Source organism: Vitis riparia, chromosome 4, assembly GCF_004353265.1.
Source record: "Vitis riparia cultivar Riparia Gloire de Montpellier isolate 1030 chromosome 4, EGFV_Vit.rip_1.0, whole genome shotgun sequence".
NCBI lineage: Eukaryota > Viridiplantae > Streptophyta > Magnoliopsida > Vitales > Vitaceae > Vitis > Vitis riparia.
In genome coordinates this window covers 3,752,061-3,873,861 of record NC_048434.1, presented here as the reverse complement: position 1 = coordinate 3,873,861, position 121,801 = coordinate 3,752,061, and the positions used below count along the sequence as shown (strand labels likewise).

Genomic DNA, 121,801 nt, shown 5'->3' with positions numbered 1-121,801 from the left:
ACCAGAAAGTAAATGATGCATGAAAACTAAACAATATCACATAAATGATCAAATACATCAATCTACATAATTCAAAACATAGCTGATCATCTCACAAATTCTCAAGTCGTCATGCAAAATCATCATTAGTATCATGTCATAACAAAAGAAAAATTAGAAAGTAATTCGTACCTTAATCAATGTTGGAAAAACTTCTCCAAGTACAAGTTTATCAAAGAGTAAAAATGAAACTCATGTTTTTGAAAGAGGGAAAATGAAATTTATTTAGAGAGAAAATTGAATAAATATATGCCTATATTTTAGTATTTAAATAATCAACAATTATAAAGTTTGTGTTATCTAATTGGATAAGATTAGAACTTAAGTTAAAGACTACCTTCTAAAATGAGAAACCATCCAAAAACTTTTAATTTTATGATTTTTAAGATATTATTTTCAAATTTAAAATTAGAAAGATGTGTGCTCAAATGCATTCGTTACATTTATATTTGTATGATTTTTCAAAAAAATTAATAACTTAATTACATGAATTTGGAATTAATTAATTTCACCATTTACTCAAGTTAATAAAAAGTTAGTCCTTTATTTTTTTTTTTTAATTTTTATTTATTGTGAATGGTTTTATTAGAAAACATTTTGAATTTATAGTCCACTATACCACAATCTTTCTCTAGTAGAATCAATTGAGTCTATAAATCCCATTAAAGCAAATATAATTATTTATATCCGTGAAATCACCTTATTTTGTAGAAATTATATAATCCTAATTTTATAATTTGTAGATATTATAGTAAGTTAAACAAAATCAATGACAATATAAAATTAATTATCTTGCACTAATTGAAAAAGAATTTAAACTAATTTTAAAGTACTTAATAAGAACAATTTAATTAAAAATAAATTTTAATTTAGAACTAATTAAGATAAATGGTAGATTTATTCACACTAAGCTATGTTTGGTTGATGGGATGAGATAGGATAGGATATGTATATCCTAATTTGTGAAATGAATAAAAAATAATATGAAATATATATTTTATTTTTCAATGTTTAAAGTAATTCATTTATGTTTAACAATATTTATGATTAAAATATTTAAATTTCAAAAATATTTTTTTATATTATGTTATTTAATATATAAAAATAATTTATATATCATATATTAATATTATTTTGTAAATATTTTTTTTTAGTTTTTCTTTTTTACTCATAAATTTAATTTAAAATAAAAAATTTAATTTTGTAAAATAAGTATATTAAAAAATAAAAATTTAATAAAAATAAATATTTGATACATGGAAGATATATATCCCATATCCTATCATGATATTAACATATCAGGTATAAAAAAATGAAGATTGATAATATATCCCATCACTTATCTTATATTTGGTTGAATATAGGATATGATAAGTGATGAGTTGACTTATCACTTATTATTATAAATTTTCAGATGTTTCTATTTCCGGACAACAACTATGTCAAGGCATATAAACGAACCTATAAAGAATCGTTAGATGAAAATTTATTCAACAACATCATATAAATTATCAAATACATCGATATACAAAATTCAAAACATAGCTGATCATCTCACAAATTCTTCAAGTCATCATGCAAAATCATCATCCATATCATGTCATAACAAAAGAAAAATTAGAAAGTAATTCATACCTTAATTAATGTTGGAAAAGCTTCTCCAAGTACAAGTTTCTCATAGAGGAAAAATGAAACTCATGTTTCTCAAAGAGGAAAAATGAAATTTATGTAGAGAGAAAATGGAATAAATATATGTCTATATTTAATATTTTAGTATTTAAATAATCCACAATTAGAAAGTTTGAGTTATCTAATCGGATAAGATTAGAACTTAACTAAAAGACTACCTTCTAAAATGAGAAACCATCCAAAAACTTTTATTTTTATGATTTTTAAGATATTATTTTCAAAGTTAAAATTAGAAAGATGTGTGCTCAAATGTGTTTGTTACATTTATATTTGTATGATTTTTTACATGAATTTGGAATTAATTAATTTCACGATTTACTCAAGTTAATAAAAAGTTAGTCCCTACTATTTTTTTCTTTTAATTTTTTTAATTTTTATTTATTGTGAATGGTTTTATTATAAAAACATTTTGAATTTATAGTCCACTATACCACAATCTTTCTCTAGTAGAATCAATTGAGTCTATAAATCCCATTAAAGCAAATATAATTATTTATATCCGTGAAAATCACCTTATTTTGTAGAAATTATATAATCCTAATTTTATAATTTGTAGATATTATAGTAAGTTAAACAAAATCAATGACAATATAAAATTAATTATCTTGCACTAATTGAAAAAGAATTTAAAGTAATCTTAAAGTACTTAATAAGAACAATTTAATTAAAAATAAATTTTAATTTAGAACTAATTAAGATAAATGGTAGATTTATTTACACTAAGCTATGTTTGGTTGATGGGATGTGATATGATAGGATATGTGTATCCTAATTTTTGAAATGAATAATATATATATATATATATATATATATATATATATATATATATATATATATATATATATATATATATATATATATATTTCAATGTTTAAAGTAATTCATTTATGTTTAACAATATTTATGATTAAAATATTTAAATTTTAAAATATTTTTTAATATTTTGTTATTTAATATATAAAAATAATTTATATATCATATATTAATATTATTTTATAAATATTTTTTTTTAGTTTTTCTTTTTTACTCATAAATTTAATTTAAAATAAAAAAATTTATTTTGTAAGATAAGTATATTAAAAATAAAAAATTGATAAAAATAAATAAATATTTAATACATGAAAGATATATATCCCATATCTTATCATGATATTAACATATCCCATGTGAAAGAGATAAAAAAAGGAAGATAAATAATATATCCCATCACTTATCTTATATTTGGTTGAATATAGGATATGATAAGTGATGAGTTGACTTATCACTTATTATTATAAATTTTCAGATGTTTCTATTTCCGACAACTATGTCAAGACATATAAATGAACCTACAAAGAATTGTTAGATGAAAATTTATTTAACAATCAAAAAGTAAACGACTATCAAACAACATCATCTAAATGATCAAATACAACAATCTACAAAATTCACAAATTCTTCAAGTCATCGTGCAGAATCATCATCGATATCATGTCATAACAAAAGAAAAATTAGAAAGTAATTCATACCTTAATTAATGTTGGAAAAGCTTCTCTTGACTGATCTGTTTCTTCTCGTAAGTCATGACTGATATTGAGGTGGTCTTTTTCCCCCTTGCAGAGAATCCCCATATGGTGGAGATGGTATTATTGGGAAAATCCAATAGCCTGGACTTTGTATGGGCTCCTGACGTCCCAATATGGAGACATGAAAAACCAAGTAAAGCTCTCAGATGGGGTGCGGTTGGTGTCAATAAAACAGTTACTTGAGGACGAGTTTGGTTACAAACATGATTTCTTGGAGAAAGCTGGTTTGGTGGTGGTTTGTTTTTGCATAGTCTTTGCAGTCACTTTTGCTTTTGCAATCAAATCCTTCAACTTCCAAAGGAGATAAAGAGGAGGATTATAATAGAAAATGTAATAAATGTGATTCATCTACACTCTTAATATTCGTTTATATGGAAATCAAATCCATTTTCTGCAAATTCATATAGCCATATATATAATATCACATTTATATTAAGACTAAGAAATTAAAATTAGCAACAGAGATGGAAACAGGATGAAAAAGTATCATGAGAAGAGAAAATTTCAATTATATTGCATCAAATGAATGTATGCGTACAAAGTATAGTCATGGTACAAGGATTAACAGTGGACGTAATTTTTTACAAGCAAAAATCAGAAAATATAGATTACAAATTTACAATTTGGAGCCAGAAGGCTTACAAAACAAGTCTAGGAACTACCCTGCTGAATTGGTCGTGATGAAGAAAAGGAAGCAAGGAATGAGGAGGGTGGGGATGCCACTCCATAGGCTCATGTGCTTGTGTTGCTATATTTGCTAGGTGGTCAGCCGGCCTGTTTGCTTCCCTGAATTCATGGCGAGCAGTAACTTCTTGGAAGCCTTGCAGAAGTTCACGGATATGAGTCATAAGGGACTTATCTTCTTCCCCTGTGGCTTCCCGCTTCCCGCTTAACATCTCTATTGTAATCTTAGAGTCGCCTTCAATCAAAATCCGCTCCACATTCAACTTCAAAGCCAACCTGAGCCCACCTTCAAGTGCCCCAATCTCGGCCATCAATGAGTTGCTTGTGTCCAATGGTGTGGCAAAAGCAGCGATGAAGGAGCCTTGTGCGTCTCTTAGTAAGCCTCCACCTCCCGCTCTCCCTGTCCTCCCTTTGAATGAGCCGTCAAAGTTCAACTTCACCCACCCAGCATCCGGACGATGCCATGAAAAATACCGAAGGGGTCGAAGCCCATGTTCTCTTCTAGGAGCCAAGTTGTGACTTCCATAGGTTTGCTTGTTTCTCCGACGTGGATGTGGGCAATATTCTCTCTTGTGGCCAATTCTTCCACAGTGGAAGCACAACCCCGGAATCTCGTAGCGGAAACTCTGCCAGAATCCTCCCTCTCCATCATCCACATGCACTCCCGTCACCAGTGGTTCGTTGACGTCAACCTCAATGCAGACTCGGGCTTCATCACTACTAGAAGTGTCAATAGCTATTGGCTGGCCGGCTGAAGAAGCCATCATGGACAAAACCTCATTGGTCCAGTAGCAACGATCAAGATCCGGAAGTTTCATCCACATTTGAGTATACGACATACTCTTGGAGTCTAATTCTAATCCTGGACACCATCTTCTCACCGCAAGACACAGTCCTTCCGCAAACACAGTTCCTTGGGACCAAACCTTTATGAAATCGCTTTTCAAAGGGAATGAAAATAAATAAAATTCATCCCCTAAGCATTTTACGATCACGCTATCATCTAACTCCCATTTGTCGATCATATCGTGTATACTTAGAACGCTTTTCTTTCCAAACAATTTACCCAACAAACTTCTCTTCTTCCACCCAAATTCTTGCAACTCATGTTCAACTGGACGAAAGTACTCGGCAGGTTGAGAGTAGATAACAGTCCATGGGGAGATCAACACAAGAGGTAATGCTGCCATCTGTAAAGAGAATTCAAATATCCTATCAGGGCAACAATTTTTAGATGTTTCTATTTCTAGACAACTACTATGTCAAGGCATATAAATGAACCCATAAAGAATCGTTGGATGAAAATTTATTTAACAACCAGAAAGTAAATGATGCATGAAAACGAAACAACATTGCATAAATGATCAAATACATCAATATACATAATTCAAAACATAGCTGATCATCTCACAAATTCTTCAAGTCGTCATGCAAAATCATCATCAACATCATGTTATAACAAAATAAAAATTAGAAAGTAATTCATACCTTAATCAATGTTGGAAAAGCTTCTCCAAGTACAAGTTTCTCGTAGAGGAAAAATGAAACTCATGTTTCTCAATAAAGAGAAAATGGAATAAATATATGTCTATATTTTAGTATTTAAATAATCCACAATTATAAAGTTTGAGTTATCTACTTGGATACGATTAGAACTTAACTAAAAGACCACCTTCTAAAATAAGAAACCATCCAAAACCTTCTATTTTTATAACCTTTAAGATATTATTTTCAAATTTAAAATTAAAAGGATGTGTGCTCAAATGCGTTCTTTACATTTATATTTGTATGACTTTCATAAAAATTAATAACTTAATTACATGAATTTGGAATTAATTAATTTCACGATTTACTCAAGTTAATAAAAAGTTAGTCCTTACTATTCTTTTTCTTTTTTTAACTTTTATTTATTGTGAATGGTTTTATTATAAAAACATTTTGAATTTATAGTCCACTATACTACAATTTTTCTCTAGTCGAATCAATTGAGTCTATAAATCTCATTCAAGCAAATATAATTATTTATATCCGTGAAAATCACCTTATTTTGTAGAAATTATATAATCCTAATTTTATAATTTGTAGATATTATAGTAAGTTAAACAAAATCAATGACAATATAAAATTAATTATCTTGCATTAATTGAGAAAGAATTTAAACTAATTTTAAGGTACTTAATAAGAACAATTTAACTAAAAATAAATTTTAATTTAGAACTAATTTAGATAAATGGTAAATTTATTCACACCAAGCTATGTTTGGTTGAATGGATGTGATATGATAGGATATGTGTATCCTAATTTTTGAAATGAATAAAAAATAATATGAAATATATATATATATATTTCAATGTTTAAAGTAATTCATTTATGTTTAACAATATTTATAATTAAAATATTTAAATTTTAAAATATTTTTTTATATTATGTTATTTAATATATATAAATAATATATATATATATATATATATATATATATATATATAATTCTTTTGTAAAATAAGTATATTAAAAAATAAAAAATTGATAAAAATAAATAAATATTTAATAGATGGAAGATATATATCCCATATTTTATCATGATATTAACATATCCCATATGAAAGAGATAAAAGAAAGAAGATAAATAATATATCTCATCATTTATCTTATCTTATATTTGGTTGAATATAGGATATGATAAGTGATGAGTTGACTTATCACTTATTATTATAAATTTTCAGATGTTTCTATTTCCGGACAACAATTATGTCAAGGCATATAAATGAACCTATAAAGAATCGTTAGATGAAAATTTATTCAACAACCAAAAAGTAAACATGCATGACAATCAAACAACATCATATAAATGATCAAATACATCAATCTACAAAATTCAAAACATAATTGATCATCTCACAAAATTTTCAAGTCATCATGCAAAATCATCATCTATATCATGTCATAACAAAAGAAAAATTAGAAAGTAATTCATACCTTAATTAATGTTGGAAAAGCTTCTCCAAATACAAGTTTCTCAGAGAGGAAAAATGAAACTCATATTTCTCAAAGAGAAAAAATGAAATTTATGTAGAGAGAAAATGGAATAAATATATGTCTATATTTAATATTTTTGTATTTAAATAATCCACAATTATAAAGTTTGAGTTATCTAATTGGATAAGATTAGAACTTAACTAAAAGACTACCTTCTAAAATGAGAAACCATCCAAAAACTTTTATTTTTATGATTTTTAAGATATTATTTTCAAATTTAAAATTAGAAAGATGTGTGCTCAAATGTGTTCGTTACATTTGTATTTGCATGATTTTTCAAAAAAATTAATAACTTAATTACATGAATTTGGAATTAATTAATTTCACGATTTACTCAAGTTAATAAAAAGTTAGTCCTTACTATTTTATTTTTCTTTTTCTTTTTTAATTTTTATTTATTGTGAATGATTTTATTATAAAACATTTTGAATTTATAGTCCAATATACCACAATCTTTCTCTAGTAGAATCAATTGAGTCTATAAATCCAATTAAAGCAATTATTACTTATATCCGTGAAAATCGCCTTATTTTGTAGAAATTATATAATCCTAATTTTATAATTTGTAGATATTATAGTAAGTTAAACAAAATCAATGACAATATAAAATTAATTATCTTGCACTAATTGAAAAAGAATTTAAACTAATTATAAAGTACTTAATAAGAACAATTTAATTAAAAATAAATTTTAATTTAGAACTAATTTAGATAAATGGTAGATTTATTCACACTAAGCTATGTTTGGTTGACGGGATGAGATAGGATATGATATGTATATCCTAATTTGTGAAATGAATAAAAAATAATATGAAATATATATATTTTATTTTTCAATGTTTAAAGTAATTCATGTATGTTTAACAATATTTATGATTAAAATATTTAAATTTTAAAAAATATTTTTTTATATTATGTTATTTAATATATAAAAATAATTTATATATCATATATTAATATTATTTGTAATTTTTTTTTTTAGTTTTTCTTTTTTACTCATAAATTTAATTTAAAATAAAAAATTTAATTTCGTAAAATGAGTATATTAAAAAATAAAAATTTAATAAAAAATAAATATTTGATACATGGAAGATATATATCTCATATCTTATCATGATATTAACATATCAGGTATAAAAAAAGGAAGATAGATAATATATCCCATCACTTATCTTATCTTATATTTGGTTGAATATAGGATATGGTAAGTGATAAGTTGACTTATTACTTATTATTATAAATTTTCAGATGTTTCTATTTCCGGATAACAACTATGTCAAGGCATATAAATGAACCTATAAAGAATCGTTAGATGAAAATTTATTCAACAACCAAAAAGTAAACGATGCATGACTATCAAACAACATCATATAAATGATCAAATACATCAATATACAAAATTCAAAACATCGCTGATCATCTCACAAATTCTTCAAGTCATCATGCAAAATCATCATCCATATCATGTCATAACAAAAGAAAAATTAGAAAGTAATTCATACCTTAATTAATGTTGGAAAAGCTTCTCCAAGTACAAGTCTCTCGTAGAGGAAAAATGAAACTCATGTTTCTCAAAGAGGAAAAATGAAATTTATGTAGAGAGAAAATGAAATAAATATATGTCTATATTTAATATTTTAGTATTTAAATAATCCACAATTAGAAAGTTTGAGTTATCTAATTGGATAAGACTAGAACTTAACTAAAAGACTACCTTCTAAAATGAGAAACCATCCAAAAACTTCTATTTTTATAATTTTTAAGATATTATTTTCAAATTTAAAATTAGAAAGATGTGCTCAAATGCGTTCATTTCATTTATATTTGTATGATTTTCATAAAAATTAATAATATAATTACATGAATTTGGAATTAATTAATTTCATGATTGACTCAATTTAATAAAAAGTTAGTCCTTCCTATTCTTTTTTATTTTTTATTTTTTATTTATTGTGAATGGTTTTATTATTAAAACATTTTGAATTTATAGTCCACTATACCACAATCTTTCTCTAGTAGAATCAATTGAGTCTATAAATCTCATTAAAGCAAATATAATTATTTATTTCCGTGAAAATCACCTTATTTTGTAGAAATTATATAATCCTAATTTTATAATTTCTAGATATTATAGTAAGTTAAACAAAATCAATGAAAATATAAAATTAATTATCTTGCACTAATTGAAAAAGAATTTAAACTAATTTTAAAGTACTTAATAAGAACAATTTAATTAAAAATAAATTTTAATTTAGAACTAATTAAGATAAATGGTAGATTTATTCACACTAAGCTATGTTTGGTTGACGGGATGAGATAGGATAGGATATGTATATCCTAATTTGTGAAATGAATAAAAAATAATATGAAATAAATATTTTATTTTTCAATGTTTAAAGTAATTCATTTATGTTTAACAATATTTATGATTAAAATATTTAAATTTCAAAAATATTTTTTATATTATGTTATTTAATTTATAAAAATAATTTATACATCATATATTAATATTATTTTGTAAATATTGTTTTTTAGTTTTTCTTTTTTACTCATAAATTTAATTTAAAATAAAAAAAATTAATTTTGTAAAATGAGTATATTAAAAAAATAAAAATTTGATAAAAAATAAATATTTGATACATGGAAGATATATATCCCATATCTTATCATGATATTAACATATTCGGTATAAAAAAAGGAAGATAGATAATATATTTGACTACTTATATTATATTTGGTTGAATATAGGATATGATAAGTGATGGCACTTATCTTATCTTATATTTGGTTGAATATAAGATAAGATAACTGATGAGTTGACTTATCACTTATTATTTTTGAACAATAATATAGGATATGAACAATAAAATAAGATAGTTGTATTAAGAGTTTAAAACCCTTAATGCCTCTCTTTTATTTATTTTGAAAAATATTATATTTTATCTCTCTTTGTTTTTAGAATCTTAAAGTTTATTTCATTAAATGTAATTTGTTTTTCAATGGTCCAAATAAACTACTTTAAAAGAGAATTTTATAATTTGAATGTGTTGTTTTTCAACTGTAAAAGAAAATTCTAGATTTTTGATGTGTTGTTATACATAGGGAAGTGGTCATTGCCAATGTTCCCAATTCTTTGACATTAGAAAGTTCGGTTTTTGGTTAAAGGGGTTAAAATAACCCCGTGTTTACAAGAAGAACCCACTCTTTAAAAGGTAGAAAAAATGATCCTATTGAGACAAAAATACTTTTCACTTTTCCCTTTAAGACAATTTTCTCTTTCCCTCTATTTTATTTTTTTATTCAATCATTTGGTTACTCTTGCAAGCAATACTAAAACATAACAATTTTTCATGCATTAGATTTATTATTTACCATCATTTGACCTTGCCATATGAATAAAACTTTTCTAACTTTTTTTTAACTAACTTTTCACATTTTCATTTTTTCATAGTGACAGTGCAATCTCTGTTTTTTTTCTTACAATGGTGAAGTAAGTTTTTAATTTTCAAGAAACAAAACGAAATAAAATGATGATATAAAAAGGAAATTGTTGGTTGTTTATATTTTTGACATCTTTTCATAACCAAGAATAAATAATAGATGAAACAATGGTGAGAACTCAAGCTTTTTCTTTGTAGAAAAACAAAGATAAAAAAATAAAATAGAGGGAAAGGAGAAGTTGTCTTGAAAAAAAAAAAAAAACTATTTTTGTCTCAATTGAGTTATTTTTTCTGCCTTTAAAGGATGAGTTATCCGTGCAAATGTGAGAGTTATTTTAATCCCTTTAATCAAATAACCCTAGAAAGTTTATTTCAGTTACTATTAACCTAAAAGTGTTATATAATAAATCTTCTGTTTGATATAAAAATTTATTATATTTATTCATAGATAAATTATATTTGTTTTAACATAAATAAATTTTTTTTTTTTATTTTTAAAAAATAAACAGGATAAAATGGATGGGTACGAGAAATTGATTTCCTTTTTCCAACAAAAATAAGCATATATTTAAACAATTGAGATATTTCACGGGCATCTCAAACCCATTCCATCCTAAATATGAAATTTTTTAAACCACAAATTTAAGAATTTGTCATATTTTTAAGAAAAAGATACCTAATATCCTTTATAAATTTTTACGTTTCCCACTCAACGATAATACTAGTCATTTATTTTATTTTATTTTAAAAGAAAAAATAAAATAAGAAAAAAAAAACTCTAATAAATTGAAGGAATTGTAACAAGTTTATGAAAAACCGAATCTGGATTAGGAGACGAGGTTACCTATTGGAATATAGGTATATAATATCACATTTATATTAAGACTAAGAAATTAAAATCAGAAACAGGGATGGAAACAGGATAAAAATGTATCATGAGAAGAGAAAATTTCAATTATATTGCATCAAATGAATGTATGCGTACAAAGTATAGTCATGGTACAAGGATTAACAGTGGATGTAATTTTTTACAAGCAAAAATCACAAAATATAGATTACAAATTCACAATTTGGAGCCAGAAGGCTTACAAAACAAGTCTAGGAACTACCCTGCTGAATTGGTCGTGATGAAGAAAAGGAAGCAAGGAATGAGGAGGGTGGGGGTGCCACTCCATAGGCTCATGTGCTTGTGTTGCTATATTTGCTAGGTGGTCAGCCGGCCTGTTTGCTTCTCTGAATTCATGGCGAGCAGTAACTTCTTGGAAGCCTTGCAGAAGTTCACGGATATGAGTCATAAGGGACTTCTCTTCTTCCCCTGTGGCTTCCCGCTTCCCGTTTAACATCTCTATTGTAATCTTAGAGTCGCCTTCAATCAAAATCCGCTCCACATTCAACTTCAAAGCCAACCTGAGCCCACCTTCAAGTGCCCCAATCTCGGCCATCAATGAGTTGCTTGTGTCCAATGGTGTGGCAAAAGCAGCGATGAAGGAGCCTTGTGCGTCTCTTAGTAAGCCTCCACCTCCCGCTCTCCCTGTCCTCCCTTTGAATGAGCCGTCAAAGTTCAACTTCACCCACCCAGCATCCGGACGATGCCATGAAAAATACCGAAGGGGTCGAAGCCCATGTTCTCTTCTAGGAGCCAAGTTGTGACTTCCATAGGTTTGCTTGTTTCTCCGACGTGGATGTGGGCAATATTCTCTCTTGTGGCCAATTCTTCCACAGTGGAAGCACAACCCCGGAATCTCGTAGCGGAAACTCTGCCAGAATCCTCCCTCTCCATCATCCACATGCACTCCCGTCACCAGTGGTTCGTTGACGTCAACCTCAATGCAGACTCGGGCTTCATCACTACTAGAAGTATCAATAGCTATTGGCTGGCCGGCTGAAGAAGCCATCATGGACAAAACCTCATTGGTCCAGTAGCAACGATCAAGATCCGGAAGTTTCATCCACATTTGAGTATACGACATACTCTTGGAGTCTAATTCTAATCCTGGACACCATCTTCTCACCGCAAGACACAGTCCTTCCGCAAACACAGTTCCGTGGGACCAAACCTTTATGAAATCGCTTTCCAAAGGGAATGAAAATAAATAAAATTCATCCCCTAAGAATTTTACGATCACACTATTATCTAAGTCCCATTTGTCGATCATATCGTGTATACTTAGAACGCTTTTCTTTCCAAACAATTTACCCAACAAGCTTCTCTCCTTCCACCCAAACTCTTGCAACTCATGTTCAACTGGACGAAAGTACTCGGCAGGTTGAGAGTAGAAAGCAGTCCACGGGGAGATCAACACAAGAGGTAATGCTGCCATCTGTAAAGAGAATTCAAATATCCTATCAGGGCAACAATTTTCAGATGTTTCTATTTCCAGACAACTTAACTATGTCAAGGCATATAAATGACCCATAAAGAATCATTGGATGAAAATTTATTCAACAACCAGAAAATAAACGATGTATGAAAACGAAACAACATCGCATAAATAGTCAAATGCATCAATCTACATAATTCAAAACATAGCTGATCATCTCACAAATTCTTCAAGTCATCATGCAAAATCATCATCAACATCATGTTATAACAAAAGAAAAATTAGAAAGTAATTCATACCTTAATCAATGTTGGAAAAGCTTCTCCAAGTACAAGTTTCTCAGAGAGTAAAAATGAAACTCATGTTTTTGAAAGAGGGAAAATGAAATTTATTTAGAGAGAAAATTGAATAAATATATGCCTATATTTTAGTATTTAAATAATCAACAATTAGAAAGTTTGAGTTATCTACTTGGATAAGATTAGAACTTAACTAAAAGACTACCTTCTAAAACGTGACACCTTCCAAAAACTTCTATTTTTTTAACTTTTAAGATATTATTTTCAAATTTAAAATTAGAAAGATGTGTGCTCAAATGCGTTCATTTCATTTATATTTGTATGATTTTCATAAAAATTAATAATATAATTACATGAATTTGGAATTAATTAATTTCACGATTTACTCAAGTTAATAAAAAGTTAGTCCTTCTATTTTTTTTTTTTAATTTTTATTTATTGTGAATGATTTTATTATAAAAAAATTTTGAATTTATAGTTCACTATACCACAATCTTTCTCTAGTCGAATCAATTGAGTCTATAAATCTCATTAAAGCAAATATAATTATTTATATCCGTGAAAATCACCTTATTTTGTAGAAATTATATAATCCTAATTTTATAATTTCTAGATATTATAGTAAGTTAAACAAAATCAATGACAATATAAAATTAATTATCTTGCACTAATTGAAAAAGAATTTAAACTAATTTTAAAGTACTTAATAAGAACAATTTAATGAAAAATAAATTTTAATTTAGAACTAATTTAGATAAATGGTAGGTTCATTCACACTAAGCTATATTTGGTTGACGGAATGAAATAGGATAGGATATGTATATCTTAATTTGTGAAATGAATAAAAAATAATATGAATATATATATTATTTTTCAATATTTAAATTAATTCATTTATGTTTAACAATATTTATGATTAAAATATTTAAATTTCAAAAATATATTTTTTTATATTATGGTATTTAATATATAAAATAATTTTTATATATCATATATTAATATTATTTTATAATTTTTTTTAGTTTTTCTTTTTTACTCATAAATTTAATTTAGAATAAAAAAAAATTTTTATTTTGTAAAATGAGTATATTAAAAAATAAAAATAAGATAAAAAATAAATATTTGATACATGGAAGATATTTATCCCATATCTTATCATGATATTAACATATCACGTGAAAAGTATAAAAAAAAGGAAGACAAATAATATATCTCACCACTTATTTTATTTTATATTTGATTGAATACAGGATATGATAAGTGATGATACTTATCTTATCTTATATTTGGTTGAATATAGGATATGATAAGTTGACTTATCACTTATTATTTTTGAATAATATAGGATATGAACAATAAAATAAAATAATTGTATTAAGAGTTTTTAAGCTAAAACCCTCTTTACCTCTTCTTTATTTATTTTGAAAAATATTATATTTTATCTCTCTTTGTTTTTAGAATCTTAAAGTTTATTCCATTTTTTAAAATCTTAAAGTTTATTCCATAAAACGTAAATTGTTTTTCAATGGTCTAAATAACCACTTTAAAAGAGAATTTTATCATTTGAATGTGTTGTTTTTCAACTGGAAAAGAAAATTCTAGATTTTTGATGTGTTGTTATATAGGAAAAGAGATGTTTCACCCTCTATGGATATTTACTTTTATTTATACAATCTTTTTATTTTTTCTAATAATAAGTTTGATTGAAGTTGAAGATTAAGCATGTATGTTTTTTGGAATGAAGCAACGAGTTTTTGCACAACGGATGAAGAATTCATTCGCGATTATTTGTGGGATTGAAGAGCTCTTGCCCGATTATTTGCGGGAGACGGTATAATCAAATAACTTAATAAAACCTTTTTTTTTATATAGAATATTTTTAAAAGTAATTAAAAATATAAAGAATATTTTATAGATCTATATGATTATAAATGAACAGCAAAGAATAACCAGTTGACAAATATTTAAAATTTGAAAAATTCCTAATAATATTTTCTGTTGCACTTTTTAAAAAAAATATATATTTACGTTCACTAAAACTCTTTTTACATCAATTTTTTTAAAATAAAAATATTTTTATTAAAATCCCCAAATTACCCTTTTCCTTTCTCCTTTTTTTTCCCTCATTTTTTTTTTTCCAAATTTTCTGAAACCAAACAATAGCCTAAGTGCCTAACTGATTTTTTTTTTTCTTGATAATGTTTATGATAAAAGTGCTATTAGAAAAATAATCTTTTTCTAGAGGTGTATTTTCGATCTGAAGATCAAAGACAAATAGGTCTTGGCCAAGGATAAAGATTTTGCATTAAGTTAAATATTTGTACAGGATGGGAAACCACAAAACCTCAGACTTCTTGTCTGAGACTGAGCCCCTGCTATTTTATATTATATTTCCATATTCCGGATACATGGTGGTGCTTCTCAATTCTCAGGTCGGATTCTTAAAGAAGGGATGGTTCAGTGCTTGTCGGGCTGTAAGCCGCTGCGCTGGATCAAACTTCAATAAACCATAAAGCAAGTCAGTAAGAGATGATCTTGAGCTCCCCACATGCTGTAATACCATATCCTGCATTTACCAGACATACAGTTTACTAAAAAATGTACCAGAAAAGTGGAACTTCAGGTTTATTGAAATCAAAGGCAGAAGGAGAAAATGGTGGAACCTTCAGACGGTCAAGCTTCTTTACTGCTCTGATACTTTCCCTAGAAACTGCTCCTTCAGGCCAATTCAACCGTGATCCTCCCCTGAAATACTTTTCAACACTTCGGCTGCAAATATACAGATATAAAATTGCATTAAAGGGTGATATCGAAACATCATTCATGAATTTTAGATGCATACAAAAATAGAGGGAGGGACAGCAATGATCAAGTGCTAGAATGGCCTTTTAGAATTAGCAATGTTCAACAACTTTTATATATGTACCATCTTTTCCAACAGATGAAACCGTTTCCTTACCATAATCTTCACAAAGAAAACTTACCTTGCCCTCCGAATCATATGCTCTGGCAGAGGTCCCAACACCCTCTCCATCATGGCCAAATGCTCCAAGTTCTCATGTGTCTGAAATAATGCTTCACCCTGTCAAAATTATACACAGTTTAGGAGTTCTGATCACAATGGTCCATATCACAACATGGCTTAATACATCAGAATAAGTGGGGACTGACCACACAAAGTTCCACTAGTATGCAACCAACACTCCATAAATCACATGGATAACTCCATCCCAAACCTGCAATAAATGCATTTATAATGTGGATGAGAAAAAAGGAAATCACTAAAAACCGGGGCACTGATAAGCCACACAGGATTTAAAATGTGCTTCAACACGCAAAATTCTGACAAGTCTTGTATTGTCAATAAGCTGATCACTAGAATAATATCTCAAAATGAACAGGGACACAAACAAAGTTTTCTTTCCAGAAGAAGAAGAAAAGAACAACTAGAACCACTCTAGCAACGAACTGATCCAAAAGTTCTGCCGACAAAAAGCAAATTGCACTATTGTACTAATTATTTTAACTGTATTATTTAATAGTTTTGTTCATTATTGTAAGTCTGTATTATCTAATAATTCTGTTCATTATGGTAAGTAGTAAAACCAATAGATTCAACATATTGCAATGCAGCCAAAGTAATGTGTGTGGTTGAAACAAAAACAGATTTATCTCTAATCGAGAGGAATCGTGGGATGTTTGGTCCTACGAATAATGTTAATGTGGTGCTGTTCTTATTAACCATTTTTGGGAAATGTGAGTCTCTGTTTATAGAGCCTGCAATGCATTCTTTTCTATTTTATTCTCTTTTAAATCTATTTCCAAGCACCAATTTGGAATACTGTTATCAACCACCAGAATTTGTGTGGTTGAAACGAGGACATAATACACAAACGGAAATAACATAAGCAACATATCTGTATTTTGCCAACACGATAACTAGTTACCTAGAATAACCTCGGGTGCTCGGTAATGCCTTGTGGAAACAATGGAGCTATGGTTCTGATTATCATATGCAGTACTACCAAAATCAATCAGCTTAATTGCACTCGACTTTGGCAAGCACCTGAAGTGAGTTTCATCGGAAGAAAACCTCTGTACCATTCCAAGCATTTATTTAAATATTATAAATGCATCTATACCCAAATCCAAAATGGAATGATTTCCCAATTGTAAAAGGCCAAATACCTTGGAGCTAGGAAGCTTTATACACTCAGATGATACAAGAAGTATATTTTCTGGCTTCAGGTCAGTATGGATTAAGCATAAATCATGCACATCTGTTGGATATTGTAAAGCAAGGAAAATCATGTTAAAACAAAAAAGGGACACAAACATAATACAGAGGTACAGTCCTGGACAAACAAAACAGGCCCAAAAAACAGATCTGGGTAATTGGTTAGGTTAGAAAATAAAATACAGAATGAGAGATAAAGCAAGGGCCAAGGACAATGCACACACATGCTACAGATTCCAAAAGCTGACGTCCAAATTCCCGAACAAGATCCACAGGAAATGGGCAGTATTTATTTCTCTTTAGAAAATCAAATAAACTTGGTCCAAGCTTCTCAAACACCTGGTAACACCATTAAAGTGCATTCAAAGGAAGATTTCAATGTTAAGTTTCCAGTCTTACGAATGAAGTCCACAGGGAGAAATTAATTCAAACTATCACAGCAAATTTTAGCAACTCTATTTATTTAGAAGGTACATATGAAAAAATCCACTATATTAAATACCATCCAACTCAATGATGGTGAAGAACAAAATGGCCAAGTGCAATCAACAAGGAGATAGAAATGAGAGTTAACAAATATTTCAAAAAACAAGTAAGCCACATATTGAATTAGACCCATCTGGATGTTAACTGATCCCCAATCACATCTTTTGGGAAATATGAGGACCTTTTAAGAGGTAAATAACATTCTCAAGATAGAACGCAAACTATACAAGAGGACAAGTAACATAATTTTCTTAACACAAGCAACAAAATCAACAGAGAGAAACAGGACAAATTTCATTGGAGTACTCACTATGCATATGTGATTCCGGTAATCAAACCAGTGCTGAATCTGCACACAGCTGTAGAAAGGAAGAAAATTCATAAACATTAGAGCAGGGCATAAAACCAACTACCGTCAACCTTCCATTCAGCAGAAAATCTAGTGGATATGTACCGCAATCTGCATTTATCATTCTTAACAAGTTGTTGAAGCACACCAATTTCAACCATTGCTGCATCACGGTACTTGCTTATGCTTCGAACTACCTTGATTGCAACATATTCCCGTGTATCACGATCCCAACATTCCAAAACCCGGCCAAAAGTGCCTACAGTACTAGCAATTTGCTGAGATCATAGAAGCAGAATCACAAAAATATAAGATCTTGCAGACAGCAGAGCACTTGACAGCTAACCTTCACCCATCTTGCTGAGTATTTTATCTGCATAACAGAATATTAAAAGGAAGCACAATTGTTAGAATTTGGAAGGAAAAAACAAATAAATTGCCTAAAATATGAAAGCATGAGGTGGGTTGTATCATTAGCACTTTAGCATAAGACTTAAAACATAAGTTTACCCGCTTTTGATTTCCAAAATTCAAAGTGCTCAATGATGACACTTTCAGCCAGTTTGGATTAGAAATTTACATCTATTCCTCCAATAATTCAAAAAAAGAATTAAAACCAACAAAAATGAGTATAAAACAACCCAAAAAAAGGTTATTTGAGGCCGCATTGGTGTTTAGCTTCCCATATATCAAAATCTAGCATTCTAATTATCTATGAAAACCAAACAATGTTTCTTTAAAAATAGGCTGTTTTAAGGAAACTTGACACCATGTTTGGTTTCAATAAAGTATTGGACAAATGAATAAAAAGAAGTTGTTAAGGAAAATATTTTATCAAGAAAAATAAATGAAATGAGTTAAAAAAGGCATATACAAATAATTTATTTAACTTTAAATCTATTTTTTATTTTCCCTTTTCCATTTCTTCTATTTTCTTTTCTTTGCGTTTTCCCACAAATTTTCCAACCACCAAACATATGGTAAAGCCGTTATTTTTTGGGCTGAAAGAAAATTGTGCCTACTTCAAAAGTTGAAAGTGGAAACCCACCCGAAAGAATTAGCTTTCAAACATGTTTTTTGGTTAGAAAATATTTTCCAGAAACTGGTTCTCATATCGCAGCCAAACAGTCCGAAACCACCACTTCTTTTGAAATAAATCCCAATTCATAACAGGACATCTACATGAACATAAATACAAAAAATCATTGAGAATCTGGAAGAATTGAGGAGAAACTCTTACATCTTGGAGTAAGATTTTCACCAAGACCGAAGACGTAATGGCCTTCACGATCGTCATCCCTCCTCGGCGGCGATTGGCGTCTCAAGCTTTCATGATTCACCGCGGTGGGCAGCCGATCAGCCTACAAACATTCACCGAACCATCCCACGCATGTCAGAATAATCAAATCCAGAAACCCTAGCTGTTTCTCTCACCAAATTTCAACCTCTGAGACCCCTAACCCTAACCCTAGGTTGATCCAAAAGAATGAACCTCTCGTTGCTGAGATGGAGCCACATCCCAGGCGAGACGAGGTCGTTTCCTGCTTCTCTCCTTCTCCACCACTGATCCCAATCCCATGCTCACCATTAAGGCTACCGACTCTATTCCCGTCTCTCCGTCTGCATAAAAAATTTATGCAATAATCTAAGTGACTAGGGTTTGATTTATAGCAAAGAGGAAGTACTATTGCCAGAGGTGTTTTTTGCTGCTTCCACGCTTTTCACGCGCGGCTGTCCGTTAATGGGCTTGCATGTGAAGTTGTAGAACAGTAGACTGCCGAGCAAGATGGGCTGGGCCATGGACACCTTTATGGGCCATGAAATTATTCATTTGTCTGCTATGGGCTTCAGGTTTGGGCTTAGCCCGTTTAATTTGGCTAGCTTCATGTTAATATCATAATATGCACTTTTGAAGACAGATTTATGGATGAATATGTTTAAAAAGTATTTCCAAATAGATTTATAAGCACATAACCTTGGGCCGGGCCAAAATTCCGGATTGGACTGGGTTTTGAGCCATGGACACCCAATTGGAATCAAAGTAATAATGATAATTTAATAGCATATTTGCTTATATATTTATATTCCTTTTTTATAATTAGAGATATTTCTATTAAAGAATAAGACAATCATCTTATTTAGAAAAACGATTTCCACTTATTAAAAATTGTAAACTTAGAGTTCGTTTAATAATAATTTTAGAGAGTGTTTTTAATTTAAAAAATATTATATATTTGATAAAATTTAAAAAATTAGATAATGAGAAATCATATTTTAAAAATATAATTTTTCATAAATTCTAAAGCCCCGTTTTCAATACATTAGAAACGCATCTTCGAAACGCGAACATAAGATAATATTTTTGGCCATGGAGGAGATTTTGGCTCCAAACAACTCTCCTTGCCGATGACAACACTGTGAGCTAACGATGAGACCACGAAAAACCGTGGTCCCGACAGCCAACAGTTTTTCTTTGCGATGGAATCCACGGTTAATCCAGTATTCCACTTCAAAAAGCGTGCTAACCACGCGACCGCCACGAGCCACCCGCCCACCACTATAAAAGCCAACAGGGAAGGAGTGTAGACTGTGGCCAACGAGATTTAAAATGCAGAGCCTACAGGAGAAGGCCTCGGAGTGGAGCGGAGTCTCCCAAAACGACGCCTTTGAAATCGACAACACCAATCTCTTTCAGAAATTGGGCCTTCAGACCTTCATCAACCTCTCCACCAATTTCTACACCAGGTTCTTTACCAACAATTACACAATTTTTTGTTTTTAAAATTGTTTTAATTTGAGGTCTATTTGATTGATGGGAGGAAGTCGGAAAATGGGGGAAAATTTTTTGAGTTGTATTATTTTGGTCATTTTGTTTAAGGAAATGTTTCTTATTTTTCATTTTTATTTTTTAAGTTTTTGTTTTAATTTAAGGTCTGTTTGGTTGCTGAGAAAATGTGTAAAAAAAGGAGGAAGTCTTTTGAGTCTTATGATTTATGTTGTTTTGGTTCATGGATGTTGGAGGAGGCTGATCAGATATTTTTGGTTGGTAGGTTCGAGGTAATGAAAAGAAAAATGTAAATTTTCTAGTTCTTAGTTTTTATTTTATTCTTGAATGATTCTCCGGAAAACTGAGATAGACGAAGAGAAGGGAAATTTTGTTTTAACGTTTTTTGGATTTTCAAGGGAATAGTTTATGGTTTCGATTTTAATTTTATCAAGTGTTTTGAAGTTGATTTTAATTTGTTCTCTGTTTGATTAATGAGAAAACTGAGCAAAACAAGCAGCTTGGCGTTAGTCTGGTTGGAGTTTTGTATGGATGCTAAGAAAATGCAGGAAAAAAAAATAATAATAGAAATTGAGATTTTGGATCATAGATTTTGCATTAGTTGGGATCCTCGAAAATTAAATGCCAAACTTCACTAAGCTCAATACAATCCGTTTGGTTTCTTTACAGAAATCTGGCAATAAAATTTTAGTTTTGAATCCTATTTTTTTTAATTATGAGAAGAACCTGTGAGCATAGGACGATCATTTGCCTCAAAAAGAAATAGCTTTACTTTGTATTTTATCTTGATCTAAGTCTGTTTGGTGAGTGAATGAAGAAAAAACTAAGCAATTCATAATTCCCTCTTCTATCTTCTTTTCCTTAATTTTCTCAGCAATCAAATGGGACATTTTTTTAATTTAATTTTCTTAGGTAGTTCTATTCAATTTACGTGCTAGTTTGAGCTAATATAAGATTCCATATGATTATTTTGATATGGAAATTAGGGTTTATGACGATGAAGAGGAATGGTTTCGTTTGATTTTTGCTAATTCTAAGAAAGAAGAAGCAATTCAGAATCAATATGAATTCTTTGTACAGCGAATGGGAGGGCCCCCTTTATATTCCCAAAGGAAAGGTAAGGAGCAATTTATTTATTTATTTATGAAAATGCTATTCTTCACATCAAATTCTTTTGACTCTAGATTGTGACTGGGATCATCACAAATCAGAAAAATTAGGGTTTGTACAACACAAACACCCGGTGCCTCCATCTTTCACTGTATCATATATTAATCATGTTAGTACCCAAAAAATTGTTTCCATGAAAGTTTTAATATCAGTAAGAAATCAGAACACAAAGACATGCATATACATACCCACACATAAATATCATCAGAGAGAGCTTGGAGAAAAAGATGTGGAAAAGAAAAAGAATTACGTAACAGCCAAAGCCTCACAAATAGACATCCTTCTGTCCCTCAAAACAAGCTCAATATGTTAGCAATATAACACAAGGTAGGCAATAATCAGTTCACATGTTTTCATGATGTTCCTTAAACCAAGTTTTCAAATCTTGTCATACTTGTAATCAGATGTAGCTTCATAAAATGTCACTCTCATATCCATAGAACTGATACATATCCTTATTCTCCTTCATCACATCTTAAGTTTATGGAATTTGAGTTGATATGTTCACCTCTTCCATGAAATATGTGTTCTTAGCGAATATGATTTCCTAAACTGTTCTCATTCTTATTTCACCCTCTCAAGCCCCTGTTACAACCAGAACGTAAACACTAGAGACAAAGCTCTCTCATCACAACTTTGTCATTTGCATTTCTTATAGAAAGTAAGTGATATCGGTGTCCTAGATTCTATCAGGCTGAAGGTCACCACTTTCTTGAACTGCTTATGGAGCTGATTTTGAACATGTGCTTTCACACAATTCTTGTTTTTAAAGGTTAAGATCAAATATATTAACAGTGCACAAAAGCATACACGATGTATGCAAAGGTATCAAAATGCCAAAACAAGGCGAGATGGTACACAAAAAGCAACAACCATGCCTTAATTAGAATGTAGCCACTCCACAAAGTATCATGGTGAAGCAGCTATTACCTATATACACTTCGACCCACTCCAAAAAATTACATGAAGGGCTATTTAATTGCTTGTTCTACTTTTTCAAGGTTTTCAAAAGCACTCCTACTTCTCTTCCTCCAAATAGTCTAGAATAAGTAGTATAAATGAGCAACTTTCCAAACCTTTTCATTTCCACACAGAATTTAACTTGAAATTCAGCTTCCATGCTATGTTTTCATTCATAAAACCGCTACATTTCATATAATAGTACGAATAAATAGGTCTCCTAGATTCTCTTGCCAGGTGACTGCTGTGGAGAGGAATGTTAACTGAGTAACTTTTGTCCTCGGAAGATTATTTTGCATTCTTGTGGATTTTTGTAATAGAATACCAGTCATGGTATGAGGTGGTCCACAATGCAAATTACCTATGTTAACAAATGTTCTCAACTGTTTGAGCAATGTCCTGTTTGTTTCTTAACATGATATTTTCTACAATAATAAAGTTTTGTATACCCATGTGCTATTATGACACAAAAAACAGGACATCGCCCAAATAGTCAAGAACATTTGTTAACATAGGTAATTGTGTCATAATAGCACATGGGTATACAAAACTTTATTATTGTAGAAAATATCATGCTAAGAAACAAACACACAATGTCAAATAATTCTTGGTCATACTAATGGTTACTGCCACAAATAAGCAGTAATGTTGAAATTGGCAGCAATGTAGTGGTAGTGATTCATTAATGGATACAACTTGTGGTTCTTTATCACACCTTAATTTGTTTGGCCTACTTACCTTGTGGGTTCTGATCTCACCTCTGGTATTCTATTTAGCTTCCAAATGAAGGCTTTGCAATAGATTGAACAATTTGGACTGTCAAAACCGTTTGATTTTGAGTTTTCTGTAAACTGAGGGAGAAGATACCTAACATTTTGGATCAAGTGAATTAAACTTGTGATATGGCTTCTCTGGAAGCATTTTTTATCTGCCAACTTTTATTTATTCTACAATAGGAACGTGCAAAAAGTATATATGGAAAAATACACAACGAGAGAGAGGAGCAGTTTGCAAACTCTTTTGCAAGTCTAAACCCTAGTAAATTCTGAACCATGACATGATGCAAAATTACTGCTCATTGTGTGCATTCCAGTTAGAGAGTTCCTAAGGTGCCCTTTAGTTCGGTCGTTACCTGCTTTAGTTCAGTCCTCTAGCCATGAGAAACTGAAGTTCTTACTGATTAGAAGTAAGAGAATGTTTAGCTCCACCATCATCTTTCTGGTTGTGCTTGGAATGCCAGAATAAGAAATAGAAATGGGAAATCCATTCCATTTCCCATTCATTACTACATCTGGATTACAAATTAGAAATAGGAATAGGAACAACAATTCTTTCTCATGGAAAACAAACCCACTCTTGTGAGGATTTTGATTTCTCTCCTGCACATGGTATTGTGATTCACACTCATTTCCATTCTCATACCTACATGCCAAACACTCTCACAGCTTATGCTTTTTCCTCCTTCCTCCTGCTAATTACTGTGATTTAAGGATATAGATTCACCTATCAAGGTTATCTTTCAAATAGTATTAATAAGAAACAAAAATCTAGCAGCTTTGGTTCTTAACGTTAATGCCATCTGCAATTCTTTAGCTTCACAAATAATTAAATGGTATGTCAAATGAGATCCTTAAAATTATTTTCTGCAGGCCATCCAGCGCTGATTGGACGTCATCGGCCATTCCCCGTCACCCACCAAGCTGCGGAGAGGTGGTTGCATCACATGCAACAAGCACTGGATGGTGTCACAGAAATTGATGCAGATTCAAAAACCAAAATGATGAATTTTTTCAGGTAAATTAAACTCCCCCCTAATTAGCCTCTCATTGGTCGCTTTCTCAATTGATACCTAAACAGCATCTTTCATTCCAAAATTAGAACACATTGCATATCTGGTTTTGTTTTTCAGGCACACTGCTTTCTTCCTTGTGGCTGGAGATGAGTTGAAGAATCGTAACCAAGGAGTTCCCTGTAAGCATGGAGCCAGCAAACCAGCTGCAGTATGACATAATTTCTTGCTTCCATTTTCAGAAGAACACATTTAAGATTTTACCATTTAAAAACTGCTTTGATCTTATTATTATAAATGTGAAAAAGGGATAAAATTTTCACAGCCTTCATATCAAGAAAAATCTTGAAAAGTGAATGTTTACATCCATATCCAGATTGATTCACAATATCTAATTATAGGTCTGGGTTCTTGAGATTATTGAACATTTGCTTTTATCTTATTGCATTTTGGGAGCTTGCCTGTATCTGCCTTTCTGTGATTTGGGAAAGGGATAAATGTGAGCTACTCTTCTAGGATGTCTAAGATACAGCTGCATGGAATTATGGCAAACTTGTTTTTCCTTTTTCCCAACGAAATTTTACACTATTTTATGGATTAAGAGTGTGTTTGAAAATGATTTTGAAAGTGTTTTTAATATTTCTAATATTTAAAAAATAAATATTTTCAAGAGTTAGAAAGACTAGAAATATTATCAAACACACTATAAGAGTGCATTTGACAGTAATTCTGAGAAGTGTTTTTACTTTTTCTAATATGTTAAAAAAACTAAAAATACTTTTTTTAATCACTGTCAAATGCACTTTTATACTCAAATTGAAATTATTTTTGAAATTTAGTTCCTAAATGGGAATGTTTTTAAAAAATAGTTTTCGAGAACTCAAAACAAAAAAAAATATTTTTTTGAGCTTATTCTTCTTAAAAGAACTACACATTTACATATCTAAATTTGTTCTAAAAAAACCTTGCTTTTAAAATAAATTCTCAAAAATTTATTTTTTTGTACTTTTAGAAAATTATTTTAAAAGCAGTTTCTAAATTAAATTACATCGTTAATTTGAAGAAATGAAAACTTCTCCAAAGAATACTTTCCAAAAATTGAAAAATTTGATCAATGAAGGAATGATACCATTAGGCAAACTTAGATTAAAATAATTGGTTGAACCTCATGAAACTATTTTTGATATCTTTACTTTTACACAACAAATCTAACTTTGATTAACTTTAATGTGTAGATTATATAGAGATTATCAACATGTCCACACACACAAGCGCAACAAAAAGAATGGGATAATTTGATCAAAATGAAGATCCATGAAAAAGATGGAGAAAATTTAATCAAAATTGAAATAAAAGTTTGGTGTGGGGCCCATAGGTGTAGTCCTGCTCTGGAAATATATCATCAAAATATTTGACTAGTAATGGAAAAGTGTGGGCTTTCTTGGAATCTGATGGACTTCATTTTAATAAAGATAAAATTATTTAAAGAAAAAGGAAAATAAAAAAACCAACCTCGATTTGGTTTGTGTAATCATTTTTAATATTGGGATTAGAATTTATTTATATGTTTTTTAATTTGAATCTAATTTAGGTTGGGTTGGAAAAAAAATTTGAACAATTATAATTTATAATATTCTATATAATAAAATATATATTATTTATTCTTCCTTTTAAGGAAAAGAGGTTTCTATATTTTTTACAAATATATATAAATTTATTTTTATTTATTTTGATATTATCTTAAAATTATCTCATTTATTATTTAAATTTTGATATAAATATATAAAAAAATGTAAAAATTATTATAGGTGAGGTTTAAATCATATAATCTAATTAACCCGAGTTCCATCCGAATTTAAAAAATTAAGATTAAGTAATAAATGTAGAATTTGGATTGAGTTTCTTGGGTTACCCGGAATTGAGTTGGTCTTAGCTATCAATTGATCGGTCCAACCAAGTTTTAGTACTAATTTGTGAGTATGTATACTTAAATTCCTTTTGATTATAAAAAGTAAGCATTATATCAATCTAAAAAAAAAAAAAAAATGATAAAAGCGAATATTGGCAGGTCTGTCAACATTCTCATCACCTTGAAGAATAAGGGGTAAAGCCATAGGTAAATTGAGAACAGTCCCAACTCCCAAGTTGGTTTACTACTCTCATGATGGAGCCATTTGAATCTCTAATACCCTCGATCCAAACCCATATTAAGGTTATGTTTGGTTTCGAAAAATATTAAGAAAAAAAAAATACTAAGAAAAATAATTTTTTCATATTTGATTGTCATATAAAAAATAATAAAGAAAATAACATATAAGTAAGATTAATTAAAATTTTATATATTTTTAAATTATTTAATCTTTATATTGAAAAGTGAAAATAAGTAAAATGAGTTTGAATTAACATATAAAAATAATTTATTGATTTTAAATTTATTATTATTTTCTCTTGTTTTTTCTTTCCTTTTTATTTTTTTTCTCTCACATTTTTTCTTATATTTTTCACAACCAAAAACATAACCTAAAAACCCAGACAAATCCTGCAAGATTCCTTGTGCTTTCATCATTGTGCTTTCCACATATAGAAAAAGGATAACTTATTTGTGGCCCAAAGGGAAAAGATAAAAAAAAAAAGCCCCAAATTTAGGGGGGAAAAAAGGTGGGGGACATCCAAGCTTTTCCTCTTGGTCTTGTTCTGGTGCCTCCTATTCTATTAACAACTAGGCTTAAAAAGAAGAAGAAAAGAAAAGAAAAAAAGGGACTTAGCTCAAAGGTAGGCAATAGAGTATGAAGGAGTAGAAGGATTTCATAGCAGTATAGTAAAGAAAACAGATATACCATTATGTATCAACATCGATCCATAAGGTCATTATCTTGCAAAATCTTGGATGGAACAGCGAAGCGTGCGGAGAAGGACCTGAACCTGTTTTCAGGATCCGTCCACCCTGGGCCTTGATCGAAATTCTGCGAGTAGGAGTCCATGTCATAAGACGCCAGACGCGATGGAGGGGTAGAATTATGGAAAATTTTCTTGTTTTCTTGCTTTATTTTTCTCCAAAGTAGTCTCCACTTCGACCCCGAATTGCAGTCGCCCAATCGGACGCTTTTGCCGCGAGAATTCGACCAGAGCTTGATCCCCATTTCCAGCAAATGTAAGCATGGCCAGACTTCTGCCCTTCAATTCGAGGCTGTCTCTCCACGAGGTTCGTCTACATATAATAATTGTCTAAGTCCTCGACTTGGCTCTTCTCATTGGCCGACTCTTTCCTTTCTCTCGCTTCACAAAAAGCCCACAAAAAAATCTTAGAAATCTGTCTGGCACAAGATAGATAAGCCCATATTTTTACCAAAAATGGTAAAACTTCAAGTTGACAATGTAAATTAACAAATATTTATCAATTTTTTTTTATTTATATTTTACTGATTTTGGGAGTTGGGTCTTAACAAGTAAACCAAAACCAAATATAAAATTAGAAAATAGAAGGGTAAAATAAGGTAAAAAGTGATGGCTAAGAGGTGAAGTCAATGTGTAATGCAAGTGCAACAGACTTTGAATTGTCAAATTAAGCCAGCCTCAAGGGTCTATTTTTGATAGCTGCAGCCCAATTTCCTTCTTTCACACTACTTATTTTAGTGAAAGAAGCTTCTCTAAAGTTCAAAAAAATGATGATGATGATCTGACTGGTCAGGGTCAATCTTCAAACATTTGAGCCATAAAAATTTGCCAACAGTTTTAAGACTTGGATTGTAGTTCAAGACATTTTGAGGTTGAGCTTGAAATGGAAAAATAAATCCAAAAGCATTAAGGGTCATGGATTAGGAGGAATTTTCTAATAGGTTTGGGAAATGTGGTTAAATTTTGATATTGAATCATATGATGTTATATATGCCCTACAAATAATCTTATTGCTTTTGTAATTTTTCGCTCTCAATCGTATAAATATTGTTCACTCTTGATCCAATGGCATTCAGCTTTCCACATAATTAAGACTTGGTACATGTATAATGTCAGCAAGTGAATTGGTCCTTATGCTGAACTCATCAGTTCAAGAAAAATTAAAACACCCTTTGGCTCACTTCTCAGTCCTCTTTGACCTTTTCTAGAAATGCATTGAACTTTAATTTTTAGGCTCCAAATTCAGATAGTCCCCTTTGGGGGCCCATGATCGGATATATAACAATATTTCTACAGATGAACAAGAAAGACTATAGATACTGCAGACGAAGAAAAGGGTGTCTGAAACAAAAACTTAGCCGAGGAGAGGTTTAACTTAAAGCACAAAAAAGAAAAAAAGAAAAATCTCGCATTGTTAAGAAGAAACACCATTTACGCTTTGTGATTGAGTGATGGCCTTCAATCTTTGATAGGCATCAGAACAGGCATGAGTGTAGTCTGTCAAGGCCCGGAAGAGCTCAGGCAACCGAAGTTTGAGACTTCCCAGTGATTTCTCCCTCACCTGAACACAATGTCTTTGGTGAGCTTCAACTTCCTCTTCCAACTTCTTCTTCAAGCTCTCCACCACAAATTGTTTCTCTGAGATGGGGTCCTTGGGATTGGCTTCGTCGCCCTTCTCAGGGTCTGTTTCATCTGGCGGGGTCCTACGCTGCATGTATTTCTGGTACCAGTCCTGAAATGCTTGATGCTTGCGCGAATACTCCTTTTGGGTCTCCTCGCACTTCTCTTTTAGTTTCATCTCTTCCTCCTGATGAAGGATGATGGTTTTTATCACAGCAGCAAAGGAGGAGATTGCTGATTTGGCAAGCTCATGAGGAAGCTTCTCCAGAGAGTCATGCCATGAGTGAAGGAGGGCCTGGATGGGAGGGTGTTGAGGTCTCGGAGGAGATGAGATTTTCTCCTTCAAGCTGCTTTCAATGGGGATTAGATTTAACTTCAACCAGCTGTTGAGTGCCTGGATGTATTGTTTTTCATGGGTCACAAGCTTTTCAAACTGTGAATGCCATCCTTGGATCTCATTCCAGAGCTGGATGGTGTGTTCATGGTGATGCTTGCTCGTCTCCTTGGGAGCCTGGGAGATGTCAATAGATTTGAGGTCTGTAACCACCTTTAGCTGGCTGTTGTGCTGCATGCACATGTCATTCCACATTTTCGCCATCCTGCAGCATATACCAAAGATTAATAAAAAAACCCCGCATTTAGTTTTGGAAGATACTACTACATGCAGATGGGTATTGAATATTTTTTGCTATAATACCATGAAAGATAAAATTTAGGGCATGAGGTCAATGGTTGGCAAGGACCCATTCATATGATATGTATGAGAGAAAATGGCATGTAACAGAATGAAAGAACCAAAACATGACAGCAGCAAGGCAAAAAGCCACATGGGCCAGCCCTAAAACTAAACCCCACCTTCCTTAAGTTCGCATACGACATTGAAGAAATGCACAACTACTGATTTGTGTGCTGGAATGAAGACAACCAGATGAATACTTTTGACTCAGATCACTACTTTGACTGACAACATACTATTTTTGTCAGAAACCATCCATAAAGAAAAACAATGATGCATGCCCAGAAAAGCACATGAGGATCCAATGTCCAAGAACACAAACAAAAGCTTTGTTGGTTAAAGGGCCTGACTAAAAACTAAGTAAAAAAGGGTCCACTAGAAATGAAATCCAGTAATGTGTTGGGATATAAGATTGTGTCAATCAGTAGATATGATTAAAGATTGAATAATAGAGGAAGAGAACAAAACAATCCGTAGTTTGTTTTCTATTTCTTTTTGGCTAGATCTGTTCAATCAATAGACATGAATTATGAAAAAATAATTAGAAAAATATTTCTTTCAGCAATTATAGTTGAAACAAGAGAGCTGTAGCATGTGCGTTGTGTGTGGGAGGGGGGATACTTTTAAAAAGAAGCTATGTTGTGTTCATCGACAAAATATTGTGAAATACTAGAATGTAGAGAAGGAATCTTCAAATTTCCTGAATGGAAACTTACCCGTCCACAAGAGCAACAAGTTTTGGGTACAATTGATCATCACGGATGTGATTTACTTCAGAAACAGTTGAATCCATGGACTGCATGTCAACTATATATCGTGTATGCAGATGACTTACAGCTGCTTTCGTTTTCTCCAATGATTCAGTACTGGCACTGCGTTTCTTCTGCTTGTTAAGCAAAGCAACCTTCCTCTGATATTCATGCTTCATAAGCTCACCTGCCTATCATCATAAAGCAAATTGAAATAAGATTTCAGTATATACAATGATTAACTTGCATTAAACCTGTATTATTTTTTTTTTTAAAAAGGTATTCTTCCCCGAATTCAATAGTATAAACTCTCACTTCATACTGCTCTATCTCAAAATACACCTCTAAGTCATGTGCATTCAGTTCTTTCAGTAGGATTTTTAACATAACTGGGATTTCTGAAATCATGTACAGTTGGTACTCATGACCTATAATATGAAAAAGACCCAGCATAGCAAATAATTTATCACACTAAAAGATAAAGGATAAACATTCCAAACCAAATGAAATGACGAAAATGTACCTTCACTTCATCATAAAGTTTTTTTTCCCATGCCAGCAACTTGTCCAGGACAGTTGCGTGAGTTTCATATTCTTCTGCATCAAAAACATCCTTCATATCATCAGCATTGTGCATACCTCTGATTGACTTATTCCATGTAATAACGCGCATGACCCTGGCAGAGTGGTCAATATGTCCTGCAAAACTTAAAGCACAGTAGTTTAATTAGCAAGAGACTGACAGTCTCCATTAAACAACAAAAATGGATTCTATTCACACACACACACAAAACAAAACAAAAATGACAAAAAAAGTCTTAAGTAATTAGGTCCACATTGTCATCCCAGTGGATTTGTAACTTCTCCAAACAGTCAAAACTGTTTCCACGGTAGAAGGCAAATAATTTGTCCTTGTATCATACTGCCACCAAAAGGGCTACCTACTCCACCATCAGGGCCACCTCCTCCACCATCAGGGCCGCCTCCACTTGCACCACTGTGTACACCACCTCCACCACCGATCAACTGCCATCTCTTGCGCCACCATTTCATATTTCCTTCCTCGCAAACACCACAATTGCCTCCACCTCATATGCCACCACCATGTCTCTGTGGTGCCGTCTCCATGGTACTAGTTCCCGTTGCACCACCACCAACAAACTTCTGTTGCAGGCACCACCATTTTCATACCTCTCCCTCACCAAAACTGCAATTCCCTCCACATCATATGCTGGCACCACTGCAACAATCATACCGCTGGGACCTCATTCTTCATCACCACTGGCAAGACCTACCATCCCAGTCCATATTGCATTACACCACCACCACCACACTACTGCCACCAGGACAACCATTGCCACTGCCACCTCTACCACCAGACCCACCATTGCTTTCAACATTCAAACCACTCTTTTACAGTCAAATATATTTCTTTTCCAACCTTCTCAGGAGCACTTTCTAAAAGCTTAACAACCACCCCCCACCCCACCCTAAAAGAAAAGACAACAAAAAAGAAAAAAAGAAAAAAAGAAAAAAAAAACACAACCAGACAACATATTAATGTAATCCCCTATTTACATAGAGGGGGAAAAGGCATTCAAATGCGGTTAGATCTATGCTTTCTTTTCTTTCTTCTTTATTATCATTATTATTTTTTTCCGCTGCAACTTTTTACATAAAGCATACATGAGTATTTACCAAACTTTGAGAAAAGGGGGATTCCGAATATTCAATCAGAAAATTAGGATAAATTCAAACAAGAACAGAAAGGGGAAAAGATCATCTGGAAAAATGAATTCATATGGATCTACGATTCCTTAAATCTCCAAATTTTCAGATGCATTAAAGAACTTTAAGAAAAGGAATTGGCCAGCAAAGCAAAAGCAAAAGCAATTACCGCCATTATCTGCAAAATTAGAGTGATAATGCATCCGATTTGCCTCTAGCATCTTGGTAACCTCTTGGGCACTCTCGGACGCCTTCAGAAAATGATCGTCGATCACATTCAGTATCTGCATAAGATTAATACTAGGCTCAATCACCCCCCTCCTGACCTCCGGCAACGGTGCCGTATTGGCATGTGTGAGCTGCTTTGCCTTCTTCACAAGCTCCTCATCCTCCTTCTCGGCTGTCTTCTGCGGTGTCTTCGGCTCAACCCCACCACTCTCCTCACCACCATCGCCACCCACATTGCCCATTTCGTGAAACACCTCACCCTCATCCTCGTTCTTCTCACCCTTAATCTCATCCTCTTCAGTCAGCATGGTTCCAGCCATGTTCTCCACCATAAAGAAGTAATCCCAAGACATCCCCTTCGCATCCGGAGGCGGCGGCGGAACCGCATTCATCGCCGGCGTCCGCGGAGGAGTGGGCTCCGCCTCCCTCGCTCCACCGCCATTTCGCCGCCGCATCAGCTCATCCTTATCATCCCGCTTATCTTCTTCAATAACCACCGGAATACTCAACCCAACGGGCGTTTTTACCGGCGAAAGCTCCGGCATGCTCACCGTTCGCTTGAGCGGGCTCGGTGAGTAGTTGGGAAGAGGCGGAGGCGGCGGCGGGAGGGTGGCATCGATCGCCGCCGCTTCAGAGACCGTTCCAAATGCCGAATGGAGATGCTGGTCGTGGTTATTCTCGGCTTCTCCTTCCCCGTAGTCGCCCAACGCGGCGCCGGTATTCTTCAAGGCCATGGTGTAACCAGTGTGCCCCGCAGCGAAGGCGTTGCGAGCCGCCAGCGCCTCTTTCATGAGTATCTTCCGCTCTTTGCATCTCGAAACCGCCTCCTCATTCTCAATTCTCGATTGCGCACACCCCATTTTCCCGATTCTCTTTCAATCTCTTATCGATTCACCCAACGTAAAATCCAAAAAAAAAAATCGTTTCGCATGGAAGAAAGAAAATGTGGCAGTTACTGCAAACAACAACAGAAACCTTCAAGGCCGAAGAAGGATTTATTAGGGTTAGGGTTAGGAGAAGGAGGAGACGGAGACGGAGAAGGCGTGGTGGGGGAAATGGGAAGAACACATGGGAGTGAGTAGGAGAGAGTATGAAAAAGAGATGCTGACAAGCACAGCCAGACTGGTACTGCAGGAGAGTGGAGGGTTTCGTGCTTTTGGTAGAGTATACAATTCTCCTCTACTCGCTTCCCTTTGAATTCGTGGTGTCCCTCCCACACCATATTTCCAATAACGGTCACATTTTTCAAGGTCATAAAGCGACGTCGTTTACTATAGGTGTTAGTATTGCCAATTTACCAATTACCAATGGAGTTAGTACACTCTTTTTAACGGTTCAATTTCAAAATTTTTGTCCGAATTTTAAGCATAAATAAAAGGTAAATAGAACGATAACCCGTGAGAGTATGTTTGGATGGCTATGGACGACAGATCTTATTTCAGTCATCATCACATCAATCATCATGCCTCTTGTTCAATATAAAGTAAGTGGTGACATATTATTCAATTTTTTATTTTTATTTTGATAATCTAAAATTTAATTTACAATCATAAATTTATTCTTCTTATTATTATTTTATTTTTTATATTACTTATTTTTCACATTTTAATTTAAATAAATTAAATTTATTATTAAGGAAGAAATAAAAAATATGTATAAAATATATTATAAAATAATAGTCATATTGTATATATTTAATATAAAAAAAATTATTTTTATATATTTAATAACATAATATTACATTTTTTATAAGTTTTAAATATTTAATCAAGAATATTATTACCAAATAAATAAAAACTTATTAAACAATCATTTCCAAATCATATTCTTTTTTAATAGCCACTATTGAAATGCAATATAATTTTAAGAAAATATCTGACATTAAAATGTAATATGGATTCCATCCAATTTTTCCCCTTTTACAAATCAAATATAAATATAAATAACATACACCATGGATATCATATATTTTTTTCCATTATTATACCTAATGATATTATATCTACATTAAATATGTTATATTATGTTTATATTTAATTTATGAAATGAATAAACAATAATATAGAATATATAATATTTTTTTATGTAAAAAAAGTGAAGTTTCTTTTATATTTAACAATATTTATGATTAAAATATTTAAACTTTATAAATAAATTTTTATATTATATTATTTAATATATAAACATGAGATTAACATATTTTATATAAAATGGATAAAAAAAATGGATTGAGAATATATCCCATATGTTTGGTTACATAGGAGAGGTTAAGTGATTTAATAACTTTTTATGAGAGGAAATATAATATCCCTTTTTTTATTCTATCCCATATTATATCCTACCAATCAAATATAACCTATATGGTTAGCAACATGAAATAGAATATGATATGAAATGATTCAACATATTTTGTATTAGGTGGATAAGTCATCATATCCTAAATATAGTCAAACATAAATTAGCAGTGGAATACGTTCGTTGGGATAAGATAATCCTAAATTGAAATATGGGTGTTGATGTTGTTCTAACTAGATGTAGGTCCATCTAGTTTCACTAGGATCAAACGAACTTCTTCCCTACACAAAAGGATGTCCAGAGAGGTGGTTCGGACATGCCCCTCCGAAGCTTAAGTTAAAATCTAGTAAGAGCAAATCCAACTTTTTAGATGATTATATGCACATGTACCTTTTTCATGCCTATGGAGGGGTTTTTATAGAACTTATGACTTCATTGTCGCAATGTTGATTGTGCATTCATGTCTTTCCTGCGCTGATGAATGTTGTTGTGGTGGATACTATGCCTTCATAAGATAATCAATGTCATTTTCTCAGCTCAGATTGGAAAATCATACCAAATAAGAGTTGCTAATTGGTGTCATTTATTGTTTGTCATGCAAGAATTACAGACCATGTCGTTGACTGTGCATTTACATTTGTCAATGTCGCCGATTGTGTGTAACGATTGGACAACATTGATTTTTGGGTGTAAATGTCATCTTGATTGTTGCTCAGGCATTGCTGATGATTAATCATCCGTTCAATGGCTAGAATTTCCAACTGGCTTGGTTTGTCCATTTAGAAGCCCCCAATCGGCTTGGTCTATCCATTCTGTTTGGCATTGGGGAAGAAGGAAATCTATTTTTCCTCTTGTGTCAAACAAAGCTTATCTTGGTCCAGACGGATTGCTCCCAAATGGATTATCTACTTACCTTAGACGACCAAAAGGTCTTGAACCTGTGAAAGACACATGGAGGGAAGTTTCCCACAATGGGGTATTTGTATTTCATAGATAATAAATTTATTTTTCTTATTCATTTTCTTTTTTTTTTTTCTATTTTTTTAGACATTTTCTAAAAGAAAAAAAAAATTGATTTAAAAAATTATAGTTGAATAACCGTGTTACAATTCTCAATTCAATTTCAGGAGCAAATCTTTTCCAATGACTTGTCATATTCTTCATTTTCCAAGAAATAAAATTCCCGTATAATAAACCTTAATTTGAAAAAAAAAAATAGCGTAACAATAACAAAAGAGTGTAACAACAGTCAAATTAGTTATATTAATTGAATCAAAATTAATACAATTAGGTTTCATTTTAATACATTTTTTTTAAAAAAAAATATAGATTTACCTTACACCCCTAAAAATTATTCTAAAAAAAAATTAAAATTTTCTAGTACCCAAATTTAAAAATAGTTTTTAAAATTATTATATTTTCAATTTAAGTTTTTATCAACTTACTATTATTTTATATTTTAAAAAAATTTAAAAATTAAAAACATATCCAAACAAAAACTTAATCATATTATTAAAAAATTTATTAATTTTTTACTAAAATAAATTTATTAATGGGATAAAAAGGTTTGATTGGTTTTTCGAAATTTTTTTTTTTTAAATGTATTCATTGCACCTAAATTTGAAACCCCATTTGAATAGAAGGCTAAAGATACATTTCAAATTTCATGCACTGCTCAAAAAATTTACATGGTTGGAATGAGGTTATATAAATTCACATTTCTCTTACCTTTGTCCTCTACAAAGGAAAATTACACACCATCAATATTATGGAAAGCAAACTTTTAACTGAAAAAATTATCCCCTTCTCTATGTGCTTAACCCTAATAATTTGATTTATTAATTAAAAATATCTCATTATTTTATTTCATGACATTAAAAGTCAATATGTATATATATATGGACACACGATAGAGAGAAGGAGCTTTTGAATGTATTGGAGACAAATTAAAATTGACTCCGTATTTTGCTTCCTAAAAATTAATGAATGGTGGTGTGGTGGTGGTGATGGGAAAAAAGCCACCATAGATTGTGTATAGCATTACACAGGAAAATCCTGCACATCCAGTGATTTGTGAGGTTGGAATTCTTAAATAGATTTACACTCATCCATGATGGAATACACAGTATGGATAATGGTGAACCAACTTGGCCACGGTTCCTTTAAACACATGATTTGCTTCCAAAACAACCAAAACTGGAACCTCGGAGTATATGTACATGTGCTCAGAGTCCAAAATTTCCGCATTCCCACAAATGCACGACCTCTGCCCTATGTTTCCTGTGTTCCACAATAACCCTGCAAAGAAAAACATCTAAATGAACATTTGTGTCTCACTTTTGTCTCAGGTACCGACTAGAAAGATTACTAACTGAGAAAGACTAGCCATGAGCTTTGTAGAGGATGTGGCAATTAGCATCAAATATTTTTATTTTCAAAACTAAACAATGAACATGTACATTGTTTAATGGTTTCAAAATGTGATAGTGTTCCACAAATATTTTTATTTTTGTAATGTGGAAGTGTTTAACAAAGAGAAATATTTGATGTTTTCCCACAATGACCGTTTTCCAGGAAACACTTCGGGAAAAAAAAAAGTCTAAAACATGAGGTATTAAACAAATTTTCTATGCTTTATACCTTTTCTTTTTTTCAAAAATTATCCATTTGGCTACAAAACAAGCCCATTTGTTTTCAGTAAGTGAAATTCTACAGAAGAGGATAAGTGAATCTGGAAATGGAATGCAGATCTTTACCAGTGCATGCAAATTAAATATTGGGAATCCTCTATTTAACTTCATGTGACAACCATGTACAGCAAGACCATCTTCTGGTGTGAGCCTTGGACAGAATGACACACTGTACATCAGAAATGTGGCAGTCAGAAGTTTCAACATAAATCAGACTGTTCCACAAAGTTCACAAAACGCAGGTAACAGTATCATGTCATGAGAAGGCACTTACCAAGCAAGCACCATGCTCATAGCAATTGCCGCTTATTTAGATTTCAAACTAGCTTTGAGCTTTCTCAACTCATCCCCTTGTCTCTGGAGAAATTCAAGATACCCAGTTCAACAACAGCAAAGGAAATAGATCATGGTGGTATTAATGAAAATTTTCAATACCAATAAATATAGAGAAATCTTGGAATTTGTTTGAAACCTTATACAACTTTTTCCAACAGCTATCTGATCTTTCTTGTTGTAAGCACCAATCCATGGCCATCTCATATTCAATTGTGTTAGGCTGTGAACAGTGTGAAGTGGATACAGCTTGCTTCTGGGAAAAAGAACACCAAGAGATCAGAATAAAGGAATAGACAATTCATAAGAGACCAAGGATAGATCAAACATCTGTGTCTGTCTCTGTATGTGTGTGTGTGTGTGTGTGTGTGAGAGAGAGAGAGAGAGAGGGAGAGGGAGAGGGAGAGGGAGAGAAAGTGAGAAGGAAAGAGAGAAGGAGCAAGCGCATAATAAACATACCATCTCCCGTTGCATTTGGACTTTAACCTTATCGATAGAGAGATGACCAACAAATGTGGACTGCTTCCCTGGGAAGCAAGGAGTTCCAAAGCTGCCAACAAGAGGCCTGCAAATAAAAGGATCAATCAAGCAGACACCCTTTGTGTCTTAAGCAATTTCAGTAGTCACAGCTGAAAAGGTCCAATGCTTCCACAAGTAACTTTCAAAACACAGACAGATTATTAGAGGCACTATACTAAATATATAGTTAAAGATCACAAGAATATTGGTCAAGAATTTTAAATCATCAGATGAATATACTAGTCAAGAATTTATGACTGAGCATGCATGCTACCCATTCTACTAAAAGGCTTCAACCATTTTCATATAAGAGTTAGATTACATATGGACAGTTTGCTAAAGCAAAGATGTCTGTTGTGAAGTCTGTTAGCCAAAGCAAAAATAGATTCCAGTTTATTGAAAGCCTGCTGTGAAACTAAGAAAACAAAGGTAATAGATAAATGCTCCAGAGCTATTGACAACAAGGTGCAAATTACGGAGGCTACTAAATCACAAAATGATAGATTCTAGAAAAAGGAAGATCAATGCCAATAAGTGAGAAAAATATAGAACTAATTATAATGATCATGTAAGGAAGATGAAAACAAAGTAGGTGAAAAATAAGATATGAACAAGAATGAGTTGAATGTTCAAAAACAAAAATCTTGTGGCAGCTGATTTTCTCCTCATCTGGAATAGTTTGCATGATGCATTGTTATGATTCTCTTGTGTTGGCATGGGTTCATGAGAAAAAACAGAAAAAAGCTTTGAAGGTTGTTCTTTGTTTTTAATTTGGACCATATGAAGGGAGAGAAATAGGTCTCTTTGAAAATGTGGAGCTCACGGAGCAAGGGCTTAAATTACGTGTAATTTTTTGGTGGGTTAGATACCATATAGATGAAGTGTCAATGACACTATTTGTTTGCAACCAAATCCATTTTTGGAGCTAACTAGGTTACTTATTTTCAGAGCTCCTATGGCACTCAATATTTGCTTAAGAAAAAATCCAATTTATTAAGCTACCAACTTTCATGAACTTAAAGCGTTTAAGATATGGAATGACAATACCTACCAGGCCAACACATCCCCTTCCATGCAGCCTAATACCCGCATACATGGAAAGTTACGTGGAGAGATAAAGAAGCAATTACACTCATAGATAAATAGACAATGAATACTCAGTAAAAGAGACTCAAACTCAGGACATCTAGCTAACTATAGCTTCAATGCTAAGTTAAATTACCAATGTTCCCGAAAGCTTACCCATGTTCCACAATTAATACCAGACAAAAACACAATTCAACTAAAAAAGCCTTAAATCCAGGCATTTGGAGTCAGCTATAATAATCATAGTATGCAGCTTCATTTAAGGTAAATTTAATATTTGACTACAATCTCCCATAAACCTTTCCTTTCTTAATTTTTTACAGGTTTTAAACAATTGCATAATAAAATAGATTGAGTTAGAAGCCAACTTGATTCAGTTTGACTTACACAAGCTTCAATGATGATGCATATATGTACATAGATGTAAATAAATAAATCCACAGCCAGTTGAATGAAAACATATACATACCTCCCATTTGATAGAAGTAAGCATCCTTCTTCTAATTTTCTAATAGCCCACACTGCTGCATCTCTTGTTTTGAAAATAACAAAAGCTTGACCTGAGGCACCAAAAACTATCATGAGATAGTTGACAACACACAAACCCAAAATGATCATTTTAGCTGTGCCATGTCATAGTTTATTTGGTGTAAGAGAGAATAACTTCTGTCTTGAGTTATTCTCTCTTCTTTCTTGTCTTCCTTGCAAAATCCAGAACATGCTTAATAGCTTAATAAAGTTATTGAAGGGACTGATCCTTCCTTTTTTTCCCTCATACCAGAATGTGGGCTAGAAATTGTCGTGCGTTGTATCATCCTTGCTGTACAAGATTCCTTAAAGCCATGCCAGACAATATCCTAAAACATAATACACTGGATTGTTGAGATGGTTGAAAAATATTCTCAAAGAAATACATACAAGATGACAACTGCACTGGAAGAGTAGAAACAAAAAAAATGAAAATAGATATCAACCATTGTATGTGTTCATTTGACACAAAACAGAATGTAACCGTGCTGCAAGAACAAAGATATAAAAGAAAAAAAGCCCTTTAAAATACAGGACGATTACCTCCACTTCTGCTGAGGTGTATGCTGGATCCAAATTTTGCAGTAGGACAAGTGTTCCTTGCTGATGGGCAGTCTGCATTCTTTCTTCCCAAGGCTGGTATGAATTATGATATTAACTCATCACATCAGATGATACTAGAAATGTAATGGACTTTCAGCAGCTATTACAAGAAATACAAGAACATGGTTTTGCCTCATTAAACTAAATAATAATAAATAAATAAATAAATCCCTATTTATATATTCTGAACCTGATAATATCTCAATGTTACAAAATATTCAAAAGAATGTTAAAATCCCTTATATGATTATGATAAAGGGAAGCTTCCAAGTAAAGTCTTATTACACTAGCATGCTAAGATTAATAAAACTTTCTTTTTTGCTAGGGAACCAATACGGGGGAGGATCCTAACCACAGATTTCTTATGAGGAGAGAATGACTGATGGTAAATAGATGCTATCTCTGTTAAGATAGTGAAGAATCGACAAATCATATTCTAATTCATTGGTATGACAAAAAGGTTGTGGAATTTCCTTCTAACAACCTTCAGGCTGAAGTAGATGTTTCCACATTCAGTGAAAATTTTATGGGATGGAAGATTAGGGGTTTGGATAAGAGGCAAAGGAATATTTGCCACATGGCTTTCCTATGTTTATTTTGACGAATTTGAAGAGAGCATAATAGAGAGATTTTCAACAAGGAAGAGGAGATCTTCATTAAGCCCCTCTTGGAGTGGTCTTGTGCTTTGTTCAGAAAGGAGATCTACATATTGTTGGATTTTGTAGATAGCCTCAATTGGAGATAGATAGGTCTTTATGGTGGCTGTCTTGCCTAGAAGTCCTTTATTCTTTCTTTTCTTGGTACTTTTTGTATACTACTTGTGTGCATAGGGTGTAACTCTTTTCTTTATGCACTGCTTAATATATTCACTTAGCCTGTCAAAAAAACAAAAAAAAAAAAAACCTCTAGGAACAAAATTACATTGGCCAATCGCATGTAGTAGAACAATTCATACAATTTTTTATATTTAATGAGATACACATCCTTCCTAGATTGTAATATTTAAGGTTTTCTCAATTTAGTTCCTCTGCTTTTTATCAAGTAAAATAAAGAGAGAATCAAGGCAATAAAATCAAATTTTCAATAGGAACAACCACACTAAATTATCCTCAGTATTCATACTAATGGAATGCCCATGCAACCTCCCAAAAAAGACTTCTATCTACTTTAATTCCCAATCATGCAACTATCTTATAAACATAGGACTCTAAACTACCTCTGTCCCATACATCAACTACCCAAGTGTTTTTTGAAAAGGCTATAGAGTAGAGCTACAGGGAAGTCTCCCTTAAAAGAATGTCCCTTTAGCACTTGTCATTCCAAAATTTCACCCAACTCCCAAAATCCACCTTAAAGCCTGTTTTACCCTTGAAAGCCTCCCAACTACCTTTGATTGCATTCCACACCCTCACTCTATAGCCCTCCCTCACTTCTCTGGAACACCAACCCCCTTCTTCTTGCTCATAATTCCCCATAATCACCTATTTTCAAAGAGGATTCCTTTCACTCACATATCTCCAACACCATTTTTCAAGGACCACCTTATTAAGTAGGGATAAATTTTTTATGACTAATCCCCCTTTACGCATGTCCATGCAAACAATTGACCAATTCAGCAAATGCAGCTTATTGTCACAGACTTAGTCTTTTCCTAAGCTCATGCGGCACTTAGACAAGTTAAGACACTTGATCTTACTAAGTCAGCTTGACTCCCAATGCTTAGCTTGCTAGGCTAAGATGCTCACGACTCAGAAGTTTTAGAAGGCATAATAGGTAACTCTTAAAGAATGGAAGCTTTATTTCTCAAAGGAAGCTTTACAAGTGCTTTTGGGAACTCACTTGCTTTGTTGGTTAGGTTCTTCGGTGGTATTTGGGTGGTGCCTAGGCCAAATGAGGGTCTCACCTATTTATAGGCACCAATGGAACTCTCTGGAACCTTGGAGGGTTCCTTACAAATCAAGAAGATTCTAGAACACCCTACATAATTCTATGTACAAGAATATACAAGAGATTTCTAGATTTCTCTAGAAAGCCTTGGACTCCTCTCATGCCTTTCATCATAGTATAGAGATGTGTGGACTTCTCTAGGCATCTCTAGAACTTTCCACACTCTTCCCACTAATGGCTAAGTGTAGGAGTCTCCAGAAGCTTCCTAGGCTTTATCTAAGCCCATGGGGAGGGTCATTTGAAGTATCCTATAACACTCTCCCCACCTATGCCGTCAACGTCCCAGTCGTTGCCTCTTCTTGAAACCTCTTGATGTGCTTCCAGAACCTTCTCAAGGCATCCGCATGTTCCCAGCTTACCTACCTCTTAGGTAGTCATTTCCATCGAACTAGATACTCTATCACATGAGGGACCCCTTGTCTCCTGGTGACCCGTTCAACCAGGATATTTTTCATCTCCTTTTCTTATGAGGCTTTAGATGGATGCAGACACTTGCGCTTTCGATGCTTGGAGTGTTGCTTCCTCTTGCCCGTAGAGTTCGCCTTTCCCTTGGTGACCTTGTCCATGTGTGTGCGGGCTACCCCAGCTCGCTCCCCTTTTACCTCCTTTACTTGCACCCTTGATAGTAAGGAGGTCTTAGGCGTACTAGGCTTTGGGTTGACTGGGAGGGCACCTAGCAGCTGCATCGAGCTCATATGTGCTTTGCCCTCTTGTTTCCTCTCCTCGATCATGGCACTAAGCGCCTTCCTCTTTGGATAATCCCGTGCCCAATATGGACCGTCACACAAGAACCATTTGATTTTAAGCGTAAAGTCCTTCATTTCCGCCTTACCCCTTCCTTCCTGGACGTTAGGCGTCTTGCCTGATTCCATTCTAAGAGCATTGTGGTCCCTTGAAACCTCGTCTTCCCCATCCATGGCATGGCTATCCTTCAAAGACTCAACCTTAGAGGAGTCTCCCCTCTTATAATCCGTTAAAGACTGTGCTACTGCCATAGCAGTGGCTAAGTCTTGAATGCCTCGGCGCCTTAATTCCTACTCGGCCCACCCTTGCAGGTTATCCATGAAGTTGAATAGCAACTCCTCCTCAGTCATGTTAGGAATCTCAAGCATGAGCGAAGAGAATTCCTTGACATAGTCGCATATCAAGCCTGTGTGCTTGAGACGCCTCATGTTTTTCCTAGCTAGGTAAGTCACGTCCTTGGAGTAGAATTGCCTCTTGATCTCCCTCTTGAAGTCCTCCCATGTCTCTATGGTGCAAATGCCTTTCTCCATATCGGCGAACCTCCAACGCCACCATAGAGTAGTTGTGTCAATAAGGTAGAGGGTTGCAATTCTTACCTTAACCGCCTCGTTAGTCAATGAGGTAGACTCGAAGTATTGCTCCATATGTCATAAGAAGTTGTCTAACTCTTTGGCATCCCGCTTGCCACTAAACCCTTGTGGCTTCGGCACCTCCACCCTAGATGCCTCCTGTGTGGCCATGACTCGTGCCGATACAGCAGCCTTGTAGATGGCCAACTCCTGCCTAACCTCCTCGTCTCGAGACTCCATTCGAGTGGCCAAGGCCTCTATCCTTGACTCCATGCTAGCAAACATGCTCAAGACCTTTTCTTAAAAGGACACAAACTCCTCGTGTGACACTGGCTGAACCTGTGAAACTAGCACCCCCTCACGAAGGTCTTGGATCTGCTCCCTTAGATCCTCTAAGCCCTTCTCCATGCCTTGCTCGATTAAGTCCAACCCCTCCCAAGTGTCTGTCATGGCTAGCTCCACCTTAACTCGTGCGACACTTGATCTTGCTAAGTCAGCCCGACTCCCAATGCTTAGCTTGCTAGGCTAAGATGCTCACGACTCAGAAACTTTAGAAGGCGTAGTAGGCAACTCTTAAAGAATGGAAGTTTTATTTCTCAAAGGAAGCTTTACAAGTGCTTTTGGGAACTCACTTGCTTTGTTGGTTAGGTTCTTGGGTGGGATTTGGGTGGTGCCTTGGCCAAATGAGGGTCATACCTATTTATAGGCACCAATGGAACTCTCTGGAACCTTAGAGGGTTCCTTACAAATCAAGAAGATTCTAAAACACCCTACATAATTCTATGTACAAGACTTATGTACAAGAATATACAAGAGATTTCTACATTTCTCTAGAAAGCCTTGGACTCCTCTCATGCCTTCCACCATAATGTCGAGATGTGTGGACTTCTCTAGGCATGTCTAGAACTTTCCATACTCTTCCCACTAATGGCTAAGTGTAGGAGTCTTTAGAAGCTTCCTGGGCTCTATATAAGCCCATGGGGAGGGTCATTTGAAGCATCCTGTGACATTATGCTCTAAAGCCCCCCTTTCTAATCCAAAGGGAAAATCCCCAAGAAAGTCGTTTCCCATGCAAAGAACCCTATATTTGTTGGAACTCATGAGTTCCAAAAGGCTTTTACTAAATTTTTCCTAGCCTTCTAATCCTTCAAAATCAATCTATCCTCTACATTTTTCATCACTAATTTCTCTTGCAACCCCATGAGAAACACCTCAACCATATCCAACTCCCAATCATGGAAAATGTCTAGAGCAAGAGGATCTCCAATGACCTCCTCCACTTGATTCTTGCCTAACATTAGTGACCTAAGCATGCTTTGAGTACGCAACCACAAACAACAAGGGGAAAGATACACTCAAGGAAGATTCCAAGAATAGTAAGAAAATATTTCTAGCAAGGTAAACAACAAGCACACTCATACCATAAAGTTCTTTACCAATAAACCCATTCTTCGAGAAAAAATTACTAATAAGGACGTATTGTAAGAAAGAAGGGGGCATAATTCTTGTGAAGTGAGAGAAGGTATGGAGTAGGGTTATGTAAAATTATGGAAAAATATCAAAAATGGATGGGACATTTTCAGCAATAGCACATCTTTTGAGGTGGTAAAGGGGGGAGTGTGAAGCTTTGAAAGTATAAATGATATGAGAACGAACCTTTATGTGTGCCTTTCCCCTCATATGCTTTAGGAATGTTAAAAGTGGCTTGGGTGGTTGATGTTTGGGACAACCAAGGCAATGAATGGAAAGAAAACGTAAGAAGATCTGGAAAGTTGCTCTATACATTGTTTTTTCTTTCAGGCGAATTTGGAAAGAAAGAAATCAAAGAATGTTCAAATGCAAAGAACCATTTCAATTGCTTAAGTGTTATTTTCTTAGAAGTCTATTATGGGTTATAAACGTCCTATGTACTTTGGACTATAGGTTTTTCTGTTGATCATCTACATATAGTTTCAAACACAAAAACAGAGTTTAAAAAAATGCATTTTCCTACTAGGTTTAGACATTGACAACTTGAGAAAAATGCCAATCATTAAAAGTTGTAAGATAATATACAAATCATCATAAAAATAAAAAATTAATTAGATATTTAAACAAATTTAACAACACAAAGTTACAAAGCATGTAAGATAATGAATGAGGAAGAAGTACTTACAAGTCCCCTAAACCATCTGCTTCTATCCTGTGAGCAAGTCAAAATGAAAAAAATGTAAGAACCAAGATTCATCTAGAATAGAAGATACATATCAAGAGTAATAGGCAAGCACGCATGTAATCATTTGCATGACAAAAATGAAGAAGACTGGGTTTGCACTTAGCCTTAAATAATATTTCTAAGTTAACAAATCAAGCACAAGACATTTTACCAAACACATATAGGTTATGCTTGCATTGGGTTGTTCAACCACCATTTAACAAACACTTAAGCTAGTAGGTAATAGGTTAGCAATGTTTGTTTGTTTGTTTTTTTTTTTTTTTTTTGTTTAATAAGTTGGGTTAACAATGTATATTTAACCAACTAACACTAGACTAATAGCTTTAATACCTTGTCTTATGTGTGGCCTCTTGACTAGGGTACTTGGGCGGGTTGGTCAAGTTGATGGCCAACCCGAACCCAACATGAATTAAAAAACAACCAACTTGAGTCCAAATTAGCTTGATCCCTAGCTCAAGATACTCAACCCAACTCCATTTTTCTAAGCTCAAGTTGATTTTGAGCTTTTCGGATTAGACTCAAATTCGTTGGGTTGATCTAACTATATAATTCAAAATCCATCCACAATGTTTTTTTTTTTTAAACGCCTTTATATATTTGTACCAAAATGTAAATAATAAATGAGACAAAATTGCAAGATAATAACAAAAAAGTAAAAATAAGCTTATATATCTTTTTAGAAAAATGCAAAAATATATGATATAATGATAATTTGATATTTTCCTTAAAATCCTTTAAAGAAAATAATTGAAATAAACATTATATAGAATATTATAAACAAAAAATATTAAATTGGGTTTGGGTTACACTTGAATTGTCTAAACTTTGACCTATGTACAACCTGAATTGAGTTTGGGCTGAAAAAACTTAATCGAAACCCAACCCGACTATTAAAAATAATTGTTTAAGTCTATCCAAAGGTTAGGTTGGATTAGGTCAACCCACACAAGTTATGCCCCTAATTTCAATAAATTGTGGAATAAGCAAGTGATTAAATTTATACTATTAACCTCGTGAAAATCCAAAACTCTAATACAATGATAAGCTATCAATCTCATTGAAAAGCTTAAGCTTTTGGGCTAAATTAGTTTTTATTTATTTATTTATTTTTTATATAGATAAGCACAAATATATTAAGGGGCAAAAAGCCACAAAGCATACAGGGAGTATACATAGCAGCCTAAAACAAGAACGCAAAAAACAAGCAACCTCACCAACCCTTAAGTGGCCGCTAGCCACTCCAAAAAGCCTAAGAGCGAAGAGGACTCCTCTCCAATGTACACCCTAGCCCAACTCCACAAATTACATACAAAATAATTTTTGAGTTTCTGTATAGTTAAAGAACCCCCCCTAAAAGCTAATCTATTCATTTCCTTCCATACTGTCCAGAAAATACACAACGAGATGGAATTCCAGATATTCTTCCTTTTTTTCCCCACAAAAGGGTTCCTTCAACTAAATAACACCTCTTTAACTAACTCTGGGAACACCCACTGAACCCCAAATAGGGCAAGGACGATCTCCCAGAGGACCCTTACCACTATACAGTGTAAAAGAATGTGATTTACATTTTCCTCTTCACAACCACACAAAAAACAGCAATTAGGGAGCTGTCACCCCCGTTTTTTAAGCCTATCCAAAGTGAGAATCTTCCCCCACGTGGCTTCCCAAGCAAAAAAAACAACTTTGGTTGGGACCTTATCCACCCAAATGCATTTATTCAGGAAGGTGCATGCATTGGGGACAACCAGCAGATTATAAGCATCCTTAACCCCAAAAATGCCATGACCCCCTCCTTTCCAGAACACTGAGTCCTCCTCTGAAGATATCCTGAAGTCCCTCAGCATATTAAGCAAGTCTCTTATCAAGTCCAGCTCCTAATCATTAAAATCTCTAGAAAATCTGAGATTCCAACCTCCTTGACCAAGGCTTGAGTCCCACACTTCATTGACCGTTGCATTCCTATGGACCGCTAAGGCAAATAACTGGGGGAAATTTTGGGACAGCGCCGCACCACTGATCAGTCCAGAATTTAATTCTAGTTCCCTTCCCCACCTTAAACTTTATGCTATCCCAGCACCAATTTGCCTCCTCCTTCATAATCTCCTTCCAAACCCCCACTCCAAACGTCCCGCGAGCTTCCTTAGTCCTCCACCCAAAGCCCTTTTGACCATATTTCACCCCGATCACCCTCTTCCAAAGATTGTCCTTTTCAAAGGCAAATCTCCAGATCCATTTACCCAACAAGGCTTTGTTCAAGAGATCAATCTTCCGTATGCCTAGAACACCCTTCTCCTTTTGAGTGCACACCACCTCCCAATTAATTAAGTGGATTTTCCTCTCCAAGCTTCCCCTTCCCCAAAGAAAGCCTCTTTGTAATTTTTCAATCCTTTTTGCAACAATCTTGGGCATTCGAAAGAGGGACAAATAGTAAATAGGCATGCTGGCCAGTGTGCTCTTAATGAGGGTGATACGCCTACCCTTAGATATATATTGTCTTTTCCACTGGGCTAATCTTCTCCTCATTCTCTCTTCCACCCCATCCCAGATAGAAATAGCTGTGATGGGCTCCAAGAGGCAGCCCCAAGTAAACACTGGGCAGAGACCCCACTCTACACCTTAGCTCCACTGTCATTTCCTCAATCTCTTCAACCTCACTAATCGGAATTAAAACGCTCTTAGCTAGGTTAATTCTTAGACCGGAAGACGCCTCAAACCAAGCTAAAATCCAGCTTAAAGCGGTTAGTTGCTCTTTCCTAGCTTCGCATAAAATGACTGTATCATTTGCAAAAAGAAGGTGGGAGATAATCATCTCCACTCCCCTTCTCCCTCGAACTCTACAGCCTGACAAGAAGCCCCCATCAACAACCCTTCTTATTAGAGTGCTTAGCACTTCCATACCCAAGACGAAGAGATAAGGAAAAAGAGGATCTCCTTGCCGCAACCCCTTGGTCTTCGAGAAGAAGCCTGCAAGCATCTCATTGACCAAGACAGAAAATTTGGCAGTTGAGATGCACCACCAAATCCACTCCATCCACCGAGACCCAAAGCCCATTTTCAACAAAACCTTCATGAGAAAATTCTAATTGATGCTGTCATAGGCTTTTTCGATGTCCAATTTGCAAATCAACCCTTTCTCTTTTCGTTTATGCCAGAAGTCAATCACCTCATTAGCTATAAGCGAAGCATCCAAAATTTGTCTGCCCCTCACAAAGGCATTTTGATCCACATAAACCACCTTTTCTAAAACCTTCTTCAGCCTATTCGTCAACACCTTAGCCAAAAGCTTGTACAATCCCCTTAACAGGTTGATTGGCCGGAAATCCCCCAGGTCTTCAGCACCTCCTTTCTTAGGGATGAGGACCAAGAAGGTGGTATTAAGGCTTTTAGCAAAAGATCTTTGATCATAAAACTCCTTAAACAAATGCACAATCTCCTCCTTCACAAAATCCCAGCAAGCTTGCCAAAAGGCCACTGTGAACCCATCCGGGCCTGGAGCTTTATCACCATTCATTTCCATCAGGGCAGAGTGAATTTCCTCCTCAGTGAAAGGCAGCTCCAAAACTTCAGCTTCATAGGAGTTAAGGCGATTGAGGTGCAGCCCCTCAATATCAGCTCTCCAGCCTGGCTCTTCTGAGAGCAAACATTGAAAATCATTCACAATCCCCTCCCTCACTTCCTGTTCCTCAGTCATCCACACCTCATTAATCTTAATTCTATCCAGGGAATTATTTCTTCGGTGGGCATTTGTCATCCGGTGAAAGAAGTCTGTGTTCCTATCCCCTTCCTTTAGCCACAGCTCCCTTGACAGTTGTCTCCAGTGGATTTCTTCCATTAAAACCCACTTTTTAAAGGATTCCTTAGCTTCTTTTTTCAGCTCTGTTTCTCCTTCAAAAAGGCTCCTCTCACTTTCCACCCCATCCTAGTACTCAACTTGTTGAAGAGCTGAGTTTTTATTAACTTCCAGCCTTCCAAACACCTCCTTATTCCAAACTTTGATTTTTTGCTTCAACTCCCTCATTTTAGTGGCTAGTCTAAAACTAGCCCTCCCTCTCACCTCAGACCCCTGCCACCATCCCCAAAGAAGGTCCTTAAAACCATCAACTTTAAGCCACATATTTTCAAACCTAAACGGGGAAGGGCCCTGCCTTAACCCACCACCCATCAGCAAGATGGAAAAGTGATCTGAGGTGGGTCTGGGCAACCTGCTTTGGACGACCCCACTAAAATGATCAAGCCAGTTCTAGGTCACTAGGAACCTATCCAGTCTAGCCCAAGCTTGATTATTCCTACCCCCACTCTAGGTAAGCACACCCCCTTGCAAAGGAAGATCAAGAAGCTCTAACTCGTCAACAATCTGGGCGAACCTTCTCATTGCACCAGTTAGCCTTCCCTGACCACTTCTTTCCCTTTGAGAGAGAATGACATTGAAGTCACCCCCTAAACACCATGGATCATCTCAAATGCCTCTGATCGCCCCTAGCTCCTCCCACATACAATCCCTATCATCTCTAGAGAACGGCCCGTACACACCAGTAAAAATCCAAACTAGCCCATCTTCCACATTCCTGAGCCTACAAGAAATTGAGAAGTTTCCCACCTCCATCTCAAGCACCTCCGAGGTCCTTTTATCCCAACAAATCAATAACCCTCCCGCAAAGCCATAGGCATCCAGGGCACCCCAGTCTAGAAACCTACCAGTGCCCAAGCTTCTCACCAGCCCCTCTGACATGGCCTGAATTTTGGTCTCCTAGAGATAGAACAAATCCACCCTCTGACTTCTAATCACGGCCTTAATCACCTTTCTTTTGGAACTATCGTTAGCTCCACGTACATTCCAGCTCAAGAGTCTTAGCTTCATTTAACTTCCATGACCTAACACCCTCTTCCTTGCATTCCATATTTCTGCTTTTTCCCCTCCTCGTAGTTAATGGAGCACTCTAATCTTTTCAATTCCCTTTCGAACTTAGATTTCTCCAGAAGAGTTTTGTTGTGGACTTTTTCCCTTCTCTTTCGGATTTTAACCAAAATTTCCAAAATGTCTGTCTCCAAACCTTCTATCAGAAACCCCAAGAACTTACTAAACTTAGCCAGATCACTTTCCTCCCAACTAACCTCCTCCCAGCCCTTTACTTCTCGTGGCCTAGTTTGAACTAAGCACAATTCCTTTCCACATTCTTCATTGCTGCCATTGTTAACCTCCATCAGTTCCCAGCGATTGACAGTCTCATCTTCTATAGGCCTCAGAGCATTGAGCATGCATAACTGGGTTTCCCCCTAGAATGTCTCCCTACCGTCCCCAGAATAGTCGTAATACTCCCCCAATGGAGTCCGACGGGGAAAAAAATAAAGAGAAGAGGAGAACCCAGAAGCCAATAATCCACAAGGGTTAAGAGCACTCCCATACCTCGACGCTTCCTCAATTAGGGCAAGGTTAGTCTTCGATCTCTCCTGAGATTGGAGCTCTTCCTCAATTTGCTTCCGCAGGCCATCCTTCACCCAGAAATGAGAGATTTCAACGTCTGGACCCCTCAAAAGACTTGGGCCAGACCACACCAAGGGAGGGGCCGCACAAATGTGGGCTCTATTCCCCTCCAAAGACTGGGGTGGGCCTCAGCAATCGTCCAGCCTAGCCGGCCCAGGCACCACGAATGCCTCCATAGCCTTGACCCACCTAGGGTCCTCCAAAGACGTTGGCCCAAAAGAAGTCAACCCAGCCTCAATTGAAGAGGAGAAGACTGGATCTAGCCCAACAGCCCCAGAGCCCAGATTAGCTCCGTGGGTCTTCAGACAAGTCCTCAGATTAGAGCTCCATAGCCTTTTGGGCTAAATTAGTTGTTTAGCTATAAAAGAAAGTCATGCATGAAATAAGGTGTCAAGGATATAGCTTAAGAGTTAGTTGGCCTCTATTATTGGCCTATTACTTAACAAGTAAGTTTTTGGGTCAAATGTTAGTCTAACACAATATTGAAGTTATAATCCCATGTTAAATTACCAATTTAATATAAAAGCTTAAGCTTTTGAGATAAATTGGTAACTAAACATAGGTCATGAGTATTACCAACAGTAACTAAACATTAGTAATGAGTATTACTAAAGGTGATTAACCCAAACAACCGTTAACCATAGTTTTTAGCTCCCCACTTATCCCCTAATAGTGTTGCCATATTTATCTTTCCAATAAGACATTTAATTAGAGTGGTTTAAAGTATCATGCAATGGTGCTTATATAACTATATATCTATATATATATAAATAAATACATCGTTTAATGTAAAATTTACCCACCAATGAATTATGTCATATATATTAAAAATTTTGATCTTGGAAAAGAATAATATTTTTCAAAATGCTAACAACACAACTTACAGCATTAGGTCTTCGGGTGACCTCCATTATTTGGCCCTCAATTTTGGAGTCCACGCTTGGAGACCGTCTAGCAAATGCTTTAATCAAATTGCCATTGGAAAGTTTCGTCATCTTCTCATAAGACTTTAGTTTCTTGGATGCTTCCTTCTCCAGTGAGGGAGAATCCTTAACAAGATCTAATTTTGTTTTATCTTTAGTGGTAGTGACAGTTGATACTGAAGCTTTCATTTCTTTCACATGAGAATCAATATTTGACTTCTTCAAACTACGGTTGTTCCTATCCTCGGATAGTTCAGTGGAACTACTGACCTTTGCTTTCTTAGAAGGCCTACTATCCAATAAACCAGAATCCCTGGTAGATTTTACTTTTTCCTCAACTTCAACTTGATTGACAAGAACTTTACCCACTTTATCATCATATTTAATAGAATCAACCTGCAATTTGGAACCATCACCAACAATATTTTCCCGTTCAACACTAATATTAGTCATGTTATCCAAAACCATATCAGCACCGGAAGCATGCTTTCCTCCAAGTGAAGATTTATGTTCAACCAATGAAACCTTCACATCAACATTTTCATTTGCCAAAGCATCCTTAGAATTTCCATCTATCTTTAGATCTTTGTCTTCTCCAGATGAGTTTCGCTCAGAAAGTTGAAGTGTTTCACTACTTGCTACAACTCTCCTGATATCTTCTTTCCGATTTGAATCCATTTTTGGAACCTCATTAGAATTCTGACACGCCCTTCGGTTAAATATAAACTCAACTGTAACAAATTGAAAAATAGAAAAGATAAAGAGTTTTTAACCATTAAAAGTCACAAGGGCATGTATCCAATTAAGAATCAAATTTTACGAGCATACATGATAGAGAGAAAAAAATACCTTCAACCCCAGCAATTTTGTCATCGATCTTATCTAATATTGTACAATTTCCAACATCAAATGTACGGTAAAATACATGGTCAGCCATTTGAAGTTCTTCATTTGAGGGTTGTGGATTTCGATTGTCCTTCGAGATACAAATGACATTACACTTGCCAGCAATCGCTTCCTGAGATTGCATGTGTAAATTAGAGCCAAGAAGTATCAAGGACGATAAAATTTGTAGGTACAAGTTAAAATATTTTTAAACAAATGAAGATCTTAAAGTTCATTTTCAGTTATTCATAGTAGGTTTTAATTAAGGAAGGTTGGTCTTGTCGTTGGTAAGATATATTAGTTTGAGATGAGAATGAAACAAAGTGAGAAGATGGAGAGAGTTGGAAAGCAAAGTGGAAAATTCACAAAGTAAGCTTCTTAAGAGGTAAGACTAAGTACTGCAAAAAATCCAATAAAGAATTTTTTTTTCAAATATTGATCCCTTACACCTATTTATTGAAATCCTTTTGATAAAAGTTAACTCTACTAAAAAAACCATACGCCAATAAGATAGAACCACATGATCACCCAATTGACCCTTTTGGCAAAAATGTAGGATAGTGACATTAATGTAGGACAACCCTAGGATGGTTGTCTACACTCAAAGTAGGTGGGCTAGGGTTTTTATTTTTAGGGTGTAAGGAGAGGAACAAGGAATAAAGTTAATAGTAGAGAAAATAATTGAAAAATAGAAAGAAAGAAGATACAATGAAGAAGAGATTGAAACCTAGAGTCTCACCTAGAAGAAAATCAATGGAGTTTCACTATTTAGAATTGTAACACTTGTAATGAAAAAAAATAATATAATCAATATCAATCAATTCATTACTTTGATTTACATCGATTAGCCTTATAGGCTTCTCTAAAAAATCCAAAGTCTACTAGGGACTTTAATAGCCTATTATGGCTCAAATTCTAATTATATTATAAACCTATTATGACTTAAATTCTAATTATATTATAACCTAACTAGCTAATCCTAATTTGATTTCTACAAATACTAATCCTAATTTAAAATTCCTATTATTATTAATTCTACTTAAATTTTATTTATATCTTCCCTTTCCTCCTCGAATAGACTTTAAAAGACTTTCCCCCATCATAGGGTTTTAACAAAATCAACTTAACAAAACAAGCTTTCTAAACATTGAAACATAATTTCAAGTTCTAAATTCCAAAACATCCAAGTTTCCACTAGTCCCCAACCAACATACATAATTTCCAAAAAAGAAACCATTATCACATACAAACATTATATGATTGTGTGGATTATCAGTAGGATATCGACTAATCGTATATTCATTCATTGTGGGTTGACGCCTAATTTGCAGTCTCTGATGTTCACTTTGTTCATCAACTTTTTTCTTTTTTTTATAGGGTGGGATTTTTTTTTGATAGGTAAAGATAATTCATTAAGAGCCAAGAGGCTAGAGAAAGGGTATACACGGGGTATACCAAAATACAAAGAAGTAAAAAAACAAAAAGATAAACAAGTTGACCCTTACTTGGTGGCTAGCCAGTCTACAAAATCTATCAAAGAGAGAGTGTGTTCCTCTATATACACCCTAGCTAGTCTACAAAATTATAGGGTGGGATCTCAACATATACTCATTCGATGTGGGTTGGCACCTAGTTTGCAGCCTTTGAAGTTCACTTTGTTCAGGATTTCTAGGCTGGGCCCCTGATCTCTAAAGAAGTTACCGTTAGGTTGGCATGAGTGTATTGTTGGAAAGAGGTAGAGAAGGTTTTGGAGACTTGCCCCTCTTTGCTTGATGTGGTGCATTAAAAAAGGTCAAAAAGAAGATGCTCTAGGGTGAAGAAAATTCAAGTGATTGTGAAAACTGTACACTTAAAAAATTGTTCTCTTGATCTAGTCATATTTTGTTTGGATCCTTATTACATTTTATCAACTTTCCATAGAGGGTTTAGATTTGGTTTTGCTTGATGGTTTTGCTCTTTTTAGCTTTTTAAAGGTTTTTTTATACATCATATGAGCTTGAGTTGTGCTTGGGTTACACACCAGTTCACTAAGGACCAATATGAATGTATATTCTTGTGGCCTATACACACACACATGGTATTCTACACACAATATTCTACCTGAAAATGTATTTATCATTTCATGTATCATATATGTAAAATGAAGCAATATATATGCACACACAAACATAGTATTCTACCTGATAAATGTATTTTTCATATCATGTATCATATCTGTAAAATGAAGATATAAACTACCCATTAATATTTATCATTCTACATGAATAATGCATCTTATTGTATTTACCAAATCATCTAACATAAGTTTTCAACAACCATGTACATGATCACATGACATGTGAAGATTAACTCTTTTGCACCTGCACATTTAAGTGGTTGATCCCATGGTTTTATAAGGTGCAAGGCGCACCTAAGGTGCAAAAGTCTCCTGTAGCTTAGGTGTAAGGCACAACAAAGGCATGCATCTGAGTGAAGTGAAATGTAACCTAGGATGCATATCGATGTTAATCTAATCCAACCAATAAAAATTTAAGATTATAAACATTTAAAAGAAGTATTCAACAAAAAAGTAATAAAATTATATAAATTTTAATGTATAGTAAAAATTTCAAAAATAAAAGTAAAGTAGACAGGATGCAGCCTCTCCAACAAGATGCATGCCTTGGCAAGCAAGGCACTATAACTAGGTAGTGGTTGCGCCTTGGGTCTGAGCATGCTTTAAGCACACCTTTTAAAACTATGATTCATCCATTCGCAAGAACAAAGCTAATCTCGCCAAGAATAAAAACAAGGATGGTGGTCAACTTTTTCCTTATGAAAGAAGATCATAGCCATAAAAGAAAAAGGCACATCAAAAATTTTAATTTTTACCCATCAAAAAAGAAAAAGCCACACAAAAATTATGAGTTGTATGTAGATATGGATGTGATGGCATGACACAGAACTAATTATAGCACATCATTTCCGAAAGACGGTAAACATGCAAGTAAAAGAAAATAAAGCTAAAAATAATTTATCTAAATTCAATTACCAGAGGATTAACATTTGCTAGGCCAACACCTTCACCAGAGGCCAAAAATAACTCATTCTTGATTGTCTCGCCATCTCCAAGCCATTTCAAAATCTCACTAGGGTGGAAGAACCATAGAACCTTTATTTTCTTTTCCTTATCTGGATATTCCCATATCTTTATAAGTTTGCCTATATAAGGCTCAGGTTCACCTTCCTCATAAAGATAAACACAGTCATACAGGGAATATTCAACACCATTATAAGTAAAAGACTCATAAAATTGGACCTCTTTCCTTTTTCCACCAACACCTCTTTTTTTGCCCCACTTAAAATCACACTCCTCCACTTTGTCCACTTCTGTCAAATGAGTCATTGCAGCCTCTCTCTATGTCAAGTGGTTAATAGACAATGTCAAAAATCTTGAACCTGAAAACAGCAAAAAAAATTATTTTGAGAAAATTTGTGATCAAGAATCAGAGGAAATTAGAGTGATCAAATTCGAACCTATATCTTTTTTTTCTTGATGGCAATATTGGGACTAATGCTACTATGAAGAAATTTTGGATATCAATAGGAAACAATAATGGGGAATTTTGCACTCATAAAATTAAAGCAGATTCAGAATAAATTTTTCTGTCCAAACAAATGGTGATTTTCAAACTGCGCTCTAAACAATGCCACAACCCAAAACCATCCAAACAGATCGGTTGGGACACGAAAATGACCAGTTTCTTTTGCAATAAAACAATTATTTTTGTTTTGTTAGTAAACTAAGGATTCTCCGTCCCGACAAGCCTTTCCCGAACCCTAAATATTTCCTTTCGAACCAATGCTGCAGAAGAAACGTATTGAAAAATAGTAATCGAAAACGAAGAACTAATCAAGAGATACAAAACATATCTATTGCTTCAAATTTCATTTTTCCCTTGGGAATTTCCCCAGCAAACACTTTCCGTCGCAACAAACAGAGCCGTTTCCGACCACTGAAGTTGCATTCCACCTAATGCCACGGCGTAAAATCTCAAAAAACAAGTACCTCTTTGTAGGATATGAAAACTATTGCCGTCTTGTAAAAAAGCCTTCCGGAATTTTTTTCCGGATAAACAAACACAGGTCTTTCAACCCCTAAATTATTAATGCTTGAAGAAATGCGATTGCGGAAAGCAATGGAGACATTATAGACATCGAAGAGAGGATTGGCGGCAAACTTACGATTCGAAGAATTAAATGCTCTGCCCGAAACCCTAATGTCAGGCGTCCGCGCGTGTCGGCTCTCTGCTTTTTGGTTCTCTATAGCGTTTAACACTCTCGTATAGATGGGTGTGACAATGCACCGCCAATGCAGGTTAACACTTCAATTGAAGCTCTCTGCTGCCAGCCTGCCACGTTCCTGAAGAAACCGGTATTACTTGTTTAGCCGGTTTCCATAATATGTTACTCTAATTATTATTATTTTTTCATATTATTGTTACTTTCTTAAGGTCATTTTTAATAAAAATTTTAAATAAAAGTAGAGTAACTTGCAATAAAAAATAATTAAATAATATGAAAATTTTAAATTTTAAAATAAATAAATAAGATTTTGCTATGTGTTAGCCCAAGGGTTCTCCTAATCGGGTTTTGATGATAACAAACCATGGTTAAGTAACTAATTGGTTTAATGTTTAAGAATCTCAGGTATAAACTCGAAAATTCATCAAAGTACCAAATGGATACAAGATCGAAACGCTTGGAAGACTTGAGATCATTGGAAACTAATGTAAGATAAATGCATGAGTGCACTTAGGATTTTCATATGTTTTCATGCATCTTAAAAATTTTGGTTTATTCTTTAAAACGTCGACTTCATTAAAACCCGAGTTTTTAACTAATTTACCTTACGCAAAATGTTTCAAAATTGGCTTAATAATTTACCTAAAGACCTTGCCTAAGTGTTAGAAAAGAAATGACTCAAAAAATAGGTTTTTCGGGGTCAAAAAGGCTCAACCGGTCGAGGTTATGGCCAACCGGTCAACCGGTTGAGGAACCGGTCGACCGGTTTAGGTCGTCTGGTCGAGGACCGGTCGAGGAAGGTTAAAAATCTTCTCTCTCTCCCAGTAGCCTTCTCTTCCCGGTCGAGGTGATTCCTTTATCGGTTGAGGTCCGGTCAAGGACCGGTTGAGGTCCGGTTGAGGCAACGGTAACCTGTCATGCATTAAATGCTCCAACGGCTAGTGAACCGGTCGACTCCTAGCTCAACCTGATGAGGTTGCCTTTTGCTGATTTTGACTCCTGAGCTTAGAAACCTATAAATTGAGAGCTCCACTTCATTTATTGATAAGAGAACACTTGCATTCAAAGCCCACCTACCTGTTCTTGATCAAAAAGCTCTCATTTCTTTCATTGTGCATTAAATCACTACTTGCATATCCTTTAGTGCACTCTTGTTTATCATCCTAGTCTTGTCTTGTATTTGAGTCATCTTTAAGTTAGGTTGAGTGATTATATCTTGTAACAATCCGAGTGTTAAAGCCTTCAAGAGGGTTGAATCTTGAAGAGGTTGTGTAAGAGCCCATTGGAACCGGAATCCAAGTGTAAGAAGATTGAAAGCTTGGTTGAAACTTCAAGTTAGTGGAACCCTCACTCGGTTAGGAGGTTGAGGAGAGTGGACGCAGGCAAGGAAGTGTCGAACCACTATAAACTTGAGTTTGAATTCTCTCAACTCTATCTCTTTACTTTGCTTATCTTTTGTTTAATTTTGTTGAGATTGAAAAGATTTTAAAAACTCAATTCACCCCCCATTTTGGGTGTTTTTCTTAACTAAACATAGCCTTTTGTTTTCTCACTATGTAATTTTTTGATTGGTTTAGTTTTAGGTAATGTTTGCTCTTTGAAAGAAAAATACTGTTAAAAATATATTTTTTATTTTTTATTTTATTATAAAATATATAAATATAATTAAAATTAATTCTTTTATTTTATTTTCTTAAAATTTTCAATAACCCAACATAATCTTCATCTTCTTTAATTTTTTTTCTTTCCTTTTATTTTTTTATTTCTATTTTATTTTTCTAAAATCATCTTCATCTTAATTAACATGAAATTTAAGTTATACATATTTATAATTTATTATGCCTCTAGTGTGGAAACCCTTCTTTTTTCCTTAATTATAAAATGGTATTCCTAATTAAACAAATATTTCTTAAATTCTTGAAAGTTCCAAATTTGTTTTTGTAAATATTTTGTTCTAAATTTAGAGCAATTGAAAAGAAAAATCTTTATAAAATTCTATTTCTAAAATTTGCCCCATTAGAGTTACTCCCTATAAAATTTGGAGTGATTAAATGTTATTTGTTTATTAATTAATTAATTATATCCTATATGAGATAATACATACAAATTTTATTAAAAAAAAAAAAAAAAACAATCTCTTGAGCTATTATCAAAAGAGTACTTATTTAAACACCTATGAAGCAATTATGTGACATAAAATCTCAAACTTTTAATTTTAATAATGAATATATTTATATAATTATATTATTGATTTAAAACACAAATAACAATAACAATAACAATAATAATAATAAAGTAATCACTTATTTTTTTTATTTTAAAAATAAAAAAAAAACCTTAAAATGACTTATTTTTCAAGAAAAATTATGTATTGAATGTACGTTTATGATTAGGTTACTTATCGGGAATGTATTATAGGATAATATCTCTTTTAAGTCCTAAAGAGTTTTTTACTAAACAAGTAGATGAATTATGTTGACTAATAGACTATTAATATCAACAAACAATAATTCCACTATTAATATCAAAAGGCTTGTAAGGGCTAACAATAATTCCACTAATCTCAAATTTGCAAGGATAATTTATGTTTCCAAAATCAATAAAAAGTTGAAAATCAAAGGTTGGAGGAAACGAGTGATGTTGGCTAAGATTATGGGTCATAGTTTAATTATAGGGCTTCGACACTTCCTCAACCCTTAAATGAACGTTGGATTAAGTTCATAAGAAGCATAAGATGCTTAATTAAAACTTAGATTTGGAAATGAGAACTAAAATGTAGACAAAAACATCCATGGAGAGGTATGCTTTAATGAGAGTCCAAGCTATGTTTTGCACAAGTGGCAGACATTACTAACCAAAAATTAACCATGAATTTAATCCTCCTACAAATCATGAAAGTGTACTCACAAGATTGAAAAATGGTGCTTCAAAATTAGTTTTAAAAATCGTGTAAGACTCGTAAAACAATGAGAGTAGATAGTTATATTATCAAGCTAAAATGATCGGGTTAAGCCTATGACTTGAGACTTAACGTTTGACCACGAGATTGACCATCAAAATGAGTTTAAAATTTGGTTACAAAAAAGAACTTGAAAATAAGGTTTTAAAGAGGGAATCAAAATAACATTTTCTCGGAAAAAGGTTTTGGGCAAATAACAAATGCATGTAATTCTCAATTTACAATTTCAAATCAATTAAAAACTCCTAAAAAACCATCAAAATAAAAGGAAAACCGAATCCTAATGACAATCCAAAAGAAGCAAAAACCAAATATCATAAATCAAAATGAGCTCAATATCCTGCTACAACTCAATGGGTCTCCAAAAGAAAAGAAAAGAAAAAAAAGAAATTAGCAAAACTCAACCAAGGAAGGCTTGAAAAAAAAAATGATGTAGACAAATGAACAAATATTTAGCAAATACTCGAAATGACAATAATGAAGCATGGTAGCTTAGAACCAAAAAATGAAAAAAAAAAAAACCTAAAATTAATCATATAACATTTCAATATCCACAACCTATATAATCATCATCTAAAACATAAATAAATAAACAAAAACAAATCAAGAATATGTGCGAAGAATGAAACAGAGGAAAACTCACCAAAGAAACCCCTCCTAATTGAGTGACTTCTAGTATGCACAAACTTCTTCTCCAAGCCAAAGTTCATCTCCAAATCTTTCAATATTCTCTTATCTTTCTTTTGCTTCAAAATGGGTAGAGTTTTACTTTAAAAACCAAGAAAAAGCTACTAAAATTGAGCATAAAGGCTTATATTTATAAGCAAGGATAAGGATTATGACACATGTCATTATTTCTATACAAACTTAAAATTCCCTTTAAAACTCTCTCAAATTAAAACCCAACAAATGAGACCACCCCAGGTTTAAGCCCAAAAAACCTCTCCTAAAACCAGCCGAAGAAACTCAAAAAAAAAAAAAAAAAAAAAACTGATAAAAATAACTAGGCAAAGAAAGGGGCACAAAAAAAAGGTTAAAGAGAACAATTTGTTAAGTTTTTAAAAATAAAAAACTATTTTCTATTTTTTAGTTTTTTTTTTTCTTTCTATGGAGAACAAAAAATTGTTTTAAATTTCTTGAACCGTTTTATAAATACTTTTCATTGTTTTAAAAACAATTATTCATATTCTTCATAATCACAAAGAAAAAAAAAAAAGAATTATGTAAAATGAATAATGAGAAAGAAAATATGTAAAAAATAAAAGAGACCCAGAGTTAGTTTGAATATATTTTTAATTTAAATTTTGCACAGATAATATTTAAATAATAAAAGTATTTACGACTACATTATGATACCAAATTAACTTATAAGATTATAAAGCAAAGAAAAAAGCAGGATTAATTTTGCAAGATAAGGAACCTTTCTTGTTCTTTCATGTCTTGAGTTTCTTTGAATTGCTGAATTTATGGCAGAAGCTTTAGGGATAAGGCTGTTCAAATTCACTGGTGTGCTGAATTAATTTCATCCAATTTCCCTTATGAAAATGGCTAAAAAGACAAAAATGAAAATCCACTCATGTATAAGAACTTTTCTGAGAAGTACTGCTGCTTCAGATTCTATTAGAAACAACAAATTGATTTCAGTTGTTGCAGATCTTATTCATAGTCCAATTAAAATGGACTGCGGCACTCCTCTGTTCAAATGGGCTTCCATAATATTTTCCACTTCATCGAATTTCACAAAATCAACATCTGTTTGGTTCCTGGGAAAACATAGGAAAAAACATGAAAACATAGTATATGACACATTGGCTTTGGACTCTGGAGTTGGTGCTGTGAGACTGTAGCATGGGCAATGGAACAATATGGAAAGTTTATTTCTTAGCCTTTGATATAGATATATGTATTGACATTGCTCAACCCCTTATGAGGAGTAGGCCAATGGCTGTGACTATGAGAGTTGAAGGAACACCAAACTTGAGGTGGCTCCAGAAAGAGAGAGTGTAGCCATAGAACCGAGAACGACGAGCCTCCTCGCACACTATCAGGTTTGCAGCTGAGCCCATCAGCGAAAGGTTTCCAGCAACCGTGCTCACCCATGCTAAGATCAACCATGCCCTTTTGTCTTGGCCCTTAGATATCATTGCTGCTGATGCTGCCACTCTTTCTCCAAGCAAAATAACTACAAAAAACAGATATCTTCAAGTTATGTGTCGGCTCCCTCGTATGTGAGGGAGTGGGCCCCATATGCTTGGGGCCAAGTCAGTTACATTTACAAAAAAAAAAAAAGTGATCGAGAAAAGAAAAAAAAAATTAGAGAGGAGAAGGGAGAAAGAAAAAAAAAACATATATATCCAGATTTTATCAACAAGCCAATCCCACTTTATCTGTAGTTCGATCGAGTTGAAATTTGGAGGAGATGTTCGAAACTCGAGTAGCTACAATTTGAATGGTGAAGATCAGATTTTGAGCTTGGGAACTGGTGTTGCTACCCGTGAACAGTAATGACGTGTTTTTGGGTTTCTTTCTCCAATTTTCTTTGTTTTTTTTGCCAAGAGAGATTATATAATTCAAGGCTATATGTGCTCTTGATGTATTTGGTAGCCTCTAAAGATTATTATAGAGAAGACAGATGTAACCCATTATTATTGATAGTGGAAGTTTGAACTGGACTAGGTCCCGTGGTTTTTCCCTTCGCATTGGGAGGGTTTTCCACGTAAAAAAATTCTGGTGTCTGATTTATTTTTTCGTTGCATAAGTTTATTTATTTATTGCTGCTAATTGCTATTACTTATTTAATTTTACACAAAGAAATGATAGAAAAATCTTGGTGTTTGTTGGAATATTATGAATTCACCCTAACAAGTGGCATTAGAGCCAAGTTGATTTGCAGTGGGATCTCTTGTATGAATTAAATTGAGGAGGTTGGCAGTGGAATGATTAAACTCATAGCTTCCAATTATTTAATTTGGAAGATTAGGATAGAGGATATTCTATATTGCAAAGAGTTGTTTGAGCCCATTGAATATAGGGGTTATAAGCTAGTTACTACAATTGAGGATGAGTGGAAGAAATTAAATAGGAAAACCATTGGACAGATTAGACAATTGGTTGATCAGAGTGTCTTCCATCATGTAGCCAAGGAAGTTGATGCATATAACCATTGGCAGAAATTAGAGAGTTTTGATGAAAGAAAGACTGCACAAAACAAAGTTTTTATGATAAGAAGGCTTGTGGATTTAAAGTACAAGGACGATAATAGTGTTGCAAAACATCTCAGTAATTTTCAGGGACTATTGAATGAATTGTCTACCATGAAGCTTGAGCTAGATGATGAGATACATACTTTACTTTTGTTGAGTTCCTTACTAGATAGTTGGGAAACTTTGGTGGTATCTTTGAGTAATTCAGACCCAAATGGTGTGATAACTATCAACATGATAAAAGACAACATGTTTAATGAAGAGGCAAGAAGAAAAAAATTAGGTATTTCCTCTAATACAGAAGCACTTGTTACAGAGAGACAGGGAAAAAGTAAAAACAGAAAACCTTCCAGTAATTATAATCGTGGCAAGTCAAGGGAAAGTTAAAGTCCCGAAAAGAAATAAAGTGTTTATATTGTGACAAGCCAGGGCACATCAAGAGAGAGTGTAGAAAATTCAGAAGATAACAGTTTAAAGGAAAATGTGAAGAACAAAAAGAGGACAAAAACATTGCAGCAGTTGCATCTGATGGTGATACGATCATTATTTGTAATGATGTGTGTGTAAACTTTTCATGCTAGGATTCCACTTGGGTGGTTGATACAACAATGTCGTTTCATATCACTACACGTAGAGATTTCTTCTCTTCCTACACCAGTGACAGTTTTGGTTAGGTTAGGATGGGAAATGAAGCAAAATGTGAAATTGTTGGCATGGGATATGTAGAACTAGAAACTAGCATTGGGTGCAAATTGATTTTGAAAGATGTTAGACATGTTCTTGAAATGTGCTTTAGTTTGATCTTTATTGGGAAGCTTGATGATGAGGGCTACCATAGTCACCTTGGAGAGGGTAAGTGGAAACTTACTAAGGGTTCTCTTGTTTTAGCTAGGGAGAAGAAAAACAATACTCTCTACAAGATAGAAGCGACACTAGTCAAGGGAGAGGTGAACTTTGTTGAGAATGAAGCCTTTATCAAGCTATGGCATAAGCGGCTTGGTCACATGAGTGAAAATGGACTTCAGGTTCTTGCCAGAAAGAAGCTTCTACTAGTTAAAGGTATGTCATTATTATCTTGTACACATTGTTTGTCTGGAAAGCAAAGTAGAGTTGCATTTTGTAGGTTTTCTTCACGTAGAAAACCAGATATTCTTGATTTAGTTCACACTGATGTTTGTACTATGCAAAGTAATACTCTTGGTGGTGTACTTTATTATGTGACTTTTATTGATGATCATTCAAGAAAGGTGTGGGCATATGCTTTGAAATCCAAAGATCAGGTACTTGATGTATTCAAAGATTTTCATGTGATGGTTGAGAGGCAAACTGGCAAGCAATTAAAATCTGTCATAGTAGACAATGGTGGTGAATATAGGGGGCCATTTGAGCAATACTGTAGAAGTCATGGCATCAGGCTTGAGAAGACGGTTCCTAAGACCCCATAGCAAAATGGTGTAGCTGAGAGAATGAATAGAACCATTTGTGATAGAATCAGGAGTATGCTTTCTCATGCAAAATTGCCTAAATCTTTTTGGGGTGAGGCCATGAGGACAACTATTGATTTGATTAATATGTCTCCATCATATCCTTTAGAGGGTGATATTCCAAAGAGGGTTTGGACAGGAAAATTTGTTTCCTTTGAGCACTTGAGAGTGTTTGGCTGCAGGGCATTAGTTCATGTTCCTAGAGACGAGCGATCCAAGCTTGACAGGAAGACTAAACAGTGTACCTTCTTGGGTTATTCAAATGAAGAGTTTGGGTACAGGTTATGAGATCCAACTACCAAAAAAATTATAAAAAGCAGAGATGTTTTCTTTTTTGAAGATCAAACCATTGAAGATTTGGATTAGGTTAAGAAGCTAAAGTCTTTCAGTGAAGAACAGGTTGATTTGGGTCCAATCTCTCCTAACTCTATGGGACATAATGAACACAGGGAAGTTGTGCAAGAAGAACAGGTTGATACAGTTAACAGAAATGATGAGTCTACAGTTGATGATGTAGAAGAAAATCCTACAGTTGAGAATGATGGCCTAGAACAGTAGCAAGAACAAGTTACTTCAGAGTTGCCTATTGAAACACAATTAACAAGATCTATTAGAGAGTGTCAACCTTCCAAAAGGTATATTAGTGATGAGTATTTGTTGCTTTCTGATGGAGGAGAGTTAGAAAGTTATCAAGAGGTTCTATTGCATGATGAGAAAAAAAGAGTGGTCGAGAGCTATGCATGAAGAGATGAAATCCTTGCATAAGAACAACACTTATGAATTGATGGAGTTGCTTAAGGGTGAAAGAGCATTGAAAAATAAATAGGTACTGAAAAGGAAGCCTGAACCAAACAGATCACAACTAAAGTACAAGGCAAGATTGGTTGTGAAGGGTTTTAGTCAGAAGAAAGGCATTGACTTTAAAGAGATTTTCTCACCCATGGTTAAGATGTCTTCGATCCGAGTTATGTTAGGCTTGGCTGCCAGTATGAATCTAGAGATTGAATAGCTTGATGTGAAGACTGCTTTCCTCCATGGTGACCTAGAGGAGGAAATATATATGGAGTAACCAGAAAGGTTTACAATCAAAGGCAAGAAACACTCAGTGTGTCAACTAAAGAAGAACTTGTATCGTCTCAAGCAGACATCGAGACAATGGTACAAGAAGTTTGATTCTTTCATGGTTGAGCATGGGTATGATAAAACTACTTCTGACCATTGTGTGTTTGTGAAGAAATTCTCTGATGGAGGATTTATTATTCTCTTGCTATATGTGGATGACATGCTAATTGTTGGTCGTGGTACTAATAAAATTGATAAACTTAAAAAAGAGTTGAGCAAGTCCTTTGAAATGAAGGACTTGGGGCCTGCAAGTCAGATTCTTGGTATAAATATTTCTCGAGATAGGACAAATAGAAAATTGTGGCTATCTCAAGAAAGCTATATTGAGAAGGTTTTAGACAAGTTCAACATGGGCAAGTCAAAACCAGTGAGTTTTCCACTTGGAAGTCATCTAAAGCTAAGTTCCAAATAAAGTCCTTCAAGTAAGAAAGAAAATGAAGAAATGTGAAAGGTGCCCTATGCATCAGCCGTGGGTAGCTTGATGCATGTCATGGTGTGCACGAGGCCTGATATTGCTCATGCTGTTGGAGTTGTCAGCAGGTTCCTTTCTAATCCTGGCAAAGAACACTAGGCTGTAGTGAAATGGATTCTTAGGTATCTGAGGGGTACTTCTAAGACATGTTTATGTTTTGGGACTAACAAACATGTGCTTGTAGGATGCATAGATGCAGATATGGCAGGGGATGTTGATTCCAGAAAGTCTACTTCTGGTTATTTGATCACTTTTTCAAGAGGAGCAGTGTCATGGCAATCAAGGTTGCAGAAATGTATTGCTTTGTTGACCATAGAGGTTGAGTATATTGCTATCACTAAAGCTAACAAGGAGTTACTGTGGATGAAAAAGTTCCTACAAGAATTGGGTCTACAACAAGAAAGGTATCTACTCTACTGTGATAGTTAGAGTACTATTCATCTCAGTAAGAATCCAACTTTTCACTCTAGATCCAAGCACATTGATGTGAGATATCATTGGATTCGTGATGCACTAGAGATGAAATTGTTTTGCCTTGAGAAAATCCATATTGATTAGAATGGATCAAATATGATGACAAAACTAGTATCCACAGAGAAGCTACAATTTTGTAGAAAGTAAGCGGGCTTGCTAGAGCCCCTCACATAGTCGGGAGGGGGAGATTTGTTGGGCTCCCTCTTATGTGAGGGAGCGGGCCCCATATTCTTGGGGCCCAAGTCAATTACATTAAAAAAAATTGATCGGGAAAAGAAAAAAAATTAGAGAGAAGAGGAGAGAAAGAAAAAAAAACACATATACCTAGATTCATTAACAAGCCGATCTTGCTTCATTTGTGGTTCGATCAAGTTGAAATTTGGAAGAGAGGTTCGAAACTTGAGTAGCTACAATCTGAATGGTAAAGATCATATTTTGAGCTCGAAAATTAGTGTTATTGCCCGTGAACAGTAACAATGTGTTTTTGGGTATTCTTTTTCCAAATTTCCTTGTTTTTTTGCCAAGAGAGATGATATAATCGAAGGCTATATGTGCTCTTGATGTATTTGACACCCTTTAGAGATTATTCTAGAGAAGACAGGTGTAACCCGTTATTGTTGATAGTGGAAGTTTGAACTGGACTAAATCTCGTAGTTTTCCCTTTCACATTGGGGGGTTTTCCATGTAAAAAATTCTGGTGTCTGATTTATTTTTCCGTTGCATGAGTTTGTTTATTTATTGTTGCTAGTTACTATTACCTATGTAATTTTACACAAAGAAATGGTAAAAAAATCCTGGTGTTTGTTGGAATATTGTAAATTCACCCTAACATTATGTAACCATTAATGTTACACAAACTCATGCTAGGACTAATACACTACATTGGTTTTTTGGTCAGAAGTTTCATTTGTGTCAATGGAAGTCATCTTCCTAAAAATCCTTGGTTTGAAGGGGTTTCCCCCACTATGGATATTACTCCTTCAATCTTTGGTCTATTATGTCCTTTAAAGATGGCTTCCGTTGAAGAGAAAAGAGGTGGAAACTCTTGCTTCAACAACAATTTTGATGGTATATACTATATATCATGGACTTACCAGTAGGCACATTTGAAGCAACATTTGAGAGGACAAGAATGACTAAGGTAAGAACTACGATCCCTTCAACATGATTGATTCGTGCATGAGGCTCGGTTAGGTTCCAGAGAGTGCTAGGTATCCCTGTTCTGTTAAAGCCATACACTGTGATGAACATGCCACAAAAGAAGATTAAGAGAGAATATGAAACCTGGTTCAAAAAAGAGATGGAATTAGGGACTATGACAATTTAGTAGCTCAAAGGAGCCTTAGGTATATACTAGTTGATATTTCAGGAATGCAGTGGGATCAAAACTTTTAGATTCTACCTTTTGTAGGCATGGCTGAGCATCCTTGAAGTCGAGAACCACAAGAGCAAGGGCTGCAGTAAGGGTTGTCCATGACATGTTTAGACCAACAAGCAATGCTATCAGCATGCCAATTGTAACAAGGTAAACACGTGTCTTCCATAGCTGTCTTTTCCATGGCTTGGCCGACCTTTCATTTTCTTCCAGAGGCTGCACTGGGACAGGGTCTCCCTCATCGACATTCACCTTTACATCACTGCCATTTAGTGCACTCTTTGCAAGTCTCCTATAATGAAAATCTTCCTCCCTCGGTTGAGGGAAATCATCACCACCCACCCCCTCTTCGGAAGCACTTGAATTCCTTGTTAACTCAATGCCACCACTCAAAGTCCCCTGCAAATTGCTCTGTTTTGGACTTACTCTATTTCTAAGAGTCTCAGTATGGATTATGCTCCCTTTTGAACTTGAGGAGCTCCAGGTAATCAATGGTTCCAACACAGGATTCAATTCTTGAGAATTTGAAGCTGTGGGATTTGACATGGCTGCAGGTGAGAAGCGGTGGGAAGCCGAATCTTCCTCGGAAATCACTTCATCCAAAGTATGTTCTTCATCCTTTTCAATAGACAGCAGTCTCCAATACATGCATAGAAGGATCAAAGCATTGACGAAAACACCCACCAGCATTGCAGGGAGGAGTCCCAACAAGAATTCCCCAAAAGAGAGGCTACTCTTGATGGCAATGACCAAGTTTTGGGGATTACCAATTGAAGTTGCAGAAGATCCAATATTTGCGCTCGAGGCCAAGGCCAGTAAGAAGGGACCGGGAGGGACATTATTCTGCCTAGCTATTTTCAGAACAAACTCTGTCAGCACAACACAACTGGTGTCATTGGTGAAGAGTGCACTTGAAATGGCAGAAACTACACATATCCGGCAAAGCAAATCCTTTGCACCCTTACTCTTCCATGAAAGCAGTACACCCAAGTATTTGAACATATCAGCTTGTTCAAGATAGACGCTCACGACCATAGTTCCAAAAAGAAGGCCAAGGATTGAGAGGTCAATGGCCTTATATGCTTGATCTGGGGTTATGACCCTGAAGATGACCATGAGCATGGCTCCTAGGAGAGACCCTGCAGTCCTACCAATGGGTAGAAAAGGAACTGCTGGGAACACTGCCAAAACCCAGAAGATTGCAAAGGCTATTGAGCCTAAAACCACTTTTTCAATAGGGGCCAAGTCCATCTCTGCAACTTAACAATCTTAAATCTTATACAGGCAGGAAAGTTAAGCCAAAGAAATTGAGATACCAGCAAGTCTTATTAAACCATGCTCCTAAAGCTTGAGCTGTTAAGAAAGCTCACAAAATCAATGCAATTCCCTATTTATTAGAGAGCAATGAATATGAAAACCTTCAAGAGTTCCTGTCTCCATGGTGGAATATGGCAAGATAAAAATCAACCCCGGAATATCCAAGATACTCAAGAGATTCTCACTCCTTTTTCATCTTCAAATTCTATGTAGTTGCGTCAACATCTTCATGTGGACTTCCTTCGATATTTATTTATTTATCTGAGTTTATTGTTAGTTGGAAAGATTTGGTAGCATTTCTATTGTGGAAGAGGAGATGCCACGACTCAAATGAAACGAGAGATCGATTATTATCCAACTTTCAACATCGGTTTATCCCCGGCTTCTCTCAATCCAAGGTTTGAATGGCACAACAGAAGGCAACAACTTGTTAATCATCAATCATTATCGGATGTTGATCTTTTGACTATGCTCCCCTGCTCTTACGACCTCTGCACTGTGATGGCACCTTAAAAGCATGGGAAGCTCACATTTCTACTGGGTCTCACCAAGCAAGGTCTACAAAAAATTTCCCAAGGTCATATTCAGTATATATATATTCACTATGCCTTCTGAAAATAAATCATACAGCTTAGTCATGGTTAGTTTCAACATGGATAACTCTTATTTAACTAACAATACATGAGAATGTTTCTTAAAGACTCTGCAGCTCTTAAGTATAAAGCAATCTTCACAAAGTTCCCAGAGTATAACGATTCACAGAAGGGTAGTTATTCTTTAGCATAAGGACATCAAGTTTAATTAGTAAGACAGGTAATGACCAAGACCACAGACAGGACCTTTTCAACAACCCTTCGAAGCTTAAATGGCAAATCCTTTTCACTGGGTGGGTAGATGATAGAGGAGATCCGATGAATCATAGCCAAATGTTTAAAAAATTAGGCAGGAAAATATAAGGTTATCGTCATCCTATACGTCAAACAGTTGATTACAACCATAAGTAGATCTTGCCTAATAATGAACGGTAGCCAAACCTCTGGATATCTTTGCAGACCAAAACCTAGTCAACAGTAGCCGACAATCGCATTGCCATCACTGCCCGGATATCCGATTCTTTGGGATACTTCACCCTTAAGATGATCATTTAAGAAGTGAATACACAGACAACTGCTGCAATAGTGACTTCCAAGTGGTGATCATGAGCCAACCCTTCATGTTTATCATTGAGTTGATGTCACTATTGTGATTACTCAAACTTTTCCTCTGTTCATTAAGAGATTCCCTTCTGGTGAAGGGAGTTTTAGTTAAATTGATAGACGTTTGCAGCAGCCTTACCTAGTGTTAGGATTTATTTCAAAAAATAATTTATACATATATATATATATAAATTACATAATTTTTTTTTTTCATTTTCAATGTCTTCATACTTAAATAGTTTAATACATTTTTTTTTTACCATTTTCAATATATTTTCATATTTATATATTATATATATTTTGTTTAATAAATTTTAAAATATTAATACATTTATATAAAAATAAATAAATGATATCATAAATATTATTAAATTTTAATTATATATATTTTAAATATTTTAAAATTATCTTTAATATTAATAAAATATTAATCGTATATTTATGACGTCGGACCACTTCAATCACCAATCCGACTACTAAACCATGAATTAGTAATTTTTTCGGTTAAATGTTCGATCTAATTCTGAAAACATTGTGCATCATATCCACTATTTTCTTCTTTTGTTTTTCTATAAATAATTTCTTTATTTATATAAAATAAAAACTATTCCTAGATAATTATTTTTAATTAATTTTAATTATTGTAAATGATTATAAAATTATATTAAAATTTTAATTTTTTTCCTCTCAAAATTAGATTTTCTCAAATTGAAAAAATGAAAAATAAAGAAATTATAGAGCATAAAATAATTACACTTATTTAAATAAAATAATATATTTTTAAAAAAGGAAAATCTCAATCACATCCTTTTTATTTTTATTTTTAATTAAAATAAAAATATTCATTATAGACAAATAATAATGATGAGGAAATTAATATTTACCAAATTTAAAATTTAATTTTTAAATTTAAAATATACTTATTTTCTAATTATAACATATGTCACAACATTAAGATCTATTTTTCTTATAAATATCCTCACTTTCGTACCAACATCAAACCATGAATAAAGGAAAATATGAGAGAAAAACATATTTTTTTTTTTAGTTTTGTAAGAGTTATAAATTTTATTTGAATAAGATTATTATTTTAGTTTTAAAATTCAATAAATAATAAAATATGTTTTTTATTAAATAATTAAAATAAATTAAATTAATTACAATTTATTTATTATAATTGATTAATCTAACAAAGAAATAATTAATTCATTTTTATTTAATATTGAATTTTTTTATTAAAAATAATAAAAATGTGGAAAATAAATAAAGAATTTATTAATTTATTATAAAACTTATTTCCAATTTTAATTTTAATATAGATGGTACGTTATTGAATTACAATTTGAAATATTATTATTTTTAAATAATAAATAAAATTTAACCTTATCTTCACTTTAAAAAATAGATATAATTTGACCTATTAATATAATCATTTAATAAATATAAATATTTTAAAATAAAAGATATTAAAATACAATCATAAAATAGATGAATATTAACTTTTTTAAATTTAATTAAATAATTAAATTTAAATTTAAGTATAAAAAAATACGTTATTAGTGGAACAAGTCTTTTGTAAAAGTAGCAAAATGGCTGGTGGAAGAGGCTTGATTAATATTTCACAAAATGATCTAACCAAATTAAAATAGTTTTTGAACATAATTTTTCTTTATTTATAATTTAAAATAGAAAATAATGCTAATTTTCAATTATTTATATAAAAAAAAATTTAAAAACAATGAAAAATCCAAATTATTAAAATAGAATTATTATGGTTGCGTGAATAGTGGTGTGAAAATTGTTAAAATCCAAATGGTTAAAATCCAAATTTTAAAAAAACTTATGTGAAATACCATTGTGTATTTTAGTCTATTATTATTTTATATCCTTAAATGGTAATATGTGAAAATTTGAAGGGTATATTGGTATTTAACATCTTATATCATTTCTATTATTTATATAAGTTATTTAAAGAATGTTAATTTTTGAGTCGGACCCAAAACACAATTATCCCTTTTTTTAATACTTGATAAAATATTTAAAGTATTAAAAAGATTAAAAACACTCGAAGTTAAACCATTAATACATATTATTACCATATAAAGTTAAACTTTACAAAAACTCGATAAAGTCACCAATATCAAATTTCATTATATAAATGCATGAATTCATGAATAATATCATATGCTATAAATATTAACTTTACCGAATCAGTTTTGAATTCCTAAATCGTATCATTAAATCCTTCCATGTATCACCTGATCAAGTCGCCGATTGAGTGAATTTCCAAACCAACAAGCAAACAGAGAGGAGAGCGTAACGCTGCACAGTTCCCGAACTCGTTGCCGGCGATGGAACCCCATGCCGGTGGAAAGAAGCTGGCATCGATCATTCGCCGCCGCCGCCGCCGTCCAAGGCGACTAATGGGTTGAAGACTCAGATTCTCAGAGTGACGGGTCTTAACGATTGTTGGACCTTTCGCTTTGAAGGCAATCGTTGATTTTTCAGAGACTTCTCCAATGAATTATGACACGGGTTTTAAAATTGAACGGTTAGATTCGCAGTAATGCAGAAATAATTAGGAATTGTCTTTGTGGATTTTCGCATTTTGATCGCTCTGATTGCTCCTGGTTCTTGATCACAAATTTTCTCAAAATGAATTTGTTGCTGGTTTCAGGCTCCAGCTTTTTGACATTGTCTATCAACCACTTGACATAAAGAGAGGCTGCTATGTCTCACTTGGCAGAAGTGGACAAAGTGGGGGCAGAAAAAGAGGTGTTGGTGGAAAAAAGAAAGAGGTTCAATTTTATGAGTCTTCTACTTGTAAGGAATTTGAACCTGAGCCTTATATAGGCAAACTTATAAAAATATGGGAACATCTAGATTAGGCAAAGAAAATAAAGGTTCTGTGGCTCTTCCACGTACCCTCATGAGATTTTGAAAAGGCTTGGAGACGGCGAGACAGATGAGAAAGAGGTATTTTTGGCATCTGGTGAAGGTCTTGGCCTAGCAAATGTTAATCCCCTGGTAATTGAACTTAGAGAAATTAGACAACTTATAATTTTTGTGCCTTTTTCTTTTGTGGCTATGATCTTCTTTCACAAGGAAAACGTAGACCATCCGGTGTTTCTTTGTGAGATTAACTTTGTTCTTGTAAAGGGGTCACCTGTTAAAATGTGCAGGAGCAAAAGAGTTAATTTCCACATGTCATGTGATCGTATACATAGTTGAAAACTTATGGTAGATGACTTGGTAAATACAGTAAGATGCATTCTTCACGTAGAATGATACATATTAATTGGCATTTATATCTTCAGTTTACATATGTGACACATGATATGGTAGATACATTTTCAGGTAGAATCCTATGTGTGTATTAAATAGTACATGATGTTTTACACATGATACATATGACGCACACATGATACATACAACATAATGATATTCCACTAATTTTAATAGTTCTTAAGAAAATCAATTTTGTAATTTTTCTTTTAGAAAAAATTATTATCGTTGTTTTTTAATAGGCAAACAAGGAATATGTATTAATAGGCCCTTTGTGAAAGGGTGTGTTGTGCAACCCAAGTGCATAGGATGTATATAAAAACCTTCAAAGAGAAAAACTACCATGCAAAATCAAACTTTAGCCCTTCATGGACGATTGATGAAATGTAGGAAGGACCCATTTGGAAAATCCCCAAGTGAGAAGACTTGACATGGTAGTAGAGTTCTTCAAGTGCATTGCTTTGTTAGATAGAGTGTTTAAAGGGGCTCTGTCGAGATGATGAGGTGATCATAGCACTCTCAGAGTTGGGGGGAGATAATGCACTAGGGTTGGATTGTTTCTCAATGGCTTTTTAGAAGTTTTGTTCGCCTATGGTAGGAAAAGAAGTGATGCAACTATTCGAGGAATTTTATTTGAAGGATTCCATGGTCTGTAGCGTCAATGTGGGATTTTTGGTTCTCATTCTAGCTAATACTTTGAAAATAGTGGTTTGCATGGTCTAGTAGGGAAAGGGTTGGGGCAGAGGGGTTTAAAAGGATTCTTGATGCAGTTTAGATGCAAATGAGATTATGGTTTAAAGCATTGATTGAGTCTAGTACGACTCGACCTTGACACTTTTCGCATTGACTTTGATATCTGATACCATCCTAAACGTAGAGTTGGACATGAATCTATTAAACTTGATTGGCTTGATTGAGATTCCACATTGAATCGATTAGATTGTCCGAGTCATCAAGATATTCCCAAGTTAAACTTGAGTTAAAACCAAAAATCATTTTTATTGCTTTAAATTATAAAAAACCATTAAAATAGAGAAAACTTTGAAAAATTATAGATTCTCTTAAAAGGAAAAACTTAAAGACCCTTGAGATGAAAAGGAATAAATAAGAAATTAAATGATCAATCTAACCTGTGATTGAGTTTTAGGTCTGTAAGAAGAGGAAATAGGCTGAGGGCATTTCATTACTAACCCTACAACGATCATTCAGTGCTTTGGTGTTGACGATGTTGTTGTGGTGAGAGACATTATATTCCTTCATTAGCAATGACGTTGGTGATTGTTCCATGTCATTGTCGTCTTTTTCTTTACTTCTAGTCTGCATGGTCTACATGATGTGGGTGATTGAGTATGCCCTTTTCCTTTCTTTGCCTTTTATTGTGGTGTTTGGGAATTAGGAATGTGAAGTAGATTTGGTAATTGGTGATGTGTTATTTTAAATAGTAATAGTTTATTATTTTATATGTGTAGAAGGAATTAAATCAGAGTAGATTAGGTGATTTGTTATTTGATATGGTAATTTTACCATATATGGTGTATTATTTTATATGTCAATGGTGTGGTTTGACTTCAATTTGAGTTGACAATATATTATTTTGCATGCTAATGGTGTGGTATTCTCATATACTTCAAATGTGGGTTTAATCATATTGTAGGATTTACTAATATGATATAAATATTATGATTTAATGATTTGAACTTATTTAATTGTATTTATTTTTCTAATAATTTCATAATAATTTTATAATTTATTGATTTTTTCAATTATCATATTTTGAGTATTGCCCAATATTGAGTTAAGATATCGAGATTGATGTGCCTTTGGACCCTCCGGGTCAATGACTTAGAATGTGACTTTGAACCATGCATGAGGTTGTTGATTCGAGGAAGAAACATTCCAATATGGGTTTAGTTTGCAAATTGGATATAGAAAAAGCTCATGATCACGTAAAACAGGAGTTTTTCCTTTTAGTCTTAGAAAATATGGGCATTGGTTACAAATGGCAAGAATGGATTCACTTTTCCATATCTTCTGTGAGAATGGTAGTCATTGTCAATGACACTCGTATAAATTTCTTCTCAACCTTTAGAGGCTTGAGGTAGATAATCATTTTTCACCCTATCTTTTTGTGTTGGTTATGAAAGGTTTAGTTGCCAAATTGAAAAGGCCAAACATAGAAAGAGTTAGAGGTGGAAAGAAAGGTTATTGGCATTCCTGATTGGACTAGGGTGGTTATGGATATAAAAGATGGTAGATTAGTTGGTTGGTTATGTGGAATAATAAAATGATTAGTTTTTTCATTTGTAGACATAGGAAAACCTTTAGCATTGAGACAAAAGTTTTAGAAGTAGGAGATATTTCTACACAATCAGAATGTACTTAGTTAGCCTAAACAGGTTTACCAATCTTGATACAACACTTTTTAGACAAATGATCGGTATGCCCATAATGGATATAATATAAATCACACCCTTGAGGTCGGACTCAAGTGGTAAAAGGATGGGAAGGGTTTGTGGGAGGTTCTAGGTTCAAGTCCCAATAGGGACAAAAATTTACTAATAAAAAAAAAAAAATACAACACAAATCACCTTTACTTTTACCACCGCCTCCTCATGAGTCACAACATTTACTGTGTCGGGAGAGATTACCTGTACCATGACCCATAGTAGAAACCAATGCTACTTCTTGACAAATTTGAGAAGAATATTATATTGTAGATGATTGAACACTAATTCGATGAAAGTGAGAATATGCACTATTAATTGCGGGGAACTTCTTGTATGATAAAATAGTATTTTTTGAACTTGCATACATAAGATTTAAACCAAAAAGAAACTTGGCTACTTTCATATAAGGAAAAATGAAGAGAATAACAACACAAATCACCTTTACTTTTACCACTGCCTCCTCATGAGTCACAACCTTTAATTACCGTGTCGGGAGAGATTACCTGTACCATGACCTATAGTAGAAACCAATGCTACTTCTTGAAAATTTTGAGAAGAAGATTATATTGTAGATGATTGAACACTAATTCGATGAAAGTGAGAATATGCACTATTAATTGTGGGGAACTTCTTGTACGATAGAATAGTATTTTTTTGAACTTGCATACATAAGATTTAAACCAAAAAGAAACTTGGCTACCTTCATATAAGGAAAAATGAAGAGAATAACAACACAAATCACCTTTACTTTTACCACTGCCTCCTCATGAGTCACAACCTTTACCGTGTCGGGAGAGATTACCTGTACCATGACCTATAGTAGAAACCAATGCTACTTCTTGACAAATTTGAGAAGAAGATTATATTGTAGATGATTGAACACTAATTCGATGAAAGTGAGAATATGCACTATTAATTGCGGGGAACTTCTTGTATGATGAAATAGTATTTTTTGAACTTGCATACATAAGATTTAAACCAAAAAGAAACTTGGCTACCTTCATATAAGGAAAAATGAAGAGAATAACAGGTACCATTGTACCTTCACTTTCACATGGTGTAGGAGGATGTGAGTAATAGATTTTTTTTCACTATTGCAAATGAGACATCTATTTGACATCAACCACTCTTTCTTTTGAAGTTGATCCTGTGTTAACACTTTTTCCCAATAACTAAAGAAACGTACTTTAGACATGATTCTAAATAATGCCCTCTTGGAAAAGAAAATGTTGCCTAGTTCTAGGGCAGAATATAATGATTTGACAAAGGAAAAACCATTTCTTGAGGCTTTTCATACTAAGTTATCCTTCCCTTCTCTCTTCATGGACCTTCCTTGCAACTTGGTGAAAAAAGTCTCTACATTGCCGATCTCCTAATCATTGAAATTTCTAGAGAAACATGGGTTTTAATGGATCCCCTTGCCTAGGTTATCCCAAACATCCACCATTTAAGCCTATTTTGATATTGCTAATGGATATAAGAATTGGAAACATGCACGTAAAGGTTCGCCTGCACACCACCTATTATTCTAAAACTTCACCATCCTTTGATTACCTACCTCAAATGATGTTCTATTGTGGAACATGTCCTATTTGTTTATCATATTTTCCCATAATTTTCTATAATCCAATGCCATACCCTTATTTGAATTTGCAAGAACTGCACCCCATTTTCTTCCATAATGTACTTATAAGTATTACTTTTCTTAAGGGATGGGCTGTTGATAAAGAATTTTATAGTATGAGTATGCTTGTTTTTTACTTTGCTAGATATATTCCCTTATTATTGTTGGAATTTTCCTTGAGTGTATCTTTCCCCTTGTTGTTTAAAATTGCCTACTCAAAGTATGCTTGGGTCAAGAATGTTTGGGAAGAATCAAGTGAGAGAGGGAATAAGAGATCCTATTGCTCTATATGTCTTGGTTGAGAGTTGGATAGGGTTGAGGGATTTCCCATGGAGCTACAAGAGAAATTAGTAATGAGAAATGTAGAGAATAAGTTGACTTAGAAAGATTAGAAGGTTGAGAAATATTTAGTTCAAGCCTTCTAAAACTCATGAGCTCCAACAAAGATGGGGCGAGAAGTGACTTGGTTGAGGATTTTCACTTTAGATTAGTAAAAAAAAAGATGATGGACTTTTTGGATTAAAAAAGGAGGGGGAGGGATGGACTTTGGTGAATACTTGCTAACTTTGTAAGGGTGATGAAGAATTAACTAATCACAATTTTCTTCATTATGCAAAAAATAAACATCTTGTGGTATTTGTTATTCTTTATTTTTTAAGTGGAGTGGGTGTCTTTCTTTCTTCAATAAAGAGATTCTTAGACATTGATGTGGAAGTTTTGTAGGGTAGAAGTGTAGGCAGGTGTGGAGGCTTTCACATTTGTGCCTATTCTAGACCATTTGGAAAGAGAGAAGTCCAAGATTATTTGAAATTGCAGGTCAATTAATAACCTTGATCAAGAGTACTTTGTCAAGCGTGGCAATTTATTACATGTCTCTGTTTCCCATTCTTGGTAAAGTGAGTTTGAGGCTACAAAAGATTAAAGAGATTTTTTGTGGAGGGATTTTTAGTTAATATACCTTATCTTATTGACTGGTTAGCTATTTGCATGGAAAAGAAAGGAGGTGGGCTTACTATCGGAATCTTGGCATCTCTTAATAAGGCTATGATTGGTAAATGGACTTGGAGGTTTGCAATAGAAAGGAAAACTCTTAGAAAGATGGTTATTGAAAGGAAGTTTGGGGAAGAAGAAGGAGGATGGAGTTTTAGTGAGGCAGAAGATAATTAAGAAAGCTTGGGATGTTGTCAAAAAAAGATCTTGCTTCATTGTAGGGAATGGAAGAAGGGTTTTAGTTTTGGAAGGATAGGTCGTGTGGAAAGTTAACCTTGAGTGCTTCTTTCCCATTTCTTTTTTCTTTAGCTTTTGCAAATGATGCTTAGGTAATAGATATGTGGGAGCGTTCAATTGGAGCCCTTGCTTTTTTAGACAATTACATGATTGAGAGTTTGAAGGTTGATGATAGTGGAGGGCATGAGGAGATATGTTTTTATCCTTCTTGAGGACTTTGCTTTTTTGGGTGCCTAAAATAGAGTAATTTTTATAGAGGCCACATTCTCTTTGTCTTGTGTCTTTGGGCCTTTGGTTTTTTTTTTTTTTTTTTGTTCCTCTCATTTTTTTCATACATATTTTCCATTATTGAACACTATCATGACTTTTATTTCCAACTTTTCCTGTGCTTTACTTTTAATTTTGTCTCAGTTTCTTTGCCAAAATGTAAAAAATTAATAGCCCTTAGATGCTGATGGTGGAGAATGGAACTGATTTTTCATATGGAGACCTATAGAATGTCTAAGCAACATATAGGTTGGAAATCTTTTTTTGAAGCGGTCACACTTTGTTCTCACTTTTCGTAAAGGAAAAGGAAAATTGAGCCATCTCCTTGACACTAGTCCTCAACATGATGATCTAAAATTTGAAGCTTGGGATGAAGAGGACTCCATGGCCATGTCTTGGTTGTGGAGTTCTATGACTCTATAAGTGAGTGATACCTGTATGTTTTTTTACCACAGTAGGGGATATTTGGGACATGGTACATCAAACCTATTAGAAAGTTCGTGATGCTACTCATATTTATGTAATTAAGATGAAATTCTCAACCACCAAGCAAGGAAACTAATCTATTATTGAATATTCTAATATACTAAAAACCTTATGGCAGGAAATGGATTCTTGTCAATGCATCAAAATGAAGTGTAGTGAATATGCGACAATACTAAAGAAGTTCTTTGAACGAGAGAGGAATTATGAATTTTGGCCTGTTGAATATGGAATTTGACCTGGTTAGAATGTAAGTGCTAGGCAAGGAAGAACTACTTACCTTGAATGAAATTATTGCTATAATCCGAGTAAAAAAAGGAAGAAGAAGATTGATGATTGAATTTCAACCAATTGAAAGCTTGACTCTTACTGTGAAAAATCTGCCTTCAAAGAAAGGAAGAAACTTTGGAATAGAGCAATAATTTGGAGAAAATGAGAATTCAGATTCGTCAAAGCTAGGGAATAGAGATTTATGATGCACTTACTACAAGAAGCTTTGTCATACCAAGGATAGGTGTTGAAAACTTCATAGGAAGCCATCGTCTGCACGATAGTCTCATCAAATGCAAAATTAGAACTATAATGCTAAAGGAATGCAATAGAGATGACATGGGCAAACCAACATGACTAGTATAGCACCTAATGATGAGGCAAATTCTTAAGGACAAGGAGAGTTCAACAATTGAGAAACTAAGAAGCTTGCTAAGGACATTTGAAAAACTATTAGGAGAAGGTATGTGTTCGTTTGCACTTTCTGGTAAGAATCAAACTCCTTGTGTGTTTAATGTTTTGGACCTTTCTTACATAAGTTTATGATGGATTATTGACTCAAGAGTCACAAAGCACATGACATAGTCTTCATATCAATTTATTTTTTATAACCCTTGTTCGAGTAATAGGAGAATTGCCACTATCGATGGGACCTTGACTATCGTAACTGGCTTAGGTGGTATGATATCCTTATCAACAGATCACTCACACTTAAAAATATTCTCCATGTCCCAACATTGTCTACCAATCTTATCTCTATTAATAAACTTACACAATATTTGAGGAAGATGATTGGGTGTGCTAGGTTGAAGGATAGACTTCACTACCTTAAAGAATCTAAAGAGCAAAGTAGTACTAAGAATAAGTTACTTGTATCATTGTTTTTTGAGTCTAATTCCTTTAATAAAGAAAAAAAAATATGGTGTCAGTATTTCTGTCTTGGTCATCCTTCATTCAATACTCTTAGAGTCATGTTCCCAATTTATTATAAGGAATTTGTGTTGAAAATTTCCAATTTGAGGTGTGCAAACTTGCCAAGCATAAATGTGATGTTTTCCAATAAGCAATAAAAGAATGTTTGTTTCTTTTTCACTCATTCATAGAGCTGTTTGGGGACTCTCCCAAATTCCTAGTGTTTTTGGAGCTCAATAGTTTGTTTTATTTATTGATGATTGTACTTGTGTGACACGGTTATTTTTCTTAAAAAACAAGTATGATGTTTGCACTATATTTCCTCATTTCTTCAAAATGGTGAAGGATCAATTTGGTGTCAATATTAAAAGGTTTAGGTTAGATAATGCCAAGAATTATTTTAACTAAAATCTGTCAATAGTTTTTCGAAAAGAATACATCATTGATAAATCATTCTATGTTAACACACCCCAACAAAATGGTGTGGCAGAACAGAAAATTGGCCATTTGCTTGCAATCACTTGAGCTTTACTTTTTCAAAACATGTTCCTAAACAATATTGGGGGGAAGCAGTATTGAGTGCAACCCATCTAATCAATAGGCTATCTTCTTGGGTTCTTGGTTCCAAAAGTCCTATTCAAATTCTTTTCAGTTTTTTCCCTAATACTAATACTAATACCTAAAATAGTTTGACTCATAATTTTTGGTTGTGTCCTTTGTTCATATTTATTTACATAATAGAGAAAAATTAGATCCAAGGGCTCTCAAGTGTGTGTTTCTTGGTTGCTCATTAACTCAAAAAGGTTATTAGTGTTATCACCCTCCAATATATATATATTGTCTCAGTTGATGTAACCTTTGTTGAAAATGAAGCTATTTTACTAGATCTTATCTTTTGGGGGAGAGTTCCCTTAAATAAGATAAGGATCAAGATCGGTTTTTAACTTTTTTTTTTTCCCAATATTTCATATATTTTCCCAATTGTTCCAAAAAAATCCATTTCTATTCCCCCCTCAACAAAGCCAAATGAGTCAATCTCTCCTCATATTCCCTTGGAAAATGATACAATGATACAAAATAGACTCATTTAGAGTACTATTTGCTCTTTGAAAGTCTATATGAAGGAAAAACCATGTTGTTCAACCTGTGCAAGTTCATGACTCAAAATTGGTCCCTAAAACATAGAGAGACATCCATTCTATAACCCATCAAGAGAGTTTGTCAGTTGATCAAAATACCAATGTTGTTGATAATGATGATCTCCCCTTTTGGGAAAGGCACAAGAAAATGCACCTAACGTCGTCCTTTATATCTAATATCTCGTTTCCTGTCCTATAAGAAATTGCCTCTCACTTGAGCATTGTTACCATACCTAAAATAGTGTTTGAAGCATTAACATAAGGAGTGGAGGAATGCTATGGAAGCTTAAATGGAGGCTCTAGAAATAAAACAAGACTTGAGGAGTCAGTAGAGTTACCAAAAGGTAAGGATCTAGTGGGGGTGCAAATGGATGTTTATAGTGAAGTATAGAGCTGGTGGAACTTTGATGAGGTATAAAGCACGATTGGTGGCAAAGGGATATACTCAAATGTATGGTGTTGATTACCTTGAGACATTTATTCCGATGGCTAAGATAAATATAGTAAGGATATTTTTATCTTTGACAACTAATTTTGGATGGGACTTGCAATAATTTGATGTCAAAAACAACTTCCTACAGGACGATCTTGAAGAGGAGATTTATATGGAAATTCTCCCAAGTTTTGGCATAAGCTTTGAGAAGAATGTATGCAAATTGAAAAAAATGCTATATAGGCTAAAACAATCTTTGAGGGCATGATTTGGAAAGTTTAGAAAAGTAATGATTTCTATGGTATGTAAACAGAGTCAATGTGATCATACTTTGTTTATCAAACACTAAAACTCAGGGGAAGTAACCGTGTTGCTAGTGTATGTGGATGATATTGTAGTCATTGGTGATGATTTGAAAGAAAATGAAGAATTAAGGAAATGCTTAATTGAAGAGTTTGAAATAAAAGAGTTAGGCATGTTGAAGTATTTCCTTGGTATTGAAGTTGCTCAATCTTGAGAGAGAATGTTTATCTCCAAATAGAAGTATGTCTTAGACCTATTGAAAGAAATTGGGAAACTCGATTATAAACCTGTAAAAACCCTTATTGAGTCAAATCACAAGCTTGGAGAAGATCTTAAAGACAATGTGATGGATAAAAGAATGTATCAAAATCTTGTTGGAAGATTAATTTATCTTTCACATACTTGATTAGCTATAGCTTATCCTGTTGGAGTTGTCATCCAATTCATGCATAATCATAAGAAAGTTCATCTTCGAGCAGTGGTTTGAATCCTACAATACCTTAAGGGGATACCAGGTAAATGAATCTTGTTCAGAATAGAAGAAAAAAATGTCTTTAGAGGCCTATACAGATGCAGACTATGTAGGTTCAATAGCGGATCGAAGGCCCACCTTGTGTTATTGCACATTTCTTAGATGAAATCTTGTAACCTGGAGAAGCAAGAACCAAAATATGGTTGTAAGATTGAGTGTAGAGGCTGAATTTAGAGCAATGACATTGGGTGTTTGTGAACTCTTGTGGATAAAAATAATTTTGGACGACTTCAGTTTAATATGATCGTACTAAGTACATTGAAGTGGACAAACACTTTATAAAAGAGAAGCTGGACTATGATTTGATTTATACACCGTATATACCAATGGGAAATCAATAGGCAGACGTGTTGACTAAAGGACTAAATGGTATATCATTTCAAAGAATCATTAATAAGCTAAGAATGGATGATATCCACTCACAAGCTTGAGGGGGAGTGTGAAAACGGATTTCCTAATTATGGGAAGTATATCCAAATGATAGAATGATAGGTGTAATTGGATAGGATATTAGCCTAGGACTTAGGTTCCTGATTGTTAGGGAGATATTCCTAGTTCCTGATTTGTAGGGATAATTACTTTCCCGTCTTTATTCTTTCCTATTTTTCCACTCACTCTATTATGGCATGCGTATCTAATTTGTTGTGATCTTGTATTAGAATTAATGAGAGAAATTGATTGCCCATTTTCATAGATGCTATAGTCATGAAGATTAGCAATATTGGTTTTTCTTTCTCCAAAGCTTTGTCTAGCCATTTGGATGCTTCATGGGAACTTTGGATGTTTAGTGGATTATAGCCTATTGAAAGAATTGAGGGTGTCACCATTTGGTCAATTATCTCTTTTAATGATTTAGGTTCAAATTATTTCTTGGAATACCATGAGGGTAAAAGGAAGACTATGAAATTGTTGTTAAGATCTCATAGGGCTATGAGCTAGGTGCTGCTTTTGGTTAGTGCCTTTTCATGACAAGATAACTACCTCTAGTGTTCTATGTCACTATGTCCAAGGCCCACACCAGAAGATGGTTATACTTCTACATGTTTGTCGCATGAAGTTCATTTGCGTGCATCGGTAAAGATCTGCATCCCATTTCTAGATTCACTTATCCTTTCTTGTAGAATTTCACTTATTGAGAAAAATATTGGGGCTTGTTTTGTAGCCAAATGGTTGATTAAAAAAAAGCATAGAAAATATGTTAAACATGGGAAACACTCTTATGTTAGAAATCTATGGACCTGCATTTTTTATGTGCATTTCCACTTAATAGCGAGATTCAAATATTATCTAAAAAATTTGATTTTTTAAAAAGTTGGAATTGCTATTTACTTTTATTTATTTTTAAAAGATGAGATAAAAAAATAAAAATAAAAACTCTATGTGACTTCTTATTTGGAAAAAAAATAAGTTTACAAATCAAAAATGGATTCACAAGGTTAAATTACCTATCGGGAATAGGAGAATGAAGAAAATTATGATCATTAATTAATTAATCATGAATCTAAGATTAATGACACATATGAATATACATAATAAAATAATGATAAAAGCACATTACAAAAATGTATAAGATAAATAGTAAGAGAATTATGATTTCAAAAATTAATTTTTCAAGAAATTACAAAAAAGTTTTAATTTATTTTGAATAAGTGATTTGATTTGATTTGATTTTATTTTTGTATTCAAGTTTTATTTTCAAGAAAGTTATTTAATTAAAATATTTTATTAAAATCAATTTTATAAAAAATTCAACTTGATCTTATTTACAACAAAATGATTTTTATTTATCCTTAATTTTTATATTTTTATTTACAAAAGTGTTCCAATTTAAATTTTATTTTAAAAAAGTGCTTTTATAAATTATTTAGAAAAATGATTTTTTTTTTTTTTTTACAAATTTATTGTAAAAGATGTTTCAATTCAATTTTATCTGCAAAACAAATTGATTTTTATTATTTTGATAAAAAAATAAGACTTTTATATTTTTATTTACAAAAATATGAAAATTCAATTCAATTTTATTAGTAAATATGGTTTTTAATAAGAAGATGACTTTTACAAAATTATTTACAAAAATACTTCAATTCCTTTTTATTTTCTAAAAATGATTTATTATTTGATTTTATAAAAAAGATTTATTGATAAAAAGGATTTTATCTTCCTTTCATTTAAGAAAAAGTTTTTTGATTTTATTAGGATTAAAAAAAAAATTGATTCTAAAAAAGGATTTCGAACTTATTGTTTTTCTCAAAGGTTTCAAATTGTTAAAAAATTGTTAGAAATGATTTTTCAATTTTTATGAAGGAAAGATATTTTTTTTATCATATTCATTTATCACATATATTTCAATCCAAATTTATTTTTTTAAAATTGATTTTACAAGAAAAGGAAATTTTTTATAGATTTATTTTATAAAAAGAAGAAGAAAATTTCAATCTAAACTTTGAGATTTCAACAATTTTATCTCAAAATGAATTTTGCTTAAATTTATTAAAAATGATTTTTAAATTTTATTTATACAAAATTATTCTAATCTTAATTTTATTTAAGGAAAATGATGTTTAAAAATTTATTTAGAAAAAAAAAACCTTTACAAATTTTATGAAAAGAAGGACTTTTGCAAATTTAGGATTTTTATAAATTATTTAGATAAAAGATTTTTACAAATTTATTCTAAGAAAAAACCCGAGTCAATTTTCATTTCACCCCGAAGTTGATTTTATTTGATTTCATTAGGAAAGTTTATTGAAAAAATCTTAGTTTTACTTGATTTTTACTAGGAAAGATTTGTTAAAAAGGATTTTATTTTTATTTTGTTTTAAAAAAAGTTTTTGAATTTTACTTAAAAATCTTTCCAATTTATTTTTCTAAAAAAATTATTTTCATTTTATTAAAAAAATCAAATTTGTTATTAAGTTTATTTAAAGAAAACATTAAGAGATATTTTATCCTTAGTTTATTTAAAATTTTCCTAGTTTGTTTTAAAGATGATTTCTCTATTTCATTCAAAAAAAGATTTTTAATTTTATTTAAAAGGAAAATTCATACTTTTATTAAAAGAAGATTTTATATTTATATTAAAAGAAGATTTCCCGGTGACTTTCCATAAAAAAAAATCCAATTTTAATTTCATTCTTTTTTAAAAAGTGTTTGTAGACCCCCATTTGGGGCTCCTTTTTGTGCAGTTCAATTTTGCCAAGTGTCACGATCTCAAGGAGCCACGTGTCCATTCATGGTTGGTTGGTGAGGAATCAGGCTAGTGGTTTAGAGGACTAATGAGAGGTCGACACGTGGCAATAAGATTCCAAAGAAAAGCTGCAGGCCGTTGCAAGGGAGCGAGGAGCTGCAGGAACCAGGGTGCTTTTCAGGTGGTGCTTTTCCAGAGAGAAGGGTGAGCTGGAAAGGAGCAGCAGAGAAGTGAGGAGAGTGATTCTTAAGCCTGGAGAGCAAGCTAGGGGGGCAGAAATTCTCGAGGTGTATCCTTTAGCTTGAGGTTGCAGGCTGGTTCTTTGAGTTGAAAACTAGAGGTGTCCGGAAAGAGTTGGAGCGGAAAGCAAGCCGTATTATCTTCGCTTGAAGCTCAGGTATGACCATTATGAGCATTTTCACTTTGCATTTCTTGATTTTCCACACTTGACATCATCGATCTTAAGCATAGTTTGATGGGTTTTGTTATTATGTTCATTCTACTCTGTTCTTTCTCTGGTTTCTCTGTTTTCTCTCTCAAATGACTGGGATATGGTTTACTTTCTTTGAGCTTGATGTTTGATTAAATACATAAAAGCTTACTGCTCGTCCCACCAGTTGGCATTTCGTTCATCACTCATGAAACGAAGTTTTGCCTGATAACTTCTTGAGTTCTTGCTCTGTTTTATCTGTTTCATTCCCCATACTTTTGTGTTCACATGTGTTGAATTGTGAAAATGCCTTGGACTGTGTATCACCCTTTGAGAAAGCTTTGGCTGCTCCTAATCTGGAAGATGATTGTCACTCAAGCTTATTTGGACTGGAAATAAGGGTTTGGTTGGCATGGTCATTGGTTTTCATATGAGACTGGTTTCTGGATTTGAGTAGATAATATTGCCTTGCTCATGGAGTTGCTTGGTCGCTCTGCTCGGAAATAATGATTGTCATAGCAGGGCATTAATGTTATCTTTCAGTTGTTGATGATTCGGAATACTTATTTGAGCCTCAACAAGGGCAAGGTTGTTGCCTACCCATCAGATATGAGATACTGTCTCTTCAGGAACAGGGGTTGGATGTTCAACTGAGAGTGTCAACAGAGAATAAGGATGTTATAGAAAAGTTGAGCCCTGTGATAACTGGAAAATTGTCAAATTCAAGCTGAATCATTCTTCAAATTCCTCTGTTCTAGTCCAGATTTCAAGAAAAAGAACAGAAGGATCTTATACTATGAGCTTCTCGTCACACTTTATAAGATATCCTGTTAAAGGTATTCACGAAGTCTATACAAGGAGATGGGCTACTAAGACAGGGTTCTGTACCTTGTAGGAGGGACATGAGGTCAAATGACGATCCCATATCATTGGGTTCTATGCGTCTGTGCTCCAGTTCCTTTCTTTTCTTCCGCTTTTATTCCTCTGTTGTGGCTGTGTTTAGGATGCTGAGTATCAGAGCTGGGGTTCAGTTGGTGGGGATTGGCTATTTTGGTTGGCATGCTTCCATGAGGTAAAGTTAGACGAGTAGGAGAAAAGGAGGATTCTGATTTCCAGAGGAAGAAATAAGGAACAGCAGAAGAAGATCAGAGGAGGATGGTTTAGCTGGCACATTGGTTTTGTTGATTTTGGATATGATGGGGATTGCTTGAAGCCAAGACAAGGGAGGATCTCCAAATCATTGGAGAAAAGGTTTCATGTGCAGCGCCTTAGAATGGGTACCAATGTAAGGGCACAGGGCATAACCAAGCAAGTGGAGGTTGACATCTCATTGAGCCCAAGAGTAAATTCTGTGAAGCCTTCAAAAACAATTGCTATAACTGATTTGGCAACTGCACTTGTGCAAGTTGGAGTTCCAGTTATACGGTTGGCAGCAGAGGAACTTGATTTTGATACCCTTACTATTGTTGCTGAGGCCGGGATAAATGCGATTCGTGAAGGTTATACAATCAATGGAGCCAAGCAGCCTGTACTTCAAGCTGTGCTTGCTGTTTGTTCACCAGGTGATGAGGTTATTATTCCTGGTCCATTTTACGTAAGCTACCCTGGAGTGGCAAGGTTAGCTGATGCTACGCCTGTAATTCTTCCTACACTCATCTCCAACAATTTTCTCTTGGATCCAAAGGTTCTTAAGTCCACAGTCAGTGAAAAGTCAAGGGTGCTGATTCTTTGTTCACCATCAAATCCAACAGGGTCTGTATATCCCAAGAAACTCCTAGAGGAGATTGCTGATATTGTAGCAAAACATCCTAGACTTCTGGCATGAGAGGAGTAGCTCCTTCTGATGTTTTTCCTTCTTTAAGTGTTACACAGAATGCCTTTGAGATGGCAGCATTCATCTGGTCTCAGTGGGGATTTAAACAGCAGTCGTGCTTCATGAAGAACCATGTAACGATAATCATCCGATTGTCTTCTGAGGTTTTTGTTCAGTTCTGGCGTAGCTACTGCACTGTGCCTCTGAACATAATTATCACGTAGATGAGATCTCGATGCAAGAAAGCCTTAGTTGCTGAAAGTGTAAGAGAATCACTACACAGCTGGTGTAAGAGAGGCAAAAAGAGGTCTAGGCGTGACACTATGAACTCCAGAGCTACACGGTCAGTCTGCTCAACTTGAATCAACCATTGATGAGAGAGATGAGATCATCACAGTTGGATCAAACACTCTAGGACCTGGTTCGCTGTCTCGTTGTTCACCCTTAGGCTTACCAAATGAGGAAATCATAATACCAACTAACAGCTAGAGGGTGATTTTGAGAAGTTCAGACACTCTTCTAGGTTCGGTACTCTTCAGCCTTGCAATCACTCACCTCACGTTAATGGTGTCAGTTACACCTCTTAAGCTTATTTTACCCCTCCCCTATACCCATTTTTCACTAACCTCCTTCATCCAATCCATTGATTCCACGCCTACATTCTCCCATGCTGTTCACATCCTTTCTTTCACACCTATCAAGCCCATTTCTATCACTACACTTCCACTCATCCGATTAATCAATACCCATGCTTCTCTCATCACCTTCCATCCCTCATGCCCCTTATATCTCCATATTCTGTCACTCATCCCATTAATTAATACCCATTCATTTGTTAAATCATTTTTCAGCCACCCCACTCATTGTTCATGCCTATCATACCCGTCTTCTACCTCACCACCATATCCCCACCTTTTGATACCCATTTCTTGGAATATACATAGCTCCGCTTCCCCCTCTTCCACATTGTGCTTCGAAGCTTATTGCCCATTCTGATGATACTGAAGCTGTTGTTAAGGCACGGCTCCGTGTATACAATGCAACGAGTTTGTCTGTGGATGGCTTCTACCGCTGTCGGGGAAAGTTTGCTAGAGTTTGATCTTCCTGGAGGAATCCCAGAATCCTGGTCAAAGTTGCTTCAAGCTTTGAATCTAGATTATCATGAGAACAAACAGTCTGCTGCAACACTTCAAGTTAGACTTGTGAATCTGCAGGAAGAAAATTTGTCGGCTATGAATACAGATCCATGGTACTCAGCTTACCACTATTCACGTCCTCCACTTGTTGAAAGATTGGCTGCAATGGTCCGTGCACAGTTCAGGATGAGATCGATAGGTATCTGAAGCTCGTGCCATTGATTTCGATGGTTCACGACCATCAGATTCAGAACTTGAAGGAAGGTTTGCAGGCCATTGATGCAGACCATGGAGAATACACTCTTGATAGTGAGGATATGATGGTCCAGAATGTTATTCTGAAACGAGATCGTACAAAGAAGGATGCAGACGTATTGGAGAAGTCACTGTCTCGTCGGTATCCTGATTTGAGATTCCATGGGGCTCTCCAAGAAGAGAAAGAGAAGCTGCAGATTGAGCTACACCGTTCACAAGTGGACAATGACCCTAAGCAGTGCCTTGTAATTGAACATCTTATTGAAGTCACTGAAAGTGTTGTTAATGGTCCAGGTGAAGAGCTTGTTGATACACATGCTTACATAGGATCTGGGCATGAAGCCAATGCTAAATCTTGTCATGGGGGCCATGGTGCACAACCTAAAGATCAAGACGAACCAGAGAAGCATCGGTCTCACTCTTTAGTGAGTACATAAAGAGAGGTATTGAACCTGATGGCATAGGGGAGATGTACAAAAAGGTCTATGCCTCTATACGAGCTGATCCCACCCCAAAGAAATCTGAGAAGGAGCCTCCAAATGTGCATAAGAAGCACCCAGTTACGGAAGCTTATGACTGCTTACTGTGATCGACAGTCAGTGGAGTTAAACTCCATTGCATTCTTATTTGATGGTCGCCAACTCCGTGGAGAGCGGCCTCCTGATGAGCTTGAAATGAAGGATGGTGATGAAATAGATGCAGTGCTGCACCAAATTGGAGGGGTTGCATGGATGTTTTGAATTCACCACCTTCTGCAAACTCACTTGGACGATGGTTTGAAGAGTCTGCTAGAACAGCCATAATTCATACCCACTACCACTGGCGTCTATTATTTCCCTAGCCGTATCATTACACCTATGTCCTTCTTTAAACCTTCATCTGTCAATACCTATTTCTTACCCATTTCTTACCCGTATACATAGGAATGACGCCACTGTTCGCTCTTCATGCCCCTGATATCCATCACCAACCTTATTTGTTATCTTTCGTATCATTTCCATCACTACCCAACCTTCATCATCTCCCAAACCTGAAACCCTCAGCCGAAACACCTCAAACCATTTCCTTCAGCTTTGGTTAACTCCTTTCTCAGAGGAGACTGTTTTCAGAATCTCAAGTGGGAAGACCCAGTTCTAGAAGCTTCAGGAGTCAGGCCTATCCCAGCAACCTTGCATTGCTCTTCGCAGACTTGTTCCGGGAAGTGTAAAAGATGAGCTTACGAAAACATCAAGGAGGTTGCAAGTATGTTCAGGACCCAGAAACTCAAGACTAAGCTCTCAAAGGTCTGCGTCCATTCCTTTCTTGGATTCAGGGAAATAATTATACTGCACAAGAAGTTTGTGTGATCTTGAGTGAACTGAAGCACAAAATTGAGGAGAATAATCTGTCTGAACAAAGTTATGGGGTTCCTGAGGTGCCGTTGCCAACATTGCAGCTGATTCTGAAACCGAGGATATTGGTTTGTCGTTTGGAATCACCAATAAGCAGCAGTCTAAACCAATAGCCGACATCTTGTTGGTGAGAGATGGAGATTCTGCTAGGCTGTGACTCAATGGCTTCAATTCTAGAAGAAGCATCAATTGGATCCTCTGGTGGAGGTTCAGTTTCCTCACGCTGCACCATTCGGTTAGCATACCAACAACACCTCCCCAAGATAACACTCATCCCCACGTTTTTGCACCTTAGATCGCTTCCCTTTTTCTCTAAGGTAGAAAGGAAAACTTTCTGTTGTTGCCCAAGCTCCTTCTCGGACGCAGTTAAATCCTATGTCATACCTATCATTTACTAGTATATAATCCAATTTCATACAAAATAAATTGGCGAAGCACACCAGAATAAGTAGCATTAGTATTTAACTAAGAGAAGGCAATATCTGGCACGCTTACATATCTAATAGATAGTATAAAGAGTGAGGGTTGCAGCTAGCATGTATACACTGCATAAAAATACCAAATTAACATCAAGTGCCCCTCACGATGATATTCCAATTCATAACATTACCGAAGAACTCAGATGAGTTTATTTATTTATTCATTAATTGCCCATCTCTACTTTGCAACCCAGACGACATGGTCCTCAGGAAGGAAATGGCAGATGGGAGCAGTTCCCGGCTTGACTTTGAGCAGTTGAAAGGCCAAATGATTGGGGTTCCATTCCATTGTATTTGCATGACACACTGCAACTGCTTTTGCTTTTGTCCCATCCCTGCCCACCAAGGGAACCATATAAGCCCTTGTGGCCTGGATCTTATGACAGTAAAACACTGCATATGGGTAATTCATTTTATGGCACACCACAGAGAAGTCGCCTCCCATCTTCTCCAAACCAGCTGCAATTCTGTACTTAATCTGGGACTTGTTTTCTGCCTCTGTTGAAACGGCCTTGACACCCTTATTCCCCAGCTTCGAGGTGCTGAAATCAATCATGGATTCTAATGAGGTTGCACAATACTTTTCCTCCCCTTTAATTCCAGGGTCCTCACACTCTTCAATCGTATTCTTGATTGTCTCAGCTTCTACTGATTCTGGTTTTATGGACAACTGGTCCAGAATTTCAGGCAACTTGTCTGAAGAGAAGGGTAATGAATTAGCTACTTGGTGAGGTAAGAAAGTAGCATTTGTAGTCTTGGTGAAGTGCAAGGTCAGCTTCATGCCGGGATGCATGTCCTTCTCCAAGAAGAAAATGGCCACATTAGGGTAGGCATGGAGCTGATCCTTTGTAGCAGCATAATGGTATGAGAAGGGCATTGCTGCTTTCGCTGGCTTAACTCCAGCATACATGTTCATAGCTCCTCCTTCTTTGCTGAAACCCATACTAGTGCCTTTCCCTATCTCTACAGGGGTGCTTTGGTCTTCCAGCAGGTCTGCATATTCGATCACCATGATGCTAAGAATCAGAATCCTGTAACACCCTCCTAAAATAATTTATGGCAAACTCTTAAACTTTCATAACCAACCTGGACGTAGACTATTCTTGACAGCTTGTGGCATCGGGGTGTTTGGAAGCACAGAATTCCAGTAAACTTCAGAAGGTAGATCAGCATCACCGGCTGTTAGGGTTAGCTGCAACTGAAGTTCAGATACATTCTTGTTAGATTCTTATATTTTTAATTTCTTTTTCTCTTAACACCCAAAAAGTGAAGAAAAAGAGTAAGTTAGCAGAGGAGTTTAGAAATTAGAAACGAATTACCAGGCCGCTAGAAAACCCACAAAACTTGGCTTGGGAGTGTTTAGCAACACCAAGGGCCAGTAAAGCTCAGATCGCATTTAGAACTCAAGACTTTGCCCTCCAAATTCGTTATAGAGCAACACTTAATCCCCCAATTACAAAACTTTTTATTTTTTTCCACCCGATTTGATCAATGGATTAAACCTGGGTAAAGATGATAATTTTAAAGTGGAATTTTCCAAATGCCTTTGAACTATGACAATTATTAGTTTTGAATTTTAATTTTAAAGAGACATTTGTATATTTATTCAAGATTTTAAATGTAATTTTGACCTTGAATAACAAGTATTTTTCTTTATATTTCAGTTTTACTTTTTTACTTAATATATCGTTTATTGACTTTTAATAAGTTTAGGTAGCAAAACGTTGTTTAATAACAAATTTAGAGGGCAAAGTATAAAATTTTGAATGCGATAGATAAAGTATAAAACACACTAGTAACCAAACATAACCTAACATCCTTTTATTCCCTTTCACTTTATTTTCTTCCCTTCTTATCTACTCCAATGGGAAGGGAAGGAAAATAAAGTGAGAAAGGGACTGGATGTAGTGGGAGCAAACATGATTTCAGACGTTGCTTTCCCCCCCTCCTTTTTTTTTTTTTTTTCTGTCATAAAGATGGTAAAGATAAAGGATGATAAAGGATTCCATCCAACTTGATTAATTATTTTATAAACACTGGGCTCCATGCATGTCCCTTGTTCCAAAGCACACCAGATCATATATACAATATCCCACACGCATACATAGTTACATACAAACATAATACATTAGGGCGAGCGTGGCAGCAAACAACTCATAACTCATAAGTTCATTACATTACCGATCGAGGTACTAAAGATGGATTATTTTCTTTATTCATTTATTGCCCCTGCATTTCTATTTTGAAACCACCCAGATGATCTGATCCTGAGTAAGGAAATGGCAGATGGGAACTCCTGGCTTGACTTTGAGCAGTTGAAAGGCCAAATGCTTGGGGTTCCATTCCTTTGTATTTGTGTGACACAATGCAACTGCTTTCGCTTTTGTCCCATCCCTGCCCACCAGGGGAACCATATAAGCCCTTGTGGCAGCGATCTTGTGACAGTAAAACACTGCATATGCATACACCATTTTATGGCACACCACAGAAACGTCACCTCCCATCTTCTCCACACCAGCTGCAATTCTGTACAGCGTCTGGGACTTGTTTTCTACCTCTGTGGAAACTGCCTTAACACCCTTATTCCCCAGCTTTGAGGTGCTGAAATCAATCATGGATTCTAATGAGGTTGCACAATACTTTTCCTCTCCTTTAATTCCAGGTCTCTCACAATCTATAATAGTATTCTTAATTGTCTCAGCTTCTACTGATTCTGGTTTCACAGATAATTGGTCCAAAATTTCGGGCAACTTGTCTGATGAGAAGGGTATTGAAGTGGCAACTTGGTGAGGCAAGAAGGTGGCTTCGTTTGTATTTTTCATGAAGTCCAAGTTCATCTTTGTGCCAAGACGCATGTCCTTTTCCAAGAAGAATAGAGCCACGCTTGGATCAGCATGAAGTTGATCTTCAGTAGCAGCATACCTGTAAAAGAAATTAGGTTTTTGCGATTTCGTTACTCCAACATACACAGGCTTTTCCTCGTGGCCTGTGCTCACAGACACTCCTCCTTTGCTGGCGCCTATATCAGTCCCTTTCCCAATTTCTACACCAGTGCTTTCTTCTTCCAACAGGTGTGCAAATTAAGAATCAGAATCCTGTAACCCACTGAGAAAACGATATATGACGAACTCTTAAACTTGTATTATAACCAACCTGGGCGTAGGCTTTCTTCACAGCTTGAGGCATAGGAGTGTTTGGAAGCACGGAATTCCAATAAATTTCAGAAGGTAGATCGGAATCACCCGCTGTTAGCGTTAGCTGGAACAGAAGTTCAGATACGTTAATTCTTGTTACAATCTTATATTGAATGGTCTGTTATTAAAAATGCCTTTGAAAATATAAAAGGAAAATTGTGAACATATTTTTCTGCAAAACATCTCATTCCCAAGTTCCAAAAGCCATTAAAAATAGCTTCAAAGAAAATCTAGTTTCTTTTTCTTAATTAGAAAAGTATGTTAGAACTCCTTCCTAGTTATAGAGAACTAGCTTTTCACCTTTCCCATTTTCAAACCAGATATAAGGAATTTACTAAGAGAAGCTTAGATGGCTAGGGGCTCATGAACCTGTGACAGAAAGCTACAATACCGAATTTAATCAGAGAATGAAACCTTTTTATTTTTTATTTTTTCACAACCACCAAAAAAATTAAAATAAAATAAACGAAATCAAAGAAATGGAGCAGAGGAATTTAGGGGTAAGAAAAAATTTAGCAGGCCGCAAGAGAACCCACAAAACTTTGGTTTGGGAGTGTTTGGCAATACCAAGGGCCAGTAAAGCTCAGATCGCAGAGAAGCATGGCTTTCCACCACCACAAGCGGTCATAATTCAGTTACAAGAAGAAATGAGCTAGCATTAGCAAATATATTCGATGACTTAAAATAAAAAAGATGAAGATGCATGTTGCCAACTCCGCCCATTTAAATTTGCATATTGTTTTTTTCAATATTTTCAGAAAAATATTTTGAAATTGCTCAGTACAGAATAGTTTCATCTGGGCTTTGTTTTGATCTTCTTCCAAAATAGAGAACATGTTTAATATTTTTCCTGCAAAATAATAACGTAGTGCATGCTTTATGATATGCTCGGTGTATGTAAAGTTGGAAGTTAAGGCTCACAGAGAGAAATGCCAGAAGGGAAAGGAGGTAAAACTCCATGAAAGCGCTTTAACTGAAGACGAATGTGGCTAAGCTTGAATGGAAACAATTGAAGGGAGGGGCCTCTATATATGGGGGCCAGGACTCCTTTGCAGTAGCCATTTGATATATATTAAAAATAAATAAAACGAAAATGGTGGAAATGAAATAGGATGAGTGGAGAGGGCAGGGAAATAAAGTGAAAATCAAAGGTTGGTTTATTGTTTATATATTAATAATGAAAGGAGAAAGGGACTAATCCCATCAACTTGATTAATTACTTTGGAAACATTGGGCTCCATGTGCTTTGTCCAAAAGCAGGTGGTGCTTTACAAATTCAATTATAGAGGTGGAGACACCCACCATTGTTATTTACCTAGAAAAAACCATCCAATACAAATTTAACATAATTCAATATTTTCTATATTAATTTTAATTAATTATAATAATTTTTAAAATTAGGGTGACTCTAATATATAGCTTAAATAACTATGAAATTGTAAAGGTAACCTCTTCCTTTAATTTTGTTGAAAAATGATCACCCTTTTTGAATATTTTTATTCCTTTTTATTTTGTTCACTTTTAAAAACATTACCTTCCTAATTTTTTTCTAGACAAATTAAGTATAGATCACAAAATTTATCCTAAATTCATTTTTTCATTGATTTTGACCTAATTTTATCCTTAGATTTTAAATTTGATTATATTTGATTCTTTTTATCCCTTCATACCCTTTAAATCTTAATTTTCATTATTATTGTTTTATTTGTATTTTATAATTTATATTATATTTCTATTTTTATTATTTTATTTTACTTTTCTTTCTTTCTTTTTCTGTTCCCTTTCCTTCTTTTCTTCATTTTTTTTTCTTTTTCCCGCTTTCTCTTATACCTCCTCCGTACCCCATGTCACATAAACCCATTCTCCTCCTCTTTTCCCTCTTCTCATTTTCCTAGTCTTTTCCTTTTTTCTTCCGATTTTTCCGGTCCCATTTTTTTAGCTTCCACCCTTTCTTTTCTTCCTTCCTCCACACTGCCACTCATAAAGACTCCATTCCACACCCACACGACCCCCTTTTCTCTTTTTTATATTTTATTTTATTTTATTTTACTATTTATTATTTATTATTTATTTATTTATTATTATTATTATTATTATTATTTTCTCAAAAGACCATCAACCTTCCACGTCATCCATCACCATCATCATTGTCGGCAACATGACATTGGTGCCATTTTCGGCCAACCCTATTCCACTTTCTCATTCTTCTATTTCCCTCGCTTTCTCTTTTTTACCTCACCCATTTTTTTTTTTTTTTCCAACCATTTCTTTTTATTTTATTTTCTTATTTATTTTTTTCCATCTCCAAACAGCTTCACTGCTACTCTTTCTTCTCTTCTTTGAAATTGAGTAAGTTCTCATTTCCTTATTTATTATTTATGTGTTTTTATTTTCTTATTATAATTAATTTTTGATCTCTACAGTGTATTATTTATGAATATGGAATTTGAGTATGTGAATATATTGCGTTTGTTGGTTAATTTGGGATCTTTGGATTATGCCAATTATATATTGTTTATCTTATTTAGACTTGAGTCTATTACTTATTGGTTATTTATTTGAGTTATTGGATTGAGCTTGAGACATTATTTCCTTTTACATTGTATATTATTAATGTGAGTTTGTTAATTGATATGAATTTTGGACTCATTTTTTGTTGGTAAAATTTGTTATATTAATTAATAATTTATATAGATTCTCAATTGAATTATTTAATTTGGGCATGAGATAATATTGTAATATATTTTTGTTACATTTGGGCTTTACACATTAAATAGGGTTGATTTTGATTGTGGATTTGGGTTTGTATGTTAAATTAGGCTTGAATTATTGGATATTAAATTTTGGTCTAATGAAATTTATTTTAATTTATTATGTTTTATTAGATTCTGCTTGTATTTTGGTTATTAACTTAAAAATTTTGAACCAGGGCCTATGGCATGTGGAATATTTCTATTGGGTTATATTTGTTAATTTGAGCCCATTTTATTGGTGAAATTTATGATACTAATTTGAAGTTTGAATTTGGGCTTCAATATTTATTTTGAACTTTGTACATTTTTGTATATTTACATTTGCCTTATTTTTGTTTTGAATATGCCCATTCTACTACTTACATTGGTATTCTGTTGGCTGAGTATGAATTCGTGACACCTGGAGGGTTGAATTTCATGGAGTTTGGAGGCACATGAAGATATTGAACTTATTGTAAACTTATTTAGGTACACGTTTTATTTCTCACTTTTCTATTGGTTCATGTAAATATTTGTTTATAAAAATTTATTGAGTGTGTATATAATTGAATATCAAACAAATAAGAAATTTTATTTAAATAAGATAAACAATTCAGTAAACATGTTTTAATAAAATAATAGTTTTAAAATATTCTTCTTAATAAAATAATTTTTTTTATTAATAAAAAATTCAGATTAATAATAATTATTCGAAAATTTCTTTGTTTAATAAAAATTGTTCCGAAAATTGTTTTGTAAATGAAGTTGTCCAAAAAATTAATTTTTAATAAAATTATCCAAAAACTGTTTTTTTTTTAATGAGAATAGGAAGAGAGTTATTTTTGCATATTAAAGTTGTAAAAATCATTTTCTTAATAAGATTGGATTGAATTTTAATATTTTTGTAAATAAAGCTATAAAAGTCTTTTTTTTTTTTAAATTAAAATTTCTTTTGCAAATAAAGTTATATTTTTTAAAATAATTTGTATAAATATTATTCTTTGATTAAAGTTAATATTTAGGAAGATTGGGAGGTATTTTTATATTATTTTGACACTTTAATATTATTTTGTAATTAAAATTGATATATAGGAAATTTAGAAAAAGATATTTAAATACTTTTTAGTTTATTTTTTTAATAAGAATTTATAGTATTATCTTTCTAACAAAAAGATAACTTTATAATATATCTGGATCATCCATGAATTTATTGACTAGGCTAGGCTTATAAGAAAAATCTAGGCAAGTAATTGTGAAACCAACTAGCCTTGGACATTGACCATAGTAGACAAAGATTGCCATCAACTCAAAGTTTGAATTTTTTAGTAGAGATATTTTACTCCCAACTTCTGAGCTCTCTCAAAGATCACAAGGAAAATAAAATGAGAAAAGGGAAATGATGTTGGTGGGAGAAAACATAATTTCAAATGTTTATTTATTTATTTATTGTCATAAAGATAGTGAAGATAAAGGATTTGAAGGAAAAAAAATATGTCACGCCCCAAAACCTACTTCATGTACATGATGGTCATTCCTACTTCATGCACATGATAGTCATTTCACACCTTAAGCTCGAAGGCTCAAAGTGGAAACATTATAAACATTATTCTTGTAACCGGAAATTACCAATTACCAAATTTATATTCAAAGTAGTAAAATAAATAAATTTTATAATTTTCAATTCTCAACTTTAAAAATCAACACATCAACCAAAGTGTTATTGTCCAAATAACTCCAAACTCAAATAATTCAAACAGAAATTAAATTTTAATGTCTAAATAAGGTCCAAGTTTGAACCAAAATCATAACAAAGAAAAATTCTCCGGCCTAGCCATCACTCCTTACTCGAACTGAGAGTACCTGAAAAATTATCAACGAATAGACATAAGCTCAAAACCTAATAAAAAAACATTAATACAATTTCCACATAGAGAAACGCTAGAAGGGGAAGCAGGTAAAACTCCATGAAAGCGCTTTCATTGAATACGAATGTGACTAAGCTTGAATGGAAACAACTGAAGGGAGGGACCTCTATATATGGGGGTCAGGACTCCTTTGCAGTAGCCATTTGATGAGATGAGAGAGAATCATAACCTGTCATTTTGAATACCAAATAGAGCAACTTTAACAGCATAAGTGATAAGGTCTTTAATCTATTATAATTAAAAAGTGATAAACCTAGCATAAATAACAATATATTAGAGTTATTCTCTCTCTCTCTCTCTCTAACCTTTTGAATACCGGATAAAACAACTTCAAGGGCATAAATGATAAGTTCTTTAATCTAACATAATTATAAAGTGATAAACCTAGCATAGCATAAGTGGCAAAGACTATATATATATATATTTTTTCACATTCTAATAAAATAATATATATTATAATTTAAAAATAATAATATATAAGTAAGTTTCAACAAGTTGCTTGGATCTTTAACTCACACCAACTCGAACAAATATTTTTCTAACCCAATAGTCCAACCTTAACTCATTTAAATCTTGTCGATGCTAATCTAAACCTTTGTTTGGACCTGGGTCGGGGAAGTTGGACCAACCCAAGTTACATCTAACTTGAACGACATTTAAAGATTTATTTATTTTTAATGTAACACTTCATAAAAATGATTATTCTAAAACTATTGTAGTTAAAGCTAAAATGAATTTGATATAAAACTCACGTTTCAAGGGAAATGACTAGGGAGAGGTGTAAAAATGGTAGAAGGTAAATTTTCTTTTTTCTTTATAATATCTTTTACAATATATATTTTCTTTTATCCATGAATGTAGTTGTGATATTCCGAACTACAATAAAACCTTGTGTTAAAGATTTTATTGGCATCACATCATCTAATGAATATATTTTTGTTCTAATACTTTCACTAACACCACATCTAGCTTTAACATTTAATGAATAATTGCTTTCAAATGATATATTAATTAGAGGTTCTTGTTTAACATGTAAAAGAGCCTCTATGCAATAATTAAAAATGTGTCACCATATTTTCCACACTTCGTGTAGTTATTTTCTTTTCTTCTTATTTACTCAATTTTCTCTTACTTTTGTGTTAAAAAAAAAAAGTTAAAGGAAAAAGCCAGAAATCAAATTGGATGAATGGAAAGGGATGGGAAATAAAGTGAAAACCAAAAGGACGTTTGTCACGCCCCAAGACCCACTCTAAGGGTGTGATGGTCATTTCACACCTCAAACCCGAAGGCTTTAAGTGTAACCTGACCCAAACAATTATCTTGTAATTGGAAGTTACCAATTACCATACATGTTCAAAGCAGTGGAACAAAATTCTAAAATCTTTAAAACTTAACTTAAAAACTAAGCATCCATCAACCAAAATCCATTATCCAAATAGATTGTAAACTCAAACAATTCAAGTACTAACAAAAATTTTCATAATCTCCAAATCTCAACTTCAAACTATCATAAAAATTTAAAAGTTCAATATCTAAATAGCTTCCAAGAACCAAATTATTCGTTCCCAATTGGTGTCTCAGCTGATTCATGTCCAGCTGGTGCTCTTTGATTGAGAGAGTAATCAACAAAATTTATAACCTATATCACCATGCATTAGGATAGCTTTAGCTAATATAGCATAGTGGCTCTAGGATCGTTCTCTGGGAAGGGTTTTCAACTCACAACTGATATCAATTCAAAGTTAAATTGGTGTTTTTTCATGTCAAGGTTAGCTTAAGAAATAAAACACAAACTTTGGTTAAATGAGGTTTTGTTTCAAGCTAACTAAAAAGAAAGTAATGGAAATTACTTATGAAGAAAAACATTCCTTGGAGGTTTGGGTTCACAGGGGAGGTTTCTCATGCAAAAACAGAGCTCCGGTCATTTGGTTCATTTCCTCGCATTAGAGAATTAACATATAGTCAATTCTCTAACCGGTGCCGTATAGATGCATCCCTTAAATGGATTTCAGCTCTAATTCCCTCTCACTGATGCAACTTGCAATGGCTCGTGCCTCTTACCTAGCATTTACCATTCAAGATGATCTTTAACTCTGGACTTCCTTTCTCAAGCTCGCAAGAGATAACTAATGGATGTCTCTTTGGAGTCCAAAAGCTTACCAAGTGTTGGCAATTCTAGAAAATTCTACCTTCAAGTCACTTCCCAAAAGCTTGCAAGAGGTGAACTAGTGCATCTCCATGGACGGAGATCACTTGCTTTACCAAGTGTTGGCTCAAGTGAATTGAAGGTGTTTTAAGTTAACTAAAAACATAGAAATCATTAAAGGATCACACTTTCTCTTCATTAATGGCTGAAACCACAAAGCTATAAATTCTTGCACTTGGAACCTTTCCCGGCAACCTTAACTCCAAGGAATTAAAAGTCTAGCCACTCATTCTCTGAGGAAACTTCCTCAGAGCTTGTTTGGCTAGTAAGAAAAATTAGCAGAATATAAACAATCAAAACAAGTAGGTAAGGTAGAGCAAAAGCTCTATATTATACTTCTTTGCAAAACTGTACAAAAGATCTGTCTACCAGCCTTGTCTTTCGTCCCCTACATGATATCTTGTGTAAAGGAAATTACAAACTATATATATGAGGTTATTCATCCTTTGTTCTTACTTAAAGACTAAGGAATCCTATGATAGGTGGATTACAAGGAGAGTTTGGGGATTTAGACATCAAATATCTAAAGAAAAATATCTCAAAATATCTCAAAATGTCGGTCAGGAAGCTTCAGGAGAACACCGCAGCACTATGCAAAACGGCTGCGAAACTCTCCGGGTAAGCGCTGTTAGAGGATCCGGACATATCTAACCGGGGAAGTTGAAACGTCATCCTCTCTCATCCGGCATTAGGTGTCGGATGTGAAATATCCGGAGAAGGTGGAATGTTTGTCAGACAGAATTCCGGATGGGAGATATCCGGAGAAGGTGAAACGTCGTAAGGAGGACCGTCTGCGTGTACAAGGTGTAGAGACCCCTTCCCCTGATGATACGGAGCGCGCATTGCTATCCGAAGCAACTCCATCCGGATTCCCCAAGATGACAAATGGCGGCGCTTCCCTATCCGGACTCCTTCAGGGAGAAGCACACGACACTCGTGAACATCACACCCCGGACGATAGCATATCCTATCCGGATATGTTGTCCGGATGGAAAACATTGACTAAAGTGAGCAAGCCTTGCTACAGCCCACGTTCCGCTGCCTTTCGATGGTGTGTCCGGACTCCTTGTCCGGACATCTTTTGCAGGGAAGACTGAAGGATCCCACACTCCTTGCATTCCGGATAGAATTTCGGATATGAGATATCCGGATTTGCTTATGGCAAAGGACTTAAAAGCTTCGGTTCTTCATGTTTTTGAGCTCTCCATTGCTTTGCCATGGATTCCAAAAAACTCTCCTCAATCTCGGATTGCTTTGGTGATAAAAAAGCTATCAAAACACCAAAACTTAACACAATTTGATTAGAATTGATTGCAAGGGTCCTTAACATGTTAATTGGGTTAAAAGGTGATAACTACTACTCAAAAGTGTTTAAAAGAGTTAATTACAAGCTATCAAATAGCACTTTTTGAGTAGTAATCATAGTGAAATAATCGAAATGAACATAAACTTATAAGCTAACAATGCCCAAAAATAACATCCTAAGCAAAATCCTAATGATGACCATTCCTCGACCTAGCCATCACTCCTCGCCCGAACTAAGGGTACCTGAAAAATTATCAACAAAGGGGAATGAACTCAAAGCCCAATAAGGAATATTAATACAATTTCATAGATCAAATATTTCAAGTTTACTTGCAAAATAGGAGATTTTATAACTAATTATTTTCATAAACCTTTAAGTCAGTTTTGCTAATACATTCAAAACTTTTACTATACAGTTTCATTTCTGATTCAAATATTTTCATATCAAATTCAATCAAAACATTCAAATAATTTATTTACTCTAATCATCAAACATTAAATGGTACGCAGTTAGCTGAGACTTTTCAAATAGGTGGTTAACCTCAAATTGTTCCTTTAAGGTGGATGAAACCAAACACTACTAGTACTAATAACCTCTAACCAAACCCTTAGAGGCTGGGGTCCAAATCAATTACATTCCTTACTAAGAAATGTAAAGGTCAACTATTATATCCCGTTAGTACAAGGGCCAAAAAGTCGAAAGTCAACTATTATTATCCTGTTGACAAGAGTCAAACAAATCAGAGTCAAATACTTATTTCAATTATTTAAATTTGCAAAACATAATATCTCTACATTTTTCTGTTGTAAACAAAATGTAAGGTTCTAACATACTTTTCATGCAAAACGTATTTGATTCATGCATAAAACAAATAATAACTCAAAACGTTTCCAAATGATGTATATAAAAATTTGTTTCTAAAAAAAAAATAAGTGTATTAATAACTCAAAACCATGCATTCATGCAAAAAATTATCTAAATGGGCCTAAGATGCCTAAATGGGTTTAGGGTGCCTAAATGGGCCTAGGGTGCCTAAGTGAGCCTAGGGTGATGACTAATGGGCCAAGTGTGCCTAAATGGGCCTAGGGTGCTTAAGTGGGCCTAAGGTGAATAAGTGGGTCTATGCTGCCTAAGTGGGCCTAGGGTGGTGCTTAATGGGCCAAGTGTATCTAAATGGGCATAGGGTGCCTAAATGGGCCTAAGGTGCCTAAGTGGGCCTATGGGGCCTAAGTGGGCCTAAGGTGCCTAAGTGATCCTAAGTCTAAATAGAGTTGCTAAAAGTCACAATGAGATTAGGTAAATCCCTCAACCAAAATCCCCAAGGTGACTTAGAAAAAATAGACTACACGAGTAGTAATGGACCTCCAGGGACTTGCTATAAAGTATTGAACAAATACCTAATAGGACATGTGCTAGGAGGACAAAATGGAGGGTCTACACTTGGTTTCACATTTTGGAATTAAAATATGAGGGTTAAATACATTTTACCATTTGAATCTTTAGCTGTTTTATATTTTGCTTTATTGCATTTAGAACTCAAAACTTTGCCCTCCAAATTCGCTATAGAGCAACACTTAATCCCCTAATTACAAAACTTTTATTTTTTTGCACCCAATTTGATCAATGGTTTAAACCTGGGTAAAGATGATAATTTTAAAGTGGAATTTTTCAAATGCCTTTGAACTATGACAACTATTACTTTTGAATTTTAATTTTAAAGAGATGTTTGTATATTCATTCCAGATTTTAAATGCAATTTCGAAGTGTAATAATTTTGTCCTTTAATAACAAGTGTTTTTCTTTACATTTCAGTTTTACTTTTTTTACTTAATATGTTGTTTATTGACTTTTCAATAAGTTTAGGTGGCAAAATGTTGTTTTTCAACAAATTTAGAGGGTAAAGTATAGAATTTTGAATGAGAGAGATAAAGTATAAAGCACACTAAATATAAAAATAAGTGGTTGTAACATGATAACATGTTTTTAAAAATATCATTGAAGTGTTTTATTTTTCAATTCAAATAGATAAAAATAGAATTTATTTTATTAATTATAGAAAATTGTATATTTGTCCTTCTGCTAAAACCTGAATTCCATTTGATCTGAAAAAGTTCATGGTGCAATAGATATGTACGGTGTAGTTATAATTTTTGACATTTTTGTGTGGGTAGTACTATATTTTCTAACAAGGTCAAATGCTTGGGATTTCATTCCATTGTCTTTGTATGACACAGCGCAATTGCTTTAGCTTTTGTCCCATCCCTGCCCACCGAGGGAACCATATTAAGCCTTGTGGCCTGGATCTTGTGACGGTTAAACACAGCATATGCATACTCCATTTCATGGCACACCACAGAAACGCCACTTCCCATCTTCTCCACACCAGCTGCAATTCTGTACAGCATCTGGGACTTGATAATATATCCAGACCATCCATGAATTCATTGACTAGGCTAAATTTATAACAAAAATCTAAGCAAGAACATATATTTACCAACTAGCCTTGGACATCGACCATAGTAGACAAAGACTGCCATCAATTCAAAGTTTGAAATTTTTTGTAAATATATTTTAAACCCAACTTCCTAGTTCTTTAAGGTTATGTTTACTACATGAAATTTATAAGGAAAGAAAAACAAATGTTAAAAGAAAATGATTTTTTTCATATTTGATTTTATTATAAAAAATATGAAGGAAAATAAAATATAATTAAATTAATTAAAAATATACATATTAATCTTCATATAAAAAAAATAGATAAATGAAATTTCAAATAATATATAAAAATAATTTATTAATTAAATTTTTTTTTATTTTATTTTCTTTTTCTCCTATTTTACTTCAAACTTTTCTAGTAACCAAACATAACCTAACATCGTTTTATTCCCTTTCACATTATTTTCTTCCCTTCTTATCTACTCCAATGGGAAGGGAAGGAAAATAAAGTGAGAAAGGGACAGGATGTAGTGGGAGCAAAATAAAGTGAGAAAGGGACAGGATGTAGTGGGAGCAAACATGATTTCAGACGTTGCTTCCCCCCCCCCCCCCTCTCTCTCTTTATTTATTTTTTCTGTCATAAAGATGGTAAAGATAAAGGATGATAAAGGATTCCATCCAACTTGATTAATTATTTTATAAACACTGGGCTCCATGCATGTCCCTTGTTCCAAAGCACACCAGATCATATATACAATATCCCACACGCATACATAGTTACATACAAACATAATACATTAGGGCGAGCGTGGCAGCAAACAACTCATAACTCATAAGTTCATTAGATTACCGATCGAGGTACTAAAGATGGATTATTTTCTTTATTTATTTATTGCCCCTGCATTTCTATTTTGAAACCACCCAGATGATCTGATCCTGAGTAAGGAAATGGCAGATGGGAACTCCTGGCTTGACTTTGAGCAGTTGAAAGGCCAAATGCTTGGGGTTCCATTCCTTTGTCTTTGTATGACACAATGCAACTGCTTTCGCTTTTGTCCCATCCCTGCCCACCAGGGGAACCATATAAGCCCTTGTGGCAGCGATCTTGTGACAGTAAAACACTGCGTATGCATACTCCATTTTATGGCACACCACAGAAACGTCACCTCCCATCTTCTCCACACCAGCTGCAATTCTGTACAGCGTCTGGGACTTGTTTTCTACCTCTGTGGAAACTGCCTTAACACCCTTATTCCCCAGCTTTGAGGTGCTGAAATCAATCATGGATTCTAATGAGGTTGCACAATACTTTTCCTCTCCTTTAATTCCAGGTCTATCACAATCTAAAATAGTATTCTTGATTGTCTCAGCTTCTACTGATTCTGGTTTCACAGATAATTGGTCCAAAATTTCGGGCAACTTGTCTGATGAGAAGGGTATTGAAGTGGCAACTTGGTGAGGTAAGAAGGTGGCTTCGTTTGTATTTTTCATGAAGTCCAAGTTCATCTTTGTGCCAAGACGCATGTCCTTTTCCAAGAAGAATAGAGCCACGCTTGGATCATCATGAAGTTGATCTTCAGTAGCAGCATACCTGTAAAAGAAAATAGGTTTTTTCGCTTTCGTTACTCCAACATACACAGGCTTTTCCTCGTGGCCTGTGCTCACAGACACTCCTCCTTTGCTGACGCCTATATCAGTCCCTTTGCAAATTAAGAATCAGAATCCTGTAACCCACTGAGAAAACGATATATGACGAACTCTTAAACTTGTATTATAACCAACCTGGGCGTAGGCTTTTCTTCACAGCTTGAGGCATCGGAGTGTTTGGAAGCACGGAATTCCAGTAAATTTCAGAAGGTAGATCGGAATCACCCGCTGTTAGCGTTAGCTGGAACAGAAGTTCAGATACGTTAATTCTTGTTACAATCTTATATTGAATGGTCTGTTATTAAAAATGTCTTTGAAAATATAAAAGGAAAATTGTTAAAAATTATGAAAATTGTGAACATATTTTTCTGCAAAACATCTCATTCCCAAGTTCCAAAAGCCATTAAAAATAGCTTCAAAGAAAATCTAGTTTCTTTTTCTTGATTAGAAAAGTATGTTAGAACTCCTTCCTAGTTATAGAGAGCTAGCTTTTCACCTTTCCCATTTTCAAACCAGATATAAGGAATTTACTAAGAGAAGCTTAGATGGCTAGGGGCTCATGAACCTGTGACAGAAAGCTACAATACCGAATTTAATCAGAGAATGAAACCTTTTTATTTTTTATTTTTTCACAACCACCAAAAAAATTAAAATAAAATAAACGAAATCAAAGAAATGGAGCAGAGGAATTTAGGGGTAAGAAAAAATTTAGCAGGCCGCAAGAGAACCCACAAAACTTTGGTTTGGGAGTGTTTGGCAATACCAAGGGCCAGTAAAGCTCAGATCGCAGAGAAGCATGGCTTTCCACCACCCCAAGCGGCCATAATTCAGTTACAAGAAGAAATGAGCTAGCATTAGCAAATATATACGATGACTTAAAATAAAAAAGATGAAGATGCATGTTGCCAACTCCGTCCATTTAAATTTGCATATTGTTTTTTTCAATATTTTCAGAAAAATATTTTGAAATTGCTCAGTAAAGAATAGTTTCATCTGGGCTTTTTCTTGATCTTCCAAAATAGAGAACATGTCTAATATTTTTCCTGCAAAATAGTAACGTAGTGCATGCTTTATGATATGCTCGGTGTATGTAAAGTTGGAAGTTAAGGCTCACAGAGAGAAATGCCAGAAGGGGAAGGAGGTAAAACTCCATGAAAGCGCTTTAACTGAAGACGAATGTGGCTAAGCTTGAATGGAAACAATTGAAGGGAGGGGCCTCTATATATGGGGGCCAGGACTCCTTTGCAGTAGCCATTTGATGTGATGAGAGAGAATTATAACCACTCATTTTGAATACCTGATAAAGCTACTTTAACAGCATAAGTGATAAGCTCTTTAATCTAACATAATTCATTAAAAATTGATAACCCTAGTATAAGTGACAATATATTAGAGTCATTCCTTCTCCCTTTATATATATATTTTTGCATTTTCATAAAACAAAATATATTATAATTTAAAAATAATAACATCTTAGTCCAAGTTTCAACAAGTTACTCATATCTTCAACTCACACCAACTCGGGCGCCATATATTTTTCTAACCCAACCCTAAGTCTAACTTTAATTCATTTAAATATTTTCTATGCTAGTCGAAACCCTTATTCATTTAAACCTTAATTCTAACTTGAACAATATTTAAAGATTTATTTATTTTTGAATGTAAGACTTCATAAGCTAAAATGAATTTGACATAAAACTCAACTTTTGAAGCAAAATGATTGGGGAGAGTTGTAAAGATAATGGAAAGTATTTTTTTGTCTTTATAAATATAACAGATTCTTCTATTCATGAACGTAGTTGTGATATATATTAAAAATAAATAAAACGAAAATGGTGGAAATGAAATAAGATGAGTGGAGAGGGAAGGGAATATTAATAATGAAAGGTGAAAGGGACTAATCCCATCAACTTGATTGATTACTTTGGTAACATTGGGCTCCATGTGCTTTGTCCAAAAGCAGGTGGTGCTTTACAAATTCAATTATAGAGGTGGAGACACCCACCACTGTTATTTACCCAGAAAAAACCATCCGACATTGTACAAATTTAACATAATTCAATATTTTTTTATATTAATTTTAATTAATTATAATAACTTTTAAAATTAGGGTGACTCTAATATATAGCTTAAAATAACTATGAAATTGTAAAGGTAACCTCTTCCTTTAATTTTGTTGAAAAATGATCACCCATTTTGAATATTTTTATCCCTTTTTATTTTGTTCACTTTTAAAAACATTACCTTCCCTTTTTTTTTTCCTAGACAAATTAAGTATAGATTGCAAAATTTATCTTAAATTCATTTTTTCATTGATTTTGACCCAATTTTATCCTTAGATTTCAAATCTGATTATATTTGATTCTTTTTATTTTATTTTTTTTCCAACCATTTTCTTTTTATTTTATTTTCTTATTTGTTTTTTTCCATCTCCAAACATCTCCACTGCTACTCTCTCTTCCCTTCTTTGAAATTGAGTAAGTTATCATTTTCTTATTTATTATTTATGTGTTTTATTTTCTTATTATAATTAATTTTTTATCTCTACAGTGTATTATTTATGAATATAGAATTTGAGTTTGTGAATATATTGTGTTTGTTGGTTAATTTGGGATATTTGGATTAGACCAATTACATATTGTTTATCTTATTTGGACTTGAGCCTATTGCTTATTGGTTATTTATTTGGGTTATTGGATTGTGTTTGAGACATTATTTCCTTTGACATTGTATATTATTAATGTGGGTTTGTTAATTGATATGTTTGGACTCATTTTTTGTTGGTGAAATTTGTTAGATTAATTGATAATTTACATAGGTTCTCAATTGAATTATTTAATTTGGGCATGAGATAATATTGTAATATATTTTTGTTACATTTGGGCTTTACACATTAAATTGGGTTGGTTTTGATTGTGGATTTGAGTTTGTATGTTAAATTAGGCTTGAATTATTGGATATTAAATTTTGGTCTAATGAATTTTATTTTAATTTATCATGTTTTATTAGGTTCTGCTTGTATTTTGGTTATTAATTTGAAAATTTTGAACTGGAGCTTATGACATGTGGAATATTTTTATTGGGTTATATTTGTTAATTTGGGCCCATTTTATTGGTGAAATTTATGATATTAATTTGAAGTTTGAATTTGGGTTTGAATATTTATTTTGAACTTTGTACATGTTTTTATATTTACATTGGGCTTATTTTTGTTTTGAATAGACGCATTCTACTACTTACATTGGTATTCTATTGGCTGATGAATTCGTGACATATGGAGGGTTGAATTTCATGGAGTTTGGAGGCACATAAAGATATTGAACTTGTTGTAAACTTATTTGGATACACGTTTTATTTCTCACTTTTCTATTGGTTCCTATAAATATTTGTTTATAAAAATTTATTAAGTGTGTATATAATTGAATATAAAATAAATAATTTTTTTTATTTAAATAAGATAAACAATTCAGTAAACATGTTTTAATAAAATAATAGTTTTAAAATATTCTTCTTAATAAAAGAAAATTTTTTTATTAATAAAAAATTTAGATTAATAATAATTATCCGAAATTTTTTTTGTTTAATAAAAATTGTTCCGAAAATTGTTTTGTAAATAAAGTTGTCCAAAAAATTAATTTTTAATAAAATTATCCAAAAAATGTTTTTTTAATGAGAATAGGAGGAGAGTTATTTTTGTAAATTAAAGTTGTAAAAATCATTTTCTTAATAAGATTGAATTGAATTTTAATATTTTTGTAAATAAAGCTATAAAAGTCTTTTTTTTTTTAATTAAAAATTCTTTTGCAAATAAAGTTATATTTTTTTTAAATAATTTGTATAAATATTATTCTTTGATTAAAGTTAATATTTAGGAAGATTGGGAGGTATTTTTATATTATTTTTACACTTTAATATTATTTTGTAATTAAAATTGATATATAGGAAATTTAGAAAAAGATATTTAAATACTTTTTAGTTTATTTTTTAATAAGAATTTATAGTATTATCTTTCTAACAAAAAGATAACTTTATAATATATCTGGATCATCCATGAATTTATTGACTAGGCTAGGCTTATAAGAAAAATCTAAGCAAGTAATTGTGAAACCAACTAGCCTTGGACATCGACCATAGTAGACAAAGATTGCCATCAACTCAAAGTTTGAATTTTTTAGTAGAGATATTTTACTCCCAACTGAGCTCTCTAAAAGATCACAAGGAAAATAAAGTGAGAAAAGGGGAATGATGTTGGTGGGAGAAAACATAATTTTAAATGTTTATTTATTTATTGTCATAAAGATAGTGAAGATAAAGGATTTGAAGGAAAAAAAGATATGTCGCGCCCCAAAACCTACTCCATAGGCAAAAAAATATATATCACACCCCAAAACCTACTCCATGCACATGATGGTTATTTTACACCTTAAGCTCGAAGGTTCAAAGTGGAAACAATATAAACATTATTCTTGTAATTGGAAATTACCAATTACCAAATTCATATTCAGAGTAGTAAAATAAATAAATTATATAATTTCTAATTCTCAACTTTAAAAATTAACTCATCAATCAAAGTGTTATTATTCAAATAACTCCAAACTCAAATAATTCAAACAGAAATTAAATTTTAATGTCTAAATAAGGCCCAAATTTGAACCAAAATCATAACAAAGAAAAATCCCCCAGTCTAGCCATCACTCCTCACTCGAACTAAGAGTACTTGAAAAATTATCAATGAAGTGACATGAACTCAAAACCTAATAAAAAATATTAATACAGTTTCCACATAGAGAAACGCTAGAAGGGGAAGCAAGTAAAATTCCATGAAAGCGCTTTCATTGAAGACGAATGTGACCAAGCTTGAATGGAAACAACTGAAGGGAGGGACCTCTATATATGGGGGCCGGGACTCCTTTGCAGTAGCCATTTGATGAGATGAGAGAGAATTATAACCAGTCATTTTGAATACCAAATAAAGCAACTTTAACAGCATAAGTCATAAGGTCTTTAATATATCATAATTAAAAAGTGATAAACCTAGCATAAATGACAATATATTAGAGTTATTCTCTCTCTCTCTCTCTAACCTTTTGAATACCAGATAAAACAACTTCAAGGGCATAAATGATAAGGTCTTTAATCTAACATAATTATAAAGTGATAAACCTAGCATAGCATAAGTGGTAAAGATCATATATATATATATATATATATATATATATATATATATATATATATATATATATATATTCATATTCTAATAAAATAATATATATTATAATTTAAAAATAATAATATATAAGTAAGTTTCAACAAGTTGCTTGGATCTTTAACTCACACCAACTCGGACAAATATTTTTCTAACCCAAACCCTAGTCCAACCTTAACTCATTTAAATATTGTCTATGCTAATCGAAACCTTTGTTTGGACCTGGGTCGGGGAAGTTGGACCCACCCAAGTTACATCTAACTTGAACGACATTTAAAGATTTATTTATTTTTAATGTAACACTTCATAAAAATGATTATTCTAAAACTATTGTAGTTAAAGCTAAAATGAATTTGATATAGAACTCACGTTTCCAAGGGAAATGACTAGGGAGAGGTGTAAAGATGGTAGAAGGTAAATTTTCTTTTTTCTTTCTAATATCTTTTACAATATATTTTTTATTTTATCCGTGAATGTAGTTGTGATATTCCGAACTACAATAAAACCTCGTTTTAAAGATTTTATTGGCATCACATCATCTAATGAATATAATATCTAGCTTTAACATTTAATGAATAATTGCTTTCAAATGATATATTAATTAGAGGTTCTTGTTTAACATGTAAAAGAGCCTTTATGCAATAATTAAAAATGTGTCACCATATTTTCCTCACTTCGTGTAGTTATTTTCTTTTCTTCTTATTTACTCATTTTTCTCTTACTTTTGTGTTAAAAAAAAAAAAGTTAAAGGAAAAAGCCGGAAATCAAATCGGATGAATGGAGAGGGATGGGAAATAAAGTGAAAACCAAATGACGTTTATCACGCCCCAAGACCCACTCCAAGGGCGTGATGATCATTTCACACCTCAAACCCGAAGGCTTTAAATGTAACCTGACCCAAACAATTATCTTGTAATTGGAAGTTACCAATTAGCATACATGTTCAAAGCAGCGGAACAAAATTCTAAAATCTTCAAAACTTAACTTAAAAACTAAGCATTCATCAACCAAAATCCATTATCCAAATAGATTACAAACTCAAATAAGTCAAGTACTAACAAAAAATTTCATAATCTCCAAATCTCAACTTCAAACTATCATAAAAATTTAAAAGTTCAATATCTAAATAGCTTCCAAGAACCAAATAATCCAAGTGAACATAAACTTATAAGCTAACAATGTCCAAAAATAACATCCTACGCAAAATTCTAATGATAACCATTCCCCGACCGAGCCATCAATCCTCGCCCGAACTAAGGGTACCTGAAAAATTATCAACAAAGGGGAATGAGCTAAAAGCCCAATAAGGAATATTAATACAATTTCATGGATCAAATATTTCAAGTTCACTTGCAAAATAGGAGATATTATAACTAATTATTTTCATAAACCTTTGAGTCAGTTTTGACAATACATTCAAAACTTTTACTATACACTTTCATTTCTAATTCAAACATTTTCATATCAAATTCAGTCAAAACATTCAAATCATTTATTTACTTTGGTCATTAAACATCAAATGGTATCCAGTTAGGTGAGACTTTTCAAATAGGTGGTTAGTCTCAAATTGTTCTTTTAAGGTGGACGAAACCAAACACTAATAGCACTAATAACCTCTAACCAAACCCCTAGAGGTTGGGGTCCAAATCAATTACATTCTCCACCAAGAAATGTAAAGGTTAACTATTATATCCCATTAGTACAAGGACCAAAAAGTCAAAAGTCAACTATTATATCCCGTTGACAAGAGCCAAACAAACCAAAGTCAAACACTTATTTCAACTATTCAAATTTACAAAACATAATATCTCCACATTTCTCTGTTGTAAACAAAATGTAAGGTTCTAACATACTTTTCATGCAAAACGTATTTGATTCATGCATAAAACAAATAATAACTCAAAACGTTTCCAAATGATGTATAGAAAAATTTGTTTCTAAAAAAAAAAAATAACTGTATTAATTTCCTTTACCTCAAAAGAACTCCTCAAAAACTTGGGAGAAAAATAATTATGGAAAATTTACTATTCACCTAACAAATTATAAGAGAATATAACCATTACTATTTATTTAAAATTATAAGTTTGACAATTCTAAAATTTTAGGTATTCAAATTAATGTTTTTAATTAAGAAAGATAATTTAATCTATTCATATTTTAGAAAAATTAATAAATTTCTGATTCATATAAAACTTAAATTTTATTTTCAATTTATTTCTTGGGACACAATATAATTTAATTAAACTACAATTTATTTCACTAATTAAATTCTATGCTTTTTATTAACTTACACTCATCATTAGTATAATTATAATACCAAAAACTTTACTTCCTTTTATTTATAAATTATATTCTCTCACTTTCAAGGTTTTTTTTTTCACCTAATATAACCTATTCACGATAACTCTCCATCATTATAATATATATATATATATATATATATATATATTAACCACCAAACACCATTTTACACATCTTCTTTTATTATTAATATTACTATATTTTCTTTATTTTTTTCTTTTCACCATTATTCATTTTCCACAAGCACGCATTCTTTTTTATTTTATTTTCTAATATTTTCTAATCCTTAAGCCACATATAACAATATATTTATTTACTCATTTATTTTTATTTTATTTTTCAAATTTCATTACTTAGATCTATTTATCTAAGAAATTTTGAATTTCCCTATTTTCATCAATAGAACAACCTATATTCTAATTTCAATATTTTGACTTAAAAGTTTTAAAATAGGTTAACCTTAACCGAAATCGAAATCTTCCAGAGAATAATTTTTTTTCTTTCAAAACTTAAGATTTCCCAATTTCTAACAACAAAACCACCAATAATCCTAAATTTCCAATATTTTGATATTAAAACAAATTAAAAAAAATAACTAACCCTAATCTAAATTAAATTTTTTTTTTTCAAATAATAACTAGTAGGTTCAGAACTAACTAACGAATATAATATATTAATTTAGGGTTAGAATCTTACCTGGAAAAAACCTGAACTTTAACTCTAAATCTCTAACTCTTGAGCCCTATGATTTCCAATTCTCTACTTCTGGTTGATAGGGTTTTTTAAATGAAGAAGACAAGACGAAAATCGAATTTATACCTAAGATTTTCAATTGTAAAATGACTCTTTCACCCTTAATGAATTTAATTAATTACTTAATTACTTTATAAATTACTACTTTGCCCCTAGATTAAATTTTGGGGTGTTAAAACGTTGGTGGGAGCAAATATAATTTCAGAGGTTGGTTCATTGCGGGGCAAAGGACTAATCCCATCGACTTGCTTAATTATTTCGGAAACATTGGGCTCCATGTCCTTTGTCCAAAAGCAGGTGGTGCTTAATGAGTTCAATCATAGAGGTGGAGACACCCACCATCGTTATTTGTATATATATTCGTCTCAAACTGTCTTCTTGTAGGCGTTTAAATATAATACTATGTGCATGTTTAGCAATCGCTGCAATGGGTAGCAGTAGCACTAAAAGGGGAAAAAAACCAAGGAGAGTCACTCATTACTGAATAATACTGCACATAGGTGATAGGACACACATTCCTCAACCCTTGCAGTTATTCATAGCACACAATATATTACAGAAATGCAAGCCAACAATTGGGTTTGAGGCTTAGTGAGAGTTTCAATTGTTTTGGCTATGTTAGCATGTTGCTGTGAAGTAAGTGTGTTTGTTATCATAATAGCATGATGGCATTAGAATAATCAATAGAAACAATGACAATGTCATGCATTGCCTTGGAAACATCACTACAAAATGTTGGAGTAGTCCTACTTCTAGGCTCATTGTCTTCTGCAGAAGAAAATAACTCAGAGTTTGAAGGCTCTTTCGGAATAGAGGTTGGGTGTGGTACCACTCACTCAATCGTGTGTTTTTTCTTTTATCTCCAACAAAGATAAAGAGATGTTTGGGTTCTTGGGAGTAGTTCCTTCATAATTTGTAGTTTGATCAAAGAAAGAAATAACTAGAGTTTGTTGTTGGAAAGTTGCTTTTGCGTTGCTTTGAGTTAAGGGGTTAGAACTTTTTCTAGACTCCATATAGATATTTTTTGTTTGTAATGAGAGATAGAGATTGTCTCATTGGGTGGATAAGAAATTTGTACACGCAAATTTCTCTTAAAGAAAAATTAGTAGTGAAATTGAAATTTAATTAATTTAAGGAATGATGTACAATCTCTATATGGTCCTCTAGTTCTTCTAAAATGAACTTGAATTGAGTCTTGATTTAGTTTAGACTTTGGCTTGGCTCACATTTATTGACAAATGCTTAATTAATCTCATATCAAAGATGCTACAAACTTAGTATCTCTTAATCTTCAAATTTATCTTCAAAACTTTTGAAAAACTTCTTTAATTTTGGGGGCAAGCTTTTTTCACTTTTCTCAAGTGTGGTAGTCTCCCAAGGCCTATCATTGTGATTTTGAAAACGAAGGAAGCCACCTATTTATAGAAGTTAAGTGGAACATATTTAGATAGTTTTACCACCCATCATAAATATTATTCTTTGATTAAAGTTAATATTTTGGAAGGTCTGAAGGTATGTTTGTATTGTTTTGAAAATTCAATATTATTTTGTAATTAAAATTAATCTTACTTCTTAGCTTATTTTTTAATAAGAATTTATAATAGATAACTTTATAATTTATCTGGATCATCCATGAATTTATTGACTAGGCTACGTTTATAAGAAAAATCTAAGCAAGTAATTGTGAAACATATATTTACCAACTAGCATTTTAGTAGACAAAGACTACCATCAACTCAAAGTCTGATTTTTTTTAGTAGATATATTTTACATCCAACTTCCTAGTTCTTTAGGAGATCCTGTTTGGGTTCTTTTCATCTCCATCATTTTATTCCTTTCTCACAAGGAAAATGAAATGAGAAAAGGGAAAGGATGTTGGTGGGAGAAAACATAATTTCATATGTTTATTTATTTATTTATTTTTGTCATAAAGATAGTGAAGATAAAGGGTTTGAAGGAAAAAAGGTTAGGTCCATCCAACTTGATTAATTGTTTTATAAACATTGGGTTCCATGCATGTCCCTTGTCCAAAAGCCAGTGGTCTTTTACATACCAACTTATGAATTCTTCAATTCTTCAATTATAGATATTTATTTATTTTTTTTGGTCATAAAGATAGTGAAGATAAAGCATTTGAAGGAAAAAAAGATAGGTCCATCCAACTTGACTAATTATTTTATAAACATTGGGCTCCATGCATGTCGCTTGTCCAAAAGCCAGTGGTCTTTTACATACCAACTTACGAATTCTTCAATTATAGAGGTGGTGGTACCCACGATAGTTATTGACTTCGCTCCAAGCATTGATGAGAAGCATACCAGAATACATACGATATCCCACACGCATACAAACATACATACATAACACATTGGGAGAGGGTGGCAGCAAATAACTCATAAGTTCATAACATTACCGATCGAAGAACTAAAGATGAGTTATTTTCATTATTTATTTATTGCCCATGCATTTCTATTTTGAAACCACCCAGACGTTGTGATCCTTAGGAAGGAAGTGGCAGATGGGAGCAGTTCCTGGTTTGACTTTGAGCTGCTGAAAGGCCAAATACTTGGGATTCCATTCCATTGTATTGTATGACACACTGCAACTGCTTTCGCTTTTGTCCCATCCCTGCCCACCAAGGGAACCATATAAGCTCTTGTGGCCGGGATCTTTTGACCGTAAAACACTGCATATGCATTGTAATATTTTGAAAATGATGAACATGCATGCATGTTGCGAACTCCGTCCATTTAAATTTGCATATTGCTTTTTTCAATATTTTCAGAAAAATATTTTGAAAATGCTTTGTAAAGAATAGTTTCATCTGGCTTTGTATTGATTTTCCGAAATAATAATGTAGTGCATGCTTTATGATTTGATTAGTAAAGTTGGAAGTTAAGGCTCACGGAGAGAAATGCCAGAAGGGGAAGGAGGTAAAACTCCATGAAAGCTCTCTAACTGAAGAGGAATGTGGCTGAGCTGGGATGGAAAGAGCTCAAGGGAGGTGCCTCTATATGGTGGGGCCAGGACTCCTTCGCAGTAGCCATTGGATGTGACGAGACAGACTTATAATTGATGTGACGAGACAGACTTATGAATTATCACCACCAGTCATTGTGAATGCCAGATAATGCAACTTTAATACCATAAGTGTGTGACACCCTCAAGAATGAAAATATCGGTAATCATGGATATATCGGTACTTCGATTTTACGGATATATCGGATATATCGGAGATATATTCGGATATATCGGTGGATATTGGAAAAAAATATTGGTAGACTTAAAATTATTAAAAACTCATAGAAATGCAAGGAAAACCTCATAATAATATAATTAGAAGTATAATGGATATTTTAAAGTTGTTTTATTGAAAAATTTGATATATATATGATATAATTTGCGATATTAGATATAATTATATCATGTTGATCTATAAAAAATGTTAATTTTGTAATTGTTTTCATTATAAAGTCACATAAAATACTTTATTTCATTAAATATCAATAATTTGTACACATTAAATTCATTAAATAACATATTTCATATTCAAAATATACTAGTTCATGTTAATTAAATTAATTAAATAATTTAGCTAAGTTAACTAGTTTAATTTAATTATAAATGTGAAAATAAATCACAAATAATAATCTAAAATAAACATATCAATTTATAATTAAATAATCAAATTAACCTAAGTTAATTCAATAAAAATATAAAAATTAATTACAATTGAATGTAAAAATAGCATTAAATCATCCATATTACAAACATACTAATTAATTGAAAATACATGAGCTAATTACAATTGCAAACAAAATTAATTACAATTTAAATTAAATATACCTTAAAATGATTAAATAATTGAGCAACCTTAATAAAAATTGGAGTAATGAGAGAGCAAATGAAGAATGAAAGAAAAAAATGGATGAAATAGATGAAATTTGGGCTATTTATAGAAGAAATTTGGGCCAAAATAGCCGTTGGAACATTAATTTACCATTGAAAATCAATTTTGGCTGTTGGATCAAAATCTGGGAGCAATCTGGCCGTTGGATTGCCATATTACCATTGGAATCACATCTAAGCCGTCGGATCAACACGGATGTGATTTGGGCCGTCAGATCACGTTGCATGAAGGAGGGGAAATATCACAAAAAAATCAGCGATATATCGCCGATATTTTGTCATCAGAGGCGATTTTTTCAAAATATCTCCGATATATCTCCCCAAATCGATATATCGCCGATATTTTGGCGATATTTACGGAAATATCTCCCCTCCGATTTTTCTTCACAAAATATCGTGTCGACTCCTCCCGATACACGATATATCGGCGATATATCGGCGATATATCCCGATATTTTCCTCCTTGGACACCCTTCACCCCGGCCGGCAAAGGTAAAATGGGAAATGATTGCAGAATAAAGTGAAATGAAGGGACGATGATGGGAGCGAACTGTAATTTCAGTAATGAAAGGAGAAAGGGACTAGTCCCATCAACTTGATTAATTATTTTGGAACCATTGGGCTCCATGCCCTTCATCCAAAAGCTGGTGGTGCTTTACAAATTCAATGATTGAGGGGATTGTCCAAGTTTAACATAATTAAATACATCATTATATTAATTTTAATTAATTATAATAATTGTTAAAAGGGCGATTCTAATGCAGAACTCAAAATAATTATGAAGTTGTAAAGATAAAGGTAACCGCTTGTGGTGGGTGTGTAGATATAATACTAAGTGTGGGATCCTCACTAAACAGTGCCACGTGGCTCCCTTTCCCTTGGACACGCGGACGGTCCTCCTTGCGACACGTGGCATAGCTCATTCTACCCGAACAGAAATCATCGCTCATTCCACCCGAGTACATCACATCCGGAACTCTTTTCCGTCGACATTCCACCCGGATGTCTCACAGCCGCCATTATATCCGGCCGACATTCCATCTCATCCGGATATCTCACAT

General features: G+C 33.6%; 7 protein-coding genes and 1 long non-coding RNA gene across 17 annotated transcripts; 2 read left to right on the top strand and 6 right to left on the bottom strand.

Moving 5' to 3' along the window:
* Positions 1 to 15,351: 15,351 nt before the first annotated feature.
* LOC117913066 (serine/threonine-protein kinase AFC3) lies at positions 15,352 to 19,782 on the bottom strand. Of its 4 annotated transcripts, XM_034827965.1 has the most exons (12): positions 19,637 to 19,779; positions 19,385 to 19,505; positions 18,491 to 18,517; positions 18,250 to 18,403; positions 18,106 to 18,154; positions 17,534 to 17,648; positions 17,261 to 17,352; positions 17,020 to 17,167; positions 16,244 to 16,308; positions 16,057 to 16,154; positions 15,736 to 15,841; positions 15,352 to 15,638 (listed from the first exon to the last, which is right to left on the bottom strand). In XM_034827965.1, exons 1-12 carry the CDS (start codon positions 19,730 to 19,732, stop codon positions 15,501 to 15,503), a joined length of 1,209 nt encoding a protein of 402 aa, XP_034683856.1. In that variant the 5' UTR covers positions 19,733 to 19,779; the 3' UTR covers positions 15,352 to 15,500. The 4 variants fall into 4 exon arrangements, with proteins under 4 accessions (XP_034683856.1, XP_034683857.1, XP_034683859.1 ...); XM_034827967.1 differs by lacking the exon at positions 15,352 to 15,638 and having other exon boundaries at positions 15,750 to 15,841; positions 16,032 to 16,154; positions 19,637 to 19,782; XM_034827966.1 differs by lacking the exons at positions 17,020 to 17,167; positions 17,261 to 17,352.
* Positions 19,783 to 20,717: 935 nt separating this feature from the next.
* LOC117912091 (two-on-two hemoglobin-3) lies at positions 20,718 to 25,314 on the top strand. The gene is made up of 4 exons (XM_034826556.1): positions 20,718 to 20,889; positions 21,916 to 22,046; positions 24,709 to 24,853; positions 24,969 to 25,314. Exons 1-4 carry the CDS (start codon positions 20,753 to 20,755, stop codon positions 25,063 to 25,065), a joined length of 510 nt encoding a protein of 169 aa, XP_034682447.1. The 5' UTR covers positions 20,718 to 20,752; the 3' UTR covers positions 25,066 to 25,314.
* Positions 25,315 to 27,399: 2,085 nt separating this feature from the next.
* LOC117913131 (protein ALTERED PHOSPHATE STARVATION RESPONSE 1) lies at positions 27,400 to 33,943 on the bottom strand. 2 transcript variants are annotated; one of them, XM_034828066.1, is made up of 5 exons: positions 32,746 to 33,943; positions 31,372 to 31,547; positions 30,816 to 31,039; positions 29,154 to 29,962; positions 27,400 to 28,124 (listed from the first exon to the last, which is right to left on the bottom strand). In XM_034828066.1, exons 1-4 carry the CDS (start codon positions 33,662 to 33,664, stop codon positions 29,158 to 29,160), a joined length of 2,124 nt encoding a protein of 707 aa, XP_034683957.1. In that variant the 5' UTR covers positions 33,665 to 33,943; the 3' UTR covers positions 27,400 to 28,124; positions 29,154 to 29,157. The 2 variants fall into 2 exon arrangements, with proteins under 2 accessions (XP_034683957.1, XP_034683956.1); XM_034828065.1 differs by lacking the exon at positions 27,400 to 28,124 and having other exon boundaries at positions 28,937 to 29,962.
* Positions 33,944 to 37,093: 3,150 nt separating this feature from the next.
* Positions 37,094 to 57,943, bottom strand: LOC117913021 (protein ANTI-SILENCING 1). 2 transcript variants are annotated; one of them, XM_034827867.1, is made up of 13 exons: positions 57,851 to 57,943; positions 56,658 to 57,064; positions 53,591 to 53,759; positions 52,703 to 53,472; positions 46,274 to 46,300; positions 40,799 to 40,891; positions 40,506 to 40,584; positions 40,197 to 40,287; positions 38,582 to 38,687; positions 38,262 to 38,378; positions 38,064 to 38,146; positions 37,856 to 37,958; positions 37,094 to 37,397 (listed from the first exon to the last, which is right to left on the bottom strand). In XM_034827867.1, exons 2-11 carry the CDS (start codon positions 57,009 to 57,011, stop codon positions 38,096 to 38,098), a joined length of 1,857 nt encoding a protein of 618 aa, XP_034683758.1. In that variant the 5' UTR covers positions 57,012 to 57,064; positions 57,851 to 57,943; the 3' UTR covers positions 37,094 to 37,397; positions 37,856 to 37,958; positions 38,064 to 38,095. The 2 variants fall into 2 exon arrangements, with proteins under 2 accessions (XP_034683758.1, XP_034683759.1); XM_034827868.1 differs by lacking the exon at positions 57,851 to 57,943 and adding an exon at positions 57,675 to 57,808.
* A 4,621-nt stretch (positions 57,944 to 62,564) lies between these two features.
* On the bottom strand, positions 62,565 to 70,783 carry LOC117912386 (silicon efflux transporter LSI2-like). The gene is made up of 3 exons (XM_034826954.1): positions 69,027 to 70,783; positions 68,719 to 68,908; positions 62,565 to 63,051 (listed from the first exon to the last, which is right to left on the bottom strand). The coding sequence occupies exons 1-3, from the start codon at positions 70,248 to 70,250 to the stop codon at positions 62,786 to 62,788; spliced, it is 1,680 nt and encodes a 559-aa protein (XP_034682845.1). The 5' UTR covers positions 70,251 to 70,783; the 3' UTR covers positions 62,565 to 62,785.
* A 2,965-nt stretch (positions 70,784 to 73,748) lies between these two features.
* LOC117913420 lies at positions 73,749 to 74,833 on the top strand. Its single transcript, XR_004651094.1, has 2 exons — positions 73,749 to 74,063; positions 74,190 to 74,833. It is a non-coding gene; the product is annotated as an uncharacterized LOC117913420 (long non-coding RNA).
* An 18,239-nt stretch (positions 74,834 to 93,072) lies between these two features.
* LOC117912329 (BURP domain protein RD22-like) lies at positions 93,073 to 94,520 on the bottom strand. Its single transcript, XM_034826882.1, has 3 exons — positions 94,445 to 94,520; positions 94,212 to 94,323; positions 93,073 to 94,118 (listed from the first exon to the last, which is right to left on the bottom strand). The coding sequence occupies exons 2-3, from the start codon at positions 94,243 to 94,245 to the stop codon at positions 93,304 to 93,306; spliced, it is 849 nt and encodes a 282-aa protein (XP_034682773.1). The 5' UTR covers positions 94,246 to 94,323; positions 94,445 to 94,520; the 3' UTR covers positions 93,073 to 93,303.
* A 587-nt stretch (positions 94,521 to 95,107) lies between these two features.
* LOC117913493 (BURP domain protein RD22-like) lies at positions 95,108 to 109,773 on the bottom strand. 5 transcript variants are annotated; one of them, XM_034828482.1, is made up of 3 exons: positions 109,686 to 109,773; positions 108,707 to 108,812; positions 95,108 to 96,186 (listed from the first exon to the last, which is right to left on the bottom strand). In XM_034828482.1, the coding sequence occupies exons 1-3, from the start codon at positions 109,722 to 109,724 to the stop codon at positions 95,363 to 95,365; spliced, it is 969 nt and encodes a 322-aa protein (XP_034684373.1). In that variant the 5' UTR covers positions 109,725 to 109,773; the 3' UTR covers positions 95,108 to 95,362. The 5 variants fall into 5 exon arrangements, with proteins under 5 accessions (XP_034684373.1, XP_034684369.1, XP_034684370.1 ...); XM_034828478.1 differs by lacking the exon at positions 109,686 to 109,773 and adding an exon at positions 109,335 to 109,678; XM_034828479.1 differs by lacking the exon at positions 109,686 to 109,773 and adding an exon at positions 109,335 to 109,678 and having other exon boundaries at positions 95,108 to 96,183.
* Between the last annotated feature and the right edge of the window lie 12,028 nt (positions 109,774 to 121,801).

Excerpts from the sequence above, each read along its gene's own strand:
- LOC117913066 (XM_034827965.1), bottom strand. The coding sequence starts at position 19,732 with ATGGTGAGCATGGGATTGGGATCAGTGGTGGAGAAGGAGAGAAGCAGG. Across the intron at positions 19,506-19,636 it reads CTCCATCTCAGCAACGAGAG|GCTGATCGGCTGCCCACCGC; the intron begins GTTCATTCTTTT and ends GAATGTTTGTAG. Across the intron at positions 17,353-17,533 it reads GCTTTTGGAATCTGTAGCAT|ATGTGCATGATTTATGCTTA; the intron begins GTGTGTGCATTG and ends AATATCCAACAG.
- LOC117912091 (XM_034826556.1), top strand. The coding sequence starts at position 20,753 with ATGCAGAGCCTACAGGAGAAGGCCTCGGAGTGGAGCGGAGTCTCCCAA. Across the intron at positions 20,890-21,915 it reads TCCACCAATTTCTACACCAG|GGTTTATGACGATGAAGAGG; the intron begins GTTCTTTACCAA and ends TATGGAAATTAG. Across the intron at positions 24,854-24,968 it reads AAAATGATGAATTTTTTCAG|GCACACTGCTTTCTTCCTTG; the intron begins GTAAATTAAACT and ends TTTGTTTTTCAG.
- LOC117913131 (XM_034828066.1), bottom strand. The coding sequence starts at position 33,664 with ATGGGGTGTGCGCAATCGAGAATTGAGAATGAGGAGGCGGTTTCGAGA. Across the intron at positions 31,548-32,745 it reads TAATTTTGCAGATAATGGCG|GACATATTGACCACTCTGCC; the intron begins GTAATTGCTTTT and ends TAAGTTTTGCAG. Across the intron at positions 31,040-31,371 it reads AACTTTATGATGAAGTGAAG|GCAGGTGAGCTTATGAAGCA; the intron begins GTACATTTTCGT and ends TTATGATGATAG.
- LOC117913021 (XM_034827867.1), bottom strand. The coding sequence starts at position 57,011 with ATGACTCATTTGACAGAAGTGGACAAAGTGGAGGAGTGTGATTTTAAG. Across the intron at positions 53,473-53,590 it reads CAAAATTGCTGGGGTTGAAG|TTGAGTTTATATTTAACCGA; the intron begins GTATTTTTTTCT and ends AATTTGTTACAG. Across the intron at positions 38,688-40,196 it reads TTACTTCTATCAAATGGGAG|GCCTCTTGTTGGCAGCTTTG; the intron begins GTATGTATATGT and ends TTTTATTTGCAG.
- LOC117912386 (XM_034826954.1), bottom strand. The coding sequence starts at position 70,250 with ATGGACTTGGCCCCTATTGAAAAAGTGGTTTTAGGCTCAATAGCCTTT. Across the intron at positions 68,909-69,026 it reads CTCAGCCATGCCTACAAAAG|GTTTCATATTCTCTCTTAAT; the intron begins GTAGAATCTAAA and ends TTTTTGAACCAG. Across the intron at positions 63,052-68,718 it reads TGCTTCAAATGTGCCTACTG|TTATTTTGCTTGGAGAAAGA; the intron begins GTAAGTCCATGA and ends TGTTTTTTGTAG.
- LOC117912329 (XM_034826882.1), bottom strand. The coding sequence starts at position 94,245 with ATGCCACAAGCTGTCAAGAATAGTCTACGTCCAG. Across the intron at positions 94,119-94,211 it reads CAAGAATAGTCTACGTCCAG|ACCTGCTGGAAGACCAAAGC; the intron begins GTTGGTTATGAA and ends TCGAATATGCAG.
- LOC117913493 (XM_034828478.1), bottom strand. The coding sequence starts at position 109,490 with ATGGACGGAGTTGGCAACATGCATCTTCATCTTTTTTATTTTAAGTCA. Across the intron at positions 108,813-109,334 it reads CTGAGCTTTACTGGCCCTTG|CTAACGCTAACAGCGGGTGA; the intron begins GTATTGCCAAAC and ends CTTCTGTTCCAG. Across the intron at positions 96,187-108,706 it reads GAAGAAAAGCCTACGCCCAG|AAGAAAGCACTGGTGTAGAA; the intron begins GTTGGTTATAAT and ends ACCTGTTGGAAG.